General features: G+C 39.8%; 1 protein-coding gene across 1 annotated transcript; it reads right to left on the bottom strand.

Moving 5' to 3' along the window:
• Nucleotides 1–51,522: 51,522 nt before the first annotated feature.
• On the bottom strand, nucleotides 51,523–140,466 carry LOC126192627 (splicing factor 3B subunit 2). Its single transcript, XM_049932617.1, has 12 exons — nucleotides 140,145–140,466; nucleotides 133,993–134,088; nucleotides 122,178–122,354; nucleotides 120,623–120,965; nucleotides 107,015–107,372; nucleotides 87,357–87,564; nucleotides 77,638–77,844; nucleotides 77,205–77,407; nucleotides 73,152–73,506; nucleotides 58,379–58,626; nucleotides 52,431–52,740; nucleotides 51,523–52,236 (listed from the first exon to the last, which is right to left on the bottom strand). The coding sequence occupies exons 1-12, from the start codon at nucleotides 140,184–140,186 to the stop codon at nucleotides 52,165–52,167; spliced, it is 2,619 nt and encodes an 872-aa protein (XP_049788574.1). The 5' UTR covers nucleotides 140,187–140,466; the 3' UTR covers nucleotides 51,523–52,164.
• Between the last annotated feature and the right edge of the window lie 3,713 nt (nucleotides 140,467–144,179).

The raw sequence follows: 144,179 nt of genomic DNA, 5'->3' as shown, positions 1-144,179 counted from the left end.
GGATTTCAGATTGATTCCATACTTCTGGATTTCCAGAAGGCTTTTGACACGGTACCATACAAGCAGCTTGTAATGAAATTGCGTGCTTATGGAATATCGTCTCAGTTATGTGACTGGATTTGTGATTTCCTGTCAGAGAGGTCACAGTTGTAGTAATTGACAGAAAGTCATCGAGTAAAACAGAAGTGATTTCCGGCGTTCCCCAAGGTAGTGTTATAGGCCCTTTGCTGTTCCTTATCTATATAAACTATTTGGGAGACAATCTGAGCAGCTCTCTTCGGTTGTTTGCAGATGACGCTGTCGTTTATCGACTAATAAAGTCATCAGAAAATCAAAACAAACTGCAAAACGATTTAGAAAAGATATCTGAATAGTGCAAAAAGTGGCAGCTAATCTTAAATAACGAAAAGTGAGAGGTCATCCACATGAGTCCTAAAAAAACTCGTTAAACTTCGGTTACACGATAAATCAGTCTAATATAAAAGCCGTAAATTCAACTAAATACCTAGGTATTACAATTAGGAACGACTTAAATTGGAAGGAACACAAAGAAAATGTTGTGAGAAAGGCTAACGTCCAATAGTGCTCAGAGCCATTTGAACCATTTGAGCCAAGGCTAACGAAAGACTGTGTTTTATTGGTAGGACACTGAGAAAGTGTAACAGACTTACTAAGGAAACTGCCTACACTACGCTTGTCCGTCCTCTTTTAGAATATTGCTGTATGGTGTGGGATACTTACCAGATAGGACTGACAGAGTAGATCGAAAAAGTTCAATGAAAGGCAGCATGTTTTGTATTATCGCGAAATATGGGAGAGAGTGTCACAGAAATGATACAGGATTTAAGCTGGACATCATTAAAAGAAAGGCATTTTTCGTTGCGAAGGAATCTTCTCACGAAATTCCAATCACCAACTTCCTCCTCCGAATGCGAAAATACACTCCTGGAAATGGAAAAAAGAACACATTGACACCGGTGTGTCAGACCCACCATACTTGCTCCGGACACTGCGAGAGGGCTGTACAAGCAATGATCACACGCACGGCACAGCGGACACACCAGGAACCGCGGTGTTGGCCGTCGAATGGCGCTAGCTGCGCAGCATTTGTGCACCGCCGCCGTCAGTGTCCGCCAGTTTGCTGTGGCATACGGAGCTCCATCGCAGTCTTTAACACTGGTAGCATGCCGCGACAGCGTGGACGTGAACCGTATGTGCAGTTGACGGACTTTGAGCGAGGGCGTATAGTGGGCATGCGGGAGGCCGGGTGGACGTACCGCCGAATTGCTCAACACGTGGGGCGTGAGGTCTCCACAGTACATCGATGTTGTCGCCAGTGGTCGGCGGAAGGTGGACGTGCCCGTCGACCTGGGACCGGACCGCAGCGACGCACGGATGCACGCCAAGACCGTAGGCTCCTACGCAGTGCCGTAGGGGACCGCACCGCCACTTCCCAGCAAATTAGGGACACTGTTGCTCCTGGGGTATCGGCGAGGACCATTCGCAACCGTCTCCATGAAGTTGGGCTACGCTCCCGCACACCGTTAGGCCGTCTTCCGCTCACGCCCCAACATCGTGCAGCCCGCCTCCAGTGGTGTCGCGACAGGCGTGAATGGAGGGACGAATGGAGACGTGTCGTCTTCAGCGATGAGAGTCGCTTCTGCCTTGGTGCCAATGATGGTCGTATGCGTGTTTGGCGCCGTGCAGGTGAGCGCCACAATCAGGACTGCATACGACCGAGGCACACAGGGCCAACACCTGGCATCATGGTGTGGGGAGCGATCTCCTACACTGGCCGTACACCACTGGTGATCGTTGAGGGGACACTGAATAGTGCACGGTACATCCAAACCGTCATCGAACCCATCGTTCTACCATTCCTAGACCGGCAAGGGAACTTGCTGTTCCAACAGGACAATGCACGTCCGCATGTATCCCGTGCCACCCAACGTGCTCTAGAAGGTGTAAGTCAACTACCCTGGCCAGCAAGATCTCCGGATCTGTCCCCCATTGAGCATGTTTGGGACTGGATGAAGCGTCGTCTCACGCGGTCTGCACGTCCAGCACGAACGCTGGTCCAACTGAGGCGCCAGGTGGAAATGGCATGGCAAGCCGTTCCACAGGACTACATCCAGCATCTCTACGATCGTCTCCATGGGAGAATAGCAGCCTGCATTGCTGCGAAAGGTGGATATACACTGTACTAGTGCCGACATTGTGCATGCTCTGTTGCCTGTGTCTATGTGCCTGTGGTTCTGTCAGTGTGATCATGTGATGTATCTGACCCCAGGAATGTGTCAATAAAGTTTCCCCTTCCTGGGACAATGAATTCACGGTGTTCTTATTTCAATTTCCAGGAGTGTATTTTGTTGACACCGACCTACATAGGGAGGAATGATCACCACGATAAAATAAGGGAAATCAGAGCTCGTACGGAAAGATATACGTGTTCATTCTTTCTGTGCGCTATGCGAGATTGGAATAATAGAAACTTATGAAGGTGGTTCGATGAACCCTCTGCCAGGCACTTAAATGTGATTTGAGGAGTATCCATGCAGATGTAGATGAAAACAATAATAGATGTACGTACAGGAGTGATTGACCAGTCAGACCATCATTGACAACATAATCACAAATACTGAAAATAGTAAATGTGAAACAAAAGTTCTACAGACAGCAATCTTTGGCCATCAAGGGTTAACAATTCACATCCACATAAATAGGAGCTCGAAAACCAAAGAAATGCAAGATAAGAAAGATGTCAGGTTTATCAATGTACAAAACGTGAACATTTTCGAAACAATACTGAGGAAAGAAGAATGGAAACAATACAAATACAAGGTACAAATGAGAAGTATGATACATTTCTTAACACACTAATGCATCACTTTCATGTAATATTCCCGAAAGTAGCGTATTAGAAAAAGCAGGGTTACAGTAAGAAATGGTTTACAAAAGAAATAATTGAACTCAGGACTAGAGTGAAGGAACTCAGACAAGCACAGACTACAGAGACATATAAACAGTATCAGAAGAAGTACAGGCAATTAATAAGAGAAACAAAAGACATTTCAGTAAACAGAGGCATAGCAAATTCAAACCAAAAAAGTAAAACAACATGGGATATAATCAACAGTGAAAGATATAGCCAAAAAAGTGTAAAAAAACGATTTTATTAAATCAATGAGAATTGATGACAACATAGTTGCAGATGAGACAAAAACTCCTAATATGCAATCAACAACATTATAGATGTTGTACAATATTAAAAAGGGAAAACAAATCATCAGTGGTTGAAGCATGCTAAAACACTTGCCAACCATCCCTCTCAATGTTCCAGGAACCAGTGACAAAAACATAACTCATAAAAATAATCCAGAAATTAAAACCGAAAAAGTCTGCAGGAGATGATGAAGTATCAAATTACGTAATAAAACATGTCAATGAAGAAATAACCAAACCTCTTTTGGACATTGCAAACTGGTCATTTAGAGGAGGAGTATTTCCAGAAAAATTAAAAGTAAGCAGAGTAGCACCAATATTTAAGATATTTAAGAAAGGAGACAAAAAGGATCAAAATAACTACAGACCAGTGTCTGGTTTCTCAAAAATACTAGAGATACTCAGGCATAGTAGGTTGACCACATTCCTGGAGAAACACAGTATTGTGATTCCAGCACAACATGGTTTCCAAAAAGGGAAATATACAGAAAGTACCATCTCAGTCCTTACAGAATCTGTTACAGATGCAGTAGACAAAAGAAACTCTGTGTCTGCTATGTTTCTGGATTTGTCTAAAGCGTTTGACGCAATTACCCATACTACACTTACTGAAAAACTTGAAAGCTATGGTAATAATAATAATTATACACATAATACAATACAGTACATGCTATAAAAGAACAGAGTTGTTATTAGCGTTACAGTTTAATGTCACAGGTCATGAAATCCTTTATATTGTAGAATGGGTTTACAACTAACCAGTCATAAGGTGTTTGTTTGTATTGTTGCTCTGGTAAATTTTGTACAGCTTGTGGAAGTTTGTTAAATAATTTGTGGCCCGTAAGTTCATAACTGTTAACTGATTTTGACAGTCTGTGGTAGGGCGTATAGATACAGCTGTTTGTCCTAGTGTTGTAACAATGTATATTTGCCCTGCATTTTACTTTACGTAAGTTCTTTTTTGTGTAGATTAAAACATAATAAATATATAGGTTTATTTGTGGACATGCAGTCAAGTGGATAAAATCACACATCAGCAACAGAAAGCAGTATGTGGAAACATAAACAGGATGCAGATCTGAAATCGGAAATATTAAGTACGGAGTGCCTCAAGAATCTGTCCTTGGCCCACTTCTGTTCAACCTATTTGTAAACAATATTGATGACAGTGAGAAAGATAAAGAAAGACTATGTGCAGATGACATGACACTAATGAATGCAGAAAAAAATCTGGACGCACTGGAAAGAAGTGCATTTATGTGAATAAATAACTGAGCACAGTGGCTTATACTAAATGACTTAATTTTAAAGAAATGGCTCTGAGCACTATGGGACTCAACTGCTGTGGTCATCAGTCCCCCAGAACTTAGAACTACTTAAACCTAACTAACCTAAGGACATCACACACATCCATGCCTGAGGCGGGATTCGAACCTGCGACCGTAGCATTAATTTTAAAGGCTATGTTCCTGGTGTTCACAAATAGGGGAAAGGAAGAATACATAGATATATTCATAGACGAAACAAGACTGGAAGAAGTTACACTATTAATTTTTTTGCGGATTACAGTTGACAAAAAGCTCCATTGGAGTCAACATATAGATGACATGTAGATGAAGTTTGCTGTAAATTAAGCACTGGAATATTTGTTATGAAACAACTTGCACATTATGTCAACAAGGAGCTCCTATGTACAGTGTACCATGCTCTATTTGAGCCATACCTACAATATGGAATTACTGTTTGGGGAAATTCCAGCAACAAAAATACAAAAAGAATATTTACATTGCAAAAAAAGCTGTTTCGACCATCTTGAACAAGAAACAAAGACACTCATTTAGAACTGTTTTCCATAGTCTAAAAATACTGATATTTCCATCTCTATACATTTACAAAGCAATAATATCATTAATAAAAGGAAATGCAGCACTAGAAAGAAATGCAGACATTCATACATATGAAATAAGAAATAAAGGCCAGCTGAGAAGTTTACAACACTGACACAGAGTTACTGAAAAAGATCCTCGATACTCAGGTGTCAAACTCATAAAGTGCCTTCCAAAGAGCTCGCATGACAATGTGAGCAAAACGACATTCCAAAAAACTTTTAAACGATTATTTAATGGAAAAAGAATTTTGTAGTGCAGAAGAGTATATGTATCAATGAATGAAAAATGCTGCTATTCCTGTTATAGGGGTACTGTAACTAATTGAACCTATTAGATGTAAATAACTTGAAAACATGACTACTGAGAGAAAAATGTAAATATGAGTATAACATAGTATGTAAATAATTTACAGGACCTAAAATATGGGTGAAAAATGTATGCAACATTATTGTAAGGTTTGCCACTTTAATGTATTAAATTGTAATAAATAAGTTAAATATTGCAAGAAGATAGGTTTAAGTTGACCTGTCTTATATTGCAAATGCAATCAAATGGGGCCAAATAAAAATCAATCAGTATATGAACTGTTTTCCCAGTAATGTCTGCCTCTGGTAGCTGAGTGGTAAGCGCGACAGATTATCGTGCCTAACGGCCCAGGTTCGATTGCCGGCTGGGTCGGAGATTTCCTCTGCTCATGGACAGGGTTCTGTGTTGTCCATATCATCGTCATTTCATCCCAATCGACATGCAAGTTGCTGAGGTGGCGTCAACTCGAAAGATTTGCACCAGGCGAACAGTCTACCCACCGGGAGGCCCTAGCCACATGGCATTTCCATTTTCCAGTAATCTTGAGTTCACCTAAAGCAAGGCCCAGTTGTTTGAAAAAAAGCGCTTATATTGTTAACAGGAGATCTGTACACACATAAATAATAGTTTTTCGAACACTAATTCAACAGTAGAAATTTCAAAGTCCCTTTCACAATCTAGTTTGCATACAGAGGCTATAGTCGTATAATCTACATTTTCTTTTGCATATATACAAGTTCCTCCCCATTTGACCACATTCTACAAAAGCAGTTTGCAAACTTAAAATCTATTATTTTTAAGTGATAAAAATACTCATCTTGTTGCCAATCTTCACAAAAACAAAAAACAAAAAATGTAACATCTTTCATTTACTGTTAAGGAGTACATTTATTTCTTCAGCTTTTTGTTAATCAATGACTATACATTTTGTTGTACAATCTTTAGTGTGTATTTACAGTTTAGTTCTGCATCACATTTTTTTGTTACACTGTCTACTTCCTGAAAAATGCCAGTCACTCTTTTTATACGACATCACATCTCTCTTTATTTGTCCAAAGTAGTTGAACTGCTTCTGTATTATGCCTCTTGTGACTCAAGTGTACTAAATGACAGATTTCTTAAACAAAAACCTGTTTTCCCACTGCAATTTAAATGAAGACCATGGCTAGTATGTATGGATCTGTCTAATTTGTTTAGATTTATTAAGTTTGCATATGGAAATTCCTTGAATACTTCCTCTGTCTGTTTGCTTACTCTTCCCATTAATTTATTTACACATGCATGAGGAGTATCCCACAAAAGTGTAGCCACCGCCCAAAAAATATCATCTAAAATGAAGAAATGTGTTGAAGCATGTGTTGCAGCACTTTGTGGTCATTTCCAGTACCTATTTTGAGCAAATATATATTGTCAGTGCATAATTATGAGTATCAGTGTGTTAATAAAGATGTGAATTTTTTTACTTTGCATTTGCATAACTTCTGGCTTACCCTGATTATCACACTATGTTATGCCTATAACGTGTAAATTATTTGTGAGAGTGTAGTAGTTGTATTATGCCCTGTAGTAATTTGTTTATATATTCCTCTTCCTTCTCTCTGTCCAAATAGGCCTCAGAAGGCCCAAAGGTACCAACTGACCACCATATCATTATCAATTGAAAGGCATCGCTCGATGCAGATACGGAGGGGTGTGTGTTCAGCACAGCGCTTTCCCGGCAGTTGTCAGTTTTCGTGACTGGATGTGCTACTTCTCAGTCAAGCACCCTCAATTGGCCTTACAAGCGCTGAATATGCCTCGCTTCCCAACAGCACAGTAGACCTGGGCGGCTTCGACCATAAATATGGTCGAAGCTGGGCGGTCACTTATCCAAGTGCTAGCCAAGACCTCCAGTGCTTAACTTAAGTGATCTTTGGGAACTAGTGTTACCACCACAGCAATGTCATTGGAAATTTGCTTATATATTGCGCTGTAATATTTGTTTAACATTTAAAGCCTCTAGAAGAGTGTGTTTGTTGTTAAATGAAGCACTTCATCATTGGTTAACATTGTACTTCGAACAGAGATGTCAATATCTCGAAAAAAAATGTGCAAAAAGTGCAACAAATTAACTGAAAATAACAATTAAGAATGAGATTATTTACTTCTTAATCTGCCTGGGGAGGGTGGGTGGGGGGATGGCAGTTGTGGATGGTCTCTGTAGGTGCCTCAAATGACGAAATTTGCTTGACATTGTGGCGTAGAGCGCCATAAATACCGATATTTGTTCTCTGCGTAAGTGTGCTATCTTTGAGGAGAGGGCTTTGGGCAGGATGTTGGACGCTAACGGCAGTTAGCAAGGTTACTAAATAAAAAGGTTGGACAGTAAGCGCTCTGCTCTGCAATTGGCTGGCCTAGTGACGTCAGCGTGGAAGCAAGCGCTAACGAGCAGACGACACGGCATGCGCGTTTACGTCAAGTTTTCGGCGGAAGATTTTGTTTATACCAGAATTGAGATGTCTGAACTGCTTTTCTGCTTCTAAAATATTACAGTTAAAACTGATGAGTTATATTCTTTCGCAGATTATGCCTTACACTTCGGTAAAATATCAGATCACAACGACACTGACATATACTTGAAATTCGAAACCTCGGCTCAAATAAATCAGAAACTATTCATTTAATCGCATTGAAATGAATTTACTTAAGAGCTCGAAGTTGCACACACTTGTTTGTAAGAACAGCATTCCTTCTTTCTAATGCCGCCATAGTATTCATCAAAGTAACTTTATCTGTGTCTGAAAAAAAACTGTCATCTGTACATGTGCTCTTATTATGATGTTTCTTACTTGGTGACAGCTTTTCCAGAGATCTCTTATGTAGTTCTCGTTTCTTATACCGTTTGGTTCTGTCTTCTGTTGCGGGTGACACATTTACAGTCGCACTACTGCACGGCAAATTGCACGAAGAAACTGCATCTGGCTTGAGCATTCTTTTTGGGGCAAATTAAGCAATTCAGACTGTAAATCCCTTACGTAATCTGTTTCCGCGAAATGTCGAGAGCATATTTGTGCATGCGCAACATTTACACTGTCTTTCCTACAACATTTCGAAAACCATAGTTTTTGTAATGTTTCATTACGCGGGAAACTGTGATACATTACGTCAGTTCCCTTTGTGCTCCGGTTGTAGGAAAAACAGCCCGTAACAGCACAGCCTGGCATTGTAAAAATTAATTTTCTCATTCACTTGTAGTTTCTCCAATAAGAATTTCACAGGACGAATCCTAAACTATAGAGTTGGCGAACACAATGTTGATCTCGCTGTCCACTTCGCTAACTATTTCAGTTCCGAATCAAATATCAATTACAGCAAAAACCGTAACACTCCCGAATTCCGAATGTTTCCCCTGTTGACTGAGAACCTCAGAAGAAAGAACTCAATCAAAAATGCTCCTTCAAACACAACAACAACAGTCTCACACAATTCAAACTGTGTACTGTTTGGCACAGCTGCTTCCACTGTGACGTCATGCGCACAACTGAGAACACACGTTGCTTTCTGTGCATCGCTTTCTGCGCCCCCCTGGCAGTTAGCCTCTGGACTTGTATCTGTGTAGAAGCTAAGTGTGAATAAATCTGTATCTGAGAGAATTCTAGTTGTTTACCTACAACTATTCCATATTCCCTCACTGGTGACCCCGTTTTTGTGTTACACGCTTCCGAGTTACCGCCCGAAGTTTATTTACGCGCCTACCGCGTCGGGTTTCTCCGCGATCGCGAGGGCCTTTGTTCATCTCCAGAAAATGGCCTTTCAGCATTTACCGCCGCCCGGTTTCCAGCAACATCTCTCCAGCACTCCTGCCGTCGAAGTGGACATGCCGCAAGAATCTTCGGAATCCTTCAGCCAGAACATGCAGTGGAATTCATCGAGTGCCGCCAGTATCTTCCAACCGCCAACGGTCGTGGACTCTGGCTTTGTTAGCCTGGACCTTCCCACGTGTTCTCCACAGAGTGTTGGTCGGAACATCCCTACTCCTGTGTCGAACACACAATTCAATACAGTTCGTGGCGTCGAGCGAGGTTTTGCTACTTTGGAAAATCCAGTAGTAAATTCAAACTCGAATCAGTTCCCGCCACGTGTGTATCCTTCCGCGCCGGCTAGTCAACAGGTGTTCAATGCTCGCCAAACAGCAAATATCACACCGAGTGTGCATCCTAGTGGACGTGTGTGGGATCCTTGTGTTGCTTCTAATCAAGTCAACAATTCTGTGCTGGACAGTAATTACTCCGACATCTACAACCAGCCCCACCACTTACGGTCGAGTGCATACTGTGTGCATAACGGACATTCACCGGCGTACTTAAGCACTTGTGGCTTCTCTCCGAGCTACCAAGTCAATGAGAATGCACATTGTGACTACGATCCTCTTCGAGCGTCCGTCGCTTCTCAGCCCCCCCCCCCCCCCCCCCCCCGCCGGCGTCAAGTGAATTTCGCGATTCCCGCATTACGGGACGCCAATAATTCGGACTCGCAATCTTCTGCATGCTCTACTTCCGTCCGAAGTAATAGGCGCACCTCCGCAGTGACTGCAGTGCCGAATCTGCCGAAATTACCAGACTTCAAACCCGCTCACCCGGAGTTCTGGTTTAACCTGGTTGAGCAAACATTCAATGTCTGTGCTTTGGACGACGACGCACGCTTCGCCTGCCTCATAAACTATTTTCACGAACGCGTCGATTTAATTTACGATCTGGTCAAAGCACCCCCCCCCCCCCCTAGAAGGGAAGTATGCTGTGGCGAAGCAGACGATACTGGAGCGCGTCTCTAAAACCAGGAGAGAAAATGTGCGACAGCTCATCTACGAAGAGCGTCTCGGCGACAGGTCTCCGTCCCAGCTGTGGCGTTGCATCCGTCTTCTCGTCGATGAGCAAGTTATGCCTGATGACACGCTCGCAGAAATCTGGACTGAAAAGCTGCCTTTGCCTGTCCAGACTGCAATCTCTGCGTATGAAGATAGGCCAGTAAATGAACGTTTACGCGCCGCCGACAGAGCATATTCCGCCAGGCAACGTGAGCTCCGTGCACTGCATTTTGGACGTGACCGCACTAAGACGCTTTCTGACGCCACGCCCTTGTCTGGTGCTGCTAATAACAAGTTTGTTAAACTAGCCGCCCTGCCTGCACCTTCAACACCCCGCAACGACAGTGCATCGGCCTCTGTGGAAGACACTGGGGCACATACTCCGTCACCTAGCAACTACCCACAGGCCCGCCCAACCTTACTGTTTCGTCCACGCGAGATTCGGGGAGCAAGCTCGCAAATGCCAGTCACCGTGTTCTTACCCAAACTCCAACCGCTGGTAGGCTACGGTGCCACCTCCTGCGATGTAAACAACGAGCACCATCCCACGTTGCACTCCGTTTCGGACAATAACAGTAAGTGTGGTCGAGTCTATGTTCGCGATTTACGATCAGGTGTATGTTTTCTGGTAGACACTGGCGCAGACGTCTCTTTGCTGCCGGTTCGCCTAGCAACCAATAAAGTGCAACCACACAAAACAGTACTTCGTGCAGTGAACTTGTCTACCCTACAGTGTTCGGGTTCCACTTTGTATACAGTGAGTCTGGAGTGGACGTTTCTAGTGTCAACAATTGAAGAACCTATTCTCGGAATTGATTTCCTCAAGCACTATCAGTTGTCACTAGATTTTGTGCAAAATACTGTGTTTTACCCCCCCTTAACAAACATATTCCTTTCGCTTCGCCGAGTGACAGTTCGGCTAACACCAAACATGTGTGCTGTGCTAAGAAGTGTGTAAACCTATCCTCGGAGCTGCAATCTTGGACAAACAAGTGGCTAGTGGAGTGCGCCAAGTCTTCGAAGTTGCGGATGGAACGTACGGAAATGCTGCTGCATCTCCGCGACATACACCATGAGTTGGCCTCCACACAACAACGCCTCGCGGCACTACAAGCAGACGACTTGTCGGCTACAGACAAGGTCAGTCCATGCCAATCTGGTGTTCCCGTGCCCGCGCACGTTAACTACAATGTCGTGAACTCTGTAAACTGTGTCAGCACCCCCTTTTGTAATGATAGGGTATGCCCGAGTGCTCATGCTCCTTGCGTGCCGAATGGACAATTAACTTACCAAGCTCGTGGTAATGAACTATGGCCATCTGCTGTTCGGCCACGCCCACTCGTGCCTATAGCGCTCGTAGCGGCACGGCCCGCTACCAAGAATCACTGTACCAACCTCGCCCATGTTAACACGTGTGCGGCCTTTACGCAGCCTACGAGCGGGTGGCACACCTGTACTTCCGTGCCCTCAAGGCCACAGCTTGGCCCGTCCGCCACTGCCTGCTCCGCTTCACTGACATCTGACTGTCGTGCCGCGCCACGTATTGCAGTAGTCACTAATGGCACAGTTCATCGGTTACGTCTAACCGATGGGCCGCCCATATCGCAACGCCCACGCCGCCTCAAGCCGGAATTTATGAAAATCGCAAGAGAACAATTGGACGATCTGTTACAAAAGGGAATAATTGAACCTTCTTCCGGTTGCTGGGCTAGTCCTATCCTGTTTGACCAAAAGAAAGACGGTGCTTGGCGTATGGTCGGAGACTATGGGCGTTTAAATGCCCGCACCATCATTGATAAATATCCGGTCCCACACATTGCAGACTTCAATCATGCGCTCGCAGGTGCAAAGTACTTCTCTGTTTTGGACTGTAAGCACGCATTTCATCAGATTCCTATGGCTCCGGAGGATATTGAAAAGACTGCCATAACCACTCTCTTCGGACTGTTCCAATACAAATTTATGCCGTTTGGGTTGAAAAACGCCCCCCCCCCCCCCCAAACGTGGCAGCGTTTCATCAATCAAACTTTATCCCATCTAGACTTTTGTTTCGTATACATGGACGACATATTGGTTTTTGCTTCTACTTTGGAACAGAGTGAGGAGCGTGTTCAAGTCGTGACAGATATTTTAGCAGCCGCTGGTAGTGAACTGAACAATAAAAAAGACTCAATTGCACCAGTCATCCGTCACATTCCTAAGTTACGTTGTGTCATCGGAGGGTCTGACACCACCACAGGACAAGATCAAGCCTGTTCTCGAGATGCTACGCCCTCAGACTATAGGGAATTACGCAGGTTCATCGGAACAGTTAATTATTACCGGAAACATTTGCCAGCCGCTTCTGCGGTGCAGGCTAGCTGTTGGCCTCCGCTGTCACTATTGCTCACCCACGGGCGGACGCCACAATGTTTATCACTACTGACGCTAATGACAATGCTATCGGCGCAATACTGAGTCAGACATACAACGATGTTACGACCCCCCTGCAGTTTTTCTCAAAAAAGCTAAACAACGCGCAGAAGAAATACTCAGCATTCGACAGAGAATTACTTGCAGTTTACGAGGCCATAAGACACTTCAGAACTGATGTTGAGGGACGAGATTTCTATGTGCTCACTGATCACAAGCCGTTGGTTCCTGCCATAAAAAAATCCTGCGGCTGATCCGCCCCCACGACACTTTCGTCACATCGATTACATCTTGCAATTTACAAATGACATTCGCTACATCCGAGGAACGGACAATGTGGTCACTGATTTTCTCTCGCGTGTTGGTGCTGTCACAACCTTAATTGACTTAATGGACCTACCTCGGTTGCAATCAGCAGACCCCGATACCATGCAGTTAATTTCAGACCACAGCTGCTCTCTCCAACCGGTACGCTCTACTTTCCCTGGCATATCTGACTTAGTGTGGTGTGATGAATCGACTGGTACGTTGCGGCCATTCATTCCTAAGGCCCTTCAACGCCAGGTCTTTGACAAACTACACACATTAGCACACCCCGGTGTCAAAGCTTCCATCCGTCTGGTAGCTGAACGGTTTGTCTGGAGAGACATGCACCGTGACTGTCAGTCTTGGGCAAGGGCATGCATGGTGTGTCAACAGAACAAAGTTTCCAGGCACACTTCTCCACCCCTTGGCTGTTTTGCCCAACCCCCAGGCCGGTTTCACCACGTTCATGTCGACCTCGTAGGCCCTTTGCCCCTCTCCGAGGGTTTACGTTACTTGTTTACAGCTATTGACAGGATGACTCGGTGGGCTGAGGCTGTGCCTATTCCGAACATTACCTCTGAGACAGTAAGTCGAGCATTCTTAGATTCGTGTATCTCTAGATTTGGCTCACCTGTTTACCTCACCACTGACCAGGGGCGACAATTCAAGTCTTCAGTTTTCTCTGACTTATGTAAAATGTGTGGTATTGTCAAAATTCATACTTCTGCATACCACTCCCAAAGCAATGGGCTTGTCGAGCGATGGCATCGCACCTTAAAGTCTGCCCTGCGTTGCCATGACTCACTATGGACAGAGGCACTGCCCTTCGTGCTTCTTGGCCTTCGTGCGACCTTCAAGGAAGACCTCAAGGGTTCTGTAGCCGAGTTTGTGTATGGCCAACCTCTGGTTTTGCCTGGAGAATTAGTCACTCCGACCCCACTTCCACGGCCCTCTGAACTCCCTTCACTTCTCGAGCGGGTGCACTTGCACTGCAGCAAAATTCAGCCGCCACCTCTGGCTGCTCATACACCTCCGCGCGTGTACATACCGCGCACGCTAGACTCTTGTGAGTACGTTTTTCTCAGAGACGACTCAGTCAAAGCCCCGCTTCAGTCATCCTACACAGGTCCTTACGAGGTCGTCAAACGCTCTGAGAATAACATGGATCTCCTCATAAAAGACTCTGTAACCACGGTCTCACTCAACCGAGTGAAACCAGCTTTCATTGAGCCTCAGGTTAACCTCCCTGATTCTGCCCCTATTTCTCCCACTCCTGCTTCGAGCGGCCATCCATCTTCCCACACCATGCATTCGGGTATTGATTCTCCACAGCATGCTTCTCTTCCGAGCACTGCTCCTTCTCCGCGTTCATCTAATTCGAGTGGCCAATCTTTTCGGGGCTTCACTCCTCACAGCCCTCGCAGTCGAACTGCCAACCACTCGGATTCTACCATTTTGTTACCATCTTCATGTGACAGCTCTTTGTCACGCCGTTCAATCCACGCTGGCTCCTCGTTGCCTTCGGTCACGCTCCCTCGTCTGTCAGCTGATCGCCCGAGGTTGTCTCCTGCACAGTCCAGTGCACCTGCCACCCCCCTCTTAGCAGATGCTTCCCCCTGCCATGGCTTTCCCACACCTCCCTGCCTCCCTACCATTGCTCATACAGGTGCCATCCAAGAATTCACAACACATGTGCACCCTGATGACATACATAAATTATCTGTTGTCGTAGATGGCGATACGGTGTGTGTGGTACTCGCGTGTGACAATATTGAGGGAGGAAGTGCAGAATCTCGTGTGGTGCGCCGCTTTAAAGTGAGCAGAAGTGCTGCATGTGGCAATTTGCGTGCCTTTGTTAGGCCTTCTGGCTAGGTAATTCTCCGCCTGCCGGCTGACGAAGTGCTACACCTCCACTCCAGGACAGGATGTCGTCTTCAGCCGCCGGCATCGCTTGCTGACTTCACCGTCGACGTACCGGGTTTCACCCCCCGGTCTCCTACCAGTTGACCGCTACCGCCTGACGCAGAAGAACCTTGCGTAACCTTCCTAACTTCTCACCCCCCCCCCCCCATTCACAGGGACGTACTCCATACTCTGCAGGAGGGGGGGGGGGGCTATGTGGCATAGAGCGTCATAAATATCGATATTTGTTCTGTGCGTAAGTGTGCTATCTTTGAGGAGAGGGCTTTGGGCAGGATGTTGGACGATAACTGCAGTTAGCCTCTGGACTTGTATCTGTGTAGAAGCTAAGTGTGAATAAATCTGTATCTGAGAGAATTCTAGTTGTTTACCTACAACTATTCCATATTCCCTCAACATGAATAATAATACAATTAATTTGTAAGCCAACCAGTGATTTAATGATGTATTTATATTGTTATACCAATATGAACTTAGAACTAAGAGATCTATGAGCCCAATTGCGAAATGATGTGAATTTGGATATGTGTCTGACCATGCTGTTGACGGGAAGAGTAGCTGCATGGTAGAGGAAGCCCATTCAGCAATGAAATAAAGGAGGATGATATGTGAAATTCAAAGCTTTTAGGCACAACAAGGGAGCATCATGTTTATAATGTATGCCAACCTGAAAAGCACGTTGACCAACAAAGAAAAACTCCAAGAGATGACAGAAGGTTAAAAGTTCAATCTAAGGTAAGAAGGTGATAACGCTGAAATGTTAAAGAACTAATGTAACTTATGAAAAAGTTTCTTCTTGTTAATGCAGTGTTGAATGCTGTTGATATTGGTTATGTGTTTTCTGGTATGTTGCAGAGTAATCAGTGTCCCATAATCAATGAGTAATTTACCAAAATAATAATAGGAGATGGACATTGATAGAAGAAATAAGGATTTGAAGCAACATTCAACATCTTGATGATAAGTTGAATCAGGTGTAGCATGTGAGACAGGAAGGTTGTAGGGTAGTATTGTGGGGTGCACATTATTTTATGAAGGTGCAGTATTTAGAGATGAGATGGACGAAGAGGATTATGTGAATTATATTCACATTGCCTGTATCACTTTCTATGGATACCTCAGGGCAACAATACTATTGCGTGTCATAACCAATAAATTGCTCAGAGAAACTGACAGCAGAAGTTGCAAAATTTGATTCAGATTATTTATTCACCATTGACCACCTGAGGTGGAATAGGCAATTTACATGGATATCATATAGCATTTTCCTTGAATAGTACCTTAAAGCTAAATGAGCATTGCAAATAGTGCCCATAGATGACAACATACACCATAACATAAGATAAATACATTCAGTGACATCACATAATGAAATCCTTAAAAATTAATGTCACTTGATTTTATATTCGTAAATCCTGTTATATTGTAAAAAGGATAGATTAGTAACCAGTTTAGTAGCTTGCTCCTGAAGGTACTTATGTGAGCCGACCGAGAAGAAAATGGAAGTTTATTAAATATTTTTAGACTATTGATTAGATGGGAATTCCCTGTTCTTGTCAGCCTGTGCCTAGGTATGTCTAATTTTGTTTTGCCTTTGGTATTATGGTGGTGTATGTTTTCCTTCATTTCAAAATCTGCTAGCTATATTGGTTTTTTGCATACAATGCTGAGGTGTATACATAAAGATTAATAACTGTTAATATTTTCAGCAGAATGAACAGTGGCCGGCAGTGCTCTGAACTACCAGAATTGCTCATTGCCCGCATCACTTTCATCTGAATTTTTAGAATTTTAGTGACGTGAAGAGAGTGTCCCCATATCAGCAGTCCAAAATAAATAGCTCTTAAATATTCTTTTGTCACCAGGCTTCTCAGTTTCCACATTAACTACGTAACTCGAGACAATTTTGTGCAGGTATGGTTGACGTGTGTTTCCCACGTCTACATGAATTCCTAGAATTTTTACTGCTTTCACCTCTACCTTTTTTGACAATATTAGTATAATCTGTTGGTTTTTCTCAGGATTGCAAAGCAGTGTATTTTATGACAACCAATTTAGTGCTGCTTCCAGGCCATCTTGCATCATATCTTGCAGAACTGATATGTTCTCATGCTGAGCAAGCAAAGTTGTGTCATCAGCACAACAAATAACAGTATTGGGGATACAATGGGGTAAATCATTGACTGCAATTATAAAAAAGATGGGCCCAAGGACAGAACCTTGTGGGACTCCTGTCTTAACTTCTAGCAATTGTGAGTCTTTGTCTCTGACAGAGGCAAACTGCTTCCTATTGTTTAGGTATGATTCAATTACTGCCATTGCAGAGCCTTGTACACTATATAATTTGAGTTTAGCAAGTAAGATATCATGAGAAATGCAGTCAAATGCCTTACTTAAATCACATAAAAGAAGTGAGGCTTTATTTTTATTCTCGAAGGTTGTTACTACTTCATTCACAATTGAAAGAACAGCAGTGGTGGTATTCCTTCCCTTGCGGAAGCCAAAATGACCATTAGAGAGTAAGTTATATGACTCAAAGTAGTAGTCTAGTTGGTTATAAATAAGTGTGTCAAATATTTTCGAGAAAATGGGAACTATTGAAACTGGTCGGTAATTTTTGAGATCATGTTTGTCCACTTTTTTACACACTGGGATAACTTTCGATATTTTTAGAGTTGTAGGATAGACTACAAATTCTAGACGCCCATTACACAGAAAGGCCAATGTTTCACTAATTATATGCACTGTTTTTTTAATTATGTAATTGGACAACCAAGAGTAGTCCATGCTCTTGGAGTTTGAGAACTTTGCCACTATCTTTGTAATCTCAGTGGGTGTGATTGTCCTCCATTTAAAGGTATTGTTTGCAGGTTTTTGTTGCTTAAGTAGATCTCTTGCATTAGTGTTTGTTGTTTCAATTTTGTTCCTAATATCACTTACAGAGTCCATGAGAAAACGATTAATTTTATTGGGGTCAAGAGATATGCTATGTTCATCATTCCTGCAATGCTCTTGTGCAACAATATTCCATGCAGCTTTTCACTTATTAGGAGCTCCTTCAATGTATCTTTCGTATGCTGTTCTTTTTGCCATTCTAAGTTTAGTTCTGTAGATTCTCTTAAATTCAAGATATGCTTTGTACAATTCATCTTTCTGCTCCGTTCCATATTTAAGAGAATTTTTACACAAGTGGTACAACACACAACAAACCTACCTCATCTGTCAGAGACTAAAAGTGACATTCGCCTAGTCTACAGTGAACCCTGACCATGAATAAGTGTAACTCCATCTTGGGGCAAGAGTGCAGGACAGCCACTGGTCAATGAAATGTAATAATACTGTACCAATTTTGATATTCCAATCATGGCATCTTCAGGCCTGCATTGCAAAGTTACAAGACAACAGATTAACACATTATAGGAAATCACTCATAATATTACATAAATGAAACAAATGATAGATATCAATGTACATAAGTAAAAGAAACCAGTAATGAAATAAAATATTCAGTTTATGATCAAAGATTACTACAAACATACAACATGATATGCATACACAAAGCAAGAACATCAGTCACCTAACAGAAATAAGTATAAAACAGTAGTGTCAATGTAATGTAACCAGTAGTCCTACACAGTCATTATCTGCAACTATTTGTGAGTATAAGTGACAAGGACCCTTTTTATGTTATTCAATTGTATAGCAAAGCTGTCAGTACTACATGATATGAATAATTCAATCAAATACACATAGTGCTACAAGCCATCAGAATACAATTAGAGCAAGGAAGTGTAAAACTGTGAACCAGCTATAAGTAAAGGGAAGCATGTTAGGTATTATGTACGCAGATACCTTGTAACCTGTAGGTGAATCCAAAGATAAGAAGTAACTCACGAATTCAATGCGACACACTAGCCTAAAAGTAACAGGGGTAACGTGAAACTACATCAGCATGATACCCATATTTGCTCGTTAACAAGCGAATGTCAGTAAAAATAACAATCAACAGATGAAATACATGAACCATGGACCTTGCCGTTAGTGGGGAGGCTTCTGTGCCTCAGGGATACAGATGGCCGTACCGTAGGTGCAACCATAACGGAGGGGTATCTGTTGAGAGGCCAGACAAATGTGTGGTTCCTGAAGAGGGGGCAGCAGCCTTTTCAGTAGTTGCAGGGGCAACAGGCTGGATGATTGACTGATCTGGCCTAACACTAACCAAAACAGCCTTGCTGTGCTGGTACTGCAAACGGCTGCAAGCAAGGGGAAACTACAGCCTTAATTCTTCCCGAGGGCATGCAGCTTTACTGTATGATAAAACGATGATGGCGTCCTCTTAGGTAAAATATTCCAGAGGTAAAATAGTCCCCAATTCGGATCTCCGGTTGGGGACTACTCAAGAGGACGTCATTATCAGGAGAAAGAAAACTGGCGTTCTACAGATTGGAGCGTGGAATGTCAGATCACTTAATCGGGCAAGTAGGTTAGCAAATTTAAAAAGGGAAATGGATAGGTTAAAGTTAGATATTGTGGGAGTTAGTGAAGTTCGGTGGCAGGAGGAACAAGACTTTTGGTCAGGCGAATACAGGGTTATAAATACAAAATCAAATAGGGGTAATGCAGGAGTAGGTTTAATAATGAATAGAAAAATAGGAGTGCGGGTAAGCTACTACAAACAGCATAGTGATTGCATTATTGTGGCCAAGATAGACACGAAGACCAAGCCTACTAAAGTAGTACAAGTTGATATGCTTATATGCCAACTAGCTCTGCAGATGATGAAGAAATTGAAGAAATGTATGATGAGATAAAAGAAATTATTCAGATAGTGAAGGGAGGTGAAAATTTAATAGCCATGGGTGACTGGAATTCGATAGTAGGAAAAGGAAGAGAAGGAAAGGCAGTAGGTGAATATGGATTGTGGTTAAGAAATGAAAGAGGAAGACACCTGGTAGAATTTTGTACAGAGCATAACTTAATCATAGCTAACAATTGGTTCAAGAATCATAAAAGAAGGTTGTATACATGGAAGAAGCCTGGAGATACTGACAGGTTTCAGATAGATTAAATAATGGTAAGACAGAGATTTAGGAACCAGGTTTTAGATTGTAAGACATTTCCAGGGGCAGGTGTGGACTCTGACCACAATTTATTGGTTATGACCTGCAGATTAAACTGAAGAAACTGCAGAAAGGTGGGAATTTAAGGAGATGGGACCTGGATAAACTGACTAAAAAAGAGCTTGTACAAAGTTCAGGGAGAGTATAAGGGAAAAATTGACAGGAATGGGGGAAAGAAATACAGTAGAAGAAGAATGGGTAGCTTTGAGGGATGAAGTAGTGAAGACAGCAGAGGATCAAGTAGGTAAAAAGACCAGGGCTGGGAGGAATCCTTGGGTAACAGACGAAATATTGAATTTAATTGATGAAAGGAGAAAATATAAAAATGCAGTAAATGAAGTAGGCAAAAAGGAATACAAACGTCACAAAAATGAGATCGACGGAAGTGCAAAATGGCTACGCAGGAATGGCTAGAGGACAAATGTAAGGATGTAGAGGCTTATCTCAATACGGGTAAGATAGATACTGCCTACAGGAAAATTAAATAGACCTTTGGAGAAAAGAGAACCACTTGTATGAATATCAAGAGCACAGATGGAAACCCAGTTCTAAGCAAAGAAGGGAAAACAGAAAGGTGGAAGGAGTATATAGAGGGTCTATACAAGGGTGATGTACTTGCGGACAATGTTATGGAAATGGAAGAGGATGTAGATGAAGATGAAATGGTAGATACGATACTGTGTGAAGAGTTTGACAGAGCACGATACTGTTTGAAGAGTTTGACAGAGCACTGACAGACCTGATTCAAAACAGGGCCCCGGGAGTAGACAACATTCCATTAGAGCTACTGACAGCCTTGGGAGAGTCAGTCCTGACAAAACTCTACCATCTGGTGAGCAAGATGTATGAGACAGGCGAAATACCGCAAGACTTCAAGAAGAATATAATAATTCCAATCCCAAAGAAAGCAGGTGTTGAAAGATGTGAAAATTACCGAACTATCAGTTTAATAAGTCACAGCTGCAAAATACTAACGCGAATTCTTTACAGACAAATGGAAAATCTGGTAGAAGCGGACCTCGGGGAAGATCAGTTTGGATTCCGTAGAAATATTGGAACAGTGAGGCAATACTGACCTTACGACTCACCTTACAAGAAAGATTAAGGAAAGGCAAACCTACGTTACTGGCATTTGTAGAAAGCTTTTGACAATGTTGACTGGAATACTCTCTTTCAAATTCTAAAGGTGGCAGGGGTAAAATACAGGGAGCGAAAGGCTATTTACAATTTGTACAGAAACCAGATGGCAGTTACAAGAGTCAAGGGGCATGAAAGGGAAGCAGTGGTTGGGAAGGGAGTGAGACAGGGTTGTAGCCTATCCCCGATGTTATTCAATCTGTATATTGAGCAAGCAGTAAAGGAAACAAAAGAAAAATTTGGAGTAGGAATTAAAATCCATGGAGAAGAAATAAAAACTTTGAGGTTTGCTGATGACATTGTAATTCTGTCAGAGCATACACTGCACTGCAGCCGACCTTTGGGCAGCAAAATAATGGCACAGCAGTTAACAACACAAATTGGTGAAGTACCCACACAGTGCAACAAACAAAAATTTCTCCAGGTAATGAATTAAGTCACACCAAGCCACCGGAAAACACCAACCGGTTGTAGTTAAGCACCAGGCTATTGAACTCTCAGGGAGTGGGAGCAAAGCAAAGCTACAAACATGTTTCATAAAGTTTGACAAACAAGGTGACATCAAGGATGATTTGTATCAGCATGAGTTAGATACAGTGGATAAAGTCAGGGAAGAACAAGTACAAGCAATCATTAAGGTGAAAATATTTAAGATGGACACACAGTTAATCTTAGATACAGTTTCATTTACCAACCTAATGTCAAATGCATTTTTTTTTTATTTTTATTTTTTTTTTTTTATTGAAGAAGAGAAGCAAATTCCCAACATTTCCTGTGGGAAATTGCAAGCTGCAAACTGCTACAGGCAGTAAGATTAAATTGGTTAAACATCAGGCACTTATTCTATTACAAATTGAACATTTTACAGTAAAGTGAAACTTTCTTGTAATTGACAAACTTATAGTTATTTGCCTGATTGACATGGACACGTTTAGAACATACAAAACACAGATTGACATAGGTAATGGTAAATGACACTTTTTTTCTAAAGGATCAGATTTTTTCTATTGATTTAGTCAAAACACCTAACAAAAGTAACAAAAACAAACCAGAGTCAAATGTAGTAGTACAATATTCCTTTCCAGCAGTACATTTCACAAATAAATTTGATTCTGAACAGGAAGCAAACACTGTGGTTAGTTACGAAATGGTAGAGTAGAAACTAAGTGAATCACAGGTACTACACAATTGTCCAGTTCCAAGAAATAAATAACAACTAAAAGTCTTTCTTAGTACTAGCTTCATTTTTTCGTAAGTTGTACCACAACAACTGATGAACAGTGATGCATTGCTCAACTCGTTATGAAAAAATAGGCTTTGGTTATGGGATGATAAGTGTCAGGAGGACTTTAATAACACTAAGCATGTATTAGTAAATGCAAACATCCTTAGCCACCCTGATATGTCCAAGGATTTTCGTCTGTGCACAGATGCACAGGACTGGGGCAAGCTTGTTCCAGATGTGAGAGGAAGAAGATAAGGAAGTACCCAGTTTTGCTAGTCACACATTAGCATAAGCAGAAAGTTTAGCTGTAATATGGGCATTTAAGGAGTTTGAAAATTTTTGTGGGGTAAGAATACCAAAGTTTACTGTGACCATCAGTCTCCGTTGTTTCTTTTACGAGTAAACTACTGCACCGTAGATTAGCTAGGTGATGTCTATATTTATAAGAATTTGATTTTGAAGTAAGTTATATTAAAGGATGTCAAAATGTTATTGCAGATGACTTGTCCAGATTACCACAAGGTTTAGAGGAATTTGGTGAATTAACAGAGCAGGATGCAGAACTCAGAAAATTATTAAGGCAACAGTCTGATTACCATAAGTTTTGTAAGCAAATGAAAATTATACAAATGGAGTTAAGTCATGCACAATCTTAAGCAAGATGAGTGTGGAAAGGTAAGTAAATTGTATCAGGAGTACAAGGGCATTTTGTTTCATAGGAAACATGAAAAATCTGATCAACAGGGTGTGTGTATTCCTGAAGATCATACCAACATATTTCTAAGACACATCCACATGAAGTATGGGGACATTATGGAGTCGGTAAATGAACTGAAAAAATTGCAACACTTCATTATTTTCCAAATTTGAGAAGGCGGGTCCTACAGGTATTCAGAAAATGTGCAACATCTCAACAGTCAAAACAGTCCAAAGTGTCAAAATATACTGAGCTGCACCCAATACTCACAAAAAATCCTCTAGATTTAGTATCCCTGGACATAGCTGGTCCATATCCAAGAAGTAAAGGAGGAATTAGATATGTAGTAGCACTATACAATATTTTCTCGAAACATATTAAAATGTATGCCCTCAAAAATGCAACAGCCACTAATATAAGAAAAAGAACCGAGGGAGACTATTTGAGAAGAGTAGGTAAACCACAGATACTACTAACTGATAATGCTTCATATTTCGTTGGGCAAAAGTGTAAACAATCTATGACCTCACAGGGCATAAAGCACATATTAGTAAGCCTTTTTCACCCAGAAGCAAGCACAGTAGTCCGAGTCTTTAAAGAATTTAACTGGTTTATTAGGACATACACCCCTCACAAACCAGCCTGATGGGTAGAATACATAACTCCTTTCATGCAAGTTGTCAATAACCTTCCACATTCTTCAACAGATTTCACACCTAATGAATTGATGTTCCAGGCAAAACAAATGAATGAGTGGGAGTCGCCGATACCAAAGGAACCAACTTCAGAAATGACACTACAAGACAAAATCAAACAAGCCATGGTTACACTAGAAAACAGGCCCAAGTATAGAAGGAAAATTTATAACAAGAAACTGAAACGTGTTAACACAATTTTTTGAAGGGCAGCAAGTCCTCTTAAGGACACACCATAAATTGACAAAATTTCACAAATTGATTAAGAAGTGGCAATTACTCTACTCAGGACCATATGTAATTTCCAAAATGCCATACCCTGGGATGTACATATTAGCCTATGAGAAAACAGGGAGAGACAAGGCTCCACCCTCACAAAGATATAAAAGTCTTTATAGAATGATGAAGAGTGGTAACATTTCTTTTTATCACAAGATAATTGTACACAGTGAACATAATTCTAAGTGTAATTTTTCTTCTGGAGTGTATTTTAAGATAAATTAATGTGTATAGGCATATGTAAGTTCAACTATGGGATTTAACTTCTGAGGTCATCAGTCCCCTAGAACTTAGAACTACTTAAACCTAACTAACCTAAGGACATCACACACACCCATGCCCGAGGGAGGATTCGAACCTGCGACCATAGCGGTCGCGCGGTTCCAGACTGTAGCGCCTAGAACCGCTCGCCCACCCTGGTCATATGTAAGTCTTTTGATTTGCACACATAGGCATAAAAATTAACAGTAATGAGAAGTAATACACAGCTTCATGTGAAGCGAAAGTATAAACAAAATTAGCGTATCGCTCAGTTGTAGCGCACTCAACAATAAGTGCACAACCAAAATAGGAATGCAATATGTACCTAACCTAAATACAAAGTAAATGGAAATACTACACAAATACATCTACTGTCTAAGAACTAAGGAACCTGCTGACATATGTACACAGAAATTTAATTAAAGACTAAGCTATATATAAAATATTTACAACCAAAAGGAAGCATTACTTAAAACTATAAGAGACGTGTAAGCTAAGGATTTATGACTAAATACCATGAGAAATGTCAAATAATTTTCTTTGCAGGGTAAATGATCATAATGGGTAATAGAATAAATGAATGTCTCTGAATTTCAATTGAGTATGGAAATATCTGCCGACAGATGCAATAGCCAATGGCCACTGAGCTACATCATGCAGTTAGTTTTAAGTTCTTTCCTTTCAGTGACCAGTGCAATGTCACGGCGCAGAAAAAGAGAATTACGACAAGAGTAGCAGGTATTAGTCGTACAAACAATGTTGAGCCATGGGGCTGTAGGTGGGGAGGGAGAGCAGAATCAACCAAAGTTGAAAGACAGTGTATGACTCTGATCTGATATTCACTTGTTTTGGATGTCTGCCAACCTTTGATCTAATATAGGTGTTGTGCAATACTGCCACTGGTATTGTTGTTGTCAATCTGTGTTGCCTTTGGTGTGTTGAGTTTTATGTTGTGGGTAAATACTGTTTATAAAATTGATTCATAATGCGTAATGCTGGTCCTTCTGAGGAGTTATTAACTCCTTCCACTCCTAATTGGAAAGCGAGTAAAATGTTGCGTAGCCAAGCATGTAAAATAGTGCTTAATGTCATAAAGTGCTGAAAAGAAGAAAAAAAGCAGAAGAAATTGTTCCACCCCTTTCACAGGCAGGGAAGAGATCTGTTAAGTACACAGGACGAACTGTATCTAGTATGGAGAGAATGGTAAAATTTACGAAAACTAATCCTGGCGAGTCTCCAGGAATGCCAAAAAAGAAAAGGTTAGTTTAATTTAGTAGTCTGCTGTTCCACTTTCCTTTGGTAGAGCCCTCTACTGGATACTAATTTTTCTTTGCATGTGTCGTTGATTACACTTCAATGACTTTGTGTATAAGTACTGTATTGTATTTCGATATAGTAACTGTAGAATGTGATCAAAGTTTTGAAGAGGTGTTCCTTTCTATCCTTAATAGGAGACGTAGTAACATTCAAGTGGAACTGGATGAATTTGACAAGCATGTCATTCGTGACACGATAAGAGACTTTTATACAATGCAGAAAGTTGTTCCCAGTGTAACGAAACTGTTGCCAGTTCTGAGATCCAAGACAGGATGGAACTGGTGTGGTATTTTGCTTAGAACAATTTTGAATTCAATGGGTTTCATGTGGAAAACGTCTCAAAACAAGAGGACATTGTTACTCAAACATGAGGACATTGTGGAGTGGAGATCTCATTTTCTTGTCGAGATGAAAGCCGTTAGGGAGGCAGGAAGCAAAATTTTCTACCTAGATGAATTTGGCTCGATAACAATGTTACTTGCAGCAAATGTTGACAAAGCAAAGATGTGGTTGGTGTGACAGCTTGGGGAAGAGGTTCTAACAGATTAATAGTAGCATCTGTTGGTTCTAAGAATGGTTTTGTGAGGGCAGCTGAGCTCAAGTTCTTTGCCAGAAACAGCCAAGAAGATTACCATGGGCAGATCAACTCTAATAACTTCGAAAAGTGTTTGAAGAAATGATATTCCTTCCCCCTAACTCAGTTATTGTGTTAGACAGTGTGTCCTATCACAGTAGGCAGCTGGAAAAACCTCCCACAGACTACGATTCCAAGGTGGAAATGCTTGAATGGCTGAGGAAAAAAAACATGGAGTCCAATGCGAGCATGAGAAAGGAGGCTCTCTGCTCATTAATTCAGCTACATAAGCCTGTGGATAAATGCTGTGCTGTCGACATGTTGGCCACAAGCAAAAGTCACAGAGTGATACACTTGCCATCCTATAACTGTGATCTAAATGCATTCGAATTTGTGTGGGCGAAAGTAAAGGAACAAAATGTCACTGGAGACATGTCTACAGAAAATCTCCTTAAACTTGCAGATGATTCCCTTATGTCAGTCACTGAAGATGACTGAACAGGCTACTGTCAACTGATAAAAGTCTATCTATAAAATGAAACATAAATGTATCATATGATTGTAACGTATTATGATAATGTATATGTAATTAATTTGTATATGTGATGTGAATGAAGATAAGTTGAAGCTAACAAACAAACTGTAGTAACAGAACCCAGTTAATGAGAATTTATGATGTTTTAAAACTTAAGAAATTTATGTTCATAGTATAAGCAATAGATGGAATGTCAGCTATAGGTATAAGCTATCATGTTATGTATAGTGTTGTAACTCAATACTTGTATGAATTTTCATTGGAAACGAACCTCTATATGAAGAAATGAATTTTAAAGACAAGCAATTTATACAATGTTTTGGGCAGCTATATGAGTCCTTTAACAAGTGGATCATCAAGTGTGGTGACATGAACATGCATGTGCAATGAAATAACTTCTGAGTATTGTGGCTCATGATGCTTGACACATCGACAAGTGAACTATAGTTGTTCAAGCCGGTACTTAACTCATCGATGGATGTTGTTGGTCGGGGTTTTCTCCACTGAAAATGCGAGGATGATGGGTATAATGACACTTGGGAAATAAAAATGGAGATCTTCTGCCACAGCATTGGATTTTGAACAATAACCACACTCCCACTGCACCCAGAATGAAGACAAATGACACGGCAATTGTTCGATATGTGACACTCAGGTGAAAGTGTGACACTCAGTGTGAAATCAACACTAAGAAAGCAAGTGCATGCATGTGTGACGGTAGCATCTAGCACATTGACCGTTAGCATCTAGCTCTTAGTCGCCAAAATCGGCCAGTGCACCAGCGCAAAATCCGGCAATGAGAATGAAGCAAACTGAACATTATTGTTAGTGCACTAAATTCAAATATGTAATAGACAATCAATATTATGTATAGACGGAAAAAGACCTGAGAGAATTAGGGTCTCCAAATCTACTTGATAGAAATGAAATCAGAAAAATCACAAACACTCGGGGTTTTGAGGAAGAAGAGAGAAAAACTAACCGACATACATGGTCTACGCAACGAAAGCTAGCCCATTTGTTGTTTATGAAGGAATACTGGGCGAAAAGGAAGGCCAACAAATGTTGATTATGCGTGGTCCTAAGTGATCCATCCGCGAAGGAGAGGAAGAAGATTATGTATATAATATTTTAGTTTCTTGTAGAATTCTAACATACATGCGATAATCCATTCCATTAAATAAAAAATAAGCCGACAATAAAGGGCATCAACCCCTATCTAAAAAAAAGAAAAACACTGTATGTCTCCATACTGTGTCAATGTACAGTGTGGGGGCAATTGTGTAGGTACATGATGAAAGATCCCAGGATATCATAAAATTAATATTTAATTAAAAACAAAAAATGAAACAACGATCAACCAGAAGAGGTGGCAAAGATGTTAATTATGAATGTTCTGTAAGGTGCATACAAACGAAAAAACATTCATTAAATTGTTTTTACATTCTCTTTCATATGTAGAGGGCGATGGAGATGTGTGGTTTTAAATATGAAGTATTACAAGTTCTATGTATCGTATGTGTGCATGAATAATAGTATATTGGACAACGGTGTGAAGTACTTTTTATTTATTGAAGTGAAGTGAAAACCATATAAGGAGGACTTTCTTGATTATGACAAGCACCAGTGTCCTCAGAGTCTGCTGCCTGCAAATTCAATTGAAATGTAAGCGAAGTCAGATAGCCAAGAAAAATTCAAATAAGCACAGAACATTTCTAATAACGCAGTCGTATTATATCCTACAGAAATGTGTCTTCATATACATATCTAATAATATTTAGAAACAATATTTTATTTTTTATTAATACAACACAATGTGCCCATGCGGAAATGCAACTCACACTCACATGAGCACACATTGTAACAACAGGACATGACTGAATTAATGAAACTGAGGTACCTGGAACACAATGATGTTGAAATACACTATACAATCCCCATTTTATATTTTTCAGTGGACTAACACAAAAGGCATAAAATGCAGGAAAGTGTAAAATAAGGGAACCAGGGAAACAACATGTGAAAATGTGCTCTTTATATTGTTCAAAATACAAAATGAAAACAATTTAAATTTTGACTATTAAAAAAAATCGAAAATACATGTTTTTGTTTCTTTTTAACAGCAATTAGCTCCACTTGTCTAACCGCAATATACAAAGCACCAATCAGAAAGACAGTGGTCGAGTGACAGACAAACACAAGTGTCGGTTTCCCTCTTCGTTCCGTTCATGTCCAATGATGTAAATGAAACGTGGAAGCAAATGTCTTTCATGAATCACATTAAAAAGATACATTTGTCTTCTAATGTGAGACTTGTTATTGATAACCATAAAATTACACTAAATATAACTAATAACACAATATTTATTAAAATGCTTACGTTGGCAGCCTTCATAAACACAGAACAATAGAGATGAAATCTACAGTTTGTTGCTGATAAGGAGGTCTCTTGGGTGAGGGACACCATGGGTAAAAAAGAAGGTGGAATTTGTCATCATGTTATGGAGCATCTTGAGAAGAATTATTAACATCTGACATGTCATACAAACCTGGAACTGTGCGCCTAGTACAGATTAATGTATTTCACATGGAAGTAATAACGACTCTTGAAAACCCATTAGAGAGACGGCCATCTTCAAAAGTGGTGTTTATGAACAATATATGATTGTGAAATTATATTATAGATGTTGTAAGACAGCACAATGAGCAGAAGGAAGATTGCTACTAGAGTCACTACTGACAGATCCTGATTATCATTAAGCTCGTGACTCAGCATACTTTCCCAACCTTCCAAACAATGCGAACCTATAATACAGATGACCGTGACCCAACACATCAACACAGAAAAGATTGCTTACCATGCTAACGCTATGTTACATGATCAATAGCTTAGCGCACAGTCTGCATTTTTTGCTTCATTCCAAGGATGACTTTGAATGTGAATAGGATGCACTGTTTGCAGAAATCTGAATGAGTAACAAAGTTAAAAGTCATGACAGCATCAAAGAAAACTTAAAAGTGCAGTAAATGTTGTAACATGGAATCATTAATTATGGGAAAGCATTGTATTGACAGAATAGGATTTCTATAGGACCAATTAAAATGAACATAAAAAGTGAGAAAACATAAAAACATGGTTTTATTGTAGTAAAATTACAGTGAAATATCCAAAAATATATGTAACAAATGTTAAAACATACATTTACAAACCTCACACACAGAAACCTGACAGCAATTGTATGTAAATATCCAGGAGTCATGTTAGTATCAAAATCCAACCTGTATTTAAAAAGTTATAAGCATTTTCAACTTTATTTTAGGGAGGTATTTCATGCATTTTAGCAATGATAAATATTATTTTAGCATGTTTATTATTTTGAAAAGATTGTAAAACTGTAAATTGAAGTTATGTAACTTGTTTTAGAAAACAAACCATCTTTTAGTTGTAAAGCCGAAAATTACTGTTTTGAAGAATGAATGTATTTATATTTCAATTACCATAAGGTATGTAAGGACCAGTGGCAGCTGCCCTAGCATGGCTAGTATTGCTGCAGATTTTCTAGGGTCAATGTTACATCATCTTTGTGGTGCAAATAAACAAGTTATCAAGTAAATTTTCATTTCAGCCACATCATTTATTAGATCTGATTAACACAAGTCACTCCTGACACACACAGGGCCTAAGACTTTCTTTCAAAGGGGGATAATTGCAACAAAGAAATACACATCTCCATTTATGAATTTCAAGAAACTGTATGTTAAGTATTGAGTTGAATAGTCTTGGTAGCTGTAAAGGGTAGTCATGTTCTAATTTGACTGGAATCACTGTGATAATACAGATACATTTAAATTTGGTGAATTGAGCTGGGACACATTGAAAATCATCAAGACAGTCTTGTTTGTCATTTCTAAGTTTCAGGTACCAGCGCATCACAAAACAAACTTCAAAATTTTAAAAAAGAAGAATGATGATAATTATAATATTAATTGTTATATTGTTACTATTATCATTATTTTTATTATTATTATTTTGAGAGTGTTATGCAAAATCGTTCCATGGAAAGGCAGAGAAAAGAGGCTAAAACTATTTTTATGTAATTATTACAACAATATTTTTGAGTAGATAAAAAGTTTTGTTCTGGACTACTTAATAAACAAACAAAAGAATTATCCAGAAAAAAGGGGGCGATTAAAATCAATGGACTGACAAGTGATCTAAGTAACAGTTTAGGTTGTAAAATCAAATCATCAAGAAACAGTTTCGCTGGTAAGCAATGAAATTAAAAAGTGAGAATCGAGATTTTATCATCGGACTAAGAAAGGAATGTCCAGTTTTATGTTAGAGGTAGAAGTGGATGGTTTTTTAAATAATGACGATTTGTGTACATCATAACTTTACCTGCTAGCGACAAAAATTTACATGCACAGCCATCACATCTCCAGTAGTAACGACCCGTATGTACAACAGAGACTGAGCATGCCAGCAGTGCTAAAGTCGGATATATATGTTTCGAGGTTTCCTTAGTAAATAAAACACCACTATACAGGGTTATTACAAATGATTGAAACGATTTCACAGCTCTACAATAACTTTATTATTTGAGATATTTTCACAATGCTTTGCACACACATACAAAAACTCAAAAAGTTTTTTTAGGCATTCACAAATGTTCGATATGTGCCCCTTTAGTGATTCGGCAGACATCAAGCCAATAATCAAGTTCCTCCCACACTCGGCGCAGCATGTCCCCATCAATGAGTTCGAAAGCATCGTTGATGCGAGCTCGCAGTTCTGGCACGTTTCTTGGTAGAGGAGGTTTAGACACTGAATCTTTCACATAACCCCACAGAAAGAAATCGCATGGGGTTAAGTCGGGAGAGCGTGGAGGCCATGACATGAATTGCTGATCATGATCTCCACCACGACCGATCCATCGGTTTTCCAATCTCCTGTTTAAGAAATGCCGAACATCATGATGGAAGTGCGGTGGAGCACCATCCTGTTGAAAGATGAAGTCGGCGCTGTCGGTCTCCAGTTGTGGCATGAGCCAATTTTCCGCGGGCTACGCGTGAAACTTGGTTCAACCGTTTCTTCGCTCACTGCAGGCCGACCCGCTGATTTCCCCTTACAGAGGCATCCAGAAGCTTTAAAATGCGCATACCATCGCCGAATGGAGTTAGCAGTTGGTGGATCTTTGTTGAACTTCGTCCTGAAGTGTTGTTGCACTGTTATGACTGACTGATGTGAGTGCATTTCAAGCACGACATACGCTTTCTCGGCTCCTGTCGCCATTTTGTCTCACTGCGCTCTCGAGTGCTCTGACGGCAGAAACCTGAAGTGTGGCTTCAGCCGAACAAAACTTTATGAGTTTTTCTACGTATCTGTAGGGTGTCGTGACCATATGTCAATGAATGAAGCTACAGTGAATTTATGAAATCGCTTCAATCATTTGTAATAGCCCTGTATGTGGGCACTTGATTCACGAGCCCATCTCTCTTCCACTAGCAGCATGAAAGAAAGGTTCATACCAAAAAGAATAATTCAATCACTGAATTTCATCGCAGCATCATTCGTGAGATTTCGGAGATATAGCACCAAGAAAGGAAAGAACCAGTATGTCATCAAACAGAAGAGCAAACTCCGTTGCTGCAGTTTCTAAGTAAAGTGGAATCGTCAGTAAAGCAAGATGGGACATGTTAAGGAGATGCATCATATGGAGCAAGAATAATAAACGAAAGTAATTGTGTTACTATTGTAAACAATATGATATGAGACTGTACGTTGTGTCTTGTTTTGAAATATATTGCACAAAAAAACTTATTGAAAAGTGCTTCTTTGTAATGTTGTCTAATTTTAGCAACTTTGCCAATAAATAACATTCAAAGTACACTGCATTTTAAGAACTTACTGGCGAGTATAAACGCACATAAACCAGCACTAATATCGACTCAGAGAAGCAGGCACTGCAGTCCTCAGCACCACATTGTGCCCAGCCTGGCAATCACTGATGTATGGCTCATCCAGACCAAACATGCATTTGCACACTGTTATGGCACACTCAGCAGTGAAAGGGTTAAAGACTCCAGGGTGTATACATTCAATTGTGTACGATACGTCTGGAGAGCACAGAGCCCCAAGTTTATGTGGATCTTACAACCAAAATTTCTATTTCCAGAGCCACATCCATCCTCTAACCATCCTGTGAATCTTTCAAGTTATCATATACTGTCATGCACTCCTTCTTCAATAGGTATTAGGGTTACATGTAGTATGATATTTCAAGATAGCAGTTATACTGTGAAGTGCCCAAAAGTCATGCACACAGTGTCCATAATTGAAGTTCCAGATTCAAAAGACTGTAGATAGAGAATCAATGCTTGGGACAATGATTGAACAGCATATTATTGATGCAGGTGGAAACATCACAGAACGAAAACAATTAATCAAAATTTAACCAATAGATGGCGCTGTAAGCACCTTACCGTAAAGGGGGTCAGCTACAAATGACAGACGAATCGCAATACGCCACCTGTGGTTTGAGTTTTACATCACACCACATGTACTGTTCGGTGTGCATGACTGCACACATTTGGCAGTCAACAGTTATGGCACGGTTAGTTGGGTATGCCCATCCACTACAGTAATGTTGTACAACACCAGTTGGAAAAAATTGATTTCATAATTATCCCGAGACCAAAAACCACAGAAAAAACAAATGACACTGATTTCTAATTGTCATGAGACTGGCATAAGACATATTCAATATGCTGGCCAATGTTTTCTACCACAAGCTGAAATCAAGAGAATGTCCTGTGGGTCATGTTCAGATTGCATTGCGCAAGGCATGCCTCCAATTCAGTTTTGTCTGTAATTGGAGCACTGAAGAAATCTTTCACATAACGCCACAGCCAGAACACACACAAATTAAGATCACGCGATTTGGATGGCCAGGCTGAAGCGAAATGACGACTGATACTTCTAGCATTTCCAAAATGCCTCTGCAGCAGCCGCTTCACTGATTGTGCAATGTTCACAGTGTATAATTTTGCAAAAAATTATCTTCCCCAAACGTTCACACTGTTGAACGGCTGGAATGACATTCAACCACAAAGGACTCTCATAGCATCTATTAGTTATACTACAGGTAACAGGATCTGCAGCACTTATCACCTCGAAAAAATACAGCCCTATGACAAACACTGCTGTCAATCCATACCACACAGTCACCTCTGGAGAATGGAGTGGTGCTGGCTGATGCACATGTGGATTTTCTGTTGCCAATATCTTGCAATTATGTTTATTGATAAATTCTTGGAAATGGGATACTTCTGTCCACAGGCTGTTCCAGGGTCATTCATTGTCCACTTCCACATGAGCAAGAAATTCCAAACTGCAAATCTGTCTTCCTGGCAGGTCATCAGAAAGCAACACCTGAACATAGATGATTTTGCATAGATGGCAATGCAGGATGTTTTGCAGAATTTTATGCACCATGCTTGCAAGCATGTCCAATGTGTGGGCAATTCCCTGTTGTAATGGGACACCCTTTTCTAACATAACCTATTTCTTTTATATAGAAGTAGCTGATACCAGGATTCATCCCGAATCCGGTATAGGTGAACATTCAGGGCTGTTTCACTGAAAGCATTTGATTTGATTTTGTGTACGATGTATTAAATTTCAGACTAAAATGTATAAAAAGAACTTAATTTGTTACACGCTGTATGTATGGTTAAAATTACTCTTCTTTTAAAAATATTTCAAATTAGAAATTCTGGCATACTTAAAATTCATATTATTAATTGCACAATCAGGCATTAATTATTAAATGTATTTATGGATTCATTTATAAAATAATAATGTGGCTTAGTAAACATTCTTCTTTTGTCAAGGAATTATGTAAATTCTGTTGCTTTGTAAACTCTTTGGAATATTGTGAGTACTACAGAATGTAAGTAGTAGTGGGTATGCCTATGATGAAGACAGACGTATTTACAAATATGAGGCGTGTTTTTTAAGTAAGTACCGTTTTAAAATTAAAAAAAAGACTTGCTGAGATATCTCAATAATTTTATTTTTACATGAAAGCCTGTACCTTAATCTACTTTTCTACATAATTTCTGTCAATATTGAGGCACTTGTCATAACACTGTACCAGTTTTTGAGAAGTCTGCCGCCCGACTTGGTAACCACTGCATCACCACTGTTTTGACTTCGTCATTGTCTTGAAGACGCTGACCGCCCAGGTGTTTCTTCAAGTGCAGGAACAGATAGTAGTTACTGGTCGCAAGATTGGGGCTGTACGGAGGATGATCCAGAGTGTCCCATCGAAAAGATGTGATGAGATCTTTGGTCTGATTCGCCACATGTGGACGGGCATTCTCTTGCAGCAAAATGATGCCCCTGCTCAACTTGCCATGTCTTTTGTTCTTAATTGAATGGTGCAGATTGTGCAGTGTCTTACTAAAGCTGCTGCATTGACTGTCTCATTACGAAGCAGAAATTCCACAAGCAATACTCCTTTTCTGTCTCATAAAACTGTGCACATGATTTTCCGGGCAGAAATCGTTTGCTTAAACTTCACTTCTCTGGGTGAATCTGAGTGCCGCCATTCCATGGAGTGTTGCTTTGATTCTGGTGTGACGTAGGCCACCCACGTTTCATCACCCGTAACAATTTGGCTTAAGAAATCATCACCGTCATCGTGGGACCGCTCAAGGAAAGTCAATGCACTGTCTAAACGTTTAGTTTTGTGCACATCCGTCAACATTTTCGGTACCCAACATGCACACAATTTTCAGTAATTCAAGTGCTTGTTCACAATGCCATACAAAACGCTATGAGGAACATTAGGAAGGTCATCCTGCAAGGAGGAAATCATAAAGTGTCTGTTTTCTCTCACTTTATTGTCCACTTCCTGCACCAAACTTTCATTAACGACCAAAGGACGCCCACTCCATTGTTCATCATGCACATTTGTGCGGCTATCTTTAAATGCTCTCACCCACTTTCTTACCATTCCATCACTCATAATGTTGTCACCGTAAACTGCACAGATCTCATGATAAATATCGATCGCTTTTAGGCCTTTAGCACTAGGAAATCTTATAACAGCTCGTACTTCACAGTCGGTGGGACTCACGATCATCGGAGGCATCTTAAAAGCTCAGTACACAATGTAAACAAATAATTAGACTGTAATGGCATCAGTGTGTAGACAACCGATGTAGGTACCCAGTGCACATGTGCAGAATGCCGACCGCAGCGCTGTGGCAAAACGGTACTTACTTAAAAAACACGCCTCGTATATGATCGACAGTAACTGTCATTTGGAATATTAAGTGGAAATTGCAAAAACGGTGTGATATTGAAAAATGTGACAAAGAATAAAATTCAAGAGTAGTACAAGCACATCTTCTTCAGTTATTTAGTCATCAGGAACCAACAACGTTAAATCAGAATTTCAGCTGCAAGAATGTACCTCTAGACACAAGAACTGGAGCCAACAAGATAAAATGAAGATAAGCAAAAAAAATTTTCTTTGGAATATCTTTAGCCTAAAGAAGCTTTCATAATTTGTACAGAGACAGAAAATTTTAATAGTGATGTGTGGGAGGGTAAGATTACAAGTGTGGGTATACGCCAGGATCTGTTGACTGAACGTTTGTCTGTTGCAGAAGAAGCAAAAACACATTCGTATCATTTGCAGTTCATATGTAATTCCAATCACTCGATGAAAGAAGACCCTAAGAGCTGCATAACAAAGCCAGATCAACAGTGATGAGATAATATCAACAATGACGGACCGGATGAATTGAAAGAGAACTTTAGAACTACGATGAGGGACATCAATAAGAGAAAAGACAAGTACAAACTATTTGCGAAATTAATTTTTTTTTCATTGACTCATGTGATTGCTAAGAAAATGAATAGAGACAAGGGTGGTGATGTAGATATGAAAGCAGTAGGATCCAGCCAGAACATGTTTGAACCAAGTGATAGTGTAGTTAACAAAGAAACAGTCAAAACCGATATTTTGCAGTTGATTTTAGCAAAATTACAGGAAATGAAGATGGATAACATTAGCAAATTTAGTGCAGTTAATGATCAGCTAACCAAAATAAAAACAGATACCAATAGCAAATTTAGTGCAGTTAACTGAAATAAGGACGGACAATGGTAAAAAATTTACTTCACGACAAGGACAATTAAAACGACCTAAAAACTGAAAACAATTGTAAAATGGACAGGGTAAAATACCAAATGCACCAGGTTTCCGAGCTAATACATGGGTTGTCAGATGGATTAAGAAGTGTGAATGAAAAAAGTAAATGTATTAGAAAATAAATTTATTGTTTTGGAAAATGAGTGAGTTACACAATCCACAAATCGGGAGAAGAATGTTAATGATGTCAGAGTTCAACAGAAGGCCGTAGAGGAAGAAATGGAACAGAACTGTAGCAGGTTAGATCAAAAGATATTAAATGTTGAAAACAGTATGCTAACTAATGTAAATGTTTTAGATCAAACAATTTCAGTAGTTCAGGAAAATTGCATTCACAACAATCTGTATTCAAATAATGCTATTGCGTGGTCCAACATTCCGATCAAAAGTTTTCCATCAGACAATTTACATCCAGTGGATTTTCTATACCACCGTAGAGATAGTTTTGTGTCAAGCATGAGTGACAATCAAAAAATTAAATTTGTCAAAAAATGTCTTGAAGTCGAAGCTCTGTCTTGGGTAAATTTAAATTTAAGTCAGTGGGAAAGATACCAAAGTTTAAAAAAATGTTTTTTTAAATAAATGTTAGTCAGGAGCTGAACAAGGGAGAATTAAAAGTGAATTTCTGAGCCGGCCGCTGTGGCTGAGTGGTTTTAGGTGCTTCAGTCCGGAACAGTGCTGCTGCTACAGTTGCAGGTTCAAATCCTGCCTCGGGCATGGATGTGTGTGATGTCCTTAGGTTAGTTAGGTTTAAGTAGTTAAGTGTCTAGGGGACTGATGACCTCAGACGTTAAGTCCCATAGTGCTCAGAGCCATTTGAACAATTTTTTGAATTTCTGAATGTTCCAAATTGTAGGAATAGGGACAGTACCCTGAAAGAGTTCTGTAAGAATCAACTTAAGAAATTAACACACCTTGACAAACCATTTGATGTAATGACATTGACTGATGCACTATAAAGGAGATTACCAGAAAGGTTGCAGTGAGATTTAGTACACGGACCTGGTGATTGCCTTGAACAATTTTTATGGTATGTTTACAGGGTAGGTAGGGCAGTTGAAAGAAGCATGTACCATAATAATTGAAATGATAGAGATCACAATGGTAATAATTACAGAAACAGAGATAATGGTAATTTCTATCAGGGTCAAAATGGTAACATAGACAGAAATTTTGAACCTCAGCAGAATAGGAATAGCGGGGATAACCATCGTCAATTTAACAGAAGAAATAATCATAGAGGTGGCCACTCAGGAAACGGCGGTCCATCTCAATTAAGGTCCACAGTTTTTTGGTGAGGAAACACCAAGTACAGGACCCCCAATGTACACTTACAATTAGAAAATAACAACAGTATTAATAATGTGGTACAGGCATCTTAAGTTGAGCAGAAGGGACATCAGATTTCTCATTTATGTCTTGATCAAAAGTTTTGGGATATTTTGTTTAATTATGGTGATGCAGGTGCTAATCACAAACCAGAACGTGAGAGTAATGAGAATTTTGATGTAGTGTGTACAATGATTTCTTCTCTTGGTCAGAAAACAGTGTTATTGACGTGTGTAAAACAGGTGATGGCTGTACTGGATCTGAATTAGGTGATATTTTTATGTAGACGTGAACGAGAGCTGTGAAATAAATGAGATTGGTAAGTCTGAGACTGGTAGCATATGGCAAATGAATGTAGGTGGGGTGTGTGACTTTGATGGTGATGATACTTGGGTTGTTACTGATGTTGATGAAGTAATTTTAGAAGAATATGATGATAATGATTATCAGGTGTTTGTGGAGTTTAAGAATAATTAAGTTTCAGAGTTATTTGTAAATACAGCTAAGGTAAGTGATGTATGTGACGCTGTACGTGAGAGTCAAGGAATACCAGTCCAATTGAAGCAGTTTTTCCTTAATGTCATGCTGTGAAATGATCCAGACAGTAAAGGTGAGTTATCTGTAAACCTACAGAACAAAGTTGAAAACTTTTTGAAATTTGTTTGGGACCAAATAGAAAATATTGTAGATAAATTTGCATTCTGGAGTAAGTTAGCTGTGGTAAGTCAAAATTTGTATCCAGATTGGTGGAATGAAGTGAAACAAGATCTAAGTAGGAAGTGTGATTTTGACAGCAATATATTTTGTTTCTTCTGTAATAAGTAATGTTGGTTGTGCTATGTAACCATTCCGGTGTGTGCAATCTTTACCTGACAACATGAGTAACCAAGGTAATGCTGTGATACCAGTTAAGTTGATAAAACTCTGCAAAAACAGTGTGGATGTAGCATTTGATGAAATTGAAAGTTATATTTTACATAAAGTGTCTAATAGCAGAGATGATAATTCAGGTTTTGGGTGTCCTTACATTAAGATTAAGATTGATCAGTGGAAAGGGAACTGTTTGTTTGATACAGGGAACCTGGTTTGTGGTATATCTGTACAATTTGTAGACAAGATTAAATATAGTAAGAATTTTGTGGAAATGCCCATTGTAGGTGTAAAGATAAGAGGAGCTACAGGTAAGCAAAGAAAACTGTTAATATCTCAGGTACTTTTAACGTTTAGTATAGAGGACAAGACCTATGAACATGGATGCATAATGATCTTTAGTCTAGAAGAAAATATTCGCTATGCCTGTAGATTTGTAAAACTATATAATTGTGTTTTGTTTGTCTTTAATTTAGTAAGTAAGATGATGTGATTCCTAAAGTTCTGTCTTACCTGTTGACTGGATTGAAATGTATGATACATTATATAGTTGTGTTCTGTAATATATATGTGCTTTAGAATATGATACATATATGTCATTAGACTAAATGAGTAGATCCTTTTGCAATTTTGAAATGGGACAATCACAATTTGTACTTCAAAAATTAGTAACAGTATCTGAGCATATCTGTGTGTACCTTATCAGTCCATTCTTTTATTGCATTTAACTCTGCTTATTAATGTTTAATAAGTGAACACTTTTTAATTTCACCTGACATAAATCCCATATAATCGACTTTGAAAAGTTACTAATAAGAACATATGTCGTGTGATGTGAAGGAGGTATTGAACAGCAAATTTAGTACACAAACCAATGTTTCAGAATTTGATGTGAATGCTAGACAGGAAGTTACCTATCCGTTGGAGTGTGGGCAGATCCACTCCCCACTCTGCTATATGGCTGTACCCTGCTGGACCCAATCAACTTTCAAGAGATTGTGGGTGCTGGGTAACGTACTCAAGCATCTGTCGACTGGATCTGTGTTGTGACTGATATTTGTGAAACGTTAGCCAAAACTGCTAAAGACAGTGTTATTCAGCATAAATGTATGTTTTTTCAAGCAAGGTGATAGACTTTCCAATGCATTATGTAACTTTAAATCACTATGTATTTTTTTTTTTTTTTTTATCAGTTGTAAACTAATGTTCTAGGTGTTTGGTGCACCTAGGTTAGTTTGCATGGACGATTGGTAAATAGTGTGGAAGACATTTACTAGTGTGGACAATATAACAAGATGTATACATATCTGCTTTCATAGACTGATTTTGGTTCTCAAGTTACTGGATTGTGTCTTCATTCACAGCTAACTAGGACTGTTTACATGTACTCGTATTTATCCTGAATATTACAATATTGTATCTGATTGGAACTTGAGTTGTGGACACACTCATAGTTACTCTTAGCATATGATTGAACTTATCGACATGATTATGAACTTTATTCATTTTGTTGTGTGGAAACATGTTTTGCTGGTTTGTACCTGGTGTGGTTTGGATTCTTGGGACGATCCCCACAACGCAAACTTAGGCCCTAATATTTTTCCATTACTTTGTTCTTTCATGAGTCAACATATCCTTGAATACTCTGGTTTATGAGGCTGATTGATTCCTACTCATGATGGAGTACATTCTTCTTGTCTGTACCCGTTGTGGTGAGTTTTTTCAACTCCACCCGCTTGTCATTCACTTCGGCTCTGAAATTTTCTCTCCTCCCTTTTGAAGATCTTGAAGGTTTAATTGTATGGATGTTAATGTACAATTTATAATTCTAGTAATTTACATTCTCTCTGTATTTATTTCTATAGTTTAATGGTATAATACTGTAGTTTTGACCTAGTATTATTTGTCTTGTGACAGTATGTTCCAGAGATCAGAAAATCTGAATACCATGTCCTGATGTATGTATAGATTATGATTTGTACAGTAGATATTTTTCATGTGTTATCTGTAATATGTTACGTATCAGATACTTCTATACATCTATCTGCTATCCTGGTCATCATTATGTACACCATTTGACAAACCTTGTAGTCTGTCACAAAATATTGTAAACACCCTGTTCCCAAATTTTGTGAGGGGGATATTGTAATGGGACATCCTTTTCTAACATAACCTTTTTTAATTTATTTGTAGAAGTAGACAATACCAGAATTTTTCCTGAGTCTGGTATAGATGAATATTCTCAGGTGTTTCACTGAAAGAATTTCATTTGGTTTTGTATACGATGATTAAATTTCAGACTAAAGTTTGTTACACACTGTGCGTACAGTTAACATTATTCTTCTTTTAGAAATACTTGAAATTAGAAATTCTGGCATACTTAAAATTCATATTATTAATTGCACAATCTGGCACTAATTATTAAACTTATTTCTGGATTCATTTATAAAATAAAGATGTGGCTTAGTAAAGATTTTCTTTTGTCAAGAAAGTAAACTCTGTTGCTTTGTAAACTCTTTGGAATATTGAGAGGACCACAGAATGTAAGTAGTAGTGGGTATGCCTCTGATGGGGACATGTATTTATATGATTGACACTAACAATGTCATTTAGAGTATTAAGTGGAAATTGTAAAAACGGTGTGATTATTGAAAAATGTGACAAAGAATAAAATTCAAGAGTAGTACATGCAAATCTTCATCAGTTATTTAGTCATCAGGAACCCACAACGTTAAATCAAAATTTCGGCTGAGAGAAGGTACCCCTAGACACAAGAACTGGAACCAACAACAAGAGAAAATGAAGATAAGTAAAAAGTTTTTCTTTTGTACATCTTGTGTCTCAAGAAGCTTTCAAATTTGTGCACAAACAGAATTTTAATAGTGATATATGGGAGGGTAAGATTACACTGTGCTCTGCGTGTGTGCACACCACTGCTTGATCCCTCCTGCAGTGCTGTGACCACATCGTCAGCAGATGTTGGATCAACTGCTTTCCTCCCTTTGACTCACTTCAAAAGAACCTGTCTTTTCAAATTTTATAATCATTTTCTCCATACCCTTAGCAATTATGAGACCAGTGACTTTTCTCACACCGCTCAGTGTCCGGAACTTCACCATGGCTACTGGCGCAGTCGGAAAGTGTTTTACCAGCAGAGCACTATCCTTGATGAAGACAGTACTGTTTAATGTTAGGTGTCTCAGACACCAAACATACAACAGTGGCGTGCAGTGCATCTGTTGGTGTGCATATTCTGACACAGTAACATCTACTGGTCAATTTTTTTTTTTCCATGACCCCCCTCCCGCATCAATAACAAACTGTTCAAATTTGACATCATTCTGAGCAGTGGTTCTCTTTCAAAAGCATTTTGAAACTGGATTTTAGTTATGGACATACTGTACATATGTAAACATATTTTTTGAAAAGGGATTTGTATCCAACTGGTTGAGGCAAAGAGACGTTGAAACACGATTATACTAAAGCTGTTTTGCACTAATTTGATTGAAAGACAGGTTTACATTTCTGCTTATAGAGTGAAGAAGTTCTCTTGCATTTTGAGAAGATACTTGTTTTGGCTGTCTTTGAGGAGAAACTCTTTTTTTTTACATTATCTATGTTGAGAGTTACTGTGCTGTTTGGTTTCATTAAAATTGCATAAACACAAATTCTTGCATTACTTGTGGAATATTTGTACTTTATTAGGAAGTCAGATAGATCTGTTTGTTTACTACTGTCATTTTAAAGATCACTGGGCAACAAATGAATGTAACTAATATATCATGAGCACTGAAAGATTTGTTTTGAGGAGAGAATTAAGAAAAAACAGATTTTTTTTAAAAGCTATTTTTTTTCAAACTGTTTACAAAACAACCTTGTTCTCTTTAAAATATTCGCCATTATAACTAACACATTTGTTCCATCAGTGCTTCCACTGTTCGAAACATATTTTGTAATCATCTTTAGAAATGGCTCACAGCTCCTCCCTCCTTTTTTTTTTTTCCTTGACTTCTTCAATGCTGTCAAATCAGTGTTCTTTCACGTCCCTTTTCATTCATGGAAATAAGGAAAAGTCGCACAGAATCAAGTCAGGTGAGTAAGATATGTGGGGCAGTGAGACCATGCATTTTTAGCCAAAAACTGTCTAACAGAGATGGCTCTGCGTGCAGGTGCATTGTCGTGGTGGAAGAAATCTTCCTTTAAAATTTGCTGAACCAAGCTCTAAGATAACCCACTAATCTCTGACAGTTGATCAATTGTCTGTCGACAGGCTGTGAGCGCAAGCTCCCCCTGATCTGAGCAACTTCTCTCTGAACTGGAGTAACATTTGAAATAGTTTCAAACAATGGAAAATCCAGGATGGAATGTAATAACATATGAAAAGGAAAGTTACTACTCACCATATGGCAGAGATGCGGAGTCACTGACGGGCACAACAAAAAGACTGTCCCAAATTAATAAACCTTTCGGCCATTAAGGCCTTCATCAAAAACAGATGTAGATGCGCAAATGCAACTCACACACACGACCGCAGTCTCAGGCAATTGAAACCACACTGTGAGCAGCAGACCAGTGCATGATGGGTGGGGGTAAGGAGGAGGCTGGGATGGGGAGGGAGACGGATAGTATGGTGGGGGTGGTGGAGAGTGAAGTGCTGCAGGTTAGACTGAGGGCAGGCGAGAGGTGGGGAGGGGTTGGAGGGGGTAGGGGGAGGGGAAGAAGAGGAAAAGGAGAGAAGTAAAAAGACTGAATATGGTGGTGGAATGACGGGTGTATAGTGCTGGAATGGGAACAGGGAAGGGGCTCAATGTGTGAGGACAGTCACTAACAAAGGTTGAGGTCAGGAGGGCAGTGGGAACGTAGGATGTATTACGGTTTGTTCAAGATGGTCGCGAGTGTAGAAGTGTGTAACTCTAATAAGAGAAAAAGTTACATTTATGAGCTAAAAAAGGGAGTTTGTGAGAATTGTAACGTCGAAATAACAAATTTAAGAGAACGAGTTTCAGTTCTACAATTCTTAGTCAACACTTTAAGAAGCGAAATCACCACACTCAAGAATGAAAATCGGGGACTACGGTCGAAAAACAAATCAAGTGAAGTGACACCTGACGAAAGGTACAAATCGACCGAGTGGAAAGAAGTAAAACACAAGGTAGGACTTTAGCTGGAAAAATAACAATGAACTTTGCAACAGCAGTTACATTTACGGACAAAAACAAATACAGTGTTCTGCACCCCAGTGACGGTGTTGAAGACAGTGTAAATGATCCAGACCTTGCAAAAGACAATGCACTGAAAACGAATAATCACTTTGAGAAAAATGATGATAAACGGGGAACATCAGGTAAAAAGAACAGCGTGCTTTTTCTAACAGACAGTCATGACAGGAATATATCTAGTATGTTTCGAGAAATAAATTGAGACATAGCAGTGACCAGTGTTATCAAACCCGTAGCAGGAACTAAACACGTTTTAGGCACTAGCGTTCAAACAAAATCCACGCAAGAAAATGACTTTGTCGTATTCATAACACGATCAAATGTTGTTGCGAAAAATGAAGCACATGTTTGCGTAAAAGTGCTTCAGAACTTCCTAGAAAAAAATAAATCAAGGAATACAGTTGTTGCTACAGTGCCTCATAGGCACGATTTAATCTATAGTTCATGCGTTAATTAAGAAATTAGAAGAACAAATATTAAAATAAAGAAACTGTGCTCTGAATACACAAATTGTGCTGTGGTCGATATAAGTAAACTGCAGCGTTACCTTCACACCAGCCATGGGCACCACCTAAACTATGAAGGGAAAAAGTTTGTGTGCAAATAAGTCGATGAAATAATTAAAGAAAGACTCACACGGAATAAAACAATCTACGAAAGTAGTGGTTTGAGTAATACCTGGAATGTATGTCATTTTTTAGCATAAAAGTCAGTGAATCGGCAGGTAATAAACCTCCTTTACTTGAACTAGGTACTAAAAGCAACATTCGAATGAGAATGTGTTCACAGATAATAAACAATAAACATAAATCTGTTACTGTGATGTAAACGAACATTCACTGCATTAGGAACAAAGTATTACAATTAGAACATTTTTGCAGTATTGAAAACGTTGATGTTGTTTGTGTCTCAGAACAATGGCCGACAGAAGATCAAGTACAATATTTTGTTCCTCAAGGGTATGCTGTTGGAGACATTATGTGTAAAAGTGAAAGAAAGAATGGAAATATTTTAATATTTGCTAAAGATACTATAATGTTTACCAAAATAGATGTTAGCTCTTACTGTGCAGAACTATATGGAGAATTTAGCTGTATAAAACTAAATGCAGAGAATACTATAATTGTTAGCTTGCACAGATCACCAAGTGGAGATGTAAATACATTTTTCGAAAGATTTAAGCTGCTTATGAGGAAAATACTAAAATCTAAAACAAAACTAATTATCTGTGGCAATTTCAACATTGAAATAGCCAACAATGATGAACATGTTACTAGAACATTTTTTAATATCTTACGATCACTAAATTTACAATGTACAAATTACACACCAACACGGTATAATGCGTGCTCAGATAATATTAAATTTTTTTTAGAGATATGTATGACGTCAGACTTGCCAGTGGAGCCCTAGCTGATCACGAACCGTTGATTTTAACGTTCTGCTGTGATCAGTTGCCTAAATTAGACATATCAGTCTGAATCAAGGCTAATGCCACTTGGATAAGAGGGCAGAAAAACGAATATATTAATTTATTTATTGACAGATTATCTGATGCTAAGTGGGACTTTGTATACAACACATAACCTGGGAAGGGTGCTGGTGAAATTGTGTTTAACAACTTCCTGAAAATACTCAGAGTTATGGTATTCCTGCTCACCATTAATCAAAAGTAGTAATAAGCATAAACAGAAAAACAAACAACTAAAATGGTATACAGATTAGCTAGCTCTCACTAGGGAGGAGATGCTCAAAGACTGTACAGAATATATAAAAATTCTTGTAAACAAGGACCTGAGCTAGATAATATAAAGCAGCATGGGACATCGTCAACCAATATAATTCACAAACCCACACACAAGGTGAAATGCTGGTCCCAGAAGAAGTAAATAATTACTTCCTCACCTCAGTGAGTGAGCTGAAAAACAAAAACAAGCAAAACGGCACTTGGGCACTAGATCGTCTTGGTGCTTTGCCCCATAGGAGGTATACTTTACACTGGAATGTTGTCACCCCAGAGGATATTGTAAAAGCTGTGGCAAGGTTCACCAACTCCTAAAGTATGGACTGTTATTGGTTCTCTAACGATGTAATGAAAAAAATAATACACTTTATCTGTCAATCTCTTTCTTTCATTTTTTTATATGTATATAGAATCTGGAGTTTTCCCAGATGCACTCAAAACTGCTAAAGTGATACCAGTCTTTAAAAAGGGAGATAAGCATCTGCCCCAAAACTATCGACCAGTTTCTATTGTTCCAATTTTCTCTAAAATTTTTGACTATCTAATGTACAGTCAACTGAATAACTATTTTGAAAAGCATGATCTCCTCTCCAACAGACAGTTTGCATATCAAGATGGTAAAAATACCAATACTGCTGTCACTGAAGTTGTTAACCAGGTGTTAACTGCAGTCGAAAATAAGGATCTATTTTAAGTTGTACTTTGTGATCTTAGCAAAGCCTATGACTGCATATCATTTAACACCCTACTTGCAAAACTGGAATTTTATGGCATACACAAACCATCTATAGATGTAATTGAATCATACTTAAGTAACATGAGACAGTTTGTATCAATTAAAAATAGATGATCCTCGCTGAAGTAAGTTGAGACTGGAGTGCCTCAGGGCTTGGTCTTAGGTCCTTTTCTGTTCATCATTGCAGTTTATGACTTACCTTACAATGTAGGAGCAAATTCAATTGTGTGTTATGCAGACGACACAACACTGCTCAGTACACACCATGACACAACAAAACTGCATCAGGCAACACAGGAAAAACTAGAACTAGTAATGAATTGGTTTTCTTCTAATGAACTCCTATGTAATCCTGATAAAATACAAGAGCTAATTCTGAGTTTAACTACAGCTGTTGAAAGCAAATCAGTATAATTGTTAGGATTCCACATTGGTTCAAAATTAAACTGGGAGGAACATATTAGCCATATCACTGATCTCATCTGGAGACTGACAGATGTAGTCACTGATGAGTATCTAAAGGTGGCATATTTTGGCCTGTTTCATCACACATTTCCTGTGCCATATTGTTATGGGGACATTCTTGCTTTGTCAGTGAAATTCTGAAAATTCAAAAAAAGTAGTCAGAATAATGAGCAAAGTTAAGCTCGAGGAACACTACCGCCCCCTCTTTATCAAGCAAGCACATGATATTAACTGTTGTGAATCTATACATCTACACAGCACTGCTTTATGTCAAAAGCAACTTAAATGAGTTTGAAACCAGAGAGAACATACATCCCCACAACACCAGAGGCAAATGACATACCAAGACACAGACTCTCCAAGACTGCAAACACACACAAAATAATGAGTTTAAAATTCTTCAATAAACTTCCAGCATCTGCTCGGTCACTGACCAGTAATATTTTCAAATGTAAGATTTATGACTGGTTACTCAAACACCCATTTTATAAATTAACAGAATATTTTGAAATAATCATTGACATTAGTATATAAGAATATTCCTAAAAGAAATGGAATTAAATTGTAAAAACTTTACTGTAAAGTTATTGTTAATTGTATATTTAATGTTCAGACCTATTCCAGTGACTACTGAATTGCAGGGAGAGTTCCCACCTGCGCAATTCAGAAAAGCTGGTGTTGGTGGGAAGGACCCATATGGCACACGCTGTGAAGCAGTCATTGAAATGATGGATGTCATGTTTGGCAGTGTGTTCAGCAACAGGGTGGTCCACTTGTTTCTTGGCCACAGTCTGTCGGTGGCCATTTATGCAGACAGCTTGTTGGTTATCATGCCCACACAGAATGCAGCACAGTGGTTGCAGCTTAGCTTGTAGATCACAACTGGTTTCATAGGTAGCCCTGCCTTTGATGGGATAGGTGATGTTTGTGATCAAAATGGAGTGAAACCAACCACACACACACACACACACACACACACACACACACACACATTGCAGCACTTCACTGACCACCATCCCCACCATACTATCCCCCCCCTCCTCCTCCTCCTCCTCCTCCTCCCTGTCCCAGCATCCTCCTTACCGCCAACCAGTTGCCACTCCTATTATGCACTGGTGCTGCTGCTCACAGTGCGGTTTCAGTTGCCTGAGACAGTGTGTGTGTGTGTGTGTGTGCGTGTGTGTGTGTGTGTGTGTGTGTGTGTGTGTGTGGGCCTTAATGGCCAAAAGCTTTATTGATTTGTGACAGTCTTTTTGCTGTGCCCATTTGCAACTCAGCGTCTCCACTATATGGTGAGTAGCTTTTCATAAATATGTAAGTTTTGTCGTTTTCGCAGGTATTGAACATGTGCTGGACGATAATGATCTGAGAATTGATCCACTATGCCTAGAGTATTTTATAATAAGGAGACAATAAGTTGCACATTTTTGATGAAATAATGAAAAATATTTACGAGTATTATGATGATATGATGAGGTAGGATTATGTATATCCTGTGATGATGATACACAGGGATTTTCTTTGTGCTCTAAGGAGGTATAGGATATGTTATATTATTTTGAAGATAATGATTATAATTAGGTTGCCATGTGTTAGGGAACTTTTTCTGTACTATTCTGTATGATGATCAGTTATGTCACATAGTAAATGTTTATACCTAGCAATAAGATGGAGGTTTGTACTGTATTTACTGTGAGTCTGATAGGAATATGAATATGAAAGAGGATACTAACATTTCACGAGCTTATAATAGAACAGGTCTTCAGAGAGAGAGAGAGAGAGAGAGAGAGAGAGAGAGAGAGAGAGAGAGAGAGAGAGTAGCAGAACTGTAAGTTTTGGAAACTGTCCGAGATAAAGTAATGTTTCTGACTAGTTTTTCACACCAACTGAATAATTTTTGTAGCAAGTCTGAACATTTAAAGAGAGTAATGCTTAAGGAGGAATTGGATTGGTATTCAATCTGTTATGAAACTAAAAAAAACTATTTTTGATGTAGAAAAGGTGATGGGAGTCGTACTGTCTACAGTATACCAAACAATTTTCTTACCATATAGCAATTTGCTGAAGAAGTAATAATAAATACAATGTAACATTACTGTCTAGAAATATGTTTTGTGACGAGAATTTGGAACTGCTGTGAGGTTATATTTAAAGTCCTTGTAGGTAATGCAAATAAGTTATGAGAGCTCCTTTTTGTAACTTCTTTGAGAAAATAATTCAGTCAAGAATAGGTTTTGGCACTTTATCACATTACCATAGTTACACTTTACCACACGAGATATATGCATTTCAGTCTGAGGTGCCAGAGACGGCAATCATGTATGCTACATTGTACGTACGTGTTTTCTTTTCTGAAGATGGCGTTGGCCAAAAGCTAAATGTGTAATCATCTATTTGTGTGCCTGTCTGTAAATCAACATGTCATCCTTAAGGTGAGTAGCAATCAATCCTTTTTGTAATACTGCCATTGTTAATAAACTTTGTTACTTTGTCATATTCATAAACAGTAGTAGAATATTGCATAAAGAGTCTTGCATGTTGTATTCTTCAGTGATTATTCCTGTATTAACCCATGTGACTGTTAAATAATTCAACTATGTATGTTATTTATTATATTTTTATTACTGAAATAGCTGTGCGATTTGTGATGTTCTTTGAAACTTGTAGTGTTGTTTTCGAAAACTGGTTGCATTCAGGTAATAGTGTGAATAAATTGTGATGTAATAAACAACAGAAATTAGCCCAATTTATGGGTATTCTATAAGTTTTGACAAAATCTACATATACTCTTCTGTAATGCTGTAAAGTTCCACCAAAACTTCGCACATTACTGTGATGAGGCCAGCATACTTCTTGAGAAACTACTCATTACCCACAACTACTAACACTGCCAATGTAAGTCATTATAAAATTTCTTCCTCTTGGATTTCTTCTCAGTTTCGAGAAAAGGCAACTAATTTGTACATCAGTATATAATTACAACATCAATGTTTATCTGTTTTCAGCACTGGTATGTAAAGAACACAGTCCTTTTTTCCTAATGTGATTATATTTTTTCGTAAAAGCTACAGACTGTACAATGGAGCTAACTGAACTTTTCCCATGCCTCTCAAGAGAACCAAGGAGAAATTAACAGATCCTTCATATTGACAGGGAAAATATATATTTGATGCATGATAGAATTAGTCATAACCACCTCTTTAGTGTGCTTAAGACGTGCAACTGTGAAAAAAAGTCATTTACAATACAATTAAAACCTTAAATTAGAATACATTAGCAGTACACATTACCTATGATTGTGTTTTCTGTAGAAATATGAATGTAAACACGAAAAAAACTTTTGTGGTATTATATTATTAATCTGCTCAAGAGATATGATCCGGAGAGCTGGTCTTGTGTAAATGAAGAAATTAGATGTAACAAACAATAACTGAATAATGTGTGCATGAAGTTAAAAAAATCATAGCAGGACACTAACAACAGCAAGAGAAATAATTTTACTAGACATGGTCAGAATTTAGACTAATGTGTTAACCAAATTTCATAAGAAACAAACAATACTTCTCAAGATAAAAGTCACCACTCCTCAAAAATGAAATGAAGGATGGTTGTAAAGAGGGCTAACTCCAGCAGGTTTTGGCTCTATTTTTTAACAATCTCAAGAAATATCTACTAATTACTGTTTCTGCCCTTTGCAAGTAGTGCTCTACCAACTGCCAATCCAAGAATGCCTCAAGGACTAACTGGAAACAACTTGTCACAAGCTTCTCCTGTTCAGTCACAGGTATCATACTATTCAATTTTTAATAATAGTATGAAAAGGAAAGTTGCTACTCACCATACAGTGGAGATGCTGAATTGCAGATAGGCACAGCAAAAAGACTGTCACAAATAAAGCTTTCGACCAGTAAGGCACACTCGTGCAAATGCAACTCACCCAGACGTGACTGCTGTCACGTGTGGGTGAGCTGTGCTTGTGTGCGTGTGTGGGTTATTTCTGATGGAAACCTTAGTGGTCGAAAACTTTATTTGTGACAGTCTTTTTGTTGTGACTATCTGCGATTCAGTATCTCCACTACATTGTGAGTAGCAAGTTTCCTTTTAATAATACTGTCCTGAATTTCCCATTGTTAAATTTTTAAACACAACAAAGTGGCACATGGGGCATATGAAATGACACAATGACCAGTAGACATTAATGGACACAGCATGTTTAAACCAATATTTTACAAGGACTCTACTGATTAGTGTAACATTGCACGTTACTAGTGATGTTTTTTGTGTCTAATTTTTTTCCACAAAGACATTTTCCCCCCCAGCTTTATCACAATGTCACATCTCTACATCGACACAATGAAGTTGATCACTCAGCAATACTCACATTTACAATTTACACAAACATTTTTTGTGAAAGAAAAGAGAACGATTATTTTGTGGAAAACACTATTCTCTCCATCAGTGCTGAATTAGCTATAATTAGTTTTACAGTTTACTGTTCCTTTTAAAACAGATAATTTTTTACCAAAGAAATTCCATCAGCAATGACATGTGCATCACATTAGAAACTCAATAAGCCATCTATAGTACGACAGTTAATACGAAGAAGCATCCTCTTATTATTCTTCCACAAAACAATGCCACATAGCATGGTACAACTCAAAAGTGAACTTACGAAGAGAAATTTAATCAATCTGCGTAATGCTTTCACTGTCACTTACTGCCATATACAGAACACTGCATGAAAGTTAATAATGATCACAGTGTAGAATCCCAATATCTGCTTGTGTAATGTGAACTAGTCCATAGATTTCTATAACAGATTTTTACACTCACACTATTAAAACTTGAATTCTTTATATTTCTTGGCTTGTTTATTGTCCTGATGTTGCTGTCTTTGTTTCCGCTTATTCTGAAAATATGAAACATACGAACATTATACATACATATAAAATACAACACTTGTACAAAATGCTTTATTGCCAATGTAATCACCAAGTCAGTACGTGAACAGACGAATCGCAAACAATATGAAAATAAACTCGGTTATATAATGAACTGTGCACATAAAAACAATTCAGCAGAATGAAAGCAAATAAAATATACCTTCTGCCTCGCAACATGGTCGGCAAGCATGTCTGAAAGATCTTCCTTTTGCAGCTGCGACTGCTGCTCTCTGATTTGCTGTTCATACCGCACAGCCATAGCTTCAGTATCCACCAAGTCAAGCTCAGAGGGATCCAAAGCCAATTCCACTGTGCCAGGACCTTCATGGCGTCTTGGTGCTTGTCCTCCAGGAGGTGGTTGAGCACCAGCACCAGTCATGTCATAGATATGTGTTGAGGCCATCATTGCTCCACCTACACGCTCCACACGTTTCTCAGGAAGCACCTGGTATAGCACAGGTGTTTCACCCCTGAATAAGAAACAAACCACAACATTGCTTATCTTTATGAAGTGAAATTCTAAGTACTTGCTGATAGAAAGACATAAAAGTAGAAAGTCTGTTGAGGGGACCCTGCCTCCTGTGAGGACAAAGAGAGGCGAAGATGAAGAGAGAAATTGGACATCAAGTAGAGTACACGGGTATGATATAATAAAGTGTAAGTTAACATTGAAAAATAAAATTAAAGAATTGGCACTAAATAATCATTAACACTGAAAAAGGTTTATTAGAAACAGTTCAAATTGTAATTATATGTAATCAAGCTACTTCAGTTAACAGACTGGTTTTAGGTTGTTCAAAAACACCAAAAAGGGGGAAATGCCCAAAACTGAATTTGATTTACCGACTCAAAACTTCAAGAGCTACAGCGTGGTTATAATTATGCTTTCACTATTTGAAAGGGCCCCCATGAAAAATGAGTGATTGTATGACAATGAAATATTATGGAAACATTTGTAAGGACATGTGGAACAGAAATGAAGACTAAACCACTGACACAAGTACATTTTAATTTCCACACAGGAGGGTAACATTTATTAACTGCATACCATGTTTACATTCCAGGTTACAATAATTTTTGGTGCTACTGGCCATCTGCCTCTCTCAGGAGCAGTTCTCAAACTGCCAATTAATTTTAACCACAGTCATGTCCTTCAACCCCAGGACAGAAAAAGAGAACCTCTCCATATACCTTTAATGTGTTGGTACTTGCAGAGAGCAACAGCACTATTGCTGTTGTTCTGATAAAACAACACTTTGTCCAGACTCGTGTTGGCTGTCTGAGACTGTAATGCAGAATGATGCATGAGTTTCAACCTTATGTTGTCGTACCAGTACTGCAGTGTAACGGTCAAGTCGTGACATTAACACTACTAACAACATAAATCTATCAGCACACAATCTGAACATCATTCCGATTAAATTGGGTATGCATACGGAAAAGTTTTCCAGCTACACTGACACAAGTAATGAGAGTTTAATTATAATCACCTTGTACGTAAAAATGTATAAAACGTGAATGAGCATTACATTTTGATCCAGTGAAGCTAAAACTGCATGTACAAGTTTTAGCAGAGGTAACTGTCACTGCCTGATGTGGACTGAGGCAACTGTTGATCTGGTAGAAGTCAAGGGTATAAATTGTTGCCAAATGCTTGAAGGCCACATTCACTCCGACTAGCAAAATTGTGAGGGAGCAAGATTCTAGGTTTGCATTATTTTCATTTTTAATAATCCTCCAATCCGACACTAGAAGGAATATTAGAGCCAACTGTATTCCAGTGTACAGAAATTTCAATGGAATATCTAAGCACACAAAAACATTAATATTACCTGTAATTGTTACAAAGCAAATGTAACAGTGCTCAGAGTTAGCGTTTCTGGAATTTCTGCAAGTGTGTAAAATCATAGGTTTGCATTGAGTCCATCAGATACACCGCAGGAAAACAATATTAATCTGTACACTTTAAAAAGTTCTGTCAAAATTGTAGTAGATCACTGAAAATATTTGAATATTTAAGTGAAACTGTAATTATACTATTATACATCAATCACTATGGATGTGAGGCAGTGTGCAAAAGAAGTGAGTAATTCTGAAATTCTAGATGTTGATTTCAACCCAAAAAGTGTGAATTTGTTGTATGTAGTGGGGCTGTCACTACGAATTGATGCAGTATTAGGTGCTATGGAGTACTTGTAAGACTGTAATTTGTGTACAGTGTTATTCACTGACAACTAATGTAAGAGTTCACACATGATTTTTTTTTTTTTTTTTTTTTTTTTTAAGTCTTCGCATTTTTAAAATATGAGCAAAGACATTAACTGGAGAAACTTGTGGAAATTTAAGTGATATGTGCACCCTCCACATCTGTTTTCCAAGAGAGACAGATGATCTTTGATGCATTATTTCTCATTGCTATTATTCATAACAAAAACAGCTGACTTCTCAGCAACACTAACTGTTCAAGCACAAATGTGTTTTGGTGCTTTATTCCGCAGTAGTGTCATTTACCATGACAACAGCAAGCTCTCTTGCCAATGTAGCTTATTTTCAGCATGGTGAAATTGTTTGTATTGGAGGTAATATTTGCAAAACTTTTATGGAACATCCTTACATATTTTATCAAACTTTTACTCATGTCACAGTAATATAAATGTATTTTTTATGTCTTTAACTTTGCTCTGTATCCTCATGACAGTTCCCATTTCAATTTCTTGTTCATAGTATTGTTTTCTGCTATTTTATACTTATTGATTACTACAATCTGCTTCAATTTCATTATTTATTTATCTGTATTCCCCAATAATTGACAAGTGAGTAGATTTAGCAACTGTGAGAGAGAACAGCTGCTGCCATGGAGAATGGTGCCACTGAAGAATAACAAATCAATGAACATCTGTATGTTCTATAGAAACTACAGTTATAAAGGGATCTCAATTATTTTACTTTTCACAGATTTCTATGCTCATATTTAATAAAATTTTTAACAACTTCTTTTTAAAGTTTTGTACGTAATCTGTTATATGGATTGTCAATGATTAAGCCTTTACGCTATCACACTGGCCAAAATCAGCAAGGTTTTGCAACCCACAGTGACTATTTTATAACCATAACTATAAAAAAAAAAAAAAAAAATCAGCTACTGCCTCAAGTTGCTACAGGCAGTTACAAGTACTTCTGTAAGGTTGGTTTTGTTGGACCATTATCTCAGGCTACATCTATTAATTTTTTGAAGTTTTGAATCTGTAATTTCAAATATGGATCTACTTATTCTAACAGCCTAAACTGAGTCTTATGATGGTTTTTAGCTAAAGTGATAGCTCACGGCAAATAACTGTTGCCATTCACAATGTCTTAAGACTTAAGATTGTGGTTCCTACAGGTAACTTGACTAATATGATGATAAAGGCACAAATATGAAATACAGAATTTAATGCTGTAAAACTTGATGCAAGACTAAAATTGTGTGTTGGTCTGGAACTTTAGCACACACTCTTGCTTTTTGTAGACAATGCTCTTCATTATTAAGTTATTTACAAATGATTCACAACCAAAGTCAAAGCTTTTAATCTGTTGGTACATATATCCTGGGAAAACCAATGTTGTTGAGAGGCACACAAAAAATCTGAGGTCTATTTGATGCCAGTTAACAGTTATAGCAACGGTGTGAGGAGATGAGGTCATGACACAGGTCTTCGTTCAGGAGGTGTAAGAGTTCAAATCTTACCTGACTGATTAGATTTACATTTCCCAGTTTTTCCAAAATATTTTAAGCAAGAAGAAGAATGAAGATTGGGTTATGCCCCTTTGATATCGAGGACATGAGAGATTGAGCACAAGCTTGGATTGTGTCAAGGATTGGGAACGAAATTGGCTGACCCTCCCGGAATTTGCCTGGAGTGATTTATGGAAATCATGGAAAACCTAAATCTGAATGGCCGGACACAAGTCTGAACCACTGTCCTCCCAATGAGAGTGCAGTAGGCTAACCACTGTGCCACCTTGCTTGGTCCCTTCAAGCAAATGAAGATGGTTAATTTGAAAGGGACATAGTCAGTCTTCTCTCTACTGTTGTTCAACATGAGCTAGAGTTCAATGTCTAATGGCTTCATTATCAATGGGACAATATATCCTAAGATGCCTTCCTCCAATTTTTTTTTGTATAAATGATCAATGAACAGAAAATCATGCAATGCTAGGCTCCTGTATGTCTCCACTTTTACAGCAGTTTACTGCTCCAATACATACAAATATTATATCAAACATTTTTAAAGCAAATTGACATTGTTAAATGATAAAAAAAGTGTAGTACCTCAGCATTACATGTATCACTTTCAGAGACAAGGACAGGGAATGCATGTCACACAGGTTGCTCTGCGCATTAAAAGAAAATTCATATGAGGTAACTACAAAATTACGAGACAGAATGACTTGCTAGTACCTACCTTCAGGCAGCGAAATTTGTAAAACGTGCGACAGACATACAATAATATAAGAAACTATCCTAGTTTTCAGAACAATTATTTACTTTCTCAGGGAGGACAGAGAGATGTTGAGGAAAATTAAAAAGGAAGTTCAGGTCACTTGAATCCTCATAACGGATGGAAGGCTTTCAGCCATGGCTCCAAGTGATCTAAATTTCGTTTTTAACCTTCCCCAATCTATCTCTCATTTACCCCCATGGAAGGGACCAACAGTTGCAAAAGCTAGGACAGTTTCTTGTACTTTCAAGTATGTTATCCACAGTACTAAGAATTTCACCTCCTGAAGATATGTAATGGCCAGTCATTCTGTCTCACAACTGTACATAGTTGGTTCTGTAACAAGAAAGAGTTCAAAAGCTGAGCCACAATCTTCAGCTCTTTGTTTCTGCATTTATTGACTATTCAATGCTTCTCTTATATAATGGCTGAATCTCTTTTTGGCTTATTCTCTTTTCTTAAAACATTACTCGTGTTTCATTATTGGAAGGAGCAATCAACATTGGTGAAAAATCCAAAAATGGAATTTACTAAGTATACTGGAATGAACTGTAGCCTGCAGTGTTAATTTGTCTTGTATACATGTTTTATATGGCTACTAAATCTGATTTTGGGACAAAAATTGTGGTAACACGCAGTGCACCCAGTGGTGGATGACGGTCATCACATCATTTGGTGCCTCTTATGTGCACAACGTCCTCCTCATATATGCAATGATACGAACTGTTTTAGAGACAAACTGGTGTCAACATTAATGATCCTATGTAGGTTTTCCTCATGTATTTTGATGATGTCACTCATCTTCATTATAACATTTAGGTTGGGACTTTTTAAAATTTCATAATGGCACCACTGGGCCTTGAAACAGAGTACATTTCACTGCAAAGTAGCTGATGAAGCATGGTACTCCTCCCAGAAGTTTCAGTACTGTCTATGTCTATTACTTTTAGGACTTGTCAGATATTGGTGTCACAGTACTCTCGCTTGACTTCTGGCATGAGTCTAAATGTCTGCTGGTGGAAACTCTCAAGCTTCCTACTGTCTTAGCTACAGAAACCCAAGTTGCACAGCTGTATGGTAATGTTGAAATGACAACAGTTTGATACACAAGTTTTGTGTATAGCCAGTTTTTTATTACAGACAGCTCAATATGTCAGTTTTCTGAAGCCTGCACAAGGTACACAAATCTTCATTCCCATCTCTCTTCCAAGTAAGCAATGAAGATATATCACTAGCTATCAATAAACAAGCATATGAAAAGGATGATCAATTGCTTACCTTTCAGACAATAAATTTCACCAGAAAGAGGGGAAGCATTAATATGAGCAGTGGTTTCTCTATCCTTTAAGGTTCTTTTATAAAAATATCTATGGCAAATAATCTCCCACTACTGCACTACTGAGAAGCTCTAAATTTAGAATAATAAAGGCAAGTATAGCTCTAAATTTAGAATAATAAAGGCAAGTATAGCTCTAAATTTAGAATAAAGAAGGCAAGCATGAGGATAAGTTCTTCACACCGATTAAAAATGTTTACCACAATGTTTTCACTGCAAATTACTGAAATTGTTACAGGAATCATATGAAAATTTTATGTAGCATGCAGTTTAATGAATTCTGTATATTACCCTTCCATTTCACTTTCAATTTTTCTTTTCCTGAGTTCAATGATCTCGGGTGTTTCAAGGCCAGCAGGTATTGATGTTATGCCAGAAGGAGTGATAAGACCTTCAGCTGGTGTAACAAGCCCAGTTTCATCTTCTTTCTGCCGTTCTTCCTCGTCTTCATCTTCGTCTTCGTCTTCACTTTCTTCCTCAGATTCCGATTCCAATTCTCCCCAGGTTGTTCGATCAATTTCTTCTTCATCATTATTTGCCTGCAAAATGATAGGTATTCTTTATTATTTGCCTGCAATGAGAAAGCTATTAACACTCTAGTTGGTGCGCCTATATATAAAGTGCAACAAATCACAAATAACATTGTCTTGTACCATTCCACTGTTTTTACAAATGTTCAAATGTGTTTGAAATCTTATGGGACTTAACTGCTAAGGTCATCAGTCCCTAAGCTTACACACTACTTAACCTAAATTATCGTAAGGACAAACACACACACCCACACCTGAGGGAGGACTCGAACCTCCGGCGGGATCAGCCGCACAGTCCATGACTGCAGCGCCTTAGACAGCTCGGCTAATCCCGCGCGGCCCACTGTTGTTACACAATTGCGAGCCTGTACCTATTCCTTCATTATCGCTTCAGCTAACATAGTGATATGTTTTGCTGTCATATATCCGAGCGAGCAGCAGTAATATAAACAGTTAGCTAGGTGAGAAAAAATTTACGATCCAGGCAAGAAAATGACCCAGATTCCAAGCTAGCAGTGCAATCCCACAATGTGGCAGGTGTTGGCAAGATAATCAGCAACTGATTAAGCGGTTGGCTGGGATCTGATGCAACTGCGCAGTATAATGCTTTGAGTGGGTTATTACTGTGGGGTAACACCTGTATATGAAGCAACAGAGTGACAAAATGAATATTTATTTTATTATTATTGGTGCATGAAATAGTGATTTGCCTCACATAATGCAAGATTATTTTTTCATTGGTTAATTATACTAATAGTAAACCGTGATTTTGCTCAAACACATTTTTGTTGGTAACAAAGAAAGCTATTCTTTACAAAAAAAAAAAAAAAAAAAAAAAAAAAAAAAGGCATGTCAGCTTGAGATAGTGCAGAAATACTAGCAAATAATATATAGAATGACATCTTGCAATAAATATACTTAATGAATGAATAATGAAACCTCATCTTCTGATTAGAGATTTTTTATGCATTTACAATACTTTTAAGGGCCCAATGGCACATTAAAAGATACTTATATAAAGTTTTAAGCTACAGCTTACATAAATAAAAACAAAACACACGCCATTCATACACGCAAGCAAGCACATCTCGTGTACACATGACCCCCAACTCCAGTATCTTGGGCTGGAATGCAACTATCACGTGGGATGCAAGCAGCAATATGGAGATATGGAGGGGGCAGGGTAGGGAAAGGAATAGTAGTGTACGACTAGGAAAGGGGGGGGGGGGGAGATGAACACTGTCTAGTGGAATGTGCAGGGCCAACAGGTGCAGGGTCAGGAGGTTGTAGGGCAGGGAGATGAGGAAAACAGGAGATGATTGGGGAAAGATAGGCAAGTGCATTGGCAGGAACCGGCAAACAGAGAGTGTGGGAGACAAGAATCAGGAGGAGATGAAGGACAGAGCGGGTGAAAACTGTTGGGTGAAAGCAGTGGGGGCAGTATGTTACTGTAGGTTGAGGCCGGGAAAATTACAGGAGTGGAGAATGTGTTGTAAGGATAACTCCCATCTGCACAATTCAGAAAAGCTAGTGGTGGAGGGGAGGATCCAGATGGCTCGGGTAGTGAAGCAGCCATTGAAATGAAGCACATTATGTTCAGCTGCATGTTATGTAACACACTGGTCTACTCTGCTCTTGGCTGCAGTTTGGTGGTGACTGTTCATCCTGGTGGACAGCTGGCTGGTAATCATACCAATATAAAAACTGGAGGAGAGCTGGTAAAGGACATGGCTGCTTTCACAAGTGGCCTGGTCCATGATGGTGTAGGTTACGCTTAAGATAGGACTGGAATAGGAAGTGCTGGCTGAGTGGACTGGACAAGTCATGCACCTGTGTCTTCCACAAGGATATGATACTTGTAGCAAGAAGTTGGGATGAGAGTGGCACATGGACAGACTGTAATGTTGTGGGAGTTGAGTAGGCAACGGAACACCCCTGAGGAATGGCAAGTATGTCGGATACGATGTCCCTCACTTCAGGGCATGGTGACAGGTATCAAAGCCCTGGAAAAGGTGTTTCAGTATTTCAGCCCGGGGTGTTACTGGGTGACAAAGAGGGCATTCTTTTGTGGTTGGTTCTTGGGGGGTGGTGGGAAGATTGAAGGTTGAAGGTCTGAGGGTGGGGGATATCTAACAAAGCACAATCTTCAGTGCAAAGAGCAGTTTGGTTTCAGGCCTAACAAAAGTACACAGACAGCTACAGCTCAATTTACAAACATTGTTCTTCAAGAACTAGATAAAGGGAACCAGGTAACAGGCATCTTCCTAGACTTCACCAAAGCTTTTGATACAGTCGACCACACAATCCTACTAAACAAACTGGAAGCACTCGGCATAAGAGGAGTAGCAAACAGATGGTTTCACTCGTACCTGAAAAACAGGGTGCAACAGGTAGAAATCTCTCAAACTAACAACAATCACACTATAAAATACCTCTCCGACCCAGAGTATATTAACATTGGAACCCTCAAGGAAGTGTGCTTGGTCCGATACTCTTTCTGAAATACGAGGGTCACTCCAAAAGAAATGCACACTATTTTTTTTTTTAAATCCATCTTTTATTCTACATGTTTGAAAGTTTTAGAGTTCATAGATACATCCTTTAGGAACAATATTTTCATTTCTCCACATAATTTCCATTCCTCTCAACTGCCTTATGCCATCTTGGAACCAGCACCTGTATACCCGCACGGTAAAATTCTGGACCAACCTGTTGGAGCCACTGTTTAGCAGCGTGGACAAGCGAGTCATCATCTTCAAACCTTGTTCCCCGAAGAGAGTCTTTCAGTTTCCCAAAGAGGTGATAGTCACGTGGAGCCAGGTCAGGACTGTAAAGCGGGTGGTTTCACAGTTGTACATCCGAGTTTTGTGATTGCTTCCATGGTTTTTTGACTGACATGTGGCCGTTCATTGTCGTGCAACAGCAAAACATCCTGCTTTTGCCAATGTGGTCGAACACGACTCAGTCGAGCTTGAAGTTTCTTCAGTGTTGTCACATATGCATCAGAATTTATGGTGGTTCCACTTGGCATGATGTCCACAAGCAAGGGTCCTTGGGAATTGAAAAACTTTTTCAGCAGAAGGTGTAGTTTTGAATTTTTTTCTTGGGTGAATTTTCATGATGCCGCTCCATTGATTGCCTCTTCGTCTCTGGTGAAAAATGATGGAGTCATGTTTCATCACTTGTCACAATTCTTCCAAGAAATTCATCTCCATCATTCTCGTACTGTTCCAAAAGTTCGCTGCATACCGTTTTTATTGTTTCTTTGTGAGCCACTGTCAACATCCTGGGAACACACCTGGCAGCAACCTTTTTTAACGCTAACACTTTCAGTATTCTGCAAACACTTCCTTTCCCTATCCCAACACAGCTTGACAATTCGTTCACTGTGATGCGTCTGTAAGCAGTCACCAATTCGTTAACTCTCTGCACATTGTCTGGAGTGTGTGCAGTACGAGGCATGCCGCTGTGAGGACAATCCTCAATATTGCTGTGCCCGCTTTCATCACGTAACCTGCTTGCCCACCGACTAACTGTACTGCGATCGACAGCAGCATCTCCATACACCTTTTCCACCCTCTTGTGCATGTTTCCCACTGTCTTGTTTTCACAGTACAGGAATTCTATGACAGCACATTGCTTCTGACAAACGTCAAGTGTAGCAGCCATCTTGAAGACATGCTGTGACGGCGCCACTCACGGGAACAGGATGAACTAAGTTTGAAAACAAGCGGGAAGGATTTATTTACACACTGTAAAACTTTCACACATGCAGAATGAAAACTGTATTTTTACAAAAATAGTGTGCATTTCTTTTGGAGTGACCCTCGTATATCAATGATTTACCGAGGAGTATTAAACTTGGTGAAATGGTACTGTTTGCTGACGACAGTAACATCCTACTCACGGATGCATCACAAAACATACTAAACAATAAAGCTGAAGAAACACTTAAGCAAGTGTGCAACTGGATAGATAACAACAAACTTACTTTAAATGTAAACAAAACCAATAGTATCAGCTTCCACACCAATAAAAAAATCCAATGTTAACTCTATAAAAGTGAAAGATGAAAACATAGAATGTGTCTCAAAAACAAATTTCTGGGGATGTATATTGATGCTCAACTAAAATGGACTGAAAATATTAATGCCCTTGGAAAGCCAATGGCATCAGCATGCTATGCCCTTAGAATAATAAAATTGGTGTGTAGTAACTCATCCACCAGGGCAACTTACTTCGCATATGTGCACTTAGTCATTTGTTACAGAGTAATCTTTTGGGAAACAAATACTCAGAATATGCAAACAATGTTCAAACTACAAGAAAGGGCCATCCGAATTATGACAAATAATAACAAGAGAATGCACTGCACCGAGTTGTTTAAATCTATGGGAATCTTGACTGTTCCCGGTGAATACATTTTTCTAACAGTGATTCACATAAAGAAAAAAAATCAATCAGTACCCAACAAACAGTTCTCTACACGAACATGAAACCAGATCAAGTCACCACCTACATCTGAACAGAAAAAAAAACAAAACAAAAATACAGAATAGTGTACTATATGATGGACTTAAACTATTCAACAAACTTCCACAGAATATAAAAGATAGAAGCGAAATACAAGCCTTCAGACATCCTAAAAAGTTATTTGTTAGAAAGTGTTTTTATTCTGTCAAAGATTACCTGGAAAGTGGGTAAAATTTTGTCGACAATGTGACTGATTAATTACTATAGCTAGGGGCTTTCTTTTGTACGTTCAATACCAGAGTGGTAAATCAGGTATAATCATAAAACACAGTAAAACAAATAATTGTAGTTTATATTTAGGAAATGCAACTGTACTTTTATATACACTTGTGTCTGTATCATAAATATGTATTTGTTGACAACATCCATACAATCTATATTGTCTACGGATGGATAGAAAAAATAAATAAAATAAATGGCATGGGAGATCTGTTTGCAGATTAGGTCTGGGGGGGGATGGTGCTTGCCTGTGAAGGTCTTGGAGAGACCCTCAGCATACTCAGCGAGGGCATTCTTGTCACTGCATATACACTGTTCCCAGGTGGCCACGCTGTATGGAAGGGATCTTCTGGTGTGAAAGGGATGACAGTTGTCAACGTGCAGGTACTTCCAGTGGTTGGTGGTTTAATGTGGACAGAGGTGCGGATGGAGCCATCAGAGAGGAACAGGTTGGCATAGGAGAGTGCAGTGTTGGTGCCCATGACTACCACCGATTTGTTTGTATTCCTTACCTTCAAAGGATAAGTAGTTGTGGGTCAGGGTAAAGTTAGCAAGGTGTATAAGGAATGAGGCAGTGGGTTTGGAGTCTGAAGGACTTCGGGATGGGCAGTGTTCAATAGAAGTAAGACCATGGACATGAGGGAAGTCAGTGTATAGGGAGCTGGTGGCAACATTGACAAGCAGGGATCCAGGAGGTAAAGGGGTGTAGATGCTGGAAAGTCGGCGAAGGAAATGGCTGGTGCGTCTGACATGGGAGGGTACATTATGGGCAATCGGTTGAAGGTGCTGGTCAATGAGGGCCGAAATTCTTTCAGTGGGGACACAATAACCAACCACAATGGGGCGTTCAGGATTGTTGGGTTTGTGGATTTTGAGGAGCATGTATAAGGTGTTTGTGTGGGGTGAGAAGAGAAATGGATTCAGGGGAGATGCTCTGGGAAGGGTCTAAGGGTTTAAGCAGGGATTGGAAGCTGTGGTGGACTTCTGGGATGGGATCACTCTGGCAGAGTCTTAGGTGGAGAAGTCAGATAATTGGCACTGGCCTTCTGCCAGGTAGCCACTGTGATACATAACAGCAGTGGTGGTCAGGATTTGTTTTGAGGTTGCGTATGGCTATTCTTTCTTCTACTGAACGGTTGGTATTCTAAGGAAGGGACCTGGAGAAGGATGTGAGGCTAAGTTGGAGGGAAGGAATTCCTGGAAGGTGACCAGCAGGTGGTTAAGTGGGAGGGGGGAGGGGGGGGAATTACGTTGGTTTTGGTTGGAGAGATCGGCAGCAAAGAAGTACTTTCATTGCAGGGAATGGGAGAATGAGAGCAGGTCTATGACAAGTCCAGCGTGGTTAAATTTTGATGTACAACTAAAGGTGCGGCCTTTGGATAGGACTGGAACTTCTTTGGAGTGAGGGTTTTGATGGAAGGGTTAACAGTATTACAGGAAGGTTTTGGCTCTATATTTGATGGAGAGCTGATGGGAAGTTTGGCATGTTGAAAAGGTCAGCTAGGCATTGTTTAGGTATACTGATGCCTCTTCTTTATAGTCTTTTTCTTCTTCTAATTTATCCCGGCTTCATGAGATCTCTTGTGAAGAGACACGATACAACAAGTTCTGTAGTGGTGTAGGACAATCAATGAAGTTACACAACAGTTAATAATTTAACTTTTGAAACTGCCAGTTTATTGCTATTTATGGAAAGGAAAACACAACCCACCAGGTTAGCTGAGAGCAATAATGCGCTGCTTCCTGGACTCGGGTAGGTGGGCTGGCCCCGGATCGAATCCGCCCAGCGGCTTAACGACGGAGGCCGGTGTGCCTGCCAGCCTGGATGTGGTTTTTAGGCGGTCTTCCACATCCCACTAGGTGAATACCGGCCTGGTCCCCACGTCCCACCTCAGTTACACGGCTCGCAGGCATCTGAACACATTCACTATACCATGGATTACACTAGACACAGGCAGTTGGGGTACACTACTTCCATCCCGCGGCGGGGGAGGGGGGGGGGGGGGGGGGGCAGAAAAACACACTCATACAGTCAACAAACTTCATTTAACATTTTGTGTGTGTAATGGGTCTTACTATGTCACAAATCGTTCTAATGAATTAATTAAGCTGCTTTACAGTGTTGCTAGGGAATGTAATCAACAAGGTGATGTGTGTCTCGATTAAAACTGGACCTTGATATTTTGAATAAACTTTCGGTTCATTTTTTGTCAAAATCAGCACTTGTCTCAAAATTAATTTCCAACTTCGTGCATTAAGTCCAAACGCATTTTGAACTATTGTATGTGATTTACTGGACAGCTCAATCATACACTGGCATGTAACGTATTTCAAATCGAGCACACAGGTTTCATTTTTCCCTAATGGGCTAAATGACTCTTTTGTAATAATGTAATGTGCCTATCTCACATAAAGTTTACTGGATTTACTCTCCATTCAGGTCAAGATCACAAAATAAAATTCACCAAATAGGTCAGTGAACTGTAAACGTGCAGTTTTAGCACTCTAAGTGGTAACTTTTATCAGGGTAAAAGCTGCACATAAATTCACACTTTTTTATGCATACAAAATTCAAAACACCTTTACATTAAACAAATAAATTATGGCATGTAATTACTAATTAACAATTCCAATTCTGAATAAACTTCAAGAACTTGTATTTCATAATCAATAAAATTTTATCACCTGAGAGAAATTATTAGTTTGCTAAAATGGATTCAGATTACAGTCAACTTGTGTCTGGATGATGACATCATGAATCGACACTTGCTTGGAATGAACGAAATACCTGAACTGAAAAATACAGTCCAATGAGTAATTTACTGACTTTTATAACAAATTTGGTGCCCCTTGCATTGCTACATAGATGGGGACATGGAGGAAACTGTGGGCAGGGTAGGGATTGTATAGGGGTGCATCGAGGCAACAGTAGGATGTCAGCAGGTTGGATAACTTATGGAGGTGGTGCCTGGAATGCTCCTCCAGGTGCTGGAGAGTAAGGGACTCAATTTCTGAAAAGTGATGTATGAAGCAGAGATTGCACAGCAGTAGTATCTTGTGGGAGGAGCAGAGGTGGTTTTCAGATGCCTGTGCCATAAAGACGTGTTTCTGCAGTACCAGGTTTGTGAATGCCAGCGATTGACAGAATCTGAAAAGATACAGGTCATTGTGAAAGGAGAGGTGGGAACCAGAGAAAGGAATCTTTATGGTTAGTTTACTGCTTGGCTATCCAATGGCATTAAAAATCTCCTGACCTCCAGTAATGTTATATAAATGTTTATAGAAACTGATCCTGAAGAATTACTATGTTCAGAAGTTCAGACAAATCTGGCAAAAGATACTTTCATGAATGACTTTCTATCCAGAAAGACTAATTATCTGCATGTATGCAATTACTAATGCAGTGCAACAGCAGGAGAAAGTACACCACTATCTTCATGCACTCAGCGTGTATCATCCTCCGTTGAAGAAGCAACACAGCCTACATACAAAACCAAAATTAAATGGAAAATACAGATAGAATCAAAAGTAGTATCCATTCAATAAACCCATAATACACCTGAAAATATAAATAAATCACACAATAATTTTTTGTTTCTTTAGACTTATGTCCCACCATGAACCTTGCCATTGGTGGGGAGGCTTGCATACCTCAGCGATACAGATAGCCCTACCGTAAGTACAACCACAGTAGTTGCAGGGGGCAACAGTCTGGATAACTGATATGCTTTGTAACATCTACCAATACAGCCTTGCTGTGTTGGTACTGCGAATGACAGAAAGCAAGGGGAAACCACAGCCATAACCTTTCCCAAGGGCATGCAGCTTTACTGTATGGTTAAATGTTGATGGTGTCCCCTTCGGTAAAGTATTCCAGAGGTAAAATAGTCCCCCATCCAGATCTCAGGACTGCTCACAAGGACATCGTTATCAGGACAAACAAAACTGGCATCCTACGGATCGCAGCATGGAATGTCACATCCCTTAATTGGGCAGGTAGGTCAGAAAATTTAAAAATCAAAATGGATAGGTTAAAGTTAGATATAGTGGGAATTAGTGAAGTTCGCTGGCGGGAGGAACAAGACTTCTGGTCAGATGAATACAGGGTTACGAATACAAAAACAAATAAGAACAATGCAAGAGTAGGTTTAAAAAAAATAAAAAATGAACACATTATTGTAGTCAAGCCCACGCCTACTACAGTAGTACAAGTTCATATGCCAATTAGCTCTATAGATGATAAAGAGATTGAATAAATGTATGATGCAATAAAAGAAATTATTCAGATAGTTAAGGGAGATGAAAATTTAGTAGTCATGGGGGACTGGAATTCGATTGTAGGAAAATGAAGAGAAGGAAAAGCAGTAGGTGAATATGGAATGAGGGTAAGGAATGAAAGAGGAAGCTGCCTGGTACAATTCTGCGCAGAACATAACTTAATCAAAGCTATCAGTTGGTGTAAGAATCATGAAAGAAGGTTGTATATCTGGAAGAGGCCTTCAGACACTGGAAGGTTCCACATAGATTATATAATGGTAAGAAAGAGATTTAGGAACCAGGTTTCAAATTATAAGACATTCCCAGGAGCAGATGTGGACTCTGACCACAATTTATTGCTTATTAACTGTAAATTAAAACAGAAAAACTGCAAAACAGTAGGAATTTAAGGAGATGGGACATGGATAAACTGAAAGAACTAGAGGTTGTACAGAGTTTCAGAGAGAGCATTAGGGAACAATTGAAAAGAACAGGGGAAAGAAATAGAACAGGAGAAAGAAATATACTAGAAGAAAAATGGGTAGCTCTGAGAGATGAAATAGAGGATCAAGTAGGTAAAAAGACGAGGGCTAGTACAAATCCTTGGGTAACAGAAGAGATACTGAATTTAATTTATGAAAGGAGAAAATATAAAAATGCAGTAAAGAAAGGAATACAAACAAATTTGACCTCTAAAAAATGAGATCTGCAGAAAAGTGCAAAATGGCTAAGCAGTGATGGCTAGAGGGCAAATGTAAGGATGTAGAAGCATATATCACTAGAGGTAAGATAGATACGGCCTATGGGAGAAAAGAGAACCACCTGTATGAATATTAAGAGCTCAGATGGAAAACCAGTCCTAAGCAAAGAAGGGAAAGCAGAGAGTATATAGAGGGTCTATGCAAGGGCAATGTACTTGAGGGCAATATTATGGAAATGGAAGAGGACATAGATGAAGATGAAATGGGAGATATGATACTGTGTGAAGTATTTGACACAGCGCTGAAAGACCTTAGTCAAAACAAGATCCAGGAGTAGACAACATTCCATTAGAACTACTGATAGCATTGGGAAAGCCAGCCATGAAAAAAATCTTTCATCTGGTGAGAAAGATGTATGAGACAAGTGAAATACCCTCAGACTTCAATACGAATATAATAATGCCAATCCCAAAGAAAACTGGTGTCGACAGGAGTGAAAATTACCGAACTGTCATTTTAATAAGTCATAGTTGAAAAATACAAACTTGAATTCTCTACAAACAAATGGAAAAACTAGTAGAAGCCAATCTCGGGGAAGATCAGTTTGGACTCTGTAGAAATGTTGGAACACACGAGGCAATACTGACCCTACGACATGTCTTAGAAGATAGGTTAAGACAGGCAAACCTATGTTTATAGCATTTGTAGACTTAGAGAAAGCTTTTGACAATGTTGACTGGAATACTCTCTTTCAAATTCTGAAGGTGACAAGTATAAAATTTGTCGTCAAGAATCGGAATAGTCCTCGGAAGATATGGAACTGTGTTTTTCAAACCATCTGCACAAGTGAGAAACCTGATGGGTTTGGTTAAGGATGATCTTGGCCTGAGGAAATGTGGTGTGTACAAGATTCCTTGTCAGTGTGGGGCAGCATATATAGGTCAGACATGCCGCACAGTACAAGAACGCTGTGATGAACATCAGCGTCACACATGCCTTCGTCAATCGGAAAATTCGGCAATTGCGGAACACTGTCTGAATACAGGACATCGTATGATTTATGAAAAGACGGAAGTTTTATCCCCGGCATCATCCTTCTGGGATTGCGTCATTAAGGAAGCAATACATATCCGTACAGCCGATAATCTCATCAACAAGGATAAGGGATTTCAACTGAGCAAGGCTGGGAACAATGCAGTGGCTGCTATTAAATCACAATGCGAAAATCAATGTTCTTAGATAACAAGCCCGTCATAACATCGGCCTAGTACGGCCGTTGGTGAATAACGTCTGGCCCCACTGTTGACAAATGCAGCGCACAGCACAAGTGCGGGAGAGCCTCTCTGCAATTTTCGGCAGAGGGAGTTTGAATATGGCAAATCACTGTGCATGTGCGATTTCCACGGCTGTGCATTCTTCACACTCGTGTTGTAGAAACGGGGCGTCGACGTGAGGATACCATCAGTTGTACCTAGCCACCAGCAAAGTTGAACCACCTGAAGATGTTGGACAGTTGCTCCGATGAAATATTGTGGAATTTGCACAATGTGATCCGGCGGCAAACCCGTGAAGACTATTTATAACAAATACTACTAAAATACCACTCCAACGAAGAATGACCTGCTTCATTAAGGTTAAAATTACACATAGATTACTACTAATTACAATGAAACGTGTGTTAAATATGCTCTAATTATCCTTATTAGCATAAACTGTAAGAAAAAAGCCTATTTAAATAATTTTTGAAATACTGGTATAAATATGCTCCTCTCAAATTATGCATAGAGCCATTAAACAAGTTATGATAATATGATAATGTAGTTTTTTTGCAGTCAAATTCTTGGATAAATGTTTGACAGTTTTCTAATCTTTTCAGATTTGTTAGTACACTTATGCTTTCAAGGACTTCCTTTGTTGCCATCATCAGTAGCTACCTGTTACATTAATGATGCAGTAAACAGCAGGCAATATGTAGTTGGTCAAATTATGTCAGAGGTGTTGAAAAGTTGACTACACAAACAAATTTGACTTTGTATAAAACCAAGAAACATTTATCCAAATTGTGGTAGAGCTGTCATGAATGAGCTCTTTAGAGTTATTATAACATTGTTAATAATAGCAAGTGATGTGCAGCATTTTTGGACTATGAATAAAGCTTGCCACAAAGTGAACTGCTTAGTGCTTACAGAAGAATTGTGTGGCAGCAAATTAATATTTTGTTGAACTACAGCTGTTGGAGTGTGTTAGGTGTCAGATAATCACTCGCCGATGAGCTTATTACTGAATAAATGTCAGTAAAAGGCAAAGTTCTGGAACACTGACTTGACTACTTATGAAAATCTTCACATTGATCAACAGGTACATAAAAAGTTGAGACCTGTGGGTTTTCATTTTTATTTTTACAATGCCCTTCTTTAGAGCTATTTCAAATAACACACACACACACACACACACACACACACAGAGAGAGAGATAGAGAGAGAGAGAGAGAGAGAGAGAGAGAGATGAAATGAAAGTACTGGGATGCGGAGTGGGTAGATCATAAAGACGAAAGTGTGAGAGTAGGTTGATGTGGCAAACAGCAGGCACAAAGACAGACGACAGGTGTGGACATAGGTGTGCGATAAGAGTTAGAGGAGATTATGGTCAAATGGCTTGTAGGATCAAAGCATGTCATGAGAACAATTACCATCTACGTAATTCGGAGAAGCTGATACTGGGGGAGAAAATCCGAATACCATGGGTTGTGAAGCAACCATTGAAGCCAAGTACATTGTACTCTGCAGTAGGCTGCACTACTTGGCAGTCAGCTTTGCTCTTGGCTACAATTTGGCAGTCTTCATACTTTTGAGTGAAAACTGGTTGGTTGTCACACCAACATAAAAAGCTGCACAAAATTTACAGCTAAGTTAGTATGTGAGATTACCACTTTCTGAAACCAGCTTTTATCCATTGGCAGTCGTATGGAAGATGATATGACTAAGTTTTCAGTAAGTTAAATTACTCTTTATATTGCATCCTCACCAAAGGCCAGGTACACACTTCCGTCCACACCAAACCTATTAAGAAACAACAATACTCACATTTTGACAGCTCCCATCCATTCCATGTCATACATTCCCTCCTATTCAGCCTTGGCATTTGAGGCAAACATATTTGCTCAGATGCATACTCTTTACAGCAATAAACCACCACTCTCATTTCAGCCTTCACTGGATGTAGTTATCCCTGCAGCCTGGTTCACAAGCAGATTTCCCAGGCCATCACAGCCAATTCTGATAATGCTGATCCCTCCAAAATGCAACTTCAGAGCACATCACTTGTCACCCAGTATTATTCTGGCGTTGAATCTATCAATCAGCTACTTCAACAAGGCCATGACTTCCTAAAATCATGCCCTGAAATGAGATCCATTCTGTCTGAGATTTTGTCCACCACACTTAGAATACCTTTTCGTCACCCTCCCAATCTCTGCAACAACCTATGGCTCCTACCCCTGTGCCCGTTACTGCTGCATGACTTGCCCTATGCACCCTCCTACCACCACCTATTCTAGCCTTGTAACTGGCAAAACATATACTATCAAAGGGAGAGGCACCTGTGAAATGACACGCAATATATCAGCTGTTATGCAAACACTGTTTGGCCTTTTGCATCGGCATGACTACCATCCCATTATCAGACAGGATGAATGGGCACAGGCAGAGGGTGTATACAGGCAACACATAATATCCCCTCATCAGGTTACCTTCCATTCAGAAGGCTGTTGCATGCAGCGACTGTTACTGACTTGTAAATAATAGATTTCAGCTATCAGTCGTCCTTTTTAAATTTTATTGGCAGATCTAGATTTGATCCACAGTTCACTGAACTGTAGATGAAGCCTGACCAACAGGCATTACATGCATTGATAAAAAATGATAGTGCCTTGAGAATGGCTAGTTTCTAGCTGAAACCTAGATCTGCCAATAAAATTTAAAAAGGGCGACTGATAGCTGAAATCCATTATTTACATAATATCCTTTTGCAGAGCAAGTTCTACAATGTGACATTCATGACTTTGGTGCCTGTTTCACCACAAGCACCATCTGAATTCTTCTCCCAGACACCAGTTTCGCAGAACTCCACAAATGGGAACTAGTACTTAGTTCTCACCACCCACATGATCTTAATATTAATTCCTTCCGTCTCAGCATTCATTAAGAATAACTATTCCTTTCTTCACTTCATTTTAGTACCCTACATCTTTCATATTCTGACTCTTCTCCCCCCCCCCCCCCCCACCTCTGTTACATACAATGCACTTCATCTCAGTCTTATTAACTTGTGCATGATGTTTTAGTCGCAATCTCTGTCTTGCATATTACCATGTCTTCCGCCTTTAAGCTCTCAGGTTTTCAAATCTCGTCCAGTGCAGTCCCCCACAATCAGTCTTTCCTTCTCATCCTGTCCGGTAAGTCTCCCCTGACCCGGGGTTCTGCGTGACTTTTTTGAACTGTACCCCTTTCCCCAAACCCCTCTAATCTCTTTCCTTCACTTCTCTCCCTTCCCCTTCAACTCTTCTACCAGACGAAGGAGCCAGTGGCTCCAAAAGCTTGTAATAGTTAAGTCCTTTTGTGTGAGTGTTCCCTTGTCACTGCTTGGTGAGTAGATTTTTATCTATCTGTTTATATTATATTATCAATAACTGTTTACTTTGTTTTTATGTCTTATGATGTATACAATATTCAAAATCATTACTTAAAAAGCCTATCATACACTTACATTTGTAAAATAAACAGTTGCACATTACAGAAAGAAAATACAATATTGTCATTGATGTACCTGTGAATCCTGACTCTGAACACCAAAAACGTCTCCATAAAGAGGCCTTCCCGATTCATCAACAGGGGGTTTTCCCCAACCACCTGCGTGGTAACCAAAGGAACATCCATCCGGTATAGGAGCATTTAAGCCTGGTATCTTGAGGTTGGGATACGATGGTGGTGGTCCATATCTTTGCATGGCAATGAGCCAAGGAGGTGGAACTTTGTGAGCGTTAGGGCCTACAGGCATGCCCAATGCAGTTCGTAGCTCTTCACTCAAGTCACCTGGTTTTTTTTCTTTCAGGCGTGTTTCAAACTCCTTACCCTCATAATATAAGTCTCCGTGGATTGACATCCTAGGTTTTGTTTGCCACCTGTAGGAGGAAGGAAATTACACAAAATTCTGATTCATTTCGAGTAGAACAGTTTTAAGTCATTAATTGCGAAATGTTTTTTTTTTAAACAAATTATTATTTTTTTTTAACATAAACATTGTCAGTTTGAACTTAAGTTAGTCCTTTTTGTATTTACTGTGAGAGACCAACCCTCTTAGCCTCAACTTTGAACAAGTGTGGTGAGGTTTAAGGGGATAATCAGATTTTTTTAATGTCACTGTTAACAGTTTTTAAAAGAAGAGATACTCCGTTGCACTATATGTTGCTCCCAGTGTGCCATGAATGAGCATGGGTGGTGATGGTCAGTCAAATACAACTGAGAGTGGGCCATCTAAAGTTAAGGGCTAGCCAGATCACGTGATCTTGCCAGCCGATGACAGCGGATATTCAGAGCTTAGGATGCTCGATGTAGTCAGCGAGTAGCAATATCACTGTTAAGTAGCACGAACACACAAACAGGAAAACTTAATTGTTTAATAATTATATATAGAGTTGCTACAAAAAAAGCAAAGCTTTCACATATAATATTGGTCTCTAAGGTTAATACGCTGCAAGAGAACCTAAGCTTTCACATATAATGTTGGTCTTTTATGGGCATATTATGCTTTTAAGTTATATCACACAATTAATGACATGAATGTCTGATCTTCTGGGCTCGAAATTCACCCAAATGGCTCGTCATCAACGAGTTGATTTTTAAATGAGAGTCAAAGGCTCTGTGATTTAAGAAATTCATCGTACATTCTTGCACATAGTTCAACTTGCGTAAAAGGAAATTTACTTTGAAAGTAACGCTTTTCAAACCATTATTCGCAAATATTTTCCCGCGACCTGTTAGAAATAGGTTCGTTTCAGCAGTTGCCAGAGAGTGCCAGATGACAGGCACCACCGTGCTTGCACAGCTACGATGACGTAGGAGGCCTGTATGCTCGTACGTGTAAAGCACTAAAAGATCTTACATAATGTCAAAAGAAACAAGACATCAGAGGATACCCCAAGAGCATCTGAATTTCGTGACCCATACTAAAATGTGCACATTTAAAGTGCGCATTCGTATGTCCAGATTCCCAGTGAAGGCCTCGACCTGATATTAAGCTTTTCAATGTGGTTTTCAGGATGTAAATTTTCTTGGCGCACAAATACTGTGTTATCTCATGTTTGGTTCTTTATTATGGCATAATGCCATACGTGCTAGAAGATGAAAACATGCAATTGAAATGCAGCGAACAGTTTAAATTATCCAATAGTGTAGAATTAAACACTTCGTTTCAAACATATTGACTGCCCCAGTGGAAAAGATTAATAAAAGAAAGTTTCTTTAGCAAACTGACACAAATAACTTCATTGTTCTGCAAGGCAATTAGTGCTTGACTGACAGAAAGATGTAAATAAAATAAAACTGAAACTAATAACATATCTTAACCTTCTGTAATTATGTGAATGTACTCAATTGATAACTCCTGGCCACAGAAATCCGTTTTGTTTTCATTTCACCTAAGAGCAGTAAACAAAGAGGAAACAGTAAAATCACTAAATGTAAACACGGGTCACGCAGAGGCTACCCACTTCCCCATTATAGCTCAGACTGCTCTGCACATCAGCCCCAGATCTGCAACATTTCCGACCGGGGGCAATACTAAATAGTGGCGCAACCCCCCCCCCCCTTCCCTTCCTCGAGCATTTGAGATAGGACGTCAAAAAATCAAATTTTCAAAAACATATTCATTTTGTAGCGCATATCTTTCAGAAGAGTCTGATGCATGAAACATATATGTATTCAAGAAAATGTAAGACATGTTATTTGGTCTTAAGTGTGCCAAAGTGCAGTGCCACGTCTCTTCACACAGCATTCTTCTATCGCACGTTGCTGTGTTTCGCTCTGTGGAATTGAAACGTGTATATCTTGTAATAGATGCCATCAAACTATATTCAGGACAGTGGAAATTAAAATGTCCTGCGGTGTCTCTCCTGCTTCCAGTCGGTCGGTTTGACATCCTTCCACCCCCCCCCCCCAACCACCCTTATATTTTTTTTTTAAAAAAAGGAACTCTGCAGAAAATTTGCACTCTTTATTCCCTATTAGCTAACAGCTTGGTGCTTTGTGCGGCATAAAATTAAATATAGGATACATAAAACCAGTAAAGACAAGAGACAAGCAAGACAGTACACAATTCTTCAAGCCTTAGCTCCTAGATTTTTTTTTCTCTAATCTTCCTACAGCTTTACATAGCGTGCTTTCCTTTCTGTGAAAGAACCTATTACCTCATCAAAAATTGTCAAATGTTTTGCTACATGAAAAATTGAAATGTCGTTGTCTAATACAAAAAAGCTGTTAATAGAAATAGGACCCAAGACTGGTGTGGTTTCTCGATCTGATTACGTCTATTTTGTCACTGTCTACTAGATAAGACTAAATTGGCCTTTCTAATACTGCAGCAATTGTAAAAAATGCCAAATAAACGAGACTGTTTTGGCACAAATGGTCATTTTTATAACACGATAGAATATAATTCACGAAGTACCAATATCAAATGCCTATTAGGCCAACTACAAGCAAAAAGTTTAATGTTAGGAAATAGTTTCAAAATTCATTCATATGCTCCAGTTTCTCAAGTATGAGATAAAAAAGTAGTAGTACGAAATTTTTATACAGATTTGGAACCGTCATATTCTTCCATAATTTGCGTGATGTCTCCACTTCCTGTCCTTCCTCGTTCTAACAAATAGTCTTGTCATCACTAGTTCTATAACTATTTCTGCCAATGTCAAAACTTATTCGCCATTTAACTTCACTAACTCTGCCAGAATCACCGGTTTAGTTTTCCCGCTAGTATTCTCCGGCTAGGCACTGTTACATGTTCGAACAACGCATTTTCCATGCTACTTCCAGAACAGAACTTAAAGTGCCTGCTAGCCGGGAACCATGCAACTGGCCCTTACTAGTATAGTGATCTGGCCGAAAATTTTCTGTCAAAATTTCATTTTCTTGGATACATAATCATTCTTACTTGTTATTCCTGTTAGTCGTTTATTTCCACTCTGGTAGTCTGAATCTATGGATTTCGCTAGTAATTATAACAACACTCATCATTCGCAAAACCCAGTCAACCACATAATGAGACCGCAGTTGTCATTTATCTGTTCAACTTTACTCCACTCAGCTCGTATAGCCCCTTTTGTCTGCAGGGAAGTTAGTTTCTAGATGCGACGAGGATTCCCTTGACAGAGACGTCACATGCACTATGCACGCATTCACAAATCAACTTATGATTCATTCAGAAATCAACTTAGAATGTGTTCAAAAATCGACAGGGATGAGTTTCAAAGTCATATGAATAATTGATAGACCAACGTGCACTGGATGCTAGGTGCTTTGCAAAACAAGGTTTTTTTCCTGAAGAAAATGAATCTGCCCCCCCTCCTCAACAGCAAAGTTAGGATGACATCTTATGGATTTAAATTACAATGACTACAAAAGCATTTATTTCAATAAATAACCTCTGCATGAGCTGTTAGTTCAGGAGATGGCTAAGAAATACATTCTCGAATTTGAAATAGGCTACAAACCAATTCCTCTTCACCCCTTTTATCAGGCTTTATTTTGTTAAATACTGTATTCAAAGTTCAGAAATGTCAACAGCTCACACTAATCAAAACAAGATAGGACTACTACTTACTTAAAAAATGCATCATGGAGTTTTTGGTAGTCAATATCAATTTTTCCAAGCTTTGGACGGGCACGTTCTCTCATTTTTGCTTTCAATGTTCGTTGGTCTTCCTTCTCCTGTAACGCTGCACGCATCTCCATAATTCCTGTCTTTTTTATGAAGTCTGGCAGATCAAAAGGTGGCTTTTCTATCCCTCTTTTACCTTGTAAATACTGAAAATGATTTTGGCAAAAAGGTCAGACTTACAAGGAGAAAAAAATGTTTGTGATGGTGGTGGTGGTGGTGACGACGACGACGACGACGACGATGATGGTGATGATATTAATAAAAATATTAATAAAAATAATAACAACAATAATAACAACAACAACATACATGTGGCAAACAGAGAAATACAAAGCCAATTTGTCTGCAATGACAGACCTAAATCTGTTGTGTTTACCTTCCTCTTAAAGCACCAATGTCTTGGAACAGGAACAGTATTACGGTGAGCTTTTAACTGAACAAGTAGTTTGGGATCTCTGGCAGTAACATCATGCATTTCAACAACATCTGGTCTACTGACAAGTTGTTTCAACTCTGCAACACTGAGTCTAGTCAGTTTCTTCATTTTACGCTTTGAAAGCTTTGTTTTCTCCTCTTCCTTCTTCTAAAAAATGCAAAACAGTAAATTGTTGTTAAAATCAGGAAATATTTCAAATCTGGGAGAGAGAAATCTAGAGAAACCAGTATTGTTAATGGCAATATAATACAAACTTAACTATACTATTAGTGCAAATATGAATCTGTCAAATGTGACAGAATCTCTCTTACTTATGTCCAGAAAAACATACACAAGGATTTGGAACATTGTTCAGTGTTAATCATTCCATACTATATTGCGCACTTGATGCTCATGAGAACCACTTCTCTCAGCTGTACTAAGACCACCTTCTTTGTCTCTTCCCTGGAACATTTTGATCAAAGTAAACCTTTGGAGTTCTGTGAGGTCCCATCTTCCTTGCATGATAGACAGCAAAACTGCGATCACTTCAATTCAAGGTTCTCCAAGAAACTTCTGTCAAACAGAAGCTGTTGTTGGATTTTTCATTGCTTATTTTATCTAATATTGTTTTCTGTAGGATGGAACTTCATTTTTGTTGTCTGGAGACAGTTCTTATTTGGTACAGTTATGGCTTCTAGTCCTCCGTGTGGTAATATTGGTAGGAGACAAGTCTTGTATAGGCTGAACTTAGAAAGTATATCAAAATATTCTGTTTCCAAGTATTTGACTTACCACATGACAGAATTTGGAAACTTTTTGAAAATTCTGTTTCCATTCTCTTGATGTATGGTACTGACTACAGAAATGATGCTATCCAAGCATTAGAGATTGTTGAACATATATATCTCCTCACCTGTTGTTCTTGGATGGATTGTCGGAGAGGTCCTATTTGACACCAAATCAACCCTCATGATGTTGCTGATTTTAGAACCAATTTTTATGATTCCTTCATGCCAAAGGTCTAGTTTGGTTTGTGCGTACACTTCTGTCTCCCCCATTTTAACTAACATGGTTCAATATTTTTACCATCAGGTAAAATCATAGCCCAGTAGGAGACATTAAAAAAGAGAACTACCAGTTGACATCTGACCTTGATATAGACTCTTAATGTGCACAAAACAAAGTAATGCTGTAATAATAGGAAATTAATTCAGGCTCATAAGCTGTATGTGGCCCTTGTGAATTTCTAGTGCAGATATTGTAGACTTGTCAATGCTGTACACGAGCAATTTTTATACATTGTACATAGGAGTTCTTTATAGTGTTACAGGTTATGCAGTTAAGTTCTAAAAACTGTAAACTACATGTGCTCAAATGCCAAAACACACTGACCGTTTGATCTTTCACAGAAGCAAAATGCAATGCCAAGGTTCCTGATGTACGATTTGTACTCCATGAAATTTTCAGTACTTACAAAAATGATTAAAAAGAGACAGAAAACTTATTTCTGATTCAGCACAGATTGTGTTTTCATGACAAATTGTTTCAAAACAGCTTATGATTAAAACACTAACTCATTTCAAAGGTCTGAAGAAAAATGCTGAAACCATTCTTGAAGTTCAGGTGAATACAGAAGCTTATTAACACAAATGTCTGATCTCCTATCTGTCATGCATTTCACAGTGGCATGTAGAGTACCATATTTACACAAACATTAGGTGACCTTTTTCTTCCAATTTCTGTGGTCCAAAAATGCACCTGCAGCTTAGATTCTGAGACAAAACCTGAGGAAGTTCTGAAAAATGCCACTAGAAATCGTAATATAAGTTATTTTGCCAGAGAAGCCATTGTGTTAGTGTTTCAAGTATTAAATATTAATTAACCCTGTGGTGCATGAATTTCACTGCAGTGGACAACTTTTAATGGTCAATTCTCTGGCATTTTCAATCAGTCATGAGGCTGTAAATGCATGCAGGACACAACACCAGTAGGAAGTCCCCACTGCAGTGAACTGTGTGCATTTGCAACCTCAGGACTGACTGAAAATGCCAAAGAAGCCACCATTAACAGCTGTCCACTGTAGTGGACACTATGCGCCACAGGGTTAAATTCAAATTTAATATTGCTCATATTTGCATTTAGTAGTTTTTTTGAATACTTATCGCCAATAAAATAAATCTCTTTACATACGTGTCACCAAAATGGACATTTTTAAGAAACTTGCAGATGTTGGCAAGCATGGGGAGTACAGTTTACATTTCGACAGCTCCAACTCCATTCAGATGCTGCCAGCATATACCCATATACATCAAGCCATTTCTTTATGTTGCAAATATTCATGACTTAACAATAAGTGTTACAATGCATTCATTTAATTTCATATTTATGAGTACAATAAGTTCCACATTTGAATATGAGGGTCCTTATAAATGAACTTTTATGAAATCTTGTTACGTCCACGAGAGATTTCTATCACAACAGACTCTCAATACGAATCACATGTTATCTATGCTGCATTCAATGGGTGAAACTTTTCCACTGCAAATACCTCACCCCGTTTCATTTATGTTTCATTCAGTGATCTCTGGGTCAATGAGAGTAGTGCTTGCTATGATGTTTGTGGGTGGTACTGTAGTGATTCAAGAATTTCTGTGTAAATTCTAGAACCACTCAGACTTCTACCATCTCAAACACACGATATTCTGGATACAAGAGTGGGATGGTAGAATCCTACCTACTACGTGTCACGTTTGTGAGTGCAGGTTTAACATCAGTCGCGGAAAAAAAGGAGATGTGGCGGACGAACAGCACCGAGAAGTACCTGTCGGGCAATCCATAGATGTTTTAGTGAGTGCATAAGGAAGAACCATGGAGTTTATATGCAGCTCTGTGCTTATTGGATCATTGACTATTGTTATTAAAACAAAGACAGTTGAACAAGAAGTCTTGGAAACTCTTGACGTGACCTTGCTATAGGCAAGACTTATTTTCTGATTTATGTTAAGAAAAGTTATGGTATGAAAGCCAACTTCCTTTTAACTGTAATTCAATTTGTTTCTGATGTTCGACTATACGAGATACTTACCGGAAGTGATATGTTGAAAGTGAGAGTTTTATTGTGTATGAAAGTCAAATACATCGTTAATTGACGAAAAGCAAGTAGACAGAGTCTAAAAATTCCATTACCTAGCGTTACTGGACGGAAAAGAAGTCAAGAGGGTTTCCAGCAGCCAGCAGCCGGATATACAGTGAAGAAGAGTGGCTGCAAATTCCAAGCAAGTCACCTCATAAAGAAGTGGAATGTGGTTTGGGGAGAATAAACCGAAAGAACTGAGATTCACACTCACGCTTTAAGTCGGAAATGTTAGAGTACATTAGGTTTTCACCCTTTGTTTCAGTCTATTTTAGCATTTTTCTTAAGTGCTAGGTTTTAGTCTACCATGACAAAGTGTGTTCACTATACCACGAAGTTTAAAAGAGGAGTGGTTTCTCTTGCTGAGAAAACATCAAATCATGCTGCAAGTCAACAATACAGGATAAACAAGAGCAATGTGAGACTGGGAAGACAGCAAAAGGAACAACTTTTAGCTTATTCCTGCAACACAGAAACATTTTCTATACCAAAATGTAGGCATTATTACAGGTTAGAAGTTGGGCTGAATGATTTCATTACGGAGTAGCAACAAAGTGTTTACCCGTCAGTGCAGAAATGATTGAAGTTAAAGAACATGAAGTTGCTCGACAGCAGAAAATCGCAAATTTCAAAGAAGCCACAACTGAGTTGCCCGTTTCATGAAACATTTGGGACTGTCTTTCCGTAGGGTACTTCAATTGCACAGAACTCGTCAAATTTCAGCAGTTCACAATTAGACAGGGGACCATTTTACTTGCCACTATTTATTCTTTTTAAGCACAAATATACATTTGGAATCGTTATATTCTTCCATAATTTGTGTGACGTCCCTGTCCCGTTTCTTCTCCTTCCTCATTCTAACAAACAATCTTATCACTAATTCTATAACTATTCCTGCCATTGTCAAAACTTATTTGCCGATTAATTTCACTAACCCTGTCAGAATCATTGGATTCGTTATCCCGCGAGTATTCTCCGGCTAGGCATTGTTACATGTTCATACAACGCATTTTCCACGCTACTTCGAGAACAGAACTTAAACGGCTGCTAGCCTGGGACCGTACAACTGGCCCTTATTAGTGTAGCGATCTGGCCAAAAATTTTCTGTCAAAATTTCATTTTCTTGTATACACCGAGAAGATAATACATAATCTTTCTTACCTATTATTCCTGTTAGTCATTTATTTCCACTCTTGTAGTCTGAATCTATGGTTTTCGCTAGTAAATATAACAACTCTGATCATTCGCAAACCCAATCAACCACATAATCAGACTGCGATTGACATTTATCTGTTCAGCTTTATTCCACTCAGCTTGCATAGCCCCGTCCCCTTTTGTCTGCAGGATAGTTTATTTCTAGATACGACGAGAATTCTCCTGACAGACATCACGTATACTATGCACGCATTCAAAAATCAACTTATGATTCATTCAGAAATCAACTTAGAAGGTGTTAAAGAATGTTAAAAAACCAACATGGATGCGTTGAAAATCATACGAATAACCGGAATGACCGATAGACCAATGTGCACTGGATGCTAAGCACTTTGTGACACACGGTTTTTTTCCCCAAGAATATGAATATGCACCCCTGCTCCCCCCCCCCCCCTCAAATTGCAACTTGCCACCCTAGATTCTGCGCATGCATGTTTGAGGCTGGCAGCTTGGGCGCGCCAGTAAAATTTTTCCCAATAGCATCTAGGTGCTTACTGCGACTGCTAATACAGCCAACAGCCACATTTCTGTAGCGAGAGAAGATATGCGACTCAACTGCGCATGTGCATGAGCTTGCTTGTAACTGCTATAACGCATCTATTGTAAACAGTTGTGACGTCACGTTCATTGGAGGCAATTTGTTATTACGAAGCATTGCACAGTCTTCCTAAAGCCTTTGACACATTTTGCTGCTGGCAGACACTTGTATGAGTACTGTGTTTTGTTGTTATATATGGCACATTTCATTTGCAATTTAAGTTCTATTTTCGTTTTTTTCTCTTGTTCATCTTTTATTGCTGCAGTATTATTCTGCAGTAGTGGGATATAGTAATATCCTTTGTTAGAGTATCGGTTCTTACCAGTCAAAATTACGAAAATTTAACTGGAAACTACAAGAATAAAAAATTCCCAGAATTCTAAAAAATTCCCGATTTTTTCCCGGTGTTCTCCCGGATGAAAAAATTCCTGGGTTTTTCCCGGATCTCTCAGGCCGTATACACCCTGTTCACATTTGTTCTTCCTTTGGCTTTAATATTGGATTTATAGAACAACTGTGAAAAGTGAGAATCATAACATCTGTTCTTTCGGACATGTCCAAAAGAACAGATACCATCTTCATGTATATAGTTAAGGCTCACTGGCCATTTGATCTTCTTCTTCTGTGCAGATGCACAAACAGTGCCCAAACTCTTACGGGAATCAGCAAAAAGCCGCCAGTAATGAGTATAATGGATAAGGGCACTATGAATATAGTGCGGGACAATAAACTGGGAATGTGGGTCTCACGAGAGGCGTGCCAGAGATGAGGTCCTGCAGTCACACTATCCTCTGTGTCCTCGGTGGCTCAGATGGATAGAGCGTCTGCCATGTAAGCAGGAGATCCCAGGTTCGAGTCCCGGTCGGGGCACACATTTTCAACTGTCCCCGTTGACTTATATCAATGCCTTTATGCAGCTAGAGGTATTCTTTTCATTGTAATAACATAAATTGCCATACAGTGAGAGTTCATCTTTAGATTATGGATTCTAACTGCTTTGTTATGTTCACAAGTAACTGAACCACATTTCCGTCCCTCTATACAGTGGTAATCCAAAATTTCATTGACGACAGAAATGCAGAAGCTGCCACAGCAGCTTCTGCCTTTCTTTGTCAGAAGAAAGACTAGTTCAGAAGTTTAGGAATGAACTTAGTGAGATAATTTATTACCAAGTGTGAAACCTCCCCAACTCAATTGCTTTCATTACCGTAAGTATTAGCAGTTGTACACTTTGAATTATATTTTTAGTAATTAGAGACAATAGAAAAGTTTCAATAATTATTTTGACTTTCCAGAGGCAGTTCCCAGTTTGATTACAGGCACATGTAGGACAGATAACCACGAAGATTCTGAAGACCACTCCTTAAGAACTCACAGAATACAAGAACCATAACTGATAACACAAGTGTGCAAAATGAGTACTGGAATAGTGTCATTGAAGTTACTATGTGATTTAAAATGGATAATAAATAAATGCGAAATACAATGAAATTTGGTAAAAGTTACACATTGGACACCTGCTTGCATATTCAGTAGTTTATGTGTGCTATATATGTATAATATGCATCAAAGTAGAGCCTTTGTCATCAGTTAGTAAGATTATAAGGTACTATCTGCTGACAAAGGCTCCACCACTGTGGTTTTGAACTGCAAGGATTACTTGGCAGAAGGACTTTGCCAGTTGTCAGACTTGTCAATCAACAAACCCTGTCACTGTGACCCCATTCCAGAAATCCAGCAGAATCTACAGTCTCTCGTCAAATCCTTAGGCCCATCCCAGAACCTCTTCCCTGAGTCTATACCTCTCCTCACGCCTACCATCCCTGCACTCCTACCCATCCACCCAGACTTGTCAAAGTGGCCGGTTACTGTGCCCCCACCAAGAGAATCTCTGCTCTCACAGACCCAACACATTCGCCAATCATTTCCTACAGTAGCTCTCCACAGTTCCTTTACCACATGGTGCCCTGCTTGTCATTGTTCATTATTGATGCCACCTCTCTTTTTCCACTAACATCCCTAACACCCAAGACCTTGCCACTGTCGAACACTACCTGTCCCAATGTCTGACAAATTCCAAACATACAACCTTCTTCCTTGTTATTATGACAAACTATACCCTCACCCACAATTGCTTCACCTTTGAAGGAACCACCTGCAAAAAAAATCCATGGTACAGCAATGGGCACCCACACGGCACCATCTTATGCCAACCTATTCATGGGCCATCTAGAGGAATCCTTCCTAACCACTCAGAATCCCAAACCTGGTTTACATTTATTGATGACATCTTTGTGATATGGAATGACAGTGAGGACACCCTATCCACATTCCTAATGACTTCAACAACTTCTCTCTCATTCGCTTCATCTGGTCGTCTTCAACCTAACTAGCCACCTTCCTCAAAGTGTACCTTCACCTCAAAAATAGCTAGATCAGTACCTCCATCCATATCAAACCTAGAATAACTGCATTTCAGCAGCTACCACCCATTCCACACCAAGAAGTAACTTCCATACAACACAGCCACCCATGGCTGTCACATCCTCAGTGACAAGGATTCCCTCTTGTAATATTCCACGGGTCTTACTGAGGACTTCACAGACAGAAATCATCCTCCCAACCCTGAACAGAAACAGCTCTCCTGTGCCTTATCTCTCCAATCTCTCCAGTCACCCACCACTTCCAAAAGTCTTACTGTCTGTTCACGAAGAGCATTTCCCTCGTGCTTAGTACCACCCACTACTGGAGCAACTGAATCACATTCTCCGCCAGCATTTCAACTAGCTCTCATCGTGGTCTGAAATGACTAATGTCCTACCCACCATTCTTCCTAACCCTCCACAGTGGTATTCCACTGCCCATCAAAACTATACAATATACTCGTCCACCCCCACTCCAACCCTGCTCCCAACCCCTTGCCTAATGGCTCATACCCCTGTAATAGAGCTAGATGCAAGATCTCTACCATACATCTTCGCACCACCACCTGCTCGAGTCCGGTCACAAGCACCACCAATCCCATCAAAGGCAGGGCTACCAGTGAAAGCAGTCATGTAATCTACAAGCTAAGCTGCTACCACTGTGCTACGTTCTACATCGGCATGGACAACCAACAAGCTGGCTGTCCACATGAATGGCCACCAAGAAACTGTTGCCAAGAAACAGCTGGACAACCCAGTAGTTGAGTTTGCTGCCCAACACAATGCTATTCACTTAAATGACTGCTTCACAGTCGGCACCAACTTTTGTAAATCGTGCAGGTGGGAATGCTCCCTGCAGTATATTATATGTTCCAATAACCATCCTGGCCCCAACCCCAACCTTTGTTACTCATTGTCCTTCATCCACCTGTCCTTGTTCCAGCACTACACAGCCTTCTATTCCACCAACACAGCTGCAGTCATTTTGCTTGTTTCCTTTTCTGATCCACTCCTCCACCCAACCTCCAGCCTGCACCTAGTTTCCCTACTCTCTCCTCACTAAGTCCCTGTATGCTCTACAAGCTACCCTGCTATCCCTCCCCCTCCCCACCTCAGTGTCCTCCTTACCCCCTCCACCCAGACTGCTTCTCCAATCATGCACTTTTGCCTCAGTGGCCAGAGACAGTGGTCAAATGTGCGTCAGCTGTGTTTGCATGAATGTGAACTTGTGTGTGTGTGTGTGTGTGTGTGTGTGTGTGTGTGTGTGTGAACTATTTCAGAAGAAGGCCTTTCGGCCAAAAGCTTACTGGTTTAGCAGTCTTTTGTTGTGCCTGCCTGTGACTAAATGTCTCCACTATATGGTGAGTAGCAACCTGTCCTTTTCATAGTTTAGTCAGATTTCTATTACTTCCTTGATCACAGAGTCCCGACAGTTCAATGTGTGAGCAAGAATTCTCATTTGTTCAAACAAAATGTGGTCTATATTTAACAATCTGTGCTTGGGTAGTGCTGATTTTTTGAAATTCCCTTCTTTAAGTTGACATTTATACTCTACAGAGCAATCAGCAACAGTCTTTAGAGACTGCCCCACGTAGCTGTTTCCACATTTGCAAGAAATATTATAAATCACTGGTATTCTCACACCGAAGGACAGATCTGTTTCCTTAGCTGTTTAGGACTCTATAGTTGCAGTTACGTGGAGCAGTCTATAAGGACTGTTGCCAATCAATGATTAGAGAATCGGTGTCACCTTAAATATAGGAATTTTTAAAAAGCAACAGTGGCTGAGCACCGTCTGTTAAATAAACACCACATTCTGTTTCGACAAATGAGGAGTCTTGCATTGAACTATCTCGGCTCTGTGATCAGGGAAATAGTTGAACTTAGAATAACTGATATCAATTTTAAGAGAGACACTGGCTATGCATTTATCAATGCTTGCACCTGATAGAGGGAGAACACAGAGAAAGATTTCTCACAGTTTACCACCTGATGTAAAAGATGGTGCTACAGGTGAAACTGGACTACAAGTCTAAATATAATCTTTGGACATAAAGCGCATTACCTCAGCATACACTAACTCTGTGGCATAATCCAGCCAAACATATGGCATGCTCTGACGTGAATGTGGGAGCCTCACTAGTTTCATGACAGTCAGACTTACTCCCCAACGATGAAGGAGGAAATCATCAAAAGCTTGGAATTTTATCCAAGTCTGATGTGGCAAGTAAAGCGAGAACTTTTTATTCATGAATAAATACTGACTCAGCATATAACTATGTCTCCTTCAACACCAAATGACACTGCTAGCTAAATTACATTCTTGACACTATTTACAATATAAAGTAATGTGAGATGTAGCAGTTACCTCTTCTTCCTCTTCTGCATCATCATCAAAGTCTTCTTCTAATTTTGGCACTTTTTTCAAATCGGGTTCCTTTACTGGTTCTTTCTGCACCTGTTGTGGCATCTCTTCCACTTTCTCAGGTTCTGATATGCGGAATGTTTCAAAAATGCGAGCAAACTGACGATACATTGGATCAAGTTCATTCAGCCCTAAAGTTTCTTGTATGTATCTGAAAGAAGGGAAATAAATTCAAATTATTCTATTCAGATGTAATTAAGCCACTAAAAAGTGAATATGTCAATATCATCCCAGAGTAGAAGGTATTCAATTCTGTTGCTCTTACATTTGACAATATTTCTACAGGTATTAACACATAAACAGAAGCACGATACTGACAAACATTAAACCTATGGTGAATACCTTTGAAGCCTCTGCAAGTGGCTTTCATTAACACTGAAGTCTTTCTCGCCCCAGTGACGTCCATAAAGATTAATAAATTTATATTTCAATGTATTTGCATTATCCACCCAGACAGCCATGAGTGTTCCACCAGTGCCAGATCGAATTCACCTGGCAGACTAACAATGGGGGGTGGGTGTGCTGGATAGCCTGTTTCGCAGATCCCACTAGGTGAATATCAGGACGGTACCCTAGTCCCACATCAATTACACAATTCACAAACTTTAGAAAAGTTTTGTTAACTTTCAGTTGAATAACATTTCATGCAGACAATTGGAGTACACATATTCTGTCCTGCGGAGGGCTGGAGGGAAAGGGGGAAAGGGAGAAAGGGGGGGGGGGGTAGCAATGGGAAGAGCATCCTGCAACCACTTAAATTAACCATACCAAATCCATTAATATTTCATATAGAGTTTACAAGACTGTGACAACATGGTATCATCCTCTTCAAGTGAAGTGGAGTATTGTAATGCTACTCACCATGGTCTGTTAGTAGACAGCCACAACCAGGAGTAGATGGTATCCTCACTCCACTTTATTATATTAAAATAAATGAAAAAACAAAGAAGCGATGAGAAACACCGCATTATCTTTGTTTGCCAGGTGGTAAACTAAAAGACAAAATGTAAGAGCATGTCTGGCAATAAAGAAATCGGCCCATTTGAAACAAAAAGAACAAGCACAAAGAGAACAAATGAGTAGGCAAAAGGTAGAATTTGGTATTTTAGTTGGACCTATTTTCACCTTATAAGGGTATATCAAATTAATGTTCTTCCAGTCTTAGTTTATCTTATGCTATGAACATCTTCTGTGGATACAAACAACAGATTCTTAAGCAGTAAATCAGTTTCCTTGTAACTGTCTCCAGTATGGAGTGCTAGTCTCCCACTGGATGTCTCCCAGGTAGTAATTAGAGGCATGGTGGACACCTGGGAATAAAATACTTAAAGTGGGCCAAAACTAGCAACTTGAAGCCAGGTGTGTGTCACCAAAGGCTAGAGAAGAAAACCTTTAATTAAAATTACCTGGTTCTCCAAGTCACATGTTGGACATGAAGCCAAGCCCACATACTGGAAAATCTGAAAGGTTGTAAAGCATCAACAAGTCTCGGGCTCAGGATGTAAAAATACTGATGACGATCCTGGCAAAGAAAATGTTTCAAGCATAACGCAGAAATTAAAAAAAAGTTATATGGCTATTAGGACGTCTGATCACTGGTAATGTGAGAATTTTGGAGGAAGAAGTAAACTGACCACAAGAGGGAGTACACCAAGAAAGTTACCATATATAGCTTCTTTCAGTGTGATAAGGGTGAACACTAATTAATAACTGGATTTGGAGTGTCCAATACCACAAGAGAGATAGTCTATAGTGTCACAAACACTGCCACTAACAATGCTGTTTTTTCCAACTTGAGTTTAGATATTTTTTTTTTATATTTTAATATATTCACAGAAATATTTGTTTCACATAGAGTTAATGGGAATTGTGTCGATGCAGTATTGTCTTTTTCATTTGACATGGATCTTTGCAGTGCCTGTCATAGCAAAATATTACACGACAGGCAGCGACTGCATGTTGGTAGCCACCTTGCTGAGAGGCCTCAGTGCACTTTGTTGAAATAATAAATAAAAAAGGGACACTCAAAAAGAGAGGAACCAGAGGTTATAAAATGAGAACCACTGAAAGGATCATGATGCTACTGCTTACAGAAGAACATACGGTCCCTACAAGAATGCTGAAGCCCAAAACCCTCCACCAGAGGAACAGATGCAAGCCCACCCACCTAATGAAACAACCATTCATTGCATTCAGTTCTGATGAAAATGGAGACATGGAGGCTTCAAAAGAAGAATCAGGGTGTGCAGTGTGGAATATAGTGGGAGAAGTACATGGAACGGGAAATTCATCAAAGATCAGAACGTGTACAAAGTGTACTGCATGTCCGTACAAGAGTCAAGGCGCGGCATAAGCAACTCAATGAAGGGTTGATCGTTGGATCAACACATATGATCTGGAACGCCACATTTATTGTCAATAACATTGTCCAGCAGGTGGATGCCCTCATTACTGAAGACCTGCATGTTATGATGGCAGCTGCAGAGGTCCGATTCTGCACTGAAATTGCAATGGATGTGCAGTGTGCTCCTGACACTTGTGCCATTCTTCAATGAATTTCCATCTCCACACTCCTTCCACTGTCACGAAATGTACCACGCCCCTTTGCTCTTCTTTTAAAACCTCAATTCATCATTTTCAGAATGACTAAGTGTAATGGGCACATGGATGCATGTGCATGTCCTCTTAGTGGTTACTTTGGGACCTCAGTGCACTGATCGGGACTACACCTTCTTCCATAGGAAATGGCATTAGGATCCCTTCAGCTGTGTTCATTTTGCAACCTCCAGTTCATTCCTTTTTGAATGACTCTTGTAGATATCATTGGAAGAAAATTCTGAGACACTGAATGTATTTTATTTCAATCACATTATTTTATTCTGTAAATCTAGCAGGAAATAATTTGCATTCAATCAAAAGAAATTTGCAATAAATGAATAATTTGAAAACCAAACTGAATATATTAACAATTTAGCAAAGAAATAAATAGCTGCACTTTAATAAAAATATCTGACTAGGGCATTATAATAAAATTATTATATTGTAAAACAGAAAATCTGTGATAGAATAATGACAATATTATGAAAAGTTTGAACTGCTACTCTCCATATAGAGGAGATGTAGAGTCGCAGACAGGCACAACAAAAGGACTGCTATGTATTTGAGCTTCCGCCAAAAAGCCTTCTTCTAAAATAGAACACACACACACACACACAAAGGCACAAGCACAACTCATACACATGACCACTCTCTCTAGCCACTGAGGCTAGGCTGGACTCATCATTCTGTGTAAAGTGACAATTGGCGACAACCGTGTCCATATTTGGCTATCCATAAATCATTCCACTGAAGTTGTTACCTTGTTAGGGAGAGGAAAATTTGTCTAAACATAACACAACAAACAACATGAAATCAGCTGTTTGTTATGAAATAGTTTGAAATTTTTGAATCTTAGAGACGTAATGCGAAGTCAGTGGGTTTTTAATGTCATGGAAAACGGCAGTTTTCCACATTCCCAGGTAGAAAATGCCATAAATCTGAGGCCAGCAGTGACAACCAATAGCTATTTAATGTTGAAATTAGATACTTATTCATCATGGCTGATCGTGGTTCAACACAGATTAAAGTAACAGTTCCTTTCCACATTAAGAAATGGACTGGAGGTGTTTTGTATCCAGTCACAGTGAGCATTAGCAACTAAACAATACTGTGCACAATAGCACTGTGTTAGTCATGGTTGAATGCAGTGTTTCACTACCTCTAATGCATAATTTACAACAAAAGTACTATTACGAATGTCTAAATTCATTACATGATTTAAATTTCATTTAGCTGAAACATTTCAGAATTGCTTGTCTGACTGAAAGTAGTTGTCACTTGACAGATATTGGGCTGGACTGCTCCCACCACCAATACACCAGGCGGGAGCCTGGCACTGTCGGCTCCCTCCGTGTTGCCACTTCTAATACACCAGCTAAAGCTCTGTGCAGGGCCTGTCCTCAGTGAGCCTCTGCAGTAAGAGATCTGTGTGACTTAGCTTCGCGTGCAAATCTAAACTGGTGACACTTGGCAAGAACAGACACCCTGAGAGGTAATCCACAAAACTCTACTCTTTCCAGGTCGCTGTTATTTTTAGTGAAACATACACAAATAATTTGTGAAAGGTGCATTTGACACTAGAAAAGCTATATGCCACCCTTGTTACGAGTTGAGAAAAATTTAGGATTTCGCTATAAATCTACTTGTGCTCACAAGTAACTAATGGAATACCAAGATATAACTTATATCTGTTAGGCGCTACCATTTTCTTAGAGAATTAATAGGAACAAATAAGGAGGATACTGTTCAGATTGATGAAAAGTGGGAGAACATGGGACACAGATTAAAAAAGGTTACACAGATGATATCACAGTGGTAGTATGGCAGCCACAATTAGCAGACGTAAGAGAGTAATTGTAGTACATGCTAGAAATTCCAAAAGCTGCTGTAAAATAAATAAATTTTATGTGGCTCACTGGCCTGGGGCAAGTCTTTCAATTTGATGTCACTTTAGACACTTGCCTATCACTAATCTACTCCAGTTATCCAAACAAAGAAAGGGGTCCAGAGTTTAACGTGGAATCTGAACTACATCTTATTTCTGGCAACTCCTCACATCATTGGGAGGTGAAGGCTAAGTTAAAATGCAAACTGACAGATCCAAGGTCTGGCTGGGATTCAATCCCGCAACCTCTTGGTTGCCAGCCAAGCACTTTACCGCTAGACCAGCAAGCCCAACTGTCTGGTCTGCTGTCATTCAGTTCAAATAAAATCTCTGATTACTATGAAGAGATGAACCACAACACTTTTATGAAAAGGTTTGAAAACTTAATGAAAAACTCTATAACTGTTATGGGTAACATGCTGTGTCATCAATGAAACAAATTAATTTTTCAAAATATTATGTAATGTGATGGATAAAAAATTTACTCACCAAGCGGTGGCAGGAGAACACATGTTTGCAAGCTTTCGGAGCCAGTTGCTCCTACTTCAGGAAGAAGGGTTGAAGGGGAAGGAAGAGGGGTGAAGGAAAAGTACTGGTGAGTTTCAGGAAAAGAGGTGAAGTTCAGAAAACTGTATCTCATCTGGTGCAGTCCCCAACAATCAGTCTTTCCTTCTCATCCCATTTGGTAAGTCGCACCTGAGTCAGGGTTCTGGGTAACTTTTCTGAAGTCTACCCCTTTTCCTAACAGTCACCAGTCCCTTTTCCTTCACTCCTCTTCCTTCCCCTTCAACCTTCTGCCAGAAGTAGGAGCCACTGTCTCCAAAAGCTTGCAAGCTTTGATACCTTTTATATGTGTGTTCTCCTGGCACCACTTGGTGAGTAGGCCTTTTATCTATCCAATTACTCCATATCATTCCGTTATACAAAACAGGATCAACAATATTATGGAAAGGACAGATTGCTACTCATCGTGAAGATGACACATTGAATTGTAGACAGGCACAATGAAAAGACAGTTACATATAAATTTTCAGCCAATGCCTTCTTCAGAAAAGAAAAATGCACACACATTCACACAAGCAAGCAGATGTCTCACACACAACATGACCGCTATCTCCAGCCGCACTTCCCAAAGGCTTACACTGATCAGGCAGAACATTATGACCACCTATTTAACAGCTGGTATATCCACCTGTGGCACAGATAACAATGATGAAGCATCATGGCATGGAACCAGTGAGACCTTGGTAGGTTACTGAAGGGAACTGGCCCACCAAATCTGCGCATACAAGTCACCTAATTCCCATAAATTCTGCAGGGTAGGGCAATGAGCTCTGATAACACGTTCAGTCACATCCCAGATGTGTTTGACTGGGTTCAGGTCAGGTCAGATGGGGGGCCAGCACATCAATTGGAACTTGCCACTTGGTTACTCGCACCATCACACTCCTGGTCTTAAGACATGGTGCATTATCTTGTTGAAAAATGGCAATGCCCTCGGCCATCCTTGCACGAACTCACTGGACCCATGGATGCCCACCTGAAGGTTCCCAGAACATAATGGAGCCTCCGCCAGCACTGATGTCAAGCAGCTGTTCCCCTGGAACGCAACAGATTCGCACCCTCCCATCAGCATGATGAAGGAGGTGTCGAGATTCATCAGACTAGGCAACACTCTGCCACTGCGCCAGTGTCCAGTGCCTATGTTCATGTGCCCATTTCAGCTATAGTTACCGAATGTCATGGTGTTAACAATGACAGATGCAAGGGTCATTGCCTGTGGAGGCCCATCGTTAGGAGTGTTTGTTTTGTTTTAGGGCACAAAAACAACTACGTTCATACACACCCATGTCAAACTGTGGAACACAAAGACAGTGAGAGGAGTTAAAAATGACTATATGTCAATCCCAATTGATAGAAGATGAAACAGATAAAAACAGGGACATGGAGGAAGGTCTATAAAATATGCAATAGAGAAATGGAGGTCAAGAACTAAAAATTAAATGGTCTTTGCCATATTGCTACGAGGGATAAAAAGTAAAATGCAGTTGACAGTCCATGATTCATTCACTATAACAGCCAATAACATAGACGGCACACCCAAACGGGAATGTAAACAGTTAAAAAGGGACATTCCATTAGGAAATGTCAGACAGTTAAAAGTTGGGCACAATGTGCACAAAGTGGTTGGGGAGCACCACTTAACAAATGGCAATGGCTAAAAAGGCAGTGCCCAATAGGGAACCTAGTTAAAATGACCTCCTCACAGCAGGAAGGCCGAGTGGAGATCATCCAAGCTTAATAAACTGGAGTTTATTCCCATGAAGTGAGGACCAGTTGTGGTGAAAAAGTGACACCACTTCCTGACAGACGGCAACACAGAGATCATCAGAGTGAATATACGAACTATGGAACTTAGGTACGAGGACTGCAGCCTTGGCAGCAACGCCAGCAGCCTCGTTTCCTGTCGGACCGACATGACCGGGAACCCACAAAAACATCACAGTGGCTCCACCAAGAGTGAGCAAGTGACAGTTTTCCTGAACATGTTGCACTAAGGGATGCACAGAGGCAGCGTTGAAGGGTGCTGAGAGTGTCTGCGCGGATGACACAATTGAGTAGCCTGTGTCGCTGGATGTACTCCGTAGCCTGATACAGTGTGAAAAGCTCTGCTGTAAATACTGAGCAGTGTGCCGGAAGTCAATACCATAAAATGTCGGCATCAATGACGAAGGCACACCCAACAACACAGTCGTCCGAGAGCCATCGGTGTACACAAAGCTACTACCATGAAGTTCCATGCGAAGGCAACAGAGCAAGGCTGGAGTAGTATCCTTAGGGAGCAAATGGAGGTCAAGAACATGGGTGAAGGGTTCACACCCACTGGAAAAGATGCAGGAAGTGTGAAGTTAATCTGCTGCAGCAAGATCTGAAAGCAAATTCCAGGAGGTAATGGAGAAGAGGGATGTGGCCCATACTGGCATCGAAGGAGGCAGCATAGGATGGATTTCCACGCATGGCACACAAACGGCATGCGTATCTGCTGAGGAGAAAGTCATGGCGATAGGGCAGAGGTAGTTCGGCACCTTCTGCCTACTGACTCTCAATCGGGCTAGTGTAAAAGGTACCAGTGGCCAAACAGGTGCCACGATGATGGGTAGTATTGAGACAGCGTACAAGGGATGGACGTGCAGATGTATAAACGATACACCCATGGTCTAGTCTTGAATAGACAAGGGACCGGTACAAATGGAGGAGGGTGGTTCAATCTGCAACCCAGGAAGAACCACTGAGAACACGTAGGACATGAGGGACCGCGTACAGTGGGCTGCCAGGTATTGACATGTGGGAGGACCAAGAAAGTTTCTTATCGAATATGAGCCCTAGGAATTTCATAGTTTCAACGAATAGAAGAGCAACAGGCCAAGGAGGTAAAGATAGAGGAAGAAATCAGTTCGCCACCAGAAATTCATACAAATGGTTTTGTTAGAGGAAAAACGAAAGTCATTGTCAATGATCCAGGAGTAAATACAATCGAGACTTTGCTGAAGATGCCATTCAATGAGACAGGCCACTCAATGAGGCTGCGGCAAAATCATCAGTGAAAAAGTAGCCGGAGATGAATGGCATGAGACAGACCATTATAGGGTTAATGGCAATAGCAAAGAGGACGACACTCAGGATGGAACCCTGAGGCACACCATTTTCCTGGATAAAGGTGTCCGACAAGGCACAACCCACATGTATTTCGGAAACTTCGTCTTTTAAAAATTCCTCAGGGAAACGAGGCAGGTGGTCACAGAAGCCCCACATGTAGAGATAATGAAGGATACCAGTTCCTCCAGCAGGTGGTGTAGGCTTTCACAAAATCGAAAAACACACCCAGTCTGGAATTTCCACAGAAAACCATTCGTGACATGGGTGGACTAAGTGACGAGATGGTCAACTGCAGAATGGCGCACTTGAAATCTACACTATGCAGTGGTTAGTAAATTGTGTGACTCAAGCCACCATACCAGCGGGGCATGAAACATACATTCCATCACCTTGCAAACATGCCTCGTGAGAGAAATTGGGCTGCAGCTAGAAGGAAGGTGTTTGTTCTTACCGGGTTTAGATATGGGTATGATGAAGGTCAAGTGAGGAAGGAAAAGGCGAACTGCAACAGCTTGGGGACGGGTAGTCAGGGAGATGGGTTGACTATGAACATCATCGCATATGAGCACCATGACTCCCCTATGAGATGGAATGCTGACCTCAGGGGGGTGGAAGGTCAAAACAGACCGGGAAGAAATGCAAGAGCTCAAAGCAGTCGTGAGGACACAATTTTTCTGCCTGAAAGCAAAGTAAAAGTGGATACTGTGATTCTAAAACCAGCCGTAAATATTCTTTGTTGGATTGAAGGCTGTGAACGTTCCATTGCAGGAGAGCCATGATGAGGAAAAAATGAAGAGGTGTCACCTCGGTGGCTGCTGAGCACCAGCCTCCGAAGACTCGCTGCTGCAGGGCAAAGAGGCAGGAGGATCCTGCTCCATGAATTCCACAGAAGCGTCAGCTTTCTTCTGCAGAAAAACGGTTGGTCATGCGCACCGGTGACATGGAGGCCGGCTGGGCGAGGGTATCATGTGGCGACACTATCAAAGGAGATCTTCGGATCGGTGAAGGAGAAGAACATTTGCCTTTGTTGGACTTCTTCGAGCCTTTCCGGTTAGCAGAGGAAGAGTCAGGTGTTGGTTGACTGGAGGGACATAGGAAGTCTTCACAGAGTATTCCTTCTGTCCTTTCCGGCCTGCAGGTTGTGTAGCTGGTGACTTTGCTCCATGTGGTGAGAGTTTGATAGCTTGTTGCACAGCTGGACGAGGGGAAGGTGAAGCTACCATGATACTGGGCGACTTCACAACCTCAGAGCAGAATTTGAGGTCACATGTCTGCATGGCCATGTCCTTCATGGAGCAAGATGTAGCAAGAACAGTACTATAAGTGCCAGATGGTAGAATGCAGGGTTTTTAATGAGCCGATAACTTGCGAGTAACCAGGTAAGGCACTTTTTCCTTTACCCGGATCTCCTGCACGGCCCACTCATAAAGATACACGGGACAATCTCCAGAGGCAGCAGCATGGTCGCCATTGCAGTTGATACAGCAGGAAGGAGGCGGACATTCACCCACGTGCACATCCTTACCACAAGTTACACATTTGGCCAGGTGTCGACAAGACATGTGAGTGTGCTTGAAACGATACCACTTGTAGCAGTGCATCGGGTTCGGAATGTATGGTCTGACTGTGATAACTTCATAGAATGTTTTGATCTTGAACGGAAGAACTATTCAATCAAAGGTGAGAAAAAGAGTGTGTGTGTGGGCACTAACGAGGCATCTACCTTTTTCATTACTTCATGGACTGCAGGACACCCTGATCAGAGAGGTATGTTTGGATTTCAGCCTTGGTCAGACCATCAAGCAGCCTAGTGTAAATAACACCACGGACAAGACAGCCGTGGAGAAGCGAAGTGGCAAGCAGTTGTTGTGTTTGAGAATCAGAAGTATTCTCCAAAAGCAAAGTGCCATTCCATAAACGAGAGCAGGATTTCACAGGGTCAGCAATTGCATCAACACTTTTCTGAATAACAAACAGATATACCATTGCGAAGGACTGACCATCTTCAGTATGTGAAACTACGAGGAACCACAAGGAACATAGTGCAGCTGGGAGGGTCTTTGAATCGGGAGCTTCATTCCGTTTACGTTTGGTCAATGTGGACTGCAAAGATAATGATTGCCTCATTGTGAGGAAATCCCCCATGGTTTCCAGCACCTCCGATGATGCGCTCCTTCCAACATGGAGGCCCCCTTCACAAGGTGCACCCCCCCCTTAGGTGATTGTTCACACCTCAGGTCACACCTGACAGAGCGGCAATTTGGGAGTAGCAGCTCAGGCAATCTCTCACCCCCCCCCCCCCCCCAGGCCTGGCCTGTACCAGGGGTTACATGTGAACCCTACCTATCAGCCAGGGGTTGGGAATTATGTGTTACTGAGTCAGCTGTTATGCATCAGATGCATGGGCCAACCTTCAGGAGTGTTCAGGGAGGAACAAGATAAAAAGAGGAGCCTCAAATGCTGAAGCGGAGGAAGGATAGGAGAAGTTCAATGAAGAAAGGAAAAAAGGAACGAAAAACAGTGGTGAGACTGTTCGTATGTTAGCTACGGATAGTGGGAGACATTCCCATAAACACTTCAGACATGTTCCTCAAGGGAGGGGAAAAAGCATAGGAAGATGATAGACATGCAGCAGAGAAGGCAAAAGATGCTACAAAGATTGGGACCCTATGGTAGCCAAGCATGAACCCATTAAAGAGTGATGAGACCCCTGGGGGGAGCAGCATTCAGTGAGCTGAGTGTTCAGACACTTGTACTCTGCTCAGCATTAAAGTCTGGTGTTAGATGCAGCATAGTTTGCCACCTGTCCTGTTTTACCAGTCTGCCCAGCGTACAACATCCAACATCTATAATGTTGGGTGGCCACCCAAACCCACGACCTCTGGATGTGGTATCACCTTGGTTTCACGACGTATCAAAGACATTCACCACAGCGTTCCTCAAACACCAGACAAGTTGTGCTGTTTCTGAAATGCTCATGACGGGCCTCTGGGCCATCACAATATACCTTCAGTCAAACTCTAGTAGATCGCACACCTCCCCCACTCTACACACTGACAGCACACTCACTGACACTGCATGCACCGGGCATGTGTCTATCAGTCATTCCTCACCAAGTGATGCTGCTACTGCCTGGACAGGTTTATGTCAATAGTAGGTCAGTGGTCATAATGTTCTGGCTGACCAGTGTATATGTGACAATCTTCTTCTTGTGCCTGTCTGCAACTCTCATATTTATGCTGAGTTATACAAGATAGCTGCCCACAACGGCAACGAGGAACACAGGCATTTTTGCTGGGTAGAGATGTGTAAGATACGATTTGACAGTAGCTTGAAAAGGGTAGAATGTTAGAAGTTATGTCACAACCACAACACAATGCATCCAGCTTGCCTTATGAATGAAATGGCAAAAGATACAGGCATGAAGTACTCAGACTGCCTTCCTGCCACTGTCATTTCAACACAACATAACTCATTTAGTCACAAGCCAAATGATATATCACCACAGTAAATAAAGATATTACATTAACTGAAGTGGAATGCCTTTTGAAGGAGGTAGTTGACACAGTGACACCAGACTGGCAAAAGGTAGTGAACCATATGAAACACATGGTACAGGAAGCATTGGCTACTGAAGGTGTATTACAAGAGTGCATTGAGACTTGATTATATCTGACACTACAAGCAGTCAAATCAATAGTTCCACTGACTCTGAATTAAGTGTTCCTCCCCACTGTCAATTTGTGTATAGTGTACTTTAATGAACCTCTCACTTCCAATAATTCTTGTTTTTGTGAATTTATTTCGATAAATTTCTCTTTCTTCTTGTGAGACTAAAAGCCTGGCCAGACAGAATCCGGCCTGCCGCTGCGACTGATGGCGCAGTGGGTTGCCGGGCCCGTCAGCGGCCAGGGACGCCACACAGGCAACGGCTGGCCGGCCGGCCGCAGCGACTCTTGGTGCGTCAGCTGTTACACTGTGGAAGGGGCCGAACCCCATTACTGAGCTTGCATGCGTAGCTCGATTGTCTTGGCATTAGACGATTTGGAAGCTTCTCGTGGGACATGTTATCTTTGTGCAAGTTCTTCTTCTTCTTCTTCTTCCGGAAATGAGTAGCTTGGACAAGGAAGAACTGCTCCTCGCATTAGCCATACGAAATGGCACCAAGGAGATGTTGGGTGCACAACATTAACAGCAAGAGAGAAAGCTTAGGAGAATACCATCGTCTGTGTATTGAACTAGAGTCTGACGAAGATAGGTTCATCAAATATGTTCGTATATCGCGAGAATGTTTCGAGGAACTGCATCTCCTGATAAAGGGAGCACTGAGAAGTGCACAACGAATTGGAGAAAGCCTATTGATACAAGGCAAAGACTAGCCATTTGTTTGAGGTAAGTTTACCATTTGTGTCCTCTTTGTGCTTCATACAGAAGTCATATAGATTATTCCATTTCAGTTTCGCTGTATCATATGAAAGGTTCGGTGGAAAAAAGTGCTATCCCACAATGTAGTTACGAGTGGAGTGATAAATTGATCTGCAGTGTTTACAAATACAGCAAACAATAGTAACATCTACTTCCGTATGCCCCTCTAGAGAGAACTTTCTACTAAATAGATTGTTTTGTTTCATTGTATTCATAACATTGTCACTGAATTTAAACAAACATATCTTTAGTTGTTAACTTATCTATTTGTTCCACCAGCATAATTTATTTTAATCTTTTCCAGATACTTGGCTACAGGCGACTGTCACCAGACCATAGCTTTTTCTTTTCGGTTAGGACGTTCAACAGTCTCAGAAATTGTGAAAGAAATGTGCCAGGCAATATGGACTGTTCTACAGCTACCATTTTGATCCAGTTTAGCAGCTATATCCCTCCAAGCTTCAGTCTTCTTCAGAATGTTCTTGTAATCAGGATCGCGTGTATCATACAAAAAGTTGTATTCTCTCACCTCCTCTATAAGTCTTTCTGTGTCCATGATGCGCACCAACAGAGGCAAGTAGCCGGTCCGGCTTGCGGCGAATCTGTAATCTGTGACAACCCAGCGGCGGCCGGTGCGTCAGAGCCGCACTCTGTGTGACCGCCGCAATTCAACAGTGGGGCCTGCCCGCTGCGGTTCAAGGCCACAGGCCGGACGGCCAGGCTGGAATCTGTCTGGCCAGGCCTTAAGGGAGATGTTTAGCAAACTCAAGTGGCAGACTCTGCAAGAGAGGCGCTCTGCATCGCGGTGTAGCTTGCTGTCCAGGTTTCAAGAGGGTGCGTTCCTGGATGAGGCATAGAATATATTGCTTCCCCCTACTTATACCTCCCGAGGAGATCATGAGTGTAAAATTAGAGAGATTCGAGCACGCACGGAGGCTTTCCGGCAGTCGTTCTTCCCGCGAACCATACGTGACTGGAACAGGAAAGGGAGGTAATGCAGTGGCATGTAAAGTGCCCTCCGCCACACACCGTTCACACCGTTGGGTGGCTTGCGGAGTATAAATGTAGATGTAGAAACTGTTCAGCCAGCTGCCATCATGTTCTAATGGTAAGTTAAGACAGTATTATAAGTGCATTTCATTTCGTGTAAACACCAAGACATTTTTTCAATTAGCATAATAGTTTCTGAGATACACAGTGACAAGAAGGAAATTTTTCTGGATGCAAAAATCTCTCTTATTTCAGTAACCAAAGTAACACTAGCAATAATTAAAATTAGGAAATGATTTTTCGCATGCTTAGAAGTGTACCAACAAAGATACCATATGTGACTCAGAATTTTTGCAGTATTTTTGTAAGGGACAGTTTTTTAAACTTCTTACCTGTTAAAGAGTTACATATTGACACAAATGGACAAAAATGTTATTTTCATAAGCTTGTGTATAGGAGAAGAAATGCAATATGCAACTTTGAAAAGTGAAGTATTTTGGTAATCAATGAAAAGGAAAGTATTGTTGAGAGTTAAATAGTTTTTGAGATCTGGTGTTGTAAGTCTGAAGCTGTTTACAAATGGGAAAATTTCATACATTTCAAAAAAATTAATGTTAACTCTGCCCCTAACTAAAAATAAGAACACATTTTTGACATGACGGATCTCAAATGTCAGGTGCCAACTAGTTAAAATCACACTATATGTATTTGTCATAGTATAAATTCACCTTGTAATGCATATAACTTACAAACATGTTATTTAATATCACCACAATTGTTTGGTATTGTTTTCAAAATTTGTTGGAACAGTTACTGCATTCAAAAATCTATACAACTATTTATCGAATAGCAAGTTGTCTCGCTGAACGTCTTTTGGTCATATAACTGTTTCACATGACTGGCCCCAGTTTGCAGCACAGCAGCACTATTAATGTTTTCTCCAAAATTCTTGTAAAATCTTGAGTGAAAACAAACTCTGCCCTATATTCATTGTATTATAAATGCAACTCAGTGCTGACTGTAAAAGTGCCAAATCCAGTAGTGACTGCTGATGACAGGATACAGGAATTTGAAACTGAAGCTTTTAAAAAAAAACAACCTTGCATTAGCAGAATTTCATGAGAGTGTAAAGACACTTTTTAAATGAAGAAATTCTGTTCTGTTTGCAAAAGAGCAGCAGTCTTCAATTAGCACCAGCTTAAAGCTTTACAAAGGCCAACATTCTCCTCCACAAACTGGAAAAATGAAAATTATCGGCAGTGAATGAATGAATTCATTGAGGGTGAGCAGTGTTTTGTTAACAGTAAAACTGTAGTTTAAACTTGATGCTATTAAAACTCAATATTTAATAAAGTATTATGTTCTGCACTAGGACATTATCAATTTTTTTAATCAAATAACTAATAGAATAAGTGTTCCTTTTTAGGTGATACTAACATTCCGCATGTAAAAACAATGAAGGAGACTATCAAGCTTCTAATACAACGAAAAATGACGTGACGGAACAGCAAGCTGGAACAGATGTCACGATATTAGCCAATGAGACTACTGTATTGTTGAGAATCACTGAAGTGTGGAATAAGCGGAAATTTTTGTTCCATGTATACATGCAATCTCAACACGATGTACTTGTGCAATTTTACAGGCTCTTTAGAAATACAATACACAACATGATAATATGGAGGCCATAGTGATTGATAGTGAACAAATGTGTTGATTCTTTGAAGAAAATTTTACATGATCTTTTAATCCAGTTCAGTGCTGGACTCACAAACTGAATCTGACTGCCAACTGTTTTTAAGGAACTTAGCAAGTCAAACACTACGAAAAGCTATTTATAAAGTGAACTTTTGAACACCAGGAAGAGGAAACATTTTTATTTGCAGTTTCTGAAGGAAAGGAATGCACATTTCTTTCCTCATCAAGTTTTTACACACTGGAACTCATGACCCACAGCCACTTACATAGCAGAATATTTTGAAGAAATGGTTGTATTTTTCCATAGTGACGACATATGGGAGCTGTCTAATGCAGGCAAGAGTATGTCAATTCCCAGTAGGATGAGGAAGTGAAATGGATTTTTGTGAAGGCCACGTTTTCGAAAGAATGAGTTAACTAATATTACTGTCTTCTTAGAGTCTTTGACATATCCCACTTCACACTAATTTCAAACACGTTGAAGAAGGAATTTTTGTTGATGAACAAATACAATTTTTTAAAAGTACATAAAAAAGTAAGTGCTTCATGGAGAAATTAAGGAGGGATTGATTCCCACTGGATTGCATTTTCAGACAAGGTTGTCAGCTCTCACGGCCACATGTCTAAATGAACCCATCTTTTTAAGTCACAGATTCACATTTTATCCCAAGGGAAATAAGCTTGACCCCCATTATTGCACACATGGCAAGGATACTGCAGTCTGGTCACAGTAGTGCGGCTACTCTGAAGGGGTGTAAATCTCTTCAGAATTTTGCTGAAAAGCAAATGTCCATTGAATCAGATAATGTTGACATAATCTAATTTGTGTATGCATCAGGAGTCGATAACCAGCAGTTTGGGCACTGGATGTCATTTGGATCCAGTGTTCCAATGCAGACAGTGTGCAGCTTTTCTCTAACTACAGCGAAGTACTGCCAGATTGGTGGTACGATCTCTGGGAAAATAATCTAGAAATCATGACAACAGTCATTTAAAAAAAAAAAGTCTGCAGTGTTTGGCTGAAAATGTACATGTCTTAAAATTGGTTTCTTAATTGTGAAGTATAATATAAATGTTTCCTTTCTCCTTCTCAAGTCAGTGTAACGTTAATAAATATGATATGCATGGCGTAACAAATATCATGTAAATGTTAGGTACAGTTTCATTTTTAATGTAACATTCAAAATTAGTTAAATAGTACAAAAATAAATAAATGAAAAGATAAACCAGCCAGCAGTAAATAACACTGAAAATTACCATTGAAATAAAAAAAAAAATAAAACTGACATTGGCCATAAATTACAATTTTTCCCAATGCCTTCTTATGAGTACTGACACTTACATGGTGTGAACATGTCTGTTTGGCTAAAACCTTAAAAACCTTAGAAAACTCTAATAACCTAATAAGAATCTGACTGATTAATCCAGAAAGGATATTCCATCTTGCACTGCCAGCTATGTTCTGTTTGCAGTTATTGTCACTAGAGATGATCACATGTGTACCCTGAGGTTACAAAAGTCATGGGATATCTCCTAATATTGTGTCAGGCCTCCTTTGGGCCAGCACAGTGTAGCAACTCAACATGGCACAGAAACTCCTGCAGAAATATTGAGCCATGCTGCATGTATGGCTGTCCATAACTGGGAAAGTTTTGCCAGTGCAGGGAGACTGTGGGGAATAAAGGGTGGTTGCGAGATGAGTGACATCAGGTGCTCAGACAGAGTGAAGCTGGGTTTGGAGCTGGGGGCTAGCGGAGATTAATACTAGGAAAATTATGGGAACAAAGGATGTGTTGCAAGAACTACTCTCATCTATGTACTTCAAAAAAAGCTGGCACTGGAGGGAAGGATTCAGGCAGCACAGGTTGTAAAGCAGCCATCAAAATCAAACATTTTATGGTCAGGAGTGTGTTTTGCAACAGGATGGGCAACTCCGGTCTCCGCCACAGATAGAGAATGGTCTTTCATTTGGGTGAACAGCTGGAAAATGCTATGCAGAATTTGCAGCAGATTTGGTATATGACATGACTGCTTTCACAGATGGCTCTGTCTCTGATGGGATGGATCAGTTCCATTGACAGGCTTCACCTTAAGATCCACACCCAAGTTCAATCATGCTTAACCATGTTGGACTCTTCAAAGACCTGCTCATATTCTCCTGATTCACTGTAGTAGTAACACTTTTTGCTACTAATACTATCAACCAAAGCTAACCTAACCCCATCAGAGAATCTCGACCCTTCCAGTTTGTACCACTATCCAACCATGACCCCCACCCCCTCTCCCATCAAACTACTCTCCTATCTTCCAGGAATTCCTTACTTCCAACTTGATCTCACTTTCCCTCCTAAGGTCCCTTCTCAGGACCACAAACCTCTCGATAGAAGACAGAACAGTCACCTGCATCTGCAGGCCAGATTCTTATTTAGTCATCCTTCCTGCAGAAAATTGCTCCACCATTATCACAATGATCTGCAGTGATCACCTGACGGAAGGCACTGTGCGAGTCCTGCACGCACAAGCGTAATCATAGTATCCCCATCCCATAGGTCCAATATCACCTCAAACTGCCAGTCAAATCCTTAGTTCCATCCCAGACTATTCTCCCCCGTATTCATCTCCCTCCTCATCTCAATGAATGGCCCACACACTCACCTTCCACACACTTTCGATATTCATTAACCCAATAATCCTGAACACTACATAGCAGCTGATTACTGTCCTGCTGAATCTTCATTCTCTTTGACCAATGCCTCCGAACCAACTGCTTACAGTCCAGTCTCCCGTATTAGAGATATGAAATGCTTCCTCCACCAACTCTCAACCTTACTCACCACATTACCACTTGGGTCCCCACTTGTCACTGTTAGACACCACCTCCTTATACAACATCGTCACCCATTCTCTGATCTCTCAGCTTGATTGATTAATGGTATACTTCTGGGTGTACAGGTGTGTTGTGGTTTCCATTTAATGCACTGTACTTTGACAACAGACCCAGCTCTAAAATGGAAACATCAACTTGGCTGTAGACCCAGAAATACGCCATTAACCTGCCATGCTCTTGGTTTTATCTTTTTCAAATACTACCTCCCCCAATATCCTTCTGATTTCAAACTCACCACCTCATTCATTACACATTAACTAATTACATGCTCTCACAGAACTGCTTCTCTTTTGAAGGGAAGAAATACAAACAAATACATCGCATAGCCATTGGAACCTACATGACAGTGCCCTATCCCATCCTACTTATGGGTCATGTAGAGGAAACCCTTCCTAGCCACCCAAACCCTTTCCTAGTTCAGGTTCATTGATTACATCTTCATGTTCCAGACACAAGACCAAGACACACTATCATCATTCCATCACGACCTCATATCTTCTCTAGTTCACTTCAGCTGATCTTCCTCAGCCCAACATACACCTTCCCGGAAGTTGACTTTCACATAACTGATTGTTCCATCAATACATCTGTCCATTAAAAGCCTAATGACCATCAACAGTATCTTCATTATGATAGCTGTCACCCCTTCCACACTAAAAAATTGCTCCCTTATAGCCTGACCACCCTGGATGGCTCATCTGCAACGACGAGAATTTCCTTGATCCATATTCTGAAGGTCTCATTAAGGCCTTCACAGGCAGTCACTATCCCCTTAACATAGTGCGCAGACAAATTTCCCATGCTCTAATCTCACACATCCCTAATCTTCCGCCCAATCCCAACAACCAACTGCAAAGGATAACCACTTTCCCTCATCACCCAGTATCATACTGGAATGTAATAACTGAACCGTATCCTTCGTCAGGCGTTTTAACTAATTATCATCGTACCTGGAAATGAGGAACATTCAACCCAAAATTTATTCTACCCCTCCCAAAGAGGTGTTATATTGCCCATGTAATCTACACCATATCCTAGTCCACCACTATGCCACATGTGCTCCCACCCTTTTGCCAAATTGGTCATCACTCTGTGGAACATCTGATACATTCACCCAATATATCCACTCCAGTCCCCTTATAGGTTTATCCTATCCCATCAGAGGCAGTGACACCCGGGAAAGCAATCATGTCCATTTACTGAGTCTGCTGCTATTTCTGCACAGTATTTTACCACCAAACTTTGGAAAAGAGCAGAGTTGGCCACCCAATGGCACACTTCCTGAGCACAACATGCTCAATTCTACAAACCACCAGAAGTTTCCATTACCAATTTTTCAACAGTAATTAATTATGTCTTTCTGAAACACAATTTGTATAGTTCTCATTGCAATAAAGGTGAACAGATAATATATATTCTTTCTGTTTTCCCTCTATGATGAATAAGAAAATAGTTACTCACTCTATTTCCACGTCAGGCTCTTTTTCACCAGTCTCCTTATCTGGCTGCTTCTTTGCCTCTGCCTTCTGCTTTTGCTGTTCCTGTTGCCTATGTCTTGCTCTTTTCTTTCGTTTCTTTTTCCTTTTGTTCTTGCTTTGTCGTTCTGCCTGAGGCTGCTGAGCCTGCTGTGCAGGAGGTTCAGAGGCTACAGTTTTGGGCTTGATTTTTTTCTCCTGTTCTTGTTCTTCCTCTTCCTCCTCCTCCTCCTCTTCTTCTTCTTCTTCCTCCTCCTCATCTTCCTCTTCTCCTTCATACACATTTCTCAGGCCTGGGGTGCTGATGACTGGCGCAGGAGGTGGCTCAGGAACTTCTTGCTCCTCTATAGTAAAACAGTGGTGGTTAAAATAATGAGATAAATATAGTTATGCATTTGCAAAACGTTTCAAAATTAAAACAGAGTCAACATAATGAAATTTTAGAATCACAAGTCCATCCATCTACCTTGAGAAACACAATGTAATTCGATAGATAAAAATTCTACTCATCAAGCAGCAGCAGGAGAACACATATATAAAAAAAGTATTATGTATGCAAGCTTTCAGAGCCTGTTGACTCATTCTTCTTGCAGAAGGGTTGAAGGGGAAAGAAGAAGTGTGAAGGAAAATGAGTGGTGAGATTTAGGAGAAGGGGTAGAGTTTAGAAAAGTCACCCAGAACCCGGAATCAACGGAGACATACCAGATAGGATCAGAAGGATCTCACCCCGTTCAGTAAGTCTCCCGTGACCTGGGGTTCTGGGTGACTTTTCTGACCTCTACCCCTTTTCCTAAACCTCACCAGTCCTTTTCCTTCTTCGCCCCTTTTCCTTCTCCTTCAACCCTTTTGCCAGAAGGGGACAATGGCTCCAGAAGTTTGCATACGTAATACCATTTTTATACATGTTCTCCCACTGCCACTTCGTGAGTAGATTTTTTATCTGTCCAATTACATGTATCTTCAAAAATTGATTATTTTCATTGATCTATGTTAAAAATATTTTGTTTAATTCCTCACATAAATTTCACATCATAGCTTCAACACAAATACATCTGGTCACTATGAAGAAACTTCATTTGTATGTGAACACAATGGAATCCTTTGCCCGTGAATTGTGCCTCTCTACCTTGAGTGTGGCAACATTATGTAGTTCCTTCATCATGTCAATCATCAACTTTCATTCACTGTAAATGTACTGTTCTGTATACATTGAAACAAATCATTGCTACAGCTGAAAAGATGTGATGAATGACAGAAATAAATCCTTGAATTCAATCCTGGACCGTTGGATTTGTAATCTGTCACTCACTCACTGAACAACACTCAAATGTAGAACTCAAAATTTTCCTCAAAAGGTTGCAACATGTAGTATTTTATGTAAGGGATCATGACCTCATTCTTGATTAGTGCTTACTGTTCACCAGTAAACACCCAATTCTTTAAAGAATTGAACTCTCCTGCATAAAATAGCTTCAAACTACTGATTATCTTACAAATGAGTGTGTGTGTTTTAAATAATTGGCGTTCAGCATATAAGTGAGAAAAGTTTTAGTAAAGATTTGAAATTATTGTTAAAGTTAACTGGAAGATGGTAAGTGCTCTTATTATGCAACACTGGATGACCATAGTCTGGGTAATTTGGGCTCCATTTTAAACGAAAGCTAGTTTTTCATGCATCTCAGTCTTTATGACATATCTCCTGAACTATGCATCATACAGAGATATAATTTTTCAGGTACATACAGTGGTGTGTGTGGATATTGTCTGTGAATTGTGTTTCAAATATAGTTGACAGTAAAGAAGTAGTAAATTAAACTCCACGCCCGATGCTAAAGTTTGACTGCATGAAGAGCGAAAATACAGTAAGCAACAAAATTTCTTCCTTTCATCATTGTGTGTGTGTGTGTGTGTGTGTGTGTGTGTGTGTGTGTGTGTGTGTGTGTGTGTGTTTTGGGGGAGGGGGGGAGTAGTCTCAGTGAGATGAAGTTTTGTAAAAGTTTGAAATTATGTGTAAAGTTTACTGGGAGTTACTAAGTGCTCTCATTCTTAAATACTGGATGAATTTAGTCAATTTATTTGTGCACCGTCAGTTACATTGCCTTAAGACAAACATACAGTTTTAACTGTAATACTTTGTTTAATGCATTAAACTTTCAACATAAGATTATATCTCTTAATGAGTATATTATGACAGCATTTTAAATTGCTAAATTTGATCAATAATTACTCAAAGTACTTAAAAATCAAACTTGTTGCCCCTGAAGGCCATTAGATAGCCAACCTGCTATTAGTACCAGGTTCTAGGGTAGCGGTTGAGTACAGATTCTCCTCCAAAATAATTTGGGCAAGGACAAGTGTTACAAGAGGATCAAGGCATGGACATCGAATGCTTTTAGAGACCACCCCTCTAAGCAGTACTAGTGGCAGAACAGTTGAGAGCAAACTTTGAGAATATTGCACGTAAATTTCTTGGCCATGTTGTAGTTTTAAATGGAGATTTTAACTTACCAGCTATAGACTGGGAGACTCAAGTGATTAGGGTGGGTGAGAGAGATAAAAGATCATGTTAAATAGTTCTAAGCGCTTTATCCAAAAATTTCATAGAGCAGTTAATCAGATAACCGACTCGTAAAGATAATATCTTAGACCAGGTAGTGACGAATGGACCCAAAGTTTTTCAACTTGGAGTAGAACAGTCACCCAGTGATGACAAGGCCATTACAGCATCAATGAATACAGCTGTAAATAAGAAGACAAAGAAACACAGGAAGATCTTCCTGCTCAGCAAAAGTGACAAGAAACAGATTACCTTAGTGGTCAGCTTGAAAATTTCATCTTCGGCACTAGCAACTTTGAGTATCGATGGACAAGGTTCAAGAGCACTGTACAACATGCTTTAGATAGGTATGTGCAAAGCAAAGTTGTGAATGTCGGAAAAGACCCACTGTGGTTCAACAGTCACGTTAAAAAACTTTCACGACAACAAAGAGTGTTTCACTGCAAATTTAAATGTAGTCAAAGTCTCAAAGACACATTAAAGTTTAATGAAGTCAAAATTAGTATAATGAGACCCATGTGTAAAGTGTTCAACAAATTCGAAAGAAAAATTCTGTCTACCAATTTGATAGAAACTCCTAAGAGGTTTTGGTCATATGTTATATCAGTAAACAGATTGGAGCCAACTGTCCAGACACTCCTTGAGCATAAAGGCTGTGAAACAGAGGACGACACAGAAAACGCCAAATTCCTAAACACATTTTTCCAAAATTGTTTCACAGGGGAATATCGCACTGTAGTGCCTCTTTTAAATCATCACACAAATGACAAAATGGCTGATATCGAAATAAATGATTGTGGGACAGAAAAGCAACTGAAACAGCTCAACAGAAGGAAGGCCACTGGACTTGAAAGGATACCAGTAGCATACCGCAGGTATTTGGAGGACCAAAGTGTTTCTTATGATTGGAAAGAAGTACAGGACATTCCTGTTTCCTAGACAGGTCATTCAACAGATGAACAAAACTATACCCCTCTAATTCTGGTAACGGTTGGCTGTAGAATTTTGGGACATGTGGGTTCTGAAAACAATGGTTTTGTGAAACTCAGCTCACCACACTGCAGCCTTATAAACAAAACGCCAATGTACAAAACATCAGCCCTATTGTGTGGTTGGACTGAAGAGTTTCTAGCAAACAGAATACAACATGTCATTCCGAATGAAGGGAAGTCTTTAGACATAAAAGTAACTTCAGGCGTGCCCCAGAGGAGTGTCGCAGGACCAACACTTTTTCACAATATATATAAATGACCTAGTTGATAATGTTGGAAGTTCCATGTGGCTTTTTCTGGTTGATGCTGTTGAATACAGAGAAATCGTGATGACAGAAAATTGTAGCAAAATGCAGGCTGACCTGCAGAAGATTGATGGTTGGTGCGGGGACTGGCAACTGACTTCAACTTAAACAAATGTAATGTACTGCAAACACATAGAGAGAAATACCCTTTATTGTATAGTTACACAATTGCAGAACAATCACTGGAAGCAGTGTGTTTATATATATCTAAAAACAAAGATGTATCCAAAAACAAAGATGATGTGACTTACCAAACGAAAGCGCTGGCAGGTCGATAGACACACAAACAAACACAAACATACACACAAAATTCAAGCTTTCGCAACAAACTGTTGCCTCATCAGGAAAGAGGGAAGGAGAGGGAAAGACGAAAGGATGTGGGCTTTAAGGGAGAGGGTAAGGAGTCATTCCAATCCCGGGAGCGGAAAGACTTACCTTAGGAGGAAAAAAGGACGGGTATACACTCGCGCACACACACACACACACACACACACACACACACACACACACACACATCCATCCACACATATGACTTACCAAACGAAAGTGCTGGCAGGTCGATAGACACACAAACAAACACACAAAATTCAAGCTTTCGCAACCAACGGTTGCTTCATCAGGAAAGAGGGAAGGAAAGATGAAAGGATGTGGGTTTTAAGGGACAGGGTAAGGAGTCATTCCGATCCCGGGAGCGGAAAGACTTACCTTAGGTGGGGAAAAAGGACAGGTATACACTCGCACACACACACACCCATATCCAACCGCACATACACAGACACAAGCAGACATTTGTAAAGGCAAAGAGTTTATATATAACAGAGGGAAACATTCCACGTGGGAAAAATATATCTAAAAACAAAGATGATGTGACTTACCAAACGAAAGCGCTGGCAGGTCAGACACACAAACAAACACATATATAAAAAAACCTAGTAGAAGCTGTACGGAGTGATTTCATATGGAATGACCATATAACATTAATCACAAGTGAGGGACATGCCATACTGAGGTTCGTCAGAACAGTCTTCGGGACATGTAGGCCATCAACAAAGGAAGTAGCTTACAAAATACTCATTTGACCAATACTTTAATATTTCTAGTTAGTATGGGATCTGTATCAGAAATAATTGATACGGAGCTAGAGAAGATACAAAGAACAGTGACACGTTTCATTACAGTTTCATTCAGTAAGCACAAAAGCGTCACAGAGATGATCAACCATTACCGGTGGGAGACACTGCAAGAGAAGCATTCTATATCATAATGTGTTTCACTGTTAAAGTTCTAAGATTGTAAGCTTTTAGAAGAGTCAACAAATACGAATGTCACTCAGTAATTTAAGAGACAAATAGGTCTGGAGAAAAAGTGTTTATTTTTACAAAACAATACTTTTCTTACTTTTCAACATAATCCCCTTGAACATTTATGCACTTGTTCCAATGGGCTGCAAGCGTTTTTATTCTGGCTGCAAAGAACTATTTATCTTTATGTTTGAAGCAATTTCCCACAAACTTTTTCATGTCCTCGCTGTCCTGGAACTTCTTCCCAAGTAATGCCTCCTTCAGTGCACCAAACAAATGGAAATCACTAGGTGCTAAATCAGGACTATAAGGGGGATGAGGCAGTACTTCCCAGCCCATTTTGTCAATGGTTTCATGGGTTAGTTGAGCAATATGAGGACGTGCATTGTCTTGCTGGAGAATCGCACCTCTCCACTTTCTCTCATGGTTGGCTTCACCTCATTTAAAAGCAAATCTGAGTAATACTGTCTGTTCATCGTACACTTCTCTTCGAGATAATCACAAAAAACTGGACCTTCAGCATCCCAAAACACCGTCAAAATGACTTACTACTGATGCTTGGGTTTTGAATTTTTTCTTTGACAGGTGAGTTGGTGTCCTTTGACTCCGTACTTTGTCTTTTTGATTCTGGCTCATAACATTGAACCTAAGTTTCATCACAAGTTAAAATTTTGTTGCGGAAGAGCTCGCCTTCTCTTTCGTAACATTCCTTTAGCTCTGTGCACACTCTCAATCTTGTTTCCTTATGTAGCTGCGTCAACTCCTTTGGGACCCATCTTGCTCAGGTTTTGCGGTACTTCAGCTTGTTACAGAAATGTTATGAACTGTAGTAGTTCTAACTTGAACCTTATCGAGTATCATTTCCACAGTCACACGGCGGTCGCCACAAGTAATGTCTTTCAAAGTGAGGGAGTTGAAACTGCAACTGGTCGGACAGAACAGTGTTCATCAGTCACTGAGTTGCGGCCATTTTTGAACTGCTCTACCCAACTGTAAAAATTTGCATGATTCACACAACCTTCACCATAAACTTTAGGCATTCTAAAGTATATATTCACTCGTTCCTCACCTTCAGCAAGTAAAAAACGAATAACAGAAAGTTGTTCAACTAATGTGGAAGTTTCAAGTGGACTCGCCATCTTGAAATGTATTTTTGAGGTTATAAACAAAACAATGTTGATACATCAGCTGATCAGTGCTTATCCCAGTGATACCAACTTAAAGGCATAAAAGTACCAAACTTATCTTACTAATAGTTTTTTCCCCAGATCAATTTGTCTCTCTAATTATTGAATCCCAATCCCAAAGAAAGCAGGTGTTGACAGATGTGAAAATTACCGAACTATCAGTTTAATATGTCACAGCTGCAAAATACTAACATGAATTCTTTACAGACGAATGGAAAAATTGGTAGAAGCGGACCTCGGGGAAGATCAGTTTGGATTCCGTAGAAATGTTGGAACACGTGAGGCAATACTAACCTTACGACTTATCTTAGAAGAAAGATTAAGAAAAGGCAAACCTACGTTTCTAGCATTTGTAGACTTAGAGAAAGCTTTTGACAATGTTAACTGGAATACTCTCTTTCAAATTCTGAAGGTGGCAGGGGTAAAATACAGGGAGCGAAAGGCTATTTACAATTTGTACAGAAACCAGATGGCAGTTATAAGAGTCAAGGGGCATGAAAGGGAAGCAGTGGTTGGGAAGGGAGTGAGACAGGGTTGTAGCCTCTCCCCAATGTTATTCAATCTGTATATTGAACAAGCAGTAAAGGAAACAAAAGAAAAATTTGGAGTAGATATTAAAATTCATGGAGAAGAAGTAAAAACTTTGAGGTTCGCCGATGACATTGTAATTCTGTCAGAGACAGCAAAGGACTTGGAAGAGCAGTTGAATGGAATGGACAGTGTCTTGAAAGAAGGATGTAAGATGAACATCAACAAAAGCAAAACGAGGATAATGGAATGTAGTCAAATTAAATCGGGTGATGCTGAGGGAATTAGATTAGGAAATGAGACACTTAAAGTAGTAAAGGAGTTTTGCTATTTAGGGAGTAAAATAACTGATGATGGTCGAAGTAGAGAGGATATAAAATGTAGACTGGCAATGGCAAGGAAATCATTTCTGAAGAAGAGAAATTTGTTAACATCGGGTATAGGTTTAAGTGTCAGGAAGTCGTTTCTGAAAGTATTTGTATGGAGTGTAGCCATGTATGGAAGTGAAACATGGACGATAACTAGTTTGGACAAGAAGAGAATAGAAGCTTTCGAAATGTGGTGCTACAGAAGAATGCTGAAGATAAGGTGGGTAGATCACGTAACTAATGAGGAGGTATTGACTAGGATTGGGGAGAAGAGAAGTTTGTGGCACAACTTGACTAGAAGAAGGGATCGGTTGGTAGGACATGTTTTGAGGCATCAAGGGATCACAAATTTAGCATTGGAGGGCAGTGTGGAGGGTAAAAATCGTAGAGGTAGACCAAGAGATGAATACACTAAACAGATTCAGAAGGATGTAGGCTGCAGTAGGTACTGGGAGATGAAGAAGATTGCACAGGATAGAGTAGCATGGAGAGCTGCATCAAACCAGTCTCAGGACTGAAGACCACAACAACAACAACAACAACAACAATTATTGAATGACCCTCATATATTGCCTCTTACTACGTATAACTCATGAAAAGACAAAGGCTTAACAGCAATTGTTCTTCCCATGAAATATTCATGACTGGGAAAGGAAAGGGGGGAAGTGACAGTGGTACACAAAGGTGGCTTGTGGAGTTTAGATGTAGACTTAATTGTAGACATACATATACAAGGGTCAGAACATTAATAGTGGTAATTATTTATTTACAACTTACACACAACAGACACATTTCAAAATTGTACTCTTCTAAGAAGTGGTCACCAGCACTGTGTGTATCCTGTTGCCAGTGACTGGGAAGATGTAGGATACACTTAGTAGCACCAGTTCTGTTGATAGTTTGAGTGGAGTAGTCTTTTGTCCAATGAATTTCTCTAACAGTTCTAAAGTGAATGCCATGAAGTGCTTCCTTCATCTCAGGAATCAAGTTGAAGTCATAAGAGCTTATATCCGGAACTGTGGCAGGTGGAACAGCACTTTCCATCTCCCTCAACTGTACAAGTCAGTCACACTTGGGCTGTATATGTACCCAAGCGCTGTCCTGCAAAATGATGGGAGGATCCTGCATGAAGTGTCACCACTTCTTTTTCTAAGCTGTCCATTTTTAGAAAGCAGCCTGTGACCAGCCTAGAGAAATAAGCGACATCATTTTTTGCAGGACCCACCTGTCATTTTGCAGGGCATGCTTGGGCTTGAAGTTGCAAATTGTGATCGATTTCTTTGATGGAACTGGGATGTGCTGTATCACCCACCACGCACTCTGGACCTTGACTCCTAAGCCTGAAGGAAGCACTCCATCAAGTTTGCTTCAGAACTTTTAGGGAGATTCACTGCACAACAGACCACTCTCCCCGAGCTACCAAGACAACTGGCACTGCTAAGGGTAACCTATGATTCCCACTCTGCTAGCAAAGATAGATACATAATGCTGGTTACTACTTTGTAGGACAGTGAAACTTTGAAACACGCATTTATTTTGTATAAGTTGTACAAGAGGTGTTCAGTAAGTAATGCAATACTTTTTTCTGAAAGTGGGTTGGTTTTATTCAGGATTCCAATACACAATATTATTCCCAACTCTTTTGGCTACAAAACCCTACTTTACAACATAATCTCTGTTCAATGTAACAGCTCTACACCCTCTGACTGGGAGGGCCTTTATGCCCACATGGTAACACTCTACTGGTCGATGCCTAAACCAACATTTCGCTGAATTAATAACTTCCCCATCATCCACACACTGCTTCAGTGGACTGCACCCTTCATTGGACCAAATAGATGGAAGTTAGAAGGTGTGAGATTCGGGCTACAGGGTGGATGAGAAAGAACACTACAACTAAGTTTTGTGAGCTCCACTCAGGTGTACAGACTTGTGTGAGGCCTTGCATTGTCATGGAGAAGGAGTAGTCAGTCTGCATTTTTCTGATGAAGAACAATGAAATCGTTTCTTCAATTTGTTTCAACCCTTCTCAGGAGACACTGCCTTAATGAAACACTGTCCATGTGGGCGAGGGGGTTTGTTGATCCAATGAAGTGGAGGGCTATATTGGTGGTAGTCTAACTGCTGACAAGGCCTCCCAAGCCGGACAGGTCTCTATAGAGAATCCAGACGAAGTGTGTCTCACAACTTCCCATCCAGTGTCCTGTGCTGTCCTGTCCTATCCCATCCCCTACTCTTCCTTCCTTTCCTTTTCCTCTCTGTGATTATGTGGCAGCACGCACAGACCCCTAATGTGGACAGCAGAAGATCCTTGGAAACCAGGACAGTGGTGATGCACATAGGCCTTGCTGCGAAGGGATGGATAGCATTGTCGCGTTGAAGACAAACTATCTAAGAGGTAAGGCCCTGAAGTAAAACCATGGCAGGTGTCCATGCCATGAGATGGCAGCCCCATCAGGACACTCGGGGGTTGTGGGCTGATAACCCGCACTACCAAAAAACGCAAATCACAAAAACTAAAAGGAGCAACAGCCGGATGGATCTTAAGGACATGACCTTTCGCTTGAAAAGGAAAACCCGTATTGGTTTCTGGAATGCAAGGATGCTGTGAGAGGCAGGAAGGCTAAGACAGGTTGAAAAACAGATGGAGAGCTACCGACTAGATATATTCTGACTAAGCGAAATAAGGTGGTCAGAATCTGAGGGATTCCAAACCCAAAATGCTGGAGTGCTGCTGTATGCGGGTCAGACAGGTGAGGACGCGATGCACAGGAATGAGGTACGGCTCTTGCTATCTAAAAGCAGCAAGAAGAGCTTACTGGAGTGCAAACCAGTCTCAGAATGGATAAAAACCGCACACTTTAAAAGAAATGTGTGATATGTCACTGTAATTCAATGCTATGCACCTACAGAAATAGCTAAAGGAAAATTAAAAGATGCATTTTATACAGAGCCTAATGGACTGACTTGCACGCAAAAGTTGGTCCAGAAAATGAAGGGCTTGAACATATCATGGGTGTGTATGGCATGGGGATCAGAAATGTAAATGGTGAACTGTTGTGCTGAACATGACCTAATCATTGGAGGCACATTGTTTCCACATCATAACTGCCATAAGATAACGTGGGTTTCTCCAAACCACATTACTGAAAATCAAATAGACCACATAGCCATAAGCCACAAGTTTCAACACACACTGTTAGATGTCAGAAGTAGAAGAGGAGCAGATGTTGAACATGACTACCACTTAGTTTTAGAGGAATTAGGACTCAAGACAGTGGCAAATAGAACCAAGCTCAATCACAGGAACAAGAAAATATATGTGGCAAGGTTAAAATACTAACAGATCAAAGAAATATTTGCCCTTGAACTACAAAACAAATTCCAGGTCCCCTCTGCAAAAAAACTTTAGGGAAGAGGGAACTGAAACAGGTTGAACAGATTCTTAGGATGTAAGGCACATCAAAGGAAGGAATGTCTCTCTGATGCTACATGGAATGAAATCAGCCACATGAAAGAACTAAAACTTAAGTTAAATCTTTGGAAGACAAGAGTACAGAAGAGTGAAGCACATAAAGAATACACGGAAGTGAACAAAAAAGTGAAAATATGGCTACGTCGAGATAAAAGAAAATGGATAGACGAGCAAGCAAAGTTAGCAGAAGAGGCAGCAAGACAAGGAAATATGAAAGAGCTCTACAATATAACCAAACGTTAACCAATGAAGACGTGAAGGACCAAATAAGAACAATGATGGGGTGATGCTTACAACTCAACAGGCACAGCTGCAGAGATGGGAGAAGCACTTCAAGGGACTGTTAAATTCTGAAGACGGCCGAGAGGAACAGGTAAGAGATGTTCCAGAGGAAGTTGGATGTGGAATTTTAGAATCTATGCTTCCCTGGTGTGTGAATATATTTTGTGTTGCTATGGGCAACTATGGATGCTATGATGTATTTTATTCCATGTTCCAGAGGAAGTTGAATGTGGGATTTTAGAATCTATGCTTCCCTGGTGTGTGAATATCTTTTGAGTTGCTACGGGCAACTATGGACGCTATGGTGGTATTTTATTCCGTGTATTGAGCTTTATGTACTAATTCATGTAGTTTGCTTAATGTATTAATAAATTGTTTCAATCAGAAACTGCCCATAAATTACTCTGCTAACAGGTTATGGGCCCAGAATTATAAATCAGCGTAATATTCTTAAAAAAAATTATGAGATCACAGGCTCAGGAAAATTAGCAGCAGGCATTCATTGATTTTCAATAGGCCTTCGATTCTGTGAAACATAAGGTGCTCTGGCAGGTGTTTCAGAAGTATGGTTACCACAGAAGATCTTAAACATCATGAAATATCTATATGATGGCTACAAATTTTACATACTCCACAAGGGAAATATGACAGAGCCCATAAAAGTAATAAATGGAGTCCAGCACGGCTGCATTTTATCACCAACACTTTTTCAACTTGTTCTAGACTCAGTTATGAGAAGAGTCACAGCAGGTAGGAGACGAGGAATCCAATGGGGGATCCATGAATGTCTGGAGGATTTTGATTTTGCAGATGATACAGTTTTATTAGCTCAAAGGCTGACTGATATGTAAGCTAAATTGAAAGAAGAAGCAGAGACTGTTGGCCTCAAGATAAATATAGGCAAAACAACGGAAATGAGAGTAAATTCAAGGAAAATGGAGGTGCCACTGTTAACAGGGGAGCAGAGGGTGAAGACTCAACTCATTCCTGTATCTGGGTAGTATAATGACGGAAGATGGTGGAGCTGGAGATAATGTGAAAAACCGCATTAAAAAAGCAAATGCTTCCTTCATACAACTGTATCCAATATGGAAAAACAGAAGTATCAGGTACACAACAAAAATCTGTATTTTTAATATAAATGTGAAGGCTCTCCTCCTGTACACCAGTGAAAGCTGGAAAATGGATAAAAAGATATAATCCCAGTTACAAAGCTTCATAAATAGATGTCTCCGTAGCATCATGAATATATGGTGGTCAGAAAAAATATGTAATGAGGAAATCTGGCGAATAACAAACCAGATACCTATAGAAGACCAGATACAAGAGAGAAAGTGGGAGTGGTTGGGGCACACTTTGAGAAAACCAGATGGAGCCATTGAGAAAAGAGCATCGGAATGGAGTCTCCAGGAAACAAGGAAGAGAAGAAGACCTAGGAGCACATGGAAGAGGATAGTGGAAGGGGAAGCAAAAAGAGTTGGCAAGACCTGGGCAGAATTGAGGCAAATGGCTAAAGACAAAGACGGATGGCGAGTTCTCCTGGATGCTCTACGCCCCCATAGGGGCCAAAGGAATTAAGTCAAGTAAGTCAATTTGTTTCAACATTGCATGAATCACTGGGCACAAAAAAGAAAATGTGTTGCATTATTTACTGAATGCCCCAAACAAATAAATAGTTACTACTATTATAGTTCCAACCCTCGTGAATATGTAACATTAAGAATATGGCAAAAATTTGATCTAGTGAGTTTGGTTTATCAGCAAGCATATCACACCAGTAATGCCTCACTGAATAAAGAACTCCTACAGCCCACTGAAAATGAGTCTTTACACCAGTAATGCCTCACTGGATAAAGAACTTCTATAGCCCACTGAAAATGCACGCTGTAATTACAACAAGCCAAATAATTACTCTCACAAACTACAAATATAAAACCATGTAGAAAATGCAACTTAATAAAGTGAAAGAGAAGAATGTACATCTTACATCTTTAGAATCTAAGGTTAAAATATAGTCCACATATGTAGCATGTCTACAGACCAACATTATATTCTGGTGTTAATGAGTGGCATACCTAATGACTGCATCTTTTGCACAAAGAGCATGAACCTACTATAACTTTGATTCAAAAGAATCCACACTTTAAGCAACATAATTCAGAATTTTGTTTCTTACTGGACAATCAAATGCCTGCTGTCATAATCTGCCTCTGCTGAATATCTCTCACATTACTACGAAGTACTAAAAAACCTATTGCATTTATGAGAGCTGAACTTCAAATAAATAAATAAAAAAAATAAAAAAGTTATACTATAACTCTGCTATTGCTAAGATTTATTTTGAGGAAATACTCTTGCTGTACTCCAAGGATAACAAAGCTGAACTGTTACCTGTATTGTACACAAAGCTCTGACAGCCATCTTGATATGACAACTAAAACTTGCATTTGTACAAATTATTTACAAAATGTGCATGACTATCTGTTTCTCCTAAAATGATAGAATACATAGAAAAACAATCATTCTTTTGAACATGCAGAATGATTGTAGTACTTTTATTTATTAAAGAGGAAACTATTGAACAATACATAGTACTTACGCATTTCATCAGGTTCCACTCCTACTTGTTTTGCACGCTCGGTTTTAAATGCAAGTGCCTGTTCCAAAGCCATTGGCAATTTCACTTCCTTTACTTCAGAAGGCGGTTCCACATGCAGAGTTAGAAGAGACGGCAACTTTCTGTCAGATGAATCCTCATCAGGATCAACTCCTGGAGGCCCAACTCCTGGGGGACCAACACCTAGGGGCCCAACTCCCGGCGGTGCAACTCCCGGTGGAGCAACCCCTGGGGGTGCAACCCCTGGAGGGCCAACACCCGGGGGCCCAACACCCGGGGGCCCAACACCCGGGGGCCCCATGCCTGGTGGTCCCACACCTATAGGCTGTTAAATTTAAAAAGAAAAAAATATCCTAGGAAGTGAACACACAAACCAAGAACAATAAGCTATTGAAGGGCAAGAAGTGAGATACCAATAACAAAGATGGCATTTAATGGCTACTGATTCATAATTCACTAATTATGCCTCGAAACACTGAATTATACAATAAATAAATTGCAAAATGAGATGGAGACAATAATAATCAACATAACTTCTCAAAATTTATTTCACTGTCCTACATATTCAAGCTGTACATCCAGACACTTATCTTTTACAGGTCCTCGACAGCTGGCACCGACGAAATCTTTTGATTGTTGTCATAGCCAACATGTCACCTCTTCGGCTACAGCATTATCATGCTCAAAATATTAGCTGATTGAATGAGATTTTAGGGGCCTGAACAGAGAAAAGTCACTAGGGGGCTAAATCGGGACTACAGGGCAGATGTTCCAAGTATTCCCAATGAAATGTTTGTAGCAGCTTGTGCATTTGTCTTCATGTGTGTGACCAGGCATTTTCCTCCAGAAGAATCATTTGCTTTGTCAGGAGGCCATGTTTTTTGCAGCAAATGACCTGCCGCAGTTTTCTCTGAATTGTGCAATATGACACTGCATTCATCATGAGCCTGGAGTCCCAACAGTATGACCCCCTGTACGTCACAAAATACTCATAACAACATTTTACGAAAATTTAACTACAGTACTAATGTTTTTCAGGTTTTACTTGAAATTAAACCATCTCATTTATTGTAAGAACATTATCACCTAGGATGGTTCTGTAATTACAATTAACACAGATATCAAGGAATCTACTAATGTGTAAGGTGGTGTTTAATGTGCAATATTATCTGTTAAGACTGTAAAAAACATTTAACTGTATGTCATCTGCAATAGTATGAGAACTCCTTGGTTGCCTAGAAGTCACACAAGAAAACTACTGAAGCAACCATAATTTCATGGAATAAACATTAATTGAAGGTGAATTTTAAGACTGGCTCTTTTTATGATTATTATGTGCTGACAGTGAAACAGTCATCATTTCAAAGACTCCATCACCAATATCACTTTATTTCCAAATGAAAAAGATTACTTTGCTGACTGAACAGTGTAACATGAATATAGACATACATCACTTAGAACAATAGCATGCATTAATCACTTTTTGACAGAAAGAAAGAACTCTTGAATAGAAAATATTTAAAATTTCTCCAAATACCTCAATGCCTGGAGGTGGGGGCATGGAAATTGGTGCCTGCACCATTCTTGGAGGTGCTGATGGCATGCTCACTTGAGGTATAGTTGCTAATTCCATACCAGGAGGCACAACTGGAGATGTCTGTCCACCCATTGCAACAGAACTGGGCACTGTTACAGGTGGAGGAACTGTCATTCTCTGAAATCAATATCAAATTGCAACAATCAAGGATAAAATAACATTGCATGTAATATAAAACTGGAAGCAAGCTGCCAACATTAAACAAACAAAATGAATCAAATGATGTTAAAAGATTAAATTTCATACTTCATGGAGCATTTGGTGCAATCAGAAACAGTCATACAATTGTGAAGTTATGGTGCTAGTTCCTATTTTCTAGCAGTCAAATTACAAAAAAAGAAAGAAACCAATATTCACCCAGAAAGCAAGCTACAGTGTTCTAAATGTCTAACAGATTCCTGAAAACAAACTAAGGTGACAGCCCACAAAATAGTTCTAATAAAATCAAATTTAGATTGTGAGGTAGCTAATTAACTGCCAAGTAATTTGTTGCATATCCCATTGATCAACCACATTCACAGAATCTCTTAAACATGTGTGTTGTCAGGTGCTACACAAAGAAGCAATTCAGTTCAAAAGAAATTATAGGCTACAAGATTCTGAAGGATATTTCTGTTTCTATTGTTCTTCATGTACTTTAACAATTTTCTTCAGTAAAACATGAACAGTGTCAATTACTGTGAAGATAATATTATTATTTTGGTACGGTCAATGACAATGATAGAGAATAGTGGAATTTTCTGCCCTTTTCGCTATTCTACAAAATGGACAGTTTTATATATCTTTTCTAGGAGAAATCAGATACCAAGAGTCAGTAAGCACGACAGTACTACACTACGTGCATACGTACTTCCAACAGCACAGAAATATACACAAACAACATTTTTTGTCACAAAGTACCCATGAAGATAGTTTATCTTGTAGTATGATGCATGTGTTAGCAACATCAATTGAACAAGAGTGCACTACAGCATAAAAGATTTGCATAAATATTAGAAAACTGCGATAGTTCATGATATATTAGGCCCTTTAATGTTAAGTGGGAGAATTTTAGAGTTATGAAGAAAAGGTAGTGTATCCTGTAATTATTAAAGAGGTTAAAGAAAGATTAAAGGCAAACTTGCAAGTATTCTCAACAGGATTTGGGAATCTATGATGCAATATAAGCAGCACGTATGAGTGTGCAGAAAAGGAAAAAAGATGACTAATACATGACATCAGAATTATCCATATCATGTTTTTGCCTGTTTTTTTAAGTGCACACTAATAATACAGAAAATAATATAATCTAGTAACAATAAATAGGTTCTTAGCAAATAGCTATTGAAAATGAGTATATGAAAGAGCAGGATCGGTATCAAAAATTTAAGTAGTATAAAGACATGCAGGATGTCTCTCTTAAAAGATATTGGTGCATTATCTCTGGTGTTGTTCGTAGATATTTGCAATTTCATTTTTGCGTTGTACAACTAGACTTAACCCAAATACATAGTTCTCCACACACCTATCATGTGAAGCCCTTTGCCGATGGATAGAGTTTGTTTCCCATCACAAACAAAATTATTTTTACAGCAGAATTTTACATGCCCACTCCTTAGAGCAGTCCCAGATTAGTCTCGTGCAATATTTGTTTCATCAATATGTATTAGCACAGACAGTAACAGCAATTCAACAGTGACTTCTTAGTGCTGCAAGTGTGGAGCTTGCAGTCAGCATAGGTCAGGGCAGTATGTCGCTACTGGAGTATTGGTTTCTCTTTAAGCTTTACTGTGCCTGTTAATAAGTATTGATGAACCAAATATCACTCTAGACCAATCTGGGAGCCCTTTATCAAATGAGCACGTAAAATTCTGTTTTAAAAATTATTTTGTTCGTAATGGGAAACAAACCAATACTTTGTCATCAGTGGGCATTGCTTGAAAGACGGGATGAGCACTATTTATTTAGGTCGACTCCAGCTACACAACGCAAAAAAAAAAAAAAAAAAAAAGAAAAAAAAAAAAATTTTGCAAATTTATGCAGAAACACCAGAGAAAATGCACCTGACACCTCTTAGGAGAGACACACAGTATACGAGTAATGGCACTGAAAAAGTTTATTACAGGAGGAGTTAGGGAACTCATATTTGTAACGGCTGGGTAAAGTCCATAGGATATGGAAATAAAGAAGAGCTAAAAGCTGTGCTTACATTTTCAAATTATTATGATGGGGTGTATCAAATTTTATGTAGATATGAGAGAGAAGAAGCCATCTGGATTCTCCCTCCCAACACCAGCTTTTCTCAACTGTGCAGATGGGAGTTGTCATAACAACACATACTCTGCTCCCAAAATCATTCTGGCCTCAACTTATGGCAACATACTGTCCCCATACCCTTTACCCAACAGTTTCCATCCCCTCTATACTATCTCCTCTTCTCTTTTTTCATCTACCACTCCTGTGTGTGCTGCCCCCTGCCAACACACACACCCATCTTTGTCTGCTCTTCTCCTGTTTTGTTCCATTCCCCCCTCCCCACTTCCCGATGCTCATCCACCAAACACTGCACCTGTTGGCAGTCTAGTCCCTGCACACTTTGCCAGACAGCATTCCCCTCTCCCCTTCTTTTTCTGACAAAGGCTGTGCCTGAAAACTAATGTGTGAGTGTCTTTTAGTTCTGCTTGTCTGCAACTTAACGTGCCATCTTTATGGTTAAGTAGCAATCTATCATTTCCTTACACTGATGAGAGAGAGAGGCAACATAGACAAACCCAGAGACGGGTCGTCTAATCCTTCGTCATGTGAACCCATGGAAAGAATGACCTGTACCATTTCTTTTATGTTGAGGACTAAGGAGAGGGACACACCTGCATCACACAGACAATAATGTATGTACACAGTATCTGTCCGAAAGAGAAGGTGTAAGCTTGGTTATTACAAAGGTAGGACACTGTGGAGCACCCTGATGAATTATTGTCCAAAATAGCCTAAAGCAAACAGACTATCATTTAGGCTAAAAGACCCCCATGTAATGCACTCCACAAGTACTCTACAACCCAAGCAGCTTCTTCCTATGCATAGTGCATTCCTGACCTATTATGGAGAATCCTACAATTCTCCCGTCATCGCCACTTCCGCCAAGTGCCTGTACGAACTGAGGATGGCCTCAGAATGTAAACAATAGGTGTCATTGGTGCCAACATGAGCCACAACTTGAAGATACCCTGCACCCTGTGTCATAAATAGGTGCAGGAAGGGCCATCCCCACATCCTGGATCCTCTCTCTCTAGCTGGCATCTCCGACAGCACATTGGGCTTCTTACCGGTCCTGGACATTATCTCCCTAAAGGAACTCCACAACTAGTGAATCCATCCCCAAGGGACCTTATCAAACCCTGCTGAAGGAGTAGCCATCGGCCAACTCACATGGTGAATGGGTGAGGCCAAACAGCCATTGCCCACAGTCAAATGACGCAACACTTTACAACCTGTCACTCACACTTACACTTTACAACCTGCCACTCACACTTCGGTGAACATAGTCACCCCCTCCCCCCCCCCCCCCCCAGTCACTCAGCACTGGAACTCTAAGAATATGGAATCTGCCTCTTGCCCTTTATAGGACATCCTGTGAGAAAAGGACAGCCTGAATTTTGCACTCTAGATCAGTGCCAATTTGTGCATTGATGCTTTTCTGTCTCAAGAAAATGCATTACATTTAGATTTAGAATATCCTCAACAATTCTGCACTAAACCAATGTGTAAGGATCTTAAACTTTAATATTATGAGTCCATTCTTTGATCCTTATTATATATAGCAGTCACCTGTACTTTTTATAGTCACTTAGGCCTTTGTACTTGACGAAAGATTCACATTAAATGCAAGCTAAAAAAGGGGCCACAGCTGAAGAGTACTTTTGGTAAAACCAAATTGAGAGCGGCCAATTTTCCACTCATAAGGTGAATGGGTGAGGCCAAATGGCCATTCCTGGCATCCATCCTCCACATCGAATGATGCAAACATATTACAACCTACCAGTTACTCTGTTGTGAATGTAGCTTCGCCAGTTGGCGCATACTGGAAACCTAGGAAAATGAAATATGCTTATTGCCCTTCATTCACAGGTCCCTGGCAGCACAGCCTGTGGGCAAACCAAGCGACCCCTTAGATCTCCCACGTGATGCACCAGTTTCTCCACTGCTGCTGTACCCCGAGGCAGCACCTTTGGACGGTTAACCGCAGTCAACAGCACCTTCAGCTGTTCACAAACTGCAGCCAGGTCTTCCTGCGCCCACACTCAGCACGCATGCTCTCTATCCAGCCTACTACTAAAATTTGACTGGAAATAATTTGTAAATGAAATGATGAAAATGAGTATTATTGCCTTTTAGACATAGATTTGCACTAACACAACTGTTAAAACACAAACGCACAGCACTAGAGTGGCCCACAAACAAATGATTTACTCTCATGGTGATTCATGACTAAAGGAGTGATACTTTGACAGATGAGAAAGTAGGAAATATAATACAAACAATGGAAATGCCAGGTTGGAATACAAGCAATGTAAGGAAAAGCTAGATTGCTGCTTACCATGAAGATGACATGTTAAATTGCTGACAGGCACAACTGAAAGACACTAGTGCATTAGTTTTCAGTCACAGTCTTCTTCAGAAATGTTGTGTGCTTCCTTTTCTGTTGAAGACTTTGACTGAAAGCTAACACGGACATGTAGCAAATGACAGCACCCCATTTTTAAGAATACTCAAGTTTACACTATTACTACATTCCCTCCCCATTTCTGGGCATAAATTGTAAAGTATTCAGTCCGCTTTGTGGGGTATTATGTTATCTGGTTGCATCTCCAGCTCATCTATTTTTGTTTTGTAAACAAAATGTGTAATGATGCATTTCACAATTACAATGCTTGTAGGATGCCACAATTTTGGTATCCCACATACTGCATGCACACTTTTTCTTCATTGCTGTCAAAGGTTGAGGAAAAAAGTGGTAAAAGAAAGCTCTGCTCAGCATTATAGAACTGAAGTGAGCAGAAAATGAAGCTCAATTTCCTTGACGTAGGCCACAATGAAAACAGTGTTGTACTCCCTACAAAACTTAGATGAGCAGCAACAACAAATTTCTTAACATTTCATTTCACTTATAATGAAAGCTTGTCTTATAAGCCATTAGTAGCACATTTGATGTCTCAGAATCTGTACCAGCACTAATCTTGGCTAAAAATGAAATATAACTGAATGGCAAAGTGACTGTTTTTTCACTGCCCAGCAACTGACAAGCAATATTTTTCTTCTTAGGGATGACGTTCCCCAAATTCCAGAGATGGGAACTTGTTTTCGAAGATACACTCCACATTCTGCCTTTCTCTAGGTCAAAATGGAAACTAATCTAGCCCCTACACCTTCTCCTTCCTTCCCTAGCTTCCTCAGAATCTTTGTATCAGTTGTTAATTACTTTCCTGCCCTCATCCCCATGGTGACTTCTTTTTATCATTCTTTTCATTAACCACTTCCTCGTCTTTTACCAGATCCACCTTTACTTTACAGTCATAACCTCTTGTGTATCATCTAGAATGCAGCTGCCACACTGCCACATTATTTAGTATGTACTGTCTTTTATCTCCTAATCTCTCTTATGCTTTTTCCTTCAATTTGGCACCTCTGTCTTTATCTCTCTGAATCATTTCCTATTCTCTTCCCTGAAGGAGGAACCTGTAGTTGCAAAACTGTGAGTACAGGTACTCTTTTTGTAAGTCTCTACTTGCTACACTTTGGGATATGCCTAGTGAAAGTAAATTCTGGCTACCTCATAAAGCTGTGTGTGAATTTAATAAGAAAAGAAATCAAACATGTTGGTAATGTGTGTAAGGAAGTACTTAATAAACATTTAATTTTCCATGACCATAAATGACAAAATACCAATGATGATGCTGATGATGATGATGATGAAAATGCCAATCACAGTATGGACACAACAGTGACAAGAATTAAGCATAAAATTTATACTTCTGCATACAATTTCAATTTTTCTGTTGACAATACTGAAAATAGCATGGCAACATACTTGCAACGCATGGGACACAATTCACTACACATCTGTCAGGATGCTGCATAGATCTCTTAGGTAAACACTGAATGGCAGCACAGCTTTAATCACAGTTGCTTTACAAACAACCGGCAGACTACAAGAGGCACAGAAGATATTGGATACTGTTAACACAGGCTTCAGCAGTTCTTCAATACTCCACTCTCTTGAGAATACGAATACAGCATGGGATCCGATTCAAAATTCTAACAATGGAACATAAACCCTCAACAACTAGACACATTGAAGACTTGCCAAGGTTGTTCACAAACTGCAATGTATTTGTCCTGTGAACACACGTAAATAAAGTATTAATTATGAACATATATAAAGAAAGTATTTGAACCACATTTGTCACTGACATGATACAAATGTTGCAGAAACAAGGCTATCAAAGCTCCACTGCAATACAATTCTTGTCTTTTTTTATTGTTACATGTGTTTCACTCATTGGTTTCTTCACAGTACAACAACAGTTTGCTCATTCATACAGCTGCTTCATTATAGATACTGCTGGCTCTGCATCTTCTATTTAAAATACAGGTCTGGGGACTTGACTGTAACATTCCTATTGTAATGCAACAAACCGAGGTTCAATTACTTGAATATACAATACATCTGATTACTGAACACCATGGCACACTGTAATTACATTATGTGATTATATAAACGTGTGGTTCCTGAAGAGGGGCAGCAGCATTTTCAGTAGTTGCAGGGGCAACAGTCTGGATGACTGACTGATCTGGCCTTGTAACATTAACCAAAACGGCTTTGCTGTGTTGGTCCTGTGAACGGCTGAAAACAAGGGGGAAATTACAGCCATAATTTTTCCCCGAGGGCACGCAGCTTTACTGTATGATTAAATGATAATGGCGTCATCACGAGTAAAATGGCGTTCTAGGGATCCTTGATTGGGCAGGTGGGATCGAAAATTTAAAAAGGGAAATGGATAGGTTAAATTTAGATATAGTGGGAATTAGTGAAGTTCGCTGGCAGATGAATACAGGGTTATAAATACAAAATCAAGTAAGGGTAATGCAGGAGTAGGTTTAATAATGAATAAAAAATAGGAACGTGGAAATGCTACTACGAACAGCATAGAGAACGTATTATTATAGCAAAGATAGACATGAACCCCACACCTACCACAGTAGTGCAAGTTTATATGCCAACTAGCTCTGCAGATGATGAAGAGATTGAAGACATGTATGATGTGATAAAAGAAATTATTCAGATAGTTAAGGGGGACAAAAATCTAATAGTCGTGGGGGACTAGAATTCGACTGTAGGAAAAGGAAGAAAAGGAAAAGTAGTCAGTGAATATGAACTGGGGATAAGGAATGAAAGAGGAAGCCGCCTGGTAGAATTTTGAACAGAGCATAATTTAATAATAGGTAACACTAGGTTTAAGAATCATGAATGAAGGCCTGGAGACACTGGAGGGTTTCAGATTGATTATGTAATGGTAACACAGAGATTTAGAAACCAGATTTTAAATTGTAAGACATTTACAGGGGTAGATGCAGACTCTGACCATAACTGTAAATTAAAACGGAAGGAACCGGAAAAGGGCAGGAATTTAAGGAGATGGGACCTGGATAAACTGAAAGAACCAGGGGTTGTAGAAAGTTTCAGAGAGAGCATTAAAGAATGGTTGATAAGAACATGGAAAAGAAATACAGCAGTAGCTTTGAGAGACGGAAATAGTGAAGGCAGCAGAGGATCAAATAGGCAAAAAGAAGAGGGCTAACAGAACTCCACGGGTAGCAGAAGAGCTATTGAATTTAATTGATGAAAGGAGAAAATATAAAAATGTGATAACTGAAGCAGGCAAAAACAAATGCAAATGACTCAAAAAGAAGATCGACAGGAAGTGCAGAATGGCTACGGAAGGATGGCTAGAGGACAAATGTGAGGCGGTAAAGGCATATTTCACTAGCAATAATATAGATACTGCCTACAGGAAAATTAAAGAGACCTTTGGAGAAAAGAGAACCGCCTGTATGAAAATCAAGAGCACAGATGGGAAACCAGGAAGGGAAAGCAGAAAAGTGGAAGGAATATATAGAGGATCTATGCAAGGGCGATGTACTTGAGGGCAATATTATGGAAATGGAAGAGGACATGGATGAAGATGAAATGGGAGATATGATACTGCGTGAAGAATTTGATACAGCACTAAAAGACCTGAGTCAAAAAAAGGCCCCAGGAGTAGACAACATTCCATTAGAACTACTGATAGTCTTGGGAGAGCCAGCCATGACTTAACTCCACCATCTGGTGAGCAAAATGTGTGAGACAGGTGAAAGAGCCTCACACTTCAAGAATATAATAATTCCAATCCCAAAGAAAGCTGGTGTCGACAGATGAGAAAAGTACCAAATTACCAGTTTAATAAGTCATGGCTGCAAAATACTAACACGAATTCTTTACAGACGAATGGAAAAATTGGTAGAAGCCAGTCTCAGAAAAGATCAGTTTGGATTCCGTAGAAATGTTAAAACACACAAGGCAATATTGACCATATGAGTTATCTTAGAAGATAGATTAAGGAAAGGCAAACCTATATTTCTAGCATTTGTAGATTTAGAAAAAAAAAAGGTTTTTGAAACGTTGAATAGAACACGCTCTTTCAAATTCTGAAAGTGGCAGGTGTATAATACAAAATTACAAAGGCTGCTTACAATTTGTACAGAAACCAAATGGCAGTTAAAAGAGTCGAGGAGCATGAAAGGGAAGCAGTGACTGAGAAGGGAGTGAGACAGGGTTGTAGCCCATCCCCTATGTTATTCAATCTGTAAATTGAGCAAGCAGTGAAGGAAACAAAAGAAAAATTTGAAGTAGGAATTAAAATTAATGGAGAAGAAATAAAAACTTTGAATTTTCCTGATGACATTGTAATTCTGTCAGAGACAGCAAAGAACCTGGAAGGGCAGTTGAATGGAATGGACAGTGTCTGGAAGGGAGGATATAATATGAACATTAACAAAAGCAAAATGAAGGTGGTCCTGAGGGAATTACATTAGGAAATTAGACACTTAAAGTCGTAGATGACTTTTGCTATTTGGGGAGCAAAATAACTGATGATGGTCAAAGTAGAGAGGATATAAAATATAGATTGGCTATGGCAAGGAAAGTGTTTCTGAAGAAGAGAAGTTTGTTAACATCAAATATAGATTTAAGTGTCAGGAAGTCTTTCCTGTGAGTATTTGTATGAGTGTTGCCATTTATGGGAGTGAAACATGGACGATAAACAGTGTAGACACGAAGAGAACAGAAGCTTTCGAAATGTGGTGCTACAGAAGAATGCTGAAGATTAGATGGGTAGATCACATAACTAATGAGGAGGTACTCAACAGAATTGGGGAGAAGAGGAATTTGTGTCACAACTTGACTAGCAGAAGGGATCGGATGGTAGGATACTTTCTGAGGCATCAAGGGATCACCAATTTAGTACTGGATGGAAGCGTGGAGGGTAAAAATTGTAGAGGGAGACCAAGAGGTGAATACACTAAGCAGATTCAGAAGGATACAGGTTGCAGTAGTTATTTGGAGATGATAAGGCTTGCACAGGATACAGTAGCATGGAGAGCTGCCTCAAACCAGTCTCTGAACTGAAGACCACAACAACAACACACATGGTGTTTCAAAGTTTTTGAATATAACGCGTAGAAGCGATAGGACAGGTCAGGGGGAACGGCTTTCGTTAGAGAAAAAATGTTCCGTGACACTTCTTGACTACACAAGGCTTCCTTTTGTATTGGTTATGCCCCTGAGAGACAGCATAGCATGCGCACTGTGCAACCTACATATGCCCTGCATGTTGCCTATAATACAGTAGTCTGTTCCGAATGAAAGAAATAGGCCCAAAAAATTGAAGTTATCAATTCCCTTCTAAAATATCTTTCTCTGCTTAGAGGAACTCATTCTTAAGGTTTTCTTGTTGACAATCACTTTCAGTTTACTGGCGTAGGTAGTATGCATCACACCTGTTGAAAGACTGCCAGTTTGGTGAAATCTTATCGTCCTTGTACCAGAAAATACTGAAGGACACCTAGTGTCGCTGAGAAGCACCAACAAACATTTTGTCCCAAATAAAATTTGTTCCCCTTGATGTGATATACCCTATCACACTAAATGTTTGATGCAAAGACTTTGCAACATCCTGCATTTATGGTCATGCCTAAACTTTCAACTTACACTAGCTACTGTTTAAAGACATTTGAGACTGAACACACTTCACCAGAATTTTTGTTCAAGCCTGATAAGGCAACGAAAAAAATTGTTCATGATGTAAATATGTGTTAATTACTTGTTTTAAATACAAGATAGGCAACTGAATTTTGCATACAATAATTAAGTTTGATGTATGGAATTACCTCAGCTGAAACAAGTGAAATAGTAATTTAATTCTAACGAAAACATACATGCTGAAACACTAACTGTTAAAGGTACTCAACACGTACTATAATGACAAAAACAATCAAAACAATTAATTATTGACAAAATTATTTAATTGTATCTAAAAACAAAGATGATGTGACTTACCATACTAAAGCACTGGCAGGTCGATAGACACACAAACATGCTGTGTCTGCTTGTGTCTGTGTATGTGTGGTTGGATATGGGTGTGTGTGCGAGTGTATACCTGTGCTTTTTTCCCCCTAAGGTTAGTCTTTCCACTCCCGGGATTGGAATGACTCCTTACCCTCTCCCTTAAAACCCACATCCTTTCGTCTTTCCCTCTTTCCTGATGAAGTAACTGTTGGTTGCGAAAGCTAGAATTTTGTGTGTATGATTGTGTTTGTTTGTGTGTCTATCGACCTGCCAGCGCTTTCGTATGGTAAGTCACATCATCTTTGTTTTTAGATATATTTTTCCTGCATGGAATGTTTCCCTCTATTATATTCAAATTATTTAATTGGATAGAAAAAAAATCTACTCACCAAGCGGTGACAGAACACACACACTGGCTCCGAAAGTTTGCCAGTTACAATTGCCTTTATGTGTGTGTTCTGTTGCCATTTGGTGAGTAGATTTTTTTATCTACCCAGTTTCATCATGCATTATGTAATCCTCAAAATCTCTATCTTTTCATAAGCTAATTATGAAAAATATGTTTATGTTTTTTGCTGCACCTAATTTCAAGCCTAAATAATTTTGCACATTTTTTTATAATTATAACAATACTATATGTACCAAGCACTGTCAAGATCATAAGGGGGATTGCAGCTGCAAACACAGGGAATGAGTGAGCCAGTAGGGAGGGAGGGAAGGAGGGAGGGAGGGAGTGGAAGTGCTGTCGAGTTCATTTTGGTTTGTGTGAATAAATTGTCTTTAAAACAGGAAACGAAATGGATCAGTACCTTTCATACGCAAAGTATGTGCAGCCAAATGATACAAAAAAATCTCAAGAGTCACCTCACTACTTTTGCAGCAAGCTTAAATAATATGACCAACAATCTTTGACATGTTCAATTCAAACAAGTACATAACAAAGTATTTACGCAACATCTTCCTTCTCCACAATTCAATTATCATGTTGCAAAAACCACAATATTGTGACATGGATAATGCAAATAATTTGTATACTTGAATGGAAATTTTATTTTATAGTCATTTATAGTGCGAGTGGGTGTGTTACACAATCAAGAAGATATTTAAAATTACTTGTCTCATTTCTTCTTCCCGCTGCTTCTCTAGAAGTGCTTCCTGCTGCAGACGAAACAGTTCCTGTTCTTCTCGTTGCTTCTCGGCAAGAGCAGTCTGAAAAACAAGTCAATGATAGAAAATTACGCCAATACGTTATTTACTTTATTTCTAATTAAAATATATATGTGACAGATACTTAAGTGTAGCTCTTAAGTTTAACTTTTAAAGAAAGTGGAAGTACTGGGCCAGGAAGCAGTAATAATTATAGGGGTCCTTCAACCTTATAGCTTCACAGCACATTACTGTTATTATTATTATTATTATTATTATTATTATTATTATTAAAGAAATGACAATTAATAATCATGCTTGGACTATCTTGTCATGGTTGTACTGTGGCTGAGGTTGTAACTGAGAAAAGTAATATACTGATATTACTTATCTAAATACCCAGTAAATTTTAGCATTAATGACAATTATTATATTGATGATGTTGTTGTTCAGTGTAACAGGTCCAGTATTGGTACCCATGGCCTTCCCCCTCCATGGCCAGTTCCAGACATTCCCTCTGTGGTCAATACCCACTGGACGCATTCATAAGAGTTCTGTTTTCGGTCTGCTGTGCCTGTCGGTGTGCTGGTATCCCATTTTTGGTCCATAGCAGTTCCAGGTGTTCCCTCTGCAGTCTGTACCCACTGGACGCAATTTTAGGCATTCCATCTTAGCCCGTTGTGCTGGTGCTCTGTCTGATATTTGTTTCCCATGTCCACATGCTCAGTTCTTGTTGTCATAGAATGATATTGCTGCTGCTGCTACTGTTGCCCCCATTGCATTTTCAGGAATCCAGTGCAGGATCCCAGGCTCCACATTGTTGGTACCCAGTGTTCATGGTTCATGAGATTTTCCATCACCTTTATCTCTATTAATTCTCTTATAACACTGCCCCCGTCTGACGGTCTGTGCCAGAACCCTAATTTCATCACAGTTTGTGGAACAATTGAGTTCAAGTCAGTGTCTGGCAATGGTTGATTTCATTGTCTGTCTTAGACAGGTGAGCCTTCGATGTTCTCTACATCTGATGTCTACTGTCCTAGATTATTGGTCAATGTATGACATTCCACATTGGGAAGGTATATGATAAATTTCTGTAGTCCTACGTCATCTTTCACATTGATCTTGCTTGGTGGACAGAGAACACACTTGATGTTGTGCTTCCTGAGAACCCTGTGCTGATTTTTATGGAAATAGACTCTGCATACGGCAGATATGTCACTTGTTTCAGCTTCTTTTTTATCATGTGGCAGAGTGACTGGTTGAAATGCCTTCTGAATCTCTTTGGCCGTGTATACATTCTTGCAGAAAACTGACCAGAGATGTTCTATTCCTCCTGCTAAACAATGTGGGCCTGACAAGTTGTGTATCCTGTGGACCAATGTCTTCAGAAATCCATTCTTCTATCCTGGGTGGCGACAACTGCTGGCTTGAGGGCGCATCCAGTGGCCACAGATCCCAGAGGGAACGCCTGGAATTAACCATGGAGAGATAAGGCTGCAGATGTTAAGTACTGGACCCATTCCACTCAAAGAGCAGTCTCAGGAAGCACCAGATATAGATAATGAGTTACATTACTGAAATATCTTGTAAGAATGATGATGATATCCACCAGAATACTACAACTCCACAAGCTGACAACCAGCCTTCTTCACCGTCTGAGGATGTGCATCTGCCACCAAGTCACACACATTCACAATTATTTCACTAATAGCTTATTTGCAGACCCATGTTTACTGGAACATTTTCGCTTATATTATTTTACATTTCCATCACTGCCTGTTTTCACTATTAATTATGATACACCATGTATAAAGGAAAGCAGCTGGAAGACAGTAATATGGAAAGAAAGGAGCAACTAGATTATGAGGAAATGGAACACTAACAGAAGAAACTGACAAATTCAACATAAGGCATCTGGAATATATAATATTCCCCCAGAATTATTTATATCCTTGGGAAAACCGATGATAAAAAAGTGTCTTACTTGGTATACATGACATACAAGACAGGTAAAGCACCCAATTCCAAAGAAAGTGGATGCTGGCAGTTGTATTCCCACACCATCATTTTAATATGTCTTGGTGGCATAATATCAAAACAAGTTATCTTTGGAAAGCTGCAACATATGGTAGGAGTCAATCCAAAGAAAAATCAAATTTAGCTTTTGAAGGAATGTAAGAACACACACAAAGCAACTCTGGTCACACAACTTATCTTAAGAGAGAGATTTAAGAAAAGCAAACATACATTAATACCATTTGTAGATTTAGAAAAATATTTTGGTAATGGTGGCTAGGGTCGACCGAAGTGTCCAATCCCACCTGACGTAAGGCTGTTGTGGTGTGTGAGGTCACGACGGCGTGGAATTTAGTTTGTGAGAGTGGCGTGTTTGTAGGTGTCATTTTGATGTGATCGGTGGTGCTCTCTGGTGGTGTGTTAGGTGATATTTTTGGTTTAGATTGCATGTGTGGCGTGTTTATAGGTGGCATATTGTTACGGTTGGTGGTTCTCTCTGGTGGTGTGTTTATGGGTAGTGTGTTACGTGGCGTTTTGGGTTCATTTGCGTGATAGCTAGCATTGCAAGTGTGTGGTATCGGGACTGTGCTTTCAGCGGAATATTTTTCAGTGAGTTAACGATTTTAATTTTGCCATTTCAACATTATTATAGTTTTTTTCTGTTTGTTGTGTGTGAATTTTGGTAGATTGCTTTTGTTATGTCTTTGGTAGGTAGGGATGTGACTGACAGTTTTCGGTTGTCGGCGATGATGGGGGAAATTTCTTCAACTACTCGGATTTTTGGATGAAGTCGTGAAGTGTTCAGTATGTCATGAAGAAGTGAGGCTTACTAAAGTTTCGGCGTCTCGGACCAGGGACGGCTGTATGTGGAGAAGTCTTAAGGATAATAGGTCAAGGGAAGTGTTCAATTCCAATTTTGTTGGTTTCTTGTGCTTTTAGAGGTAGTGAAGATTGTGGACGTGGTTGTAGTTTTGGGTTTTATGATTTGGTATCTGTAGTTTCTGTTGACCTATATACGTCAAGGGAAGTGTTCGATTCCAACGTGTGGTTGTGGCTGTTCCAGTATCAGGAGTTGCTGTTGAGCGATATAGGTCAAAGGAAGTGTTCAATTCCAATTTGTGGGATCGGGAGCTGCTGTTGAGCTATATAGGTCAAGGGATGTGTTCGATTCCAATTTGTGCGATCAGGAGCTGGTGTTGAGCTATATAGGTAAAGGGAAGTGTCCGATTCTAGAGGAGATTGTGTTTAGTGGAATTTGGGGAGTTTTGTGTTGTTGGTTTTTTTCGTCATTTTTTGTGGTTTGGTACAGTGGTGTGTGTCTAAGTTTGTATATATTTACTTTGTCCCCATCCAAAACACCCCCAATTTCCCATGCTTGTCCCGATAGTTTCATTAGGTTTTTTGTGGAACGTGTGTGTCTTGGTTTTTCAATGTATTTCCGTGTTTGTGGTCATGTTTACGTAATGACGCCATAGGTGCCATATTGGAGTCATATGTGTGGTCGTTTCCACCATATCTGTGACGGGTGGAATCAGACGCTTCTGTATTTCCGGTGGCTACAGTTTACAATGGCCACCCATGCGCATATGTGTAAACACTTATGCATGTACGATTAAGAACGAAGGTGTTATTATTTTCTGGCTACAGTTTATAATGGGATGCCTGTGCACAGATTTCTCCTACCGCCATTAGTAATGTTTTACTGTTTTCTTTAGGCATAGTCTATATCGGTTCAGGCAGGCTAGGAAAAAATCTTACCTTCATAGTTTCGAATGTTATTGAATTTAGCATATGTTAAAATGAAGGACTAAGTAAGGAACAAGTATTATTTTGTTTACTAAAAAAAAAAAATGGTCTGAGATACAGCCCTCCAAAAAATGACACTGTGCATACTATTTTGAAGACACAAATTTTTGAAAAAAAATTTTTTTTATGTGAAAGATAATTGCTTCATGATTGCAAAGAAATTCTCCATTTCAACTTATCTGTCAAAGTTCTTTTACTACAGGGTTCTGAACTTTTATTATAATTTATGGGAAAAAAATTTTTTTTCAAAAATACCAATCCATAAATTTTTGATTTTTTTCTGTTGATTAGTACCATATAGTAATAAATTCTCTAAAAAGGAGAGCTTCCACTTCTAGGTTGAACAAGTTTTATAAACAACTGAAATTTTTGCGATATATAAAACCTGTTTTATTACCACATTATCACATAACAAGCTCATAAAAATGAAAACCTAGCCTTATTTAACATAATTTTAGTTTTGAAAGATGAGTAGGAAGACTCATTTTTCAAGCATTTTAAATGGTTCCAAAATGTATGTGAAAGGTCCAAAGACTTAAAGGTTTCAATTTATACAACTTATGGCCAATCTTTTTTTTGTACTGAAATTAGTCAGTCAACGAACTAAAACTGCATTCCACTGCTTCAGTATCTTCCACTGGTGCATGGTGATGAGTTCCTGTTGAACCAATAGGAACTGGTGTTACGTATCGCAAAAATTTCAATTGTTTATAAAACCTGTTAGGCTAACCAAAAAGTGGAAGCTCACCTTTTCAGGGAATTTAGAACTATATGGTACTAATCAACAGGAAAAAATCCAAATTTTATAGATTTGGCATTTCTGAAAAACATTTTTCCATAAATTATTTAAAAAAGTTCAGAGCAATATAGTAAAAGAACTTTGACAGATAAGTCCAAATGGAGGATTTCTTTGTATTTGTGAAGCAATTATCTTCCAATTAAAAAAAGAAAAAGAAAAAACCAACAAAATATCTAGAACTGTTGCAGAGAGACAGCATTTTAAATTTTTTCCAAAATTGGCTCATCACAATGGTATGTGCAGTGTCATCTTTGGAGGGCTGAATCTCAGAAAAGATTTTTTTTTTGAGAAAAACAAAAAAATACATGTTCCTCACTTAGTCCTTCATTTTAACAAATGCTAAATTCAATAACATCCGCGATTATGAAGGTAACCCCCACCCTGAAGTGATACAGATTAAGCCTTATTGTGCTGAATTATATTTGATTTATCAGTCTATGTAACTTTTTGTTGATATTTTCTAGCTCCTTATCCAAATTTATCCAAGATCATACATAGACTTTGGTGATTCCCATAGGCCTACATTCTATAATTAAAAATAAATCTTAGCTGTTCTGTCGGATTCCGAACTGGCTTGGGATACATAAGAATTATACCATAATTAAACTATATGGCTAACGATATTTTTGCTCCCAACAAAATAATTAGGCCTATAATTAAGTATATCATTGGTAATCGAGATTATTACTTAGAGTTCGGGTAATTTAATTTACTCTGCCACATAATGAACTGTTAAAAAGAGAAAAATTAAACTGAGCTAAAAATGCAAGGGCCTTACAGACATCTATGAGTCAGGAGACCAGATTCAAAAGCTGTCTACGTATACATTTGAAGCAAAACCGTTAATTATGGTTGGTTAAATTTACCAGCACTACAAAGTACACTAGCACGGTAAAACAGGTAAAATTAACTTACTGCGTAGGTTCTAAATCTCAGTAACAGCAGCACATATTCAAACTATCTGAATAAAAAATATAAAATCTATGGCTTACCGGTATGCAATACATTTCGTAAATACCAAACAAATGTAATCCTCCGCAAAAAACTTTAAAGAAGCATGACGCTAAAATCCTCAATATGTGACTGAACAATTATTCAAGGAATAACATAAAATGTTGAAACAAGTCGTTTATCATTTGTAAACAACTAATCAGTAGCTACGCAGTTATTTTCTCCATTTCCTTTCTGCTGAAGTCATCTTGGACAAACCTAGAAGTCTGAACTTGTAGTTAAATTTCTGGTTGCAACAAGTCATTCAACTGAGTCCTCGGGTTACACCAAACATCAGTCTGTCAACTCAGCTACAATTCCAGGAGCGCCCATTATCACACTCTAGCCTCAATGTGTCACTAATTCGCTACCACTAATAATTAAAATCTGTACTTCATCTACGATGCCAGATGAGGCCTATATTTTTACTTGGTCTGCACTTGTCACTGGCGGGTAGTATGTTTCCTCGTAAATATTACTGTAGCTCAGTAAAATAAATACATACCTGCTGCAGCCGCAGCAATTCATCTTGCTTCTGTTGATCCATCTTCGAAAGAACAGCACAACTACGTAAAGGCCAACTTCGTTACTACCGCCAACCTCCCAGCAACGACAAAAACATCTCCATTCAGCTGTATCACAACAAACTGAAGCACTCACAAATTTCTCCAAACCTCAGCACGTACAGAAATAACACCACTCAAATTAAATAAAACAATAATTGTCGTTGAGGGACAAATCACGATCTACTTCAACACATTTCACGCGTCTGTTCAACAAACAACATTATACGATCAGCATTCCCAAACAATTCAACCATCAAAGACTATACAATATACATCCGGAAGAAGCAGTGATAGAAATGTGAATGCGCGTGAAATGCCTGTCAACGCAACGAAATAATTAATCTATAGTAAATTCAGTACGGAAAACCAAAAATTACTCCACACAAGATTCAGAAGCAGATTCATTTAATTTCAGTATCTTCACAATTTCTGGGCAATTAGTAAACAAAACTTTTCCCATGTTTTAACACCGAAAATAATGATACACAGTTAATAAGTCACCACAAATCACTAAAAAAATTATTCATCGATCTTTCAAAGGTCAAAGATATCTGGTATTGTAACCTCTATCCACTGTCAAATATTCGATGAATGGATGCTTACAAATAAATAAATAAAATATAATAAAAAATAAATACATCTTCAACTCTACTCTGCAAACAACCGCGAAGTGCATGACACTTGGTGCGTCCCATTGTAACCGTTATTAGTGTTTCTTCCCGTTCCATTCGCGTGTGGAGCACGGGAAGAATGATTGTTTGAATGCCTATCTGCGTGCTGTAATTATCCTCATCTTCATTCCAGTATCTCTAATGTAAGCGATACGCAGGGGATTATAGCATAGTCCTAGAGTCATCATTTAAAGCTGGTTCTTGAATCTTTGTTTGTAGATTTTCTTGGAATAGTTTACGTCTAGTTTCAAGAGTCTGCCACACTCTCCCACAGGTCAAACAAACATGTGTCCATTCTTTCTGCCCTTCTCTGTATACGTTCAATCTTTGGAACGGATCCCATACACTTGAGCAGACTTCTAGAACTGGTCACATGAATGATTTGCACTTCCTCAGTATTTTACCAATTAGCTGAGCTAATAATAACATGAATTACAAACAATCGATCCTTTGTGATCATTCCATTTAATATTCTTACAAAGTGTTACACCCACGTATTTGTATGAGTTGATCGTCTCCAATTGTGACTCATTGGTATTAGAGTCATAGGATACTATGTTTTCTTCGTTTTGTCAAGGGCACAATTTCACACTTATGAATATTTGCAGCAAAGCAAAAGCTGAAATGCTCAACACTAACACTAATACAAATATCACTTATCTTTTCTATGATACGAGAATTAAATTGGGGCAATTTTCCTGGGTTATCTTTTGAAATCTTATCACGGTCTGACTGAATATGTATACAGCTTCTTTCACACAGTAATTCGTTACAGACGACTGCAACAATTGCAAAAGTCTGAGACTTTTATTATTTATAAAAAGATGAACAGTAAAGGTCCCAAAACATTTCCCTGGGACACACTTGACGTTACTTCCACGTCTGACGATGGCGTTCCATCTAAAATTATGCGTTGTGTCTTCCCTACCTAAAAGCCTACAATCCAGTCACAAACTTCACTTGATACCTCATATGATGGAACTGTTGACAATAAGTGGTGGTACTGAGTCACATGCTTTTTGGAAATCAAGAAATACTGCACGTATCTCATTGTCGTGATTCAAAGCTTTCAGTACGTCATGTCAGAAAAGTGGGTTTCACATGATCAATGCTTTTGGAATCTGGTAAGGAGGAGGTAATTCTGTTCAAGATACCTCATCATGTTCGAACGAAGAATATGTTCTGAGAGTCTACAACAAATCAGTGTCAAGGATATTGGACGACATTTTGTGGATCATTTCTACAACCGTTCTTGTAAATGGGTGTTACCTCTGCTTTCTTGCAAGTAATGGGCACAGATTTTTGTTCGAGGAAGGGGTCTACGATAGATTACAGTAAAAAGAGGGGCTAACTCAAATGCAATTTCAGTATAGAATCTGACATGGATTTAATCAGGCCCTGAAGCTCTGTTCAATTTTAACAATTTCAGGTTTTTTTCGACACCACTGACATAAATACTGATATCACTCATCTTTCCATGGTACGAGGATTAAATTGTGGCAATAGTGCTCTGAGCACTATGGGAATTAACTTCTGTAGTCATCAGTCCCCTAGAACTAGAACTACTCTCCTGGAAATGGAAAAAAGAACACATTGACACCGGTGTGTCAGACCCACCATACTTGCTCCGGACACTGCGAGAGGACTGTACAAGCAATGATCACACGCACGGCACAGCGGACACACCAGGAACCGCGGTGTTGGCCATCGAATGGCGCTAGCTGCGCAGCATTTGTGCACCGCCGCCGTCAGTGTCAGCCAGTTTGCCGTGGCATACGGAGCTCCATCGCAGTCTTTAACACTGGTAGCATGCCGCGACAGCGCGGACGTGAACCGTATGTGCAGTTGACGGACTTTGAGCGAGGGCGTATAGTGGGCATGCGGGAGGCCGGGTGGACGTACCGCCGAATTGCTCAACACGTGGGGCGTGAGGTCTCCACAGTACATCGATGTTGTCGCCAGTGGTCGGCGGAAGGTGCACGTGCCCGTCGACCTGGGACCGGACCGCAGCGACGCACGGATGCACGCCAAGACCGTAGGATCCTACGCAGTGCCGTAGGGGACCGCACCGCCACTTCCCAGCAAATTAGGGACACTGTTGCTCCTGGGGTATCGGCGAGGACCATTCGCAACCGTCTCCATGAAGCTGGGCTACGGTCCCGCACACCGTTAGGCCGTCTTCCGCTCACGCCCCAACATTGTGCAGCCCGCCTCCAGTGGTGTCGCGACAGGCGTGAATGGAGGGACGAATGGAGACGTGTCGTCTTCAGCGATGAGAGTCGCTTCTGCCTTGGTGCCAATGATGGTCGTATGCGTGTTTGGCGCCGTGCAGGTGAGCGCCACAGTCAGGACTGCATACGACCGAGGCACACAGGGCCAACACCCGGCATCATGGTGTGGGGAGCGATCTCCTACACTGGCCGTACACCACTGGTGATCGTCGAGGGGACACTGAATAGTGCACGGTACATCCAAACCGTCATCGAACCCATCGTTCTACCATTCCTAGACCGGCAAGGGAACTTGCTGTTCCAACAGGACAATGCACATCCGCATGTATCCCGTGCCACCCAACGTGCTCTAGAAGGTGTAAGTCAACTACCCTGGCCAGCAAGATCTCCGGATCTGTCCCCCACTGAGCATGTTTGGGACTGGATGAAGCGTCGTCTCACGCGGTCTGCACGTCCAGCACGAACGCTGGTCCAACTGAGGCGCCAGGTGGAAATGGCATAGCAAGCCGTTCCACAGGACTACATCCAGCATCTCTACGATCGTCTCCATGGGAGAATAGCAGCCTGCATTGCTGGGAAAGGTGGATATACTCTGTACTAGTGCCGACATTGTGCATGCTCTGTTGCCTGTGTCTATGTGCCTGTGGTTCTGTCAGTGTGATCATGTGATGTATCTGACCCCAGGAATGTGTCAATAAAGTTTCCCCTTCCTGGGACAATGAATTCACGGTGTTCTTATTTCAATTTCCAGGAGTGTACTTAAACCTAACTAACCTAAGGACATCACACACACCCATGCCCGAGGCAGGATTCGAACCTGCGACCATAGCGGTCGCGCGGTACCAGACTGTAGCGCCTAGAACCGCTCAGCCACAAAGGCCGGGGTAATTTTCGTAACGTAAACAACTCCCATGCAAAGACAAAGCATGTTGCATGGCATCAATGCTCCATTCGACCTCAATCCAATTTAGTAATAATTATTATAATGAATTGGCCTATTCCAGGCCACTACATATCAGGATTGGTGAGAGAAATGGTAATGGAGAGGGCAGATTTACGCCAGGCGTACTGT

Source organism: Schistocerca nitens, chromosome 1 (genome assembly GCF_023898315.1).
Source record: "Schistocerca nitens isolate TAMUIC-IGC-003100 chromosome 1, iqSchNite1.1, whole genome shotgun sequence".
In the NCBI taxonomy this organism is placed as follows: Eukaryota; Metazoa; Arthropoda; class Insecta; order Orthoptera; family Acrididae; genus Schistocerca; species Schistocerca nitens.
Note: the sequence above shows the minus strand (reverse complement) of the source record. Positions and strands in the feature narration are given on the sequence as shown.

Bases quoted from the DNA above. Each gene is read 5' to 3' on its own strand.
- LOC126192627 (XM_049932617.1), bottom strand. From the start codon at position 140,186: ATGGATCAACAGAAGCAAGATGAATTGCTGCGGCTGCAGCAG. The intron at 77,845-87,356 runs GTAACTGCTACA...TGCATTTTTTAG, and splicing joins ATGCAGAAGAGGAAGAAGAG to AAGAAGGAAGAGGAGAAAAC. The intron at 52,237-52,430 runs GTATATTTTATT...TCATATTTTCAG, and splicing joins ACCATGTTGCGAGGCAGAAG to AATAAGCGGAAACAAAGACA.